At 39.3% G+C, this 127,705-nt stretch overlaps 2 protein-coding genes across 6 annotated transcripts; both read left to right on the forward strand.

The window, feature by feature from the left end:
- Window positions 1-298: 298 nt before the first annotated feature.
- Window positions 299-80,820, forward strand: LOC110168282 (bromo adjacent homology domain-containing 1 protein). Of its 5 annotated transcripts, none has more exons than XM_055149200.1 (8): window positions 299-1,099; window positions 58,361-59,616; window positions 61,243-61,738; window positions 63,653-64,032; window positions 64,567-64,726; window positions 65,590-65,669; window positions 75,229-75,320; window positions 78,503-80,820. In XM_055149200.1, exons 2-8 carry the CDS (start codon window positions 58,381-58,383, stop codon window positions 78,693-78,695), a joined length of 2,637 nt encoding a protein of 878 aa, XP_055005175.1. In that variant the 5' UTR covers window positions 299-1,099; window positions 58,361-58,380; the 3' UTR covers window positions 78,696-80,820. The 5 variants fall into 5 exon arrangements, with proteins under 5 accessions (XP_055005175.1, XP_055005179.1, XP_055005176.1 ...); XM_055149204.1 differs by lacking the exon at window positions 299-1,099 and adding an exon at window positions 29,211-29,252; XM_055149201.1 differs by lacking the exon at window positions 299-1,099 and adding an exon at window positions 29,510-29,616.
- A 28,965-nt stretch (window positions 80,821-109,785) lies between these two features.
- Window positions 109,786-125,672, forward strand: LOC110168283 (echinoderm microtubule-associated protein-like 1). Its single transcript, XM_055149293.1, has 7 exons — window positions 109,786-109,852; window positions 113,290-113,481; window positions 114,416-114,524; window positions 118,068-118,178; window positions 120,526-120,557; window positions 120,710-120,736; window positions 123,964-125,672. The coding sequence occupies exons 1-7, from the start codon at window positions 109,786-109,788 to the stop codon at window positions 124,257-124,259; spliced, it is 834 nt and encodes a 277-aa protein (XP_055005268.1). The 3' UTR covers window positions 124,260-125,672.
- The last annotated feature ends 2,033 nt before the right edge of the window (window positions 125,673-127,705 follow it).

Raw genomic sequence — 127,705 nt, forward strand, 5'->3', positions numbered from 1 at the left:
GGAATATTCCAGGTGAAGACAAGCAGACACCTCCACCAGGAAATTTGAAGCTCCTTTAGGTTTCGTTTTTGGACTTGGAAACAACAAATAACGCATTGTGAATTGAATAAAACAAACAAACCAACAAAAAACCTTTACAATTTCAACCCTGACGACCACATTTATTGCTTTTTAATAAGTTTGGTGTCGTGTTTACAGGTGGTTCACAGTGACACATCAATCAAAACTTACCACACTGTAGTAAAAGTTGAGTGGAGTGATCCGGTTTGTCAGTTTACGCGTGGATACCCCTTTAAAAGCCTCACCACGCTACCGTCACATGTTTCAGCGCACAACTCGATTGAGGATGTACTTTTTGACGTTATGCAAAAAAATTCTGACTTTTCTCCTTGTCGTTTTCACGCGAGGGAGCAAAGCCTGAGCGATCCACCTGGCTGTCTATGTCTGCCGTCTCTTATCGCAACGTCAGGGTAGTTTTTGAGCTCTCCCCACTCCACTCCACTCCGCTCCGCTCCACTCCGCTCCACGACGCTGGCTTTCTCGCTATTGCACTAAACTGAAAGCTGCGCGCACTGCTCCGGCCAAGTGACGGATACAGCTACAGCTACGTGTGTGTATATGTGTGTGCGCAGGCGAGCGAACGAACCAGCGAACGAGGCGAGCGAGCGAGCGAGCCACCGTATACCCAGCGAGCACACGAGCGAGTCGCGGCTGTAGCGAGGAGGAGGAGACGCGGTTGTGCTCGAGCTGGTGCCGCTGGCTTCGACCAGAGTGGATCCGCGGATGAAATTGAGCAAACATCGCGAAGAATCGGTCATTTACGGAGTGTGCGCGGAGTTGTTGGCTTTCGTCGATTTTTTTTGAAGGCTGTTTTACCCCGTGTGGAGTACAGCACGGCGACACATCGGCGAGAATCGAGCGTATTTCCTCTATACTTATATTTTGGGAAGCACCACTCGGACGCTTGTGTTTGCTTTGCGTTTTGGAAAATTACGGTACACTGCTTCACGTACGGACGATCTGGCTACTCTTCCCCGCTCCACGCACCTCTGAAAATTCTACGTAGATATTAGTGGCTACCACGGAAAGCAACGATACGGTAAGTAGCGAGTGCTTATCTTTTCGTCATTGCTTCGACTTGTTTTTTTTGCGCTAAATGTTGCGCTAACTGTTCGCGCGGACGTCGCTTTGGGGAATATCAGATAATGCTTGTGATGAATACCGAGGGAGTGGTAGGGCTACTCGCGATCGGACTGGCAGTTTTGCAATGTATGTGTGCGTATGTGCATGGGCCCCCCTCCTCCTCCTCCTCCTCCTCTCCCTCCTCTCCCTCCCTCCTCCTCCTCCTCTCCTCCACCACCTCCTCCTCCTCCTCTCTGTTCCCAGTATCAACACGCTACCACCACCACCACTACCGCCGCCGCCGCCGCCACCGTACCAAGTGCAATGCCATATAACACGGATAATAGCGCTCTGTCCTCGCTTTAGACTCAACCAAGGTCAACAAGAGGGACGTGGAAGGCTGAGAGCGCAATGAGATCACGCATATCGGAACGAAGGGGTCACCTGGACGCGAGGGCTGCAAACTTTATGGAATATATTGATCGAGTGGGTGGAATTTGGGTTTTACGCGCCTTAATTGGTGACGATTTGGGCGTGTGAAAATGTTTGTTGTCCAAAATACGTTGAAGTTACCAGAGTTGCACGTACTGACCTATTAAGGAATCAATTAAGTAATCAATCTTTACGTGTAGGGGATATGGAGTGTGTAAGAGTAATCGCGTAATCAGTCGTTACGTGGTTATAGATGGCAATTTTGGTGCGTAAAAATGTCGGATTAAGTAATTACGTGAAGTTAGGGTTCAATTAGGCTGTGTTTCTCTTGCACTTCACTGCGATAACATCAACAGTGTTAAAACAAGTGTGTAAATTCCCAAAAATGAGGGCCTTGCTTGGGTAAATTGACTTTTCGCAAATGTTAAAGCGGTTAACCTACAACGGCTGGTCGTAACGCAATGAGCTCACGATAAATGACGCTATAATGACATCATAAGGAGATACATCTTTGCAGGTGGCAGGGGAGAAAATTGCAAGAGAAGCTGGTAATGACTTGTTGCTGTTCCCATGACATTTAGATGTAATATAAGCACTATTTAAAGAAGAGCTCGTATTACGTGATTTTCTGATGAGTTTTTTTCATCACGAACAAACCTGGACTTGTGTTTTGTTTCATTCACACTCCCTGCGTATTTAGGCTGGGTTTTTCTCTCAGTGCAAGGTGGAGCAGAGCATTTTGAGCTTTGGAGATGCAGACAGACGCATAAAAAGGGTTGCTCGAACATGTGTGAATGGAACAAAACACAACTCCGAGTACGTTTTGGAGGAGGTAACAGCATTATAACATGCAGTGGCGATCCTACACTGATTGAAAAAAGTGAGGACCTAACCCTAACCCTAATCCCCATGAGATGCTGCCCTGTTTGCCCGTGCCCAGAACCGCCCCTGATAACATGACCTAAAGCGCGAGTCTCCAACCTGTAGCTCAACTTTGTGCACTAATACAGTGAGAATGGTTTATGTTTTATGGGGATCTAACTTTGGGTGATCAGATTTTCAAAAATAAAAACCCGGGACACCCTCGGTTTGTGGTGGTTGGTAAAAATCAAATTGTAAATTGAGTGCGTAATTAAGAAAATCTTTTCTGCACTCGGCCCATGCATGACAAACATGAGTCAGTAGAGTAAAATTTTCTTCGTGTTTTGGTCATTTTTCAGCTGCTTTTCTGTATTTTACTTGAACAAATGACAGTTTATGCCTCTCTTTACTGTTCGCAGGGGTCAAATTGGTCAAAACTAGAGACACCTGGGACGTTTCTTGTATAAAATTGGGACAAATCAGTGTTTTTGTATAAATCTACTGGGACAGGGGACACAGGCTCAAAACTGGGACTGTCCCGAGTAAATAGGAACGACTGGTCACACTAATCGAACTGTATCTCATCTAAAGCTTGCTGAGGCTCTTTTTTTATATATTAAATTTCTTGTGACCACTAAAACTAGTAGGTCTCTGGTATTTTTGTCTTGTAAAGGTAGCTCAGTTGAGGAAAAAGGTTGGAAACCCCCGGCCTAAAGCTCACAAGTCAGTTTTGCGTAATATAGGACCTTTAAAGTTGCATTTCTGGTTCACTTGTCTTAATCAAAATATTCCACAACATGGCATTAAACTTATCCATGTCCATAAATAAAAGTACGTGACACCACCAGGCCAAGTCACTGTTCTGTTCTGTGGAGGAGCAAGCCCACTTGAAGTTCAAATCCATGCTTTTCGAGGTATTTCTGTGTAATAACAGTATAATTACAGTAAATCAATGCAAGATAGACGGTGGAATATTCTGAGTAAAGTAAAACACCTCCATGAAGACAAGCAGGTGATTTTCCACCAGAAAGTTACACATTGCACCTTTAAGGCATTTTGGGCATGTTTGAACTGAATTGAGGTATTTTGTTATGCTACAATGACAAGAACTTTGGAAAAACTTTGTCTGTTATCTCCCAAAATAAACACACATGTGCACCATTTTATTTGAAGCTCGGGCTGTGGGTTTGATAGAGTTTGACTTTGGAGTAAGTAATTATACGTTTTTAATGGTAATGATTAAAAATCTGCCTTAATTATGTTCAGGAAATTCATATTGAAAGACATTTTTATTTGTTCTGAAAGTCTAAAATAAAAGCCTGTACCGGTAGTCTAAAATAAAACCTGAATCTTATTTGACCTGCTTGTTTCCATGGGAATTGTATTCCTTTGACTATAATGATCCACAGTATGGCCTGAAACGTAGCAGAAGTGTGGTTCTTACTTTCTATTTCTATGGAATGATTCACGCTTCTCCAGAAAGTTACACACTCTAACTTTAACTTAAATCTTTTGTCCACTATAGTAGAAATTAGTCTTTGGTTCACCGTTAATTATTCCAATAAAAACTTCTTTATGTTTAATAGAAGTGTGCTGCACATACTGTACATACATTTCACTAAAGAACTGTCTGCAAACTATAGACACAAAACTGACATCTTAAACACACTGTACATGATTTTCACAGTCAAAAATGTGAAAAACAGAACTAGTCCATTTTTAATAGTTTGCATTGGTCCATAGTTTTTCTTCATTTACGTTCTGCATTCAAGGCATTCTAATTACTCACAGTGATGAGTTTATGAGTGTTTTTCACATCTCAGAAACCAGAGCTTTTGCCTTATCAGTAAAGCCAACAACAACTAGCATGTTAACACCCACTTCCTGATTATCTGACAATAAGTTTTTAGATGCACACAGGACTTTACTCTTGCTTGAGTAATTTCTTGGACGACTACTTTGTACTTCTACTTGAATATTTTTATTATAAAGTAATGTTTTCTTTTCTTAAGCATCATTTTTGGACACTCTACCACAGACACGTCAAACTCAGGCCCAGGGGCCAAATTTGGCCCACAAAATCATAACAAATATGTATTAGAGCTGACCCGCTGGCTACGGATAGGCTATAGAGCAGCGGTCTCCAACTTTTTTCCTCTGGTGAGCTACCTTTACAAAATGAAAATTCCAGAGAGCTACTACTTTTAGAAATCTCAAGAAAAAAGTGTACATAAGAGCCATGGCAAGATACAGTTAGATAAATCATAAAACATAAACCATTATTTATTTAGGAGCACTCAAAGTCAGGCATTATAATGATAGATTTACAATAATAACAGGTGTTTAATTAATCAAATTTGAGTTATTCAGGACAATACGTGTAATCCAGAAATCCCCTGATGAGCCACTTGGAATGAGATGGAGAGCTACTGGCAGCTCCCGAGCTACAGGTTGGAGACGCCTGCTATAGAGACTATTTATTTTGTTATTTTATATTCTGCTTGTTCTGGATTCAATGTTTAAGCAAAACTATTATTAAACATTTATTTTAATAAGAAAAGGTTTAACATTACATATCTCGAAAGTAGAGAAAACATGCAAATGTTGTTGAAATTTTTCAATAAATATTTAGTTTGGCCCTCGACTTAGTCCCAGTTTTTAATTTTGGCCTCTGTGAATTTCAGTTTGACACCCCTGCACTACCCTCTCTGTTTATTTCATATTTTTTAAATCCATAAATAATTTCTTGTCAGCAAAAAAGGGCAAGACAGATTGTGCTCAAAAACATGGGGAAAAACGGGTACAGGACGTTTTTAAAAGACTGCACTATTTAAAGTATTGTTTGGGGGTCGGTCACCTGCTTGTTTCTATGGATACGTCATTGCTCTGGCTGAAATGTTCCACAGTGTGACATAAAATAACTCTACATTACATTTATTCAATTCCAGACTGTTTTAGAGCTCAAAAATATCAAGAAAAAACACACTTTCTGACTGTGAGCGGGGTTGCCTCTCCACAGATCTGACCTGTAACTTGATCTGGTTTGGTCTCCATGAAGATAGAAAGGTTTAATATCATACTTTGAAGTGTGAATCATTCTAAACAAAACTGGCTAAAAGCATTTGATGGACCCTCCACCAGAAAAGTTACACAGTACACCTTTTAGTATCACAAAAGGTTGATATTACAGATGATTTCCTTACAGATATCTGAGTCATTCTTGATTTGAATTGTGACTGGACAGACAAAGCGAGCGCGTCTAGAGCCCTGACACCTGACATTACACTGGTCACTGATCGGAGCACTCCAGATGCAAATTTAATGTGTGAGCTCTGAAGGGCACTGGACTCCCTCGTCTCCTCCCGCTACTGTAACACACCAGATAAGACGTGACGCAAGGATACAAACTATGTACACTATTTTATCACAATGGCAAGGTCCCGGTTTGATTTGTAGATAAGAAGAATGTTTTGAATTACGTCGGATTTTATGTTTTGAAGAGCGGGATTACACTGCTGTGAGGTATTAAAGGATCTATATTGCGCAACATTGACTCTTGTGAGCTTTAAGCAATGTTAGAATGTTGTTACCTCCTCAAAAACAGACCGGGAGTTGTTTTTTGTTTCATTCACACATGTTTGAGTAATCATGTATTATTAGTCTGTCTACAAAATTAATAAGTTACATGATTAACAGATAAATTATATAATATTGTACAAACGGCACATCTTTTTAAGAAAGGGTAAAATGGGGTAAGAAGTTGCGTATATGTTTTATGAATTGTTTCCAAAAACGCACAGTCTGGGCAGGTCCAAAATAAGTGAGAGGTGGTTTCATTTTTCAGTTTGTGTCCATTGCCCTTCTAAGATGATTCTTTAGTGGATAACAGCGATGTAGAAGTTTGTAGCAGATTTCCCTTTGCTTGTTGGTGATGAGATATTTGTGAGGTCATGTCCGAACAATTTTCCGTGGAATACTGTCAGTAGAGTCGGGCTGCTCACTGCGCACGAGTAGGGCTCCGTTTGGGAGGTGCACTTGTGGTGATGGCATAGACCGTATATATGAGTGGACATAGCTAACGTTCTAGTCACCGCTTGCCAAAGAGGAAGTGCTCCAGAAGGTTCTTCCAGCTCCTTCTGACTCTGACTCCAATTGACTTACATTTGGATCTTGCCGCCTCTCTCTGTAACTTCTGCAGTGAGCCTCGTCATTTTGGTCTTAAAATGTTTGTATTAATAAGCTCTACATGATCCTGAATAATTTTTCGCTGTTTTGTCTGTCAAATAAATCTTGTTCATAGCATAGAGTCTGGCTCCAGATTCGCTCCTGTAACCGTGACCATTGCGAGCTTCATTTGAGCTCTGAACACTATGGGTGACGTCACACTTGGTTAGTCCACTTCTTTTATACAGTTTATGATTGATAGTCGCTCTTTTTCCGCGTCGACTCATTATAAGACAAGATTAATTGAAGATGAAGCCAAGTAAGTTCCTTTTGAAAAGTTTTTCAAAGTTTGGTGTGCAGTGTCTTCACTCACGCCTGCTCAAGCCGACATCTTCAGGTGCTGCCCTGTCCTGTCGCTTCCTCAGTTTAGGCTCCTGGTTTCACTAATGACATCACTCTGTTTCAACCAATGAAACCCTGTCGTTATATCACTCAATACATCTCGCAACGTCTAATAAACAAAATGTGAACTAAAATGTGTTAAATTAATACTATTGAGTTTGGAAAAATATCAGAATAAATGTATATTTTTGTTTATTAAAATATAATGTCAAATATTGGTAGGGACTATTTTGTCTTCCCCAAATATTAGTTGTTACATGTCCCCACTGTCCAATTGCAAACCTACGCCCTTGAGTCTAGTGAAGGTGATTGGATTTTAAAAACACTTTGGAGTACTTTCTGTATTACAACATGACATCACAAGGTTAAGATGTTAAACATGTGTGAATGAAACAAAACACAGCTCCATGTATAACGGAGGACCTTTAAAGTATAACATATTTAAATCAACATGCTACCTTTTTATTGTATTTTAAAAATGTATATGTAAATAGTTTATCTATATTTTATGAATGTATATTTGCGGAAAACAATCTAACATGTTTCCACGTTTCACTTTCATTTTTGCGTCTGACTTTCTCCTGCCGTTGCTCTCCACATTTGTTTTGTTTATTGAGAAAGATTTTGATTCCCTCATTAAAAACAGGACGAGGTTTTAGATGTCATCCATGCATGTTTGAGTAATTTAGCAATCTCTTCCAGGCTCTGTCTCTGGTCTCAAGCCTACTTCACCCATGCTCTCACACGACAATGCTCAATAAATATACAAAAACATGACACAAAACTGCACCAAAACTTGACAAACCTGATGACGCGCAGTAGTTTTACGTTAGTGGGATGCGCACGCTGATTGTGTTATGATAGTGCTCTGAAGGGGGAGAGCAAAAACAGAGGAAACTCTTACTCAGACTTCTAAAACAAGTTAATACGTTATTTTTGGCGAATATTGCATTTTCAAAACAATAAAAAGTGATCTAAATATGTTATGTGTTTGGAGTTAATGCCCCATACAAGTAAAATACCTCCTCTTTAACTGGAAATTACAGGCAAAACACTTCACCTGCATGGGGCCGCCGATCTTATCTTGATACCAAATAAGATCTAAACAGACCACAAAGCCGAAACCTGTGGATAATATCGAATCTAGGTCAGTGCTCTTAAATTCTGCTGTTTTTTCTGTGTGATTTGTTTAAAAAATTTTCACAATATAAATGACAATGTTCACAGAAAGGTGTCATATCCAGATCTAATACTGTATAAGTATTGATTTTTTTTTTTTTTTTTTTAAAAGATTTTTTTTTTTTTTGTAGTCTTCTTTTGGTTTAGTCTTTGTTTAGACCTGGTTCAGCAATTTAGACCTGCAGTTCTTGTGAAATCCTGGTTTAGTTCTGGTTTGGTCCTAGTTTAGTCCTGGGTTAGTCCTGGTTTATTCAGTCCTGGTTAGTCCTGGTTTAGTTTAGTCCTGGTTTAGTCCTGGTTTAGTTCTGGTTTAGTCCTGGTTTAGTCCTGGTTTAGTCCTGGGTTAGTCCTGGTTTAGTCCTAGTTTAGTCCTGGTTTATGGTTTAGTCCTGGTTTAGTCCTGAAACTTTGTCCTTTGTGAACCCGTTTGAGAATGCCGTGCCCTTTTTTGATCAGAGTAATGAGTCAAAATGTAAATAGAAAAGCCTGTATGTTATACAAATATCAATCACTAATAATGGACACATTTTATAATTATTATTATTTTTAGGTGAAATATTATTATGAGTCTGTGTACATCTCCAAAGTTCAAAATGTTTTGTTCCACCTGGTGATGTCATGTGGTGGTAGCTTGTTATTTCTTCAATAGAGACAGAGTCAGTTCCAGGGTTACGATTATCCAAAATAATTTTATTGAAGCTGTGTGGAATTTAAAAACACAGTAGAACACTTCCTGTATTACCACATGACATTGCGAAGTGGAACAGAGTGTTTTCCGTTTGAGAGATGAACCCCTCCCTAAATGTGCAGGGTTTGTGTGTTAAACATGTGTGAATGAAACAAAACACAACTCCGGATCTTTTTGTGATGAGGAAATAACATAGATCAGGGAACAGCGTAATCTGGGCACTTTTAAAAATAGTTTATTGGGATTATCTTCACAAGTAGTTTTATATCTCTGTAGCAATATATCATGCTTCAAAGTTGTTATGGAGACAGATATAATAGTAGTGGTCCCCGTGGTTGAACATTCAAGAGCTCATATTATTATAATGTTGCTAAAGGGGCTGTTGCCTTGACGATTTAGTCAGCGTATGCCGACGTATGAAAAATCTGGCAAATATGCTGGTGTACGTCAGATAAGTTATATATAAGTTTTGTACGACGACATACAGTAGTGTGATTCATCAGCCCATTTCACTTCATAGAAACTGTTTGACTTCGCAGCATTAGTATTTGTTTGCTCAATGGTAGGCGGGTGCTTTTATTCATTTCACCAATCGCTGCTATTTGGTTGTGACGTATGTAATGTGCTGCTAACGGGGCTTTTCCCAAATCCCGTAGGAAGAAGGACTATAACGTCTTTCCCCTTGATAAAATTCACCAAACATTCTCTTTTTTTCCAGCTTTAAATCCTTGATCTTGGGAATCATTGCCAAAACATAATGTATGGCTCTTCGCTGATTGGCTGGTTCCCGGACTTTGGGTTTTTTGCAAACTATCTATTGTATTCCGATTCCTCACCTAGTCGCTGGAGAGAAATGAAATTGAGCGGAGGCACTAGATGACGCCAGCCTGGCTAGATATACAGCAAGGTTATTGAAAAATTTTGAGCATGTTGTAAATTTCTGGATGTATGTCAGCATATGCTTATACGTCCTGCATATGTGTGCCATAAGTTGTAGGTACGTTATGCAATCGTTGACACACGTTGACACACGTTAATTTTAAGTTACTCATAAGTCCAAATACGTTGTGATAATGTCTCATGTACACATAACTTATGAGTAACGTGATCCTGTGTGTAACTTATATCAATCAATCAACAACTTTATTAATCCCAAAGGGCAATTCACTTCGCACATCTCTGGTCATGCACAATCTATAAATAATAAAAGAAAAAGAAAAATCGAACTTACCTCCAGCGCATATTGACTTATGCTGACGTATTTGCTACTGCGATGTCTAGTGCAGTTATGAATAGCCTTTTTATAGGTGACGACATGTGATCGTCGGCGATACGCTGCCGTACGCTTTGCATAAGTCAGACTGTCACTGGGCTTAAGTTGTGGAAGCTGGCAACACGCTAAGCATTAGACGTTATATATAAGTTATCAAAATGTTCTATACAAGTTACTAGGGATGTAACAATAACTGAAATATCGTGATATTGTATCATCAAAGTTCTCACAATAATATCGTGGATTAAATTCAGAGTTATGGTGCAGCAATAGCTAAAAAAAAACCCAGAGGGAACTACATAGACCATGATCCTTTGCTCCATTTCAGTGCAGACGACAAGAAGAAATAACAGTTCTAACACTTTTAAGTTTTAGTTCTTTGAGTTAAGTCTTGTCAATACATTTTAAGAGGAAAAAGAAGCATATTAACAGTTTTGTTATCCTCCACAAAATATCGCAATAAATATCGTACCGTGAGATGTATATCGTGAAATATCGTACAGAGAGATTTGGATATTGTTGCATCCTTAATTGTGAGCCTCCCCACCATATCATGAGCTTTTCCACAATATCGCATTAAACATCACACCGTGAGGTTCATACCGTGACAATATCGTATCGTGAGACTTGGATATCGTTACACCCCTACTAATACGTCATGTATATGTTAAATTTGTTACAAATCTGCTATGTATACACCCAAAATTGAAAAAACAATTATTGATAGTTCAGTGTATGCCAGCGTTTTAGGGAAATTCTGGTACATCAGCATACACTGGCTAAATTGTCAGTGTGACAGGGACATAAGTTCTTCTCCCAAACAGAAAACACTCTGTTCCCTGTTGTGAGGTCATGTGGTAATACAGGAAGTGCTCCATTGTGTTTTTAAATTCCATACACCTTCACTTGAATCATTTGGCTCATTTCAGCCCTGGAATGTCAGATGTTTACTGAACTAAAGGTAAAAGCTGTGACTAAAATTAAAGCTATAAACTTGCAAACCCAGCAACAGCACATCACAAGGTGGAGCAGAGCGTTTTGAGCTTTGGAGATGTAGACAGACTAATAATAAAGGATTACTCAAACATGTGCATGAAACAAAACACAACTCTGGGTATGTTTATGGTGAGGTAACAACTATAACATGGCTTAGCGCTTACAAGACCTTTAATCCTTGTATTCTTTGCACGCCACACTCCCCTAATTCTATCTGTGACTAAATCTGCGTAAATGCCATAAAATCTTATATTCAAGTATTTAATGTTTCACACTTGGGCCACTTTTACTGATTGCTCCATTAAAAGCAATAAGTAAAACCTTATCAATGGACTCCTGCCAACCCTTGAGACTACGGGAGAATTATGAATGAAAAAAGGCACTACTTGTTTTAAAGGTTAATTGTAATTCGAACAGTGAGGAGTATTGATTCACCCGCTCTTTATATGGTCACCAATAATAAAGACACTTGTTTTTGGCCGTATTAAAGGGCTCATATTATTCTTTTTTCTGATCTGTGTTATAATATTGTTTCCTCATCACAAACAGACCTGGAGTTGTGTTTTGTTTCATTCAGTTTTTTAAGAGGTAACAACATTCTAACATAATAATAATTCTAAAGCTCACAGGAGTGAATTTAGTGTAATACAGGACCTTTCAACTCAAAATAATAATAGTTTCTTTAAAGTTACAATAAGGTCTTTCACTAGATCTAATATTGATACTTTTCACTGATATCATCAACATTCCCTGTGGGTTTGATGCAAACTGAAGGCAGTGTTCTGTCTGAAGCTCTGTTACTCAAGTTAGACTTACACTGAGCGCAATTTTCACACAGTCTGATCAGAAAGTTCATGGTCATGAGTTTTGGGTAATGACTGAAAGGACAAGCTCATGGATACAAGCAGCCGAAGTGAATTTTCTCTCTAAGAGATAGGGTGAGGAGCTCAGCCACACGGGAGGAGCTTGGAGTAGAGCCACTGCTCCTCCATGTCGAGAGGAGCCACTTGAGGTGGCTCAGGCATCTGTTCCGGATGCCTCCTCGGCACCTCCCTCGGGAGGTGTTCCGGGCATGTCCCACCAGGAGGAGGCCCCAAGGAAGACCCAGAAAACGCTGGAGGGACTCTCTGGGCTTTCCTGGGAACGCCTTGGGGTCCCCCTGGGGGAGCTGGAGGAAGTGTCTCGGGTTTGGGTTAGGAAGTCTGGGAGTCCCTGCTTAGCTGAAGAAAATGGATGAATGGATGATCAGAAAGCCGACTTTGCTTGAAGTACAACATATGAGCTGATCTGTGCATTTTAACAACATCCAGTCTCACACATAAAATGACAGCTCGCATTATCAGTTTTTCAGTTAGTCACTCTCACCTTTTTAATGACAATCAAACAAGAAAATGTAGTTGTTTAAATCTATTTTGTATTTTTTTCTTGAGTTTTCAGACGACCTTACAACTTTTTTTTGATACTATTGCATGCATTGTGTCTGCATGGTTAACTGCTGAACATGCATGTGCATGTATAGCACCCCCATGATGTAAAGTATCAATGGATCAAAAGCATTTAAAGATATTCAGGTTTAGTCTACTTCATACGTGTTTTTGTTTGTCATGATGACTACAAAAAACAATCGACAGTAGTTTGTTTTTTTTCTGATTAACCCCGCTCACAGTCAGAATGTTTTTTTGTTTTTTTTTTAGGTATTTTTGAGCTATAAAACCAAATGTAATTGAATGAATATAAGGTAGAGCTGTTTAATGTCATACTGTGGAACATTCCATCAGGTGACAGACCCTCCACCAGAAAAGTTACACAGTGCAGCTTTAAAAATCACAAATGTAAATACAATCGCAATTCTTCCCATGAAAATTGCAGTTAAATGTTAAATTTGTTCAGCCCTGATTAAATTGACTGACTGAAATTAGACTAAACTACTACTACTACTACTACTACTACTACTACTACTACTACTACTGTAACTACTACTACTAACTACTACTACTGTACTACTACTACTACTACTGTACTACTACTACTACTACTGTAACTACTACTACTACTACTACTACTACTACTACTACTACTACTACTACTACTACTACTACTACTAACTACTACTACTGTAACTACTACTACTACTACTGTAACTACTACTACTACTACTACTAACTACTACTACTACTACTGTAACTACTACTAACTACTACTACTACTACTGTAACTACTACTACTACTACTGTAACTACTAACTACTACTACTACTACTAACTACTACTACTACTACTGTAACTACAACTACTACTACTGTAACTACAACTACTACTACTGTAACTACTACTACTACTACTGTAACTACAACTACTACTACTATAACTACAACTACAACAACTACTACAACTACTACAACAACTGCTACAACAACTACTACTACTACAACTACTACAACTACTACTACTACACCTTCTACAACTACTACTACAACTGCTACAACTGCTACTGCTACTACTACTACAACAACTACTACAAATGCTACTGCTACAACAACTACTACTATAACTACTACAGCTGCTACAACAACTACTACAAGCTGCTATACAACAACTACTACAGCTGCTACAACAACTACTACAGCTGCTACAACAACTACTACAGCTGCTACAACAACTACTACAGCTGCTACAACAACTACTACAGCTGCTACAACTACTACAACTACTACTACTACACCTTCTACAACTACTACTACAACAACTACTACAACTGCTACAACAACTACTACTACTACAACTGCTGTTACTACTACTACTACTACTACAACTGCTGTTACTACTACTACTACTACTACAACTGCTGTTACTACTACTACTACTAACTGCTACTACTACTACTACAACTGTTACTACTACTACTACAACTACTACTACAACTACAGACAAATACAAAAACTCCACACAGGAAAACCCCACCCCATCCAGTAAACCAAACCCGGAACCTTCTCGCTGTGAGTGAGGCTGCTAACCACTAATGCACTCCACTACCGCTTGTTTACATAAGAAAACTGCACTTGGCATCACTCACTGTCCAAAACTATATTCATTTGTTTCTTTATTGCATTGGACTGACCAGATTACATAGTCCATTATGCATTATTCTAGTTCCGTGTTCTCTGATATGAGATAATGGTAATGCTGTATCTTTTTCCATTATACACAGAGTAAAGTACAGAGCAAAGTCCTGCTTTAGCCTTGGTTTAGTCTTGGTTTAGTCTTGGTTTAGTCTTGGTTTAGTCTTGGTTTAGTCCTGGTTTAGTCCTGGTTTAGTCCTGGTTTAGTCCTGGTTTAGTCCTGGTTTTGCCTCGGTTTAGTCCTGGTTTAGTCCTGTTTTAGTCTTGTTTTAGTCTTGTTTTAGTCCTGTTTTTGTCTTGGTTTTGTCTTGGTTTAATCCTGGTTTAGTCCTAGTTCAGTCCTGGTTTAGTCCTGGTTTTAGTCCTGATTTAGTCATGCTTTAATCCTGGTTTCGTCCTATTTTAGTCCTGGTTTTAGTCCTGGTTTTAGTCCTGGTTTAGTCCTGGTTTAGTCCTATTTTAGTCCTGGTTTACTTCTGGTTTAATCCAGGTTTAGTTCTGGTTTAGTCCTGATTTAGTCATGTTTTAATCCTGGTTTTGTCCTATTTTAGTCCTGGTTGTGTCCTATTTTAGTCCTGGTTTTAGTCCCGGTTTTAGTCCTGTTTTCGTCCTAGTTTTGTCCCGGTTTTGTTCTGGTTCAGTCCTGGTTTTAGTCCTAGTTTAGTCCTGGTTTTGTCCTACTTTAATCCTGGTTTAGTCCTGGTTTATTCCTGGTTTTGTCCTGGTTTTGCCTTGGGTTAATCCTGGTTTAATCCTGGTTTAATCCTGTTCTGTTTTAGTCCTGGTTTATTCCATTGCACTGACCACATTGTACATTATTCTCGTCGCGTGTTCTGTGTATATCATCACAGATCATGTCGTATCTTTTCCATTATAGACGGACTCTCTCTCACTCTGCTAAATGTTTAATTTTATCATTAACCCTCACGACCCTCAACTGTAAAAGCTTTGTTTTGATTATTGAATTAACCCTCGATAACTGCTTGAACGTAACACGGCCGTAGGTTCGTCAATTTGTAATGGTTCGCGTCTAAGAATAGAAAATGCATCATTACGTTAACAATATGTGACTTTTCTAATGGAACGGTCTGCCACCTGCTTCTTCCTTTGTCTGGAATGTTTCACAGTATGGCATTAAACCTTTCTATCTTCATGGCGACCGAACCAGACCAAGTTACAGATCAGATTTGTGGAGAGGCGATGCCGCTCACAGTCAAAACCCGTGTTTGTCTAGATATTTTTTTGTTGTTGTAACTGAATAAATGTAAAGTAGAGCTGTTTAAAGTCATATTGTGGAACATTCCAGGCAGAGCAATGACATCTCCATAGAAACAAGCAGGTGATGGACTCCCAACGCGCCGAAAAGTTACATAGTGCGTCTTTAAAGCTGCACCATATAACTTTTCATGTGGAGATTTTGCCACTTGTTTGTCTCCATGAAGATGCTATTTCATTACCTTAAATATTCCACAGTATGGCATTGCATGAATCTATCTCCATGGAAACCAACAGACCAGGTGAAAAGGTCAGATCTGCGAAAAAGCGACCCTTGCACGCAGTAAGAAAGCAGGTTTTTCGAGGTACTTTTGAGAAAAACAAACATCTCTAACTGAATAAACGCAAGAGAGATTAACTGTGGAACGTTCCAGGCAAAGCGACGACATTTCCATGGAAACAAGCAGGTTACAGAAGTTACACAGTGCACCTTTAACTTATTTATAGATGTTTTTATGTGTTCACACTTGGCACAAACAGCACGTCAACATCAGGACTAAACCAGGATTAGAACAGGACCAAAACAAGTCTGCACCCAGGACTAAACCGGGATCAAAGCAGGATCAAATATAAAGTGGGAATGCAGCCTGGGTTCTTGGTGGGTTGGTGGTTTGATTCTCACTGCATTCAGTCCATGCTGTTGTTGTGTCTCTGGGCAAGGCATGGCATTGTTCTTTTCTTTTCCTTTTTTTTTTTTTTTTTTTTACTGTGTTAAACTTAGACAATTGTAATGAAAAGAAAGTTAAGGATTTCACTGTTTGGTCAGAGTTAAAGGTCTTATATTACACAAAATGGATTCTTGTGAGTTTTAAGATGTGTTCTAATGTTATTACCTCATCAAAAACATGCCTGGAGTTGTCTTTTGTTTCATTTACGCAGAAGAACTCAGCCTAAATACACAGAATTTGTGTGTCAAACATGTGTAAATGAAACAAAACACAACTCCAGGTTTGTTCCAGTTTGTGAAGAGGAAACAACATTCTAACGGATGAGAAAACAGTTTGTTCAATACTTCGTTCTACTTTAATGTGTGTGGGGCAGTCTGATTAATTGTACCAGAATTTAAACTGCAGTTTTAATTATTAAATGAAAAAGGCTGTAATTAATTGAGCAAACTGATGTCCTCTGCAACAACATATTTTTGTAATAACATTACTACAATTGCAAAGCCTGTCACAAAAATGACTATTATTTCCACAATAGAAAAGCCATTCATGGACATCCTGGTTTAGTCCTGCTTCAGTTCCAGGTCATTTCTGATTTAGTCCTGGTTTAGTTCCAGTTTAGTCCAGATTTTTTTCTGGTTAAATCCTGGTTTAATCCCACTTTTACCTGGATTAGCCCTGGTTTAGTCCTGGCTGGTTTAGTTCTGGTTTAGTTTGCTTTAATCCTGGTTTAATCCTGGTTTTGTCCTGGTTTAGTCCTGGTTTAGCCACAGTTTACTCTTGATTTAGTCATGGTTCAATTTGGTTTAATCCTCCTTTTTACCTGGATTAGCCCAGATTTAGTGCTGGCTTGTTTAGTCCTGTTTTAGCCCTGGTTTAGTCCTGGTTATCCCTGGTTTTGTCCTGGTTTAGTCCCAGTTTACTCCTGATTTAGTCCTGGTTTAGCCCAGGTTTTGTCTTTGTTTTGTTCTGGTTTAATCCCAGTTTAGTCCCAGTTTACTCTTGATTAATTTTAGTTCAACCTTGGTTTGGTTGTACTTTTTAGCTGAATTAGCCCTGGTTAAATCCTGGCTGGTTTAATCCTAGTTTAGTCTTTGTTAGTCCTGGTTTAGTCTTGCTTTAGTCCCGGTTATCCCTGGTTTGGTCCTGGTTTAGCCCTGGTTTAGCCCTGGTTTAGCCCTGGATTAGCCCTGGATTAGTCCTGGATTAGTCCTGGATTAGTCCTGGTTTAGTCCTGGATTAGCCATGGTTTAGTCCTGGATTAGTCCTGGATTAGTCCTGGTTTAGTCCTGGTTTACTCTTGCTTTAATCCTGGTTTAGTCCTGGATGGTTTTGTCCAGGTGTAGCCCATGATCAATCCCAATTCAGTACTGGTTTAGTCCTGTCTTAGTCCTGTTTTAGTCCTGTTTTAGTCCTGGTTTAGTCCTGGTTTAGTCCTGTTTTAGTCCAGTTTTAAAGCGTTTTTTTTGTAGTCTTCTTTTGGTTTAGTCTTTGTTTAGACCTGGTTCAGCAATTTAGACCTGCAGTTCTTGTGAAATCCTGGTTTAGTTCTGGTTTAATCCTGGGTTAGTCCTGAGATAGTCCTGATTTAGTCCTTGTTTAGCTCTGGTTTTAGTCCTGTCTTAGTCCTTTCTTAGTCGTGTCTTAGTCCTGGTTTAATCCTGCTTTAGTGCTGTTTTAGTCCTAGTTTAGTCTTGTTTTAGCTCTTGATCAGTCCCAATTCTGTCCTGTCTTAGTCCTGTTTTAGTTTCAGTTTAGACCTGTCTTAGTCCTGTTTTAGTCTTGGTCTAGTCCTGTTTTAGTCTCGGCTTAGTCTTGTCTTAGTCATGTTTTAGTCACTGCTGAAGAACTACGCATATTAGTTGGAACTTGGTGTCTCGAGAGTCTCTAAAAAAACTACCGCTCGAAGTTCCCCATAATCCCAGAGCAGCACATTGACCAGAGGAGCCATTCTAAACAGGACCTCGCGTTCCCTCATTACAGCGATTATCTGAAAGCAGCCCCTGTACGTCCCCGTGATTGAGACATTGTGCTCGCTCCGATAATCAATACAGCCACACCGACTCAATAGAACTTCTCTATATGTTGACATTTGCCGGTAGTGATTTTACAGCGGAGAGAAAGCAGGAATCCGACATCTTTTTCAACTCGTTTTCTTCCCCGGACACGGTTTCTCACTAAAAATAATATGCACTGAGTCTTGTTTGAAAAAATCTATATACACAAGGCTGGATGTGGGTTTAAACTGCACTGAAACTATACTTTACTCCTTTTATTCTCCAGATGTGCAGACAGACAGACGAGGGAGACGAGCTGAACGTTTTAGAGGACTGTTACTTCAAAATAATGTTACTCGAGTACAAATGTTGGTCCAAGAAATGACTCAAGTAACAGGAAAAAGCTACTATTAACGTCCAAGATGATGGTACTGCTTTGCCTGAAATGTTGGTGTTAAATTTAACTCTGTCTCCGTGGAAACAAGCAGGCAAACGAGTAACAGGTCAGATCTGTGAAGAGGCGATCGTACTCAGTCTGGTCAGGTTTCTGGTGGAGGGTTCGTCAAAATGTTTTTTTCCTTGGGGATGTTATTGATTTGTGAACCAGGACTAAAACAGGACTGAACCAGGTCTAAGCCAGGACCGAACCAGGTCTAAAGCAGGTCTAAACCAGATCTAAACCAGGACTAAACCAGGACTAGACCAGGACTAAATCAGGTCTAAACCATGACAAAACCAGGACTGGATCAGGACTGGACCAGGACGAGACCAGGACTAGACCAGGACTAGACCAGGACTAAACCAGTACTGAACCAGTACTGAACCAGGTCTAAACCAGGTCTAAACCATGACAAAACCAGGACTAATCTTGAACTTGAGAGACAGAGGGAGAACCCCGAGCCTGTGGAGCAGGGTGTCCCCAAAGCGCGAATGGGCGATGGCTACGCTTCACCTCGTGGGGCGTAGAGTTTTGCGCTGGTCCTTTCACCTCGGGTCAGTTGATGGTCTATGTTGGCGCACCTCCGGGCCTGTCCTGACACTCAGTCACGGTTCAGTTATGGTTTAGACCTGGTTTAGTCCTGGTTCAGTCCTGGACCCTCATGTCTCAGGTCACTATATGACAGTCCTGTAGATATCATGAGCCTGTGCAGGTTGTTTTCATCGTTGCCAGTAGCTGCAGTTTGACGTTTAATTTGTGGCCATTTTATATTTGTTATCTTTTATATCTCATGTCGGGAGAAAAGGGTGGACGACGTACCCCCACATACCACGCCCACTACACCCCTGCAGCTCACATCAGACTGCCTGTTTTTCTAGGTGTTTTTGAGCTGTAAAACCAGCTGTAATTGAATAAATGTAAAGTAGAGCTGTTTAATGTCATACTGTGGAACATTCCAATCAAAGCAATAACATCTCGAAACCCAACACCTGCTTGTCTCCAGAGAGATGTTATTCCTTCACCTGCCTCTCCATGATGCGTCTGTGATATTTCGAGACTGTGAATGATGAGGACAGACGAGTGACACTACTAGACCAAGTTGGAGTCAGATCTGTGGAGTGGCGATTCAGCTTATGGTATTATAACAAATGCGGATATGTTGCCATGTTGTGGAACACTTCAAGCAATGCCGCAAAATCTCCATGGAGACGAGCAGGGGCAGAACTTCCACCAAGAAAATGAATGAAGTGATGAAGTGCACCTTTAAGACTCACTCATTGCACAATATCCAGCCACAAAACCTTCCACATTTTATTCTTTTTTTACTTTTTCTTCTGAGAGTTAGTTGCAGAGTCGACCATGAACTATTTAAAAAACGAAAAAGTGTATGCATAATCTTTTGAATACAGAAACGTCTACGGTAGCCTTGTGGGGACATTCTGCTGCCTATAAACAAATGTGGTGTAAAAGGTCAGAGCACTTGAGAAGTTCACTGCTCACACACGTATAATTATAGAAAAGGGAAGTAAAAAGGCGTCCATTGTAGTCTATGAATCTAGAGAAATACAAAGGCACTTCCTGCGATCACGAACGAGAGAAGATTTAAAGACGACCCGTTGTGCTTGTGTCTGCTGTAGTTATAATTTATATCTGTACACCCATGGATCAAGAAAGCTGTAATTTTTTTGAGGTTTTTAGGTATGTTCGTCTAAAGCAACTGAAAAAAAGAAAAAGAAATTCTGCTGATTTCTGCGTTTTAAAAACTGTGGTGCGAGAGCTGATTATAAAGTTAAAAACAGTAGGTGTAATTCCAAAAAGCATCCAGAATTTCTTTCAAATAAGATCTGAAAATTATAATTTAAGATGTTTATGTCATTTTGAACATGTAAAATATGTTAAAGGTGCATTGTGTAACTTTTCTAGTGGTAGGACTGTTAAATGATTTTATCTGTGGAGGTGTTATTGCTTTGTTTCACAGTTTGGCATTAAACTGTTCTATCATCATGGAGACCAGCCCAGACCAAGTTACAGGTCAGAGCTGTGGAGAGGCGACCGCGCTCACAGTCAGAATGTCTGTTTTTATAGGTTTTTATGAGCTATAAAACCAGCTGAACCTCCAACGAACCCCCAACCAGAAAGTTACAAAGCACATCTTTAAACTCTGCTCCGGTGGTAATGTAGAATTTTAATATCGAGCAAAATTAACTGAATAAATGTAAGATAGAGCTTTTTAATGTCATACTGTGGAATATTTCTATAGCCTGATTCAGTTGGTACTTTAACCAATCGCTGCTGTTTTGGTCATGACATACTGGTATAGGCTATAAGCTTTTCCCAAATCTCATAAGAAGAAGGGCAATAACGTCTTCTCCCTTGATAAAATTCACCAAACATTCTCTTTGTTCTGGCTTTAAATCCTCAATCTCGGGAATCGTTGTCAACACAGAATGTATGGCTCTTCGCTGATTGGCTGGTGCCCGAACTCGCGCTTCTGGGGTTTTTGCAAACCGTCTAGTATATTTTGATTCCTGACCTAGTTGCTGGAGACAAATGAAATTGAGTGGAGGCACTAGATGGCATTAGCCTGGCTAGAATATTCCAAGGCAGAGCAACGGCATATCCACAGAAACAAGCAGGTGACTGATTCTCAACCACAACTTTACCAAGTGCAGGTGTGCAAACTTTTGATTTGTAGTGTAAATTGTATCTATTCTGTTCATAGAAAACATTTCTGGCATGTTCACTTTTTGTGTTAATTTGAGAAAAATATCAAATCTCTCTTATTGTTTACTGTATTTTCTATGCGCTCTGGATTATAAGACGCACTGTCATTAAATGGTCTGTTTTCGAACTTTTTTCACAAATAAACGGCACCAGACTTTAAACGAAACACAACAGTTGGATGGGTCAGTGGGACTTTGTTTGTGGCGTTCACGGTGACTCTGGGCTTTGTTCAGTTGTGGCGTGTAGGGAGGGTGCTGTCTGGGACCAACGGATTGTCAGCGTGTTCGCAGTGACTCAGTTGTTCAGTTGTGTCTGGAAGTGGCACATTGCACTAGCTTTTTCGGTTCGTTCCTCCGTTACATTCCTCTGTAACGTTCCTCGTCGGCGTGGAGTGATGAGTGTGTCTGCGGGTGTTTGCGTCTGTGCGGTCGCTGTCTGCTCCGTGTGTGTTTGCGGCTTTGTAGTTTACTGAAGTCGTGCTGAGACACCCGAGTGGATTCGGATATAGGGCGCTCTGGTTTGTGGTCGTTTTTTGATGGGGTTGGAGGCTTATGAGCTCGCCCTATAGTGTGGAAAATATGGTATTTATTTTGAAGTTATGTGTGAAAAATGAGCTATATTCTGTCATCGTGATTATCTATCCTATTTGTCTATTTAAGCCACTTGCCCTTAAAGGTTCATTGTGCAACTTTTCTAGTGGTGGGTCTGTTAAATGCTTTTTCTTCATGGAGATGTTATTGCCTTGTCTGAAATGTTTCACAGTATGGCATTAAACCTTTCTATGTTCACTGAGACCGAACCAGACCAAGTTACAGGTCAGTCCAAATGTCTGTTTTTTATTCATTTTTGAACTATAAATCCACCTGTAACTGAATAAATATTGGAAAAGATAGAGCTGTTTAGTGTCATACTGTGGAACATTCCAGGCAGAGCAATGACATCTCCATAGAAACAAGCAGGTGACGAACACACAACCAAAATGTCACACAGTGCTCCTTTTTAAATAACGAACAAAGCAAACATTTAAAGTGCAGTTCTCATTGTATTAACACAAAATGAAGCACTCAAGGACAAAAAGAAGCAAACCCTCATAGATATAATGTTAATGTAATAATGTTTCCTCATCACAAACAGACCTGAAGTTGTGTTTTGTTTCATTCACACATGTTTAACGCACAAACTCTGCAGATTTAGGCTGTTCTTTTAACCTCCATATACCTTCACTGGAATCATTTGGATGATTTCCGCTCTGGGTTTGTCTATCTCTATTGCACAAAAGGTAAAAGGCAAAACTGATAACATGAAAACTACCCCTACGTCACATCACAAGGTGGAACAGAGCATTATGAGCTACTGAAATGTGTGTAAATGAAACAAAACACGACTCCAGATATGTTTTTGATTTAAGTTCACAAGACTCTTTTGTAATGTATGACCTTTAATGTTAAAAAATACACTATCTCCCTTTTCTGGTGGAGGATCTGGAATGTTTCACTGCATTTATACGTGCCTATATTGCATTTTTTTGTTTTTATTGCTCAAAAACATGCATTATCTGACCTTTAACTTGGCCTTGTGGCAGAACTTGCTTATCTCCATAGATAGCCTACTTTAATGTCATACTGTGGAAAGTTACGCAGTGTATTGTTTAATTTCCCATGTTTGTAACTTGGTATTCTCTCCTCTGGGACGATGTAGGCCTTGCGCCCTCTGCGTGGTCTTTGATTTTCCCAAGTTCATAGCATTACTTTGGGCTATGTTCAGACTGCAGGGCTTAATGCTCAATTCAGATTTTTTTGTGAAATCAGATTTTTTTGTGAGGTTCATATTTCCAGTTAAATGCGACTTGTATGTGATTTCCAGTGTGAACTTTAAATGCACCAAAAGTGTCCCGCATGTGCTTTGGAGGACACGACGACATCACATATAGCGAGCGTGCTCATTGTTTACAGAAATGTTTCGTTGGGAGACAAAAATTCTTTGTAAAATGGGCAGGTTACATGTCCACAGCCGGTTTGTTTGTTTGAGATTTAAGCCTCCTTGTATTTGGCTCGCAGGCTCTTTATTTTTCATTGACATTGGAGCCATCACCACCTGTAGCCATGCTCGGTCATCTCTTTGGCAATCGTTTCAAAAACTGCCCGGTTCCGATAAGACTCCTCCAATTTGGCCTGAATACAGCGATCCCCCCAAATATTAATGAACTCTCTAACCTCGCTTTCCCTCCATTGACTAGAGTCTGAGCCTGACGTGTAGGTGGGATGAATGTGACCTGACCGTTCAGACTGAAGTCACGTGTTAAAAGATCGGATATGTATCGGTTTTAGGAGCACATATCCAAGTGGCCTGGGTCACATTAGAAAAAATCAAATCTGTGTGGTTCAGACTGTCATTAAAAGATCAGATACAGGAGCATAGGGGTGAAAAAATCAGATTTGGGTCACTTCAGGCTGCAGTCTGAACATAGCTTTTGTTGCACAGTTTTTTTTTTAAAGTACAAATGTTCATATATATATATATTATATATTTATATTTAAAGTTGCAAAAACTCCCATATGAATGCGCAAGTCGTTCATATGGTTAATCATTGCTACACATGTAATTTTATTGAATTATTTTATTAATTTGTTGTGTTCACTGCTGTTTTAATTCTTATATTAATCAAAACTGACTCTTGTGAACTTTAAGTCATGTTAGAATGTAGTTACCTCTTCAGAAACATACCCAAAGTCGTGTTTTGTTTCATTCACACATGTTGGAGTAACTCTTTATTGGTCTGTCTACATCTCCAAAGCTCCAAATGCTCTGTTCCACCTTGTGATGTCATGTAACGGAAATTTCCAAGTTAACAGCTACGTTTTGCCTTTAGTTAAGTAGAGATTGGCAATTCCAGGTCTGAAATCATCCAGCGTGATTTTAGTGAGGGTGTATGGAGTTTAAAAACACCACACGACATCAAAAGGCGGAACATGGTGTTTTTCAGAGTTCGAGAGAAGAACTCGGCCTAAATCTGCAGAGTTTATGTGTTAAACATGTGTGAATGAAACAAAACTCAACTCCAGGTCTGTTTGTGATGAGAAAACAATATTATATAAACAATCAGAAAATAGAAGTTGGTTTGTATAGTGGGACAGTGTTGGAGGAAGCCCTTGAACTGAGCTGGTTGATTATAGTATGTTGCCAAATGCTGTTATGTGTGATCCTGTAAGATGCAATTACAGCCATGACTTCAGTGCACAGCCTCCCAGACCCGAGCAGGCAGGTCAGAGGAGATGAATGCTCTGCTCAGTAAATGTCTCTTTTCAATAACTGCAGTGCCTCCAGTGAGAAAACACAGCGTGAAAAGAAATAGACTGAATGTAGATGGTTATATAAGAGAGATATTACACTATTCTGATCTCTGTTATAATCTTCTTTCCTCATCATAAACATATCTGGACTTGTGTTTTGTTTCATTCACACACACAAACCTGCATATTTAGGATGAGTTCTTCTCTCAAACTCATGTGGTAATACAGGAAGTGCTCCACTGTGTTTTTAAACTCCATACACCTTCACTAGAATCAATTTGGATCCTTTTAATCCAGGAATTGCCAATCTCTACTAAACTAAAGGAAAAATGACATCACAAGGTGGAACAGAGCATTTTCAGCTTTGGAGATATAGAGAGCCTACCATAGTTTTTGGACTATAAATCCCTCAGGATTATAAATTGCACCAGCCCAAAAATGCGTAATGAAGAAGAAAAAAACATATAAGTCACACTTTTTGGGGGAAATTTATTTGATAAAATCGGAGACCAGGAACAGACATTTCATCTTGAAAGGCAACTTAAATAACAATAGAACAGAGAACAACAGGCTGTTAATGAACAGTTCTTCAGATAAACTATAACATAAACAACAGAACAGAACAAGTTTACCAAACTCTCCATCTCACTCCAAATCACTAAATCCATTGAGGTTACCTGGAGGTAAACGGAGCATCGCTTCCTCTTCTGTGTCACTGTCGTCAGATTCAGCATCAGTTCCAGTTAGAATTATTCAGGTCTTTCTGAATCCCGACAGGATGGTTTCGGTGTCACTGAAGTCCAGACTTTGTCCATCCATCCAGTGACTTCAGGAAAGTTTCATGGTGCATCCTCCCGGTGTCACAAGTTTCTCTCTCACTCCAAACTTTCTTTCTGCTGCTCGATTATCGTTTTCAGATGCAGATTTCACTACTTGCCGTTTGTAATCTGCAGAATATGATTTTCTTTTTCGGGGCATTTGTGTTCAGTCTTCTCAGTTGTCTTTATAAGTTTGTTTAAATTTTACATTTTCAGTGGTACAGAATAGGGATGGGCATGATTAGTTGATTAATCGATACTTGATCATTAAGAATTTTGTCGAATATGTTCATTTTTAATCGACAAACCGAATGTTGCTGTGCATAGCGTAGCGTTTTTTCCTCAGACATGTGGTGGAAATGTCCGGGTTTTCATTACCTTTCATTGGGCCATTAAATTGAGCGTCTCTCGTAGCTCTCTGTGCCCTCAGAAGGAGCGAGCAGACACAAACAGTCGGTCAGCCTGCAACATGCCGAATTGCAAATAGGCATTTAACGATGACTTGTACAAGAAATTCCCCGCTTTCTGTCCCAGTCGAGACAAGTGGGAGGCCATGTGCACAGTGTGCAAAGCAGGTACATATGTTTCAGTGTCCAGTGGCGGTGCCAGGGACCTCAAAGCTCACCAGGACACCGAAAAACATTAAAAAGCATTGCCAGGTGAGAGTAGCTCAATGTCAATGACGAGTCCCCACCTCCCACCCCCTGTACGGTGTCCTGGTTTTGACAAACGCAAATATGGTCACCCTAGTGTAGCGTAGCATAGGAGACAAGGCTGCGTCTGACAGCGGAGACACTGAATCACCTTACGGCATATATATATATCAGTGAGTCGTGTCCTTTAGTCCGACAGAAGTTGACCACATCAGCACATAAGAGCTGTTTTTTTCTTCGCTTAGTTTATGCAAATGAGACATGGGGTTTTAAGTTTCGTTTCTGTGAGAGTTGCGCAAAGCTGCATTAAACACATTATAATGTCAAACGGATTGATGTGGCTCTAGAGTGGTTATGTTTATATGTTGTAAAGTTCAGTTTATTTATGCAGATTAGTAGTGCAGATAGTAATAATGATGATGATCATTTTAATATAAAAACGTTAATGATTAATCGACAATCAATCGTTAATTCTCCCGACAATCGATTAGGAAAATGTTATTGAATGCTTATCCCTGGTACAGAAGTAATGGTGCGATCGACTTACATAGATGCTTAATGTCACACTGTGGAGCATATCCATAGAAACAAACAGGTGACGAACCCCCAACCAGAAAGTTACATAGTGCACCTTTAAACCCTGCTCTGGTGGTAATGTAGAATTTTAATATCGACCAAAATTTTCTTGTTGTGCTGTTTGTTGTGTAACCTTAGCTTAACCTTCACGGGGCTGTTTTATTAGCGAGCCAGAAGCAAACACAATAATGTTTTATATGTAATGGTTCATTTGCAAAAAGACTAATGATTTTACTGTCTTAAATTCTTGTGTTATTTATGAGGGATGAAGGTTCTGTCTTGTTGGCAACTAAAGGCTATTTACTGAAAACATAAGTGCTTTAATCTGTGTCCTATATTTAAACATAAGGTCCTATATTACACAAAGGTGATTCTTGTGAGGTTTAAGCCATGTTGTAATGTTGTTACCTCATCAAAAACATGCCTGGAGTTGTGTTTTGCTTCATTCACACGTGTTTGAGTAATCCCGCATTATTCTGTCTGCGTCTCCAAAGCTCAAAGCGGTAGTTTTCGAGTTAACCTTTAGTTCAGGAGAGACGGGCTGAAATTATCCAAATGATTCTAGTGAAGGTGTATGGAATATAAAAACGCAGTGGAGCACTTCCTTCTCCTTGTATCACCACATGACATGAGTTTTTTCAGTCTGAGAGAAGAACTCGGTCTAATATCCAAGATTTTTGCGTTAAACATGTGTGAATGAAACAAAACTCAACTCCAAGTCTGTTTGTGATGAACAACATTATAACATAAATCAGAAAATAGCATAATATGAACCTTTTAAAAATTATAGGCTGTATAATTGAGCCGTAATAGAGCTTAACCTTTATAACCATTTATAGTTAAAGAAAGTGGAGCTGGTCTGTGTCTTTGTTATAATTTTACTACAAGAATAAAATGAACTTTGAGCTTTTGTTTCGTTTTATTTTTATAGCCCTGCCTACATTTTAACTGTGCTTACTTTGACTTGTTGTTTCGCTCTATAAAAAGGGGAAATCCTCAAAAATGCTTCTGGAAAATTGAAGTTAGGATCATAAATGTGAAAGAAAATTTTTAAGTCAATTTGTAAATCTCAGATGTGTAAAAAAGTAAAACGCTTATAATACAGACACAATGAGAGGTTTTAGTATTTTCACTGTAATCTAAATATTCTTCGATATTTTCACGATATGCATCTCACGGTACAATATTTATTGCGATATTTTGCCGTGGTTAATATAATTGTAGATAGGAAGCTTTTTTGCTTTTAAAATACCCTGAGAAGATTTTGGTGTGAATTATTTCCGTGATAATCCCAAAAATTCAAGTAAAAACATCTCTCTTCATGTTGTCTGCACTGAAATGAATCATGGGATATGTAGTTCCCAATGTTTATAAGCTTTTGCTGCAGTAAATCCATGCCACGGTATTATTGAGACTTTTGATGATACGATATCCCGATATATCGGTTATTGTTACATCCCTACTACACATGTATTTTTAACTAATTATTTTATTAATTTGTCATGTTCACTGCTGTTTTTGCTATGATTTTATAGATTTTAAAGGTCTCATATTACACAAAATTGACTCCTGTGAACTTTAAGTCAAGTTATAATGTTGTCACCTCTTCCAAAACATACCCGAAGTCGTGTTTTGCTTCATTCACACACGTTCGAGTAACTCTTTATTAGTCTGTCTACATCTCCAAAGCTCAAAACGCTCTGTTCCACCTTGTGATGTCATGTAGTGGTAGTTTTCAAGTTAACAGCTACATTTTACCTTTAGTTAAGTAGAGATTGGCAATTCCAGGTCTGAAATCATCCAAAATAATTCTAGTGAAGGTTTATGGAGTTTAAAAACACCACACGACTTCAAAAGGCGGAACATGGTGTTTTTCAGAGTTCGAGGGAAGAACTCAGCCTAAATCTGCGGAGTTTATGAGTTAAACATGTGTGAATGAAACAAAACTCAACTCCAGGTCTGTTTGTGATGAGAAAACAACATTATAACAACGATCAGAGAATAGAAAAGGGTTTGTATAGTGGGACAGTGTTGGAGGAAGCTCTTGAACTGAACTGGTTGATTATAGTTTGTTGCCAAATTCTGTTACGTGTGACAGCAACTTTGAGCTTTTGTTTCGTTTTATTTTTATAGCCCTGCCTACATTGTAATTGTGCTTACTTTGACTTGTTGTTTCGCTCTATAAAAAGGGAGAAATCCTCAAAAACGATTCTGGAAAATTTAAGTTAAGATCATAAACGTGAAAGATTCTTAACTGGAGAGGAAAATTTAAAGTCAATTTGTAAATCTCAGATGTGTAAAAAAAAAGTAAAACGCTTATAATACAGACTCAATGGGAGATTTGAGTATTTTCATAGTAATCTAAATATTCTTTATGTCAAGTTTGGCTCAGAGCAGAAGTTGAAGTTCAGCTGGACACTGTTTTAAAGCCTTATCTGTCCCGCAGCACATGGGACACGGCCGATAGCGTTGAGCGGAGCCTTCCTGCGTCGCTTTGTGTTTTTTTTTCTCGTCAGTTCTCTGGACTTGTTCGCAGCCTGGCGGTTGAGTGGCCGTGGTTTGGTCACGACAAATGAAAGGGTGAGCCTCCGGTAGCGAGGGGAAGGGGAGAGGCATCCACATCTACCGCTCCGTGCGCTTTAATCCAAGTTTATCCCCGACGATCTATTTGACAGCGCTCAACATTACGCAGCGCTGTGTAGTCCGTCTATACGAGCCTAAGCCGGGGTTTTTAACGTTAGATAATTGGTTTAGATTAAGTTTTGTGCGTAAAAAACCCAACCAGGAAGAGGGAGCGTTCATCTCGGATCGTCCTCCACTGCTCCGCTCGCCTCGCTGTGTCTCTCTCTCTCTCTCTCTCCCCGCACAGTTCAAGAGCTGAGTCCGTGGTGTGTAGAGCCTACGACGCACCGCTCAGGCTTGTCCCCCCCCCTCCCTCGACGACGTAAGTTACCGTTTTGGCAATCTTTTCTCCTCTAAATCTCGCTTTGGGTGTTTTAAGTTGTTCGCGTAAGACGGAGCAGAGCGCAGGAGCCGATTTTTCGCTTCGTGCACCACACTCGCGAACCGACCAGGCTGCTGCTGCTGCTGCCGCCTGCTACAATGTGCCGTGTACCCTCCCCGGTCTGATCCAGGACCGTGGGGCGCGGGCACACGAGGCTACAAGCGCGGATAGGCGTAGGAAATGTCATTAGGAGAGGTGAACCTTTTTAGATTTCGCTACGGTTTGCACGGGCAGCAACGACCCCCCTCCTCTTCTTCTTCTTCTTCTTCCTCCTCCTCCTCCTCCTCCTCCTCTTCCCCCAGCCAGGCTACTTCAGATGGGCAAGCTACGTACTGTATTATCAACCGATATTTACCCCCGAGAGCGTTTAAATGTGCGCAAACGCGAATATCCGACCGCAGCGCAGCGAAGCTCTCTCCAAAAACAGCGTGAAAATGTTGCGCGCAAAGGAATAGTTCGACTCATTTGGTAAGAGATTTTGATTTGAATACTTTCTGATGCGAGATTTTGACCGTGGGTAGGATCGCAGGCATCAGCATACTCCCAGTTTTGGAGGAGACGGTTGCAAAGCCATGGGAAAGCCACGTGCTGCCTCGTAAATGGGGCGAGAGAGATGGATTTTAAACACTTACCATGTAGATGAGAAAGTGCGTGAAAAGCGGCCGTGCGTCACAGTAAACGCATTTAAATATCTGTGTAACACGCGTTCGGATTGAGTCACTGTTTCTGCTTTATATTCTTTGGAAATGATGGATTTTATTTGAAGCTTTCACACCAAGTTGCTGAAGAGGAGTGGCGTGAGTTTTAAATCAAAATCATACAAAATAAAAGGCTACGATGTAAGAAAAAATGCTTGTGAACGCGTATTTAAAGGCGACTATTTTAGTGGTGGGTCTGGCACCTGCTTGTCTCCATGGTGATGTTATTTTTTTGTCTGAGATGTTCGAAAATATTGTTTTAAACGTACCCAACTTCCACGATGGCTAGAAGTTTTTTTTATTGCTGAACAAATGCGTTGAAAAAGATGTGTGGTTGCTGTGAGCTAAATCCCTTCTCCACAGATCTGACCTGGTGACTCCACGTGCCGGTCTCCATGGAGATAGCCTAGATACGTTGAATTCAACACTGTGGAACTTTCTAGGCAAAAGCAATCCAACGCAGTGTTATCCAAACTTTTTTTCTGGGGACTCATATTTTAAAAGTCACAAACCTTCACAACCCAAGGCAACAGACATAATTCATAAATGACAAAATAAAGGTGGATTATTGAACATTAATGAGGATATTTTATTGTTGACTGAGTGATCATGTCTCTCTGAATAATTAGGATTACGAGGATTATTAAACAATGAAAAACAGTCATTGAAGCAGCAATAAAAGGAGCCATAAGTCGCCTATTTGGACATTAAATGTAGCCCATTTCTTTTTCTTTTCAACATTCAATTGAACCAGCAATATTGGAACAAAATAGTCAATAAAATAATTACAAAAAGATTAGAAATTATACAAAACACATCAACATTTCAACCTACATGCAGATCGTGACAAGTCTGATTCATCGGCCAGGTTCATTTCGTGGAAACCGTCTGACCTCGCAGCATTAGGATTCGTTCGCTTGATGGTAGGCGGGTGCTTTTTTAATTTAACCAATCGCTGCTATTTGGTCGTGACGTATGTAAAGCGCTGCTAATGGGGCTATCTGATATATTAAGCTTTTCCTAAATCCCGTAGGAAGAAGGACAATAGCGTCTTTCTCCTTGATAAAATTCACTAAACATTCTCTTTGTTCCGGTTTTAAATCCTCAATCTCAGGAATCGTTGACAACACTGAATGTATGGCTCTTCGCTCATTGGCTGGTGTCCGAACTCGCACTTCCGTGGTTCTTGCAAATCATCTAGCGTATTCCGATTCCTGACCTATTTGCTGGAGAGAAATGAAATTGAACGGAGGCAATGAAACATTGATCTAACATCTAAAAAGAAAAGACTATGTCAGACCTTTAAGAAACGCTCGAATGGATTTACTCATCTGTAAACTGCCACGGGTTTCAGCTGTTGTATCTTTTCTCCATTCAAATGAGTATGTGGTTTGAACTTTCCATTTTCAGTGAATCATGCTGGTGATGTGACGCCTTCAGAAAGTAACATACTGTATCTGAAATTGTTAATCGGTACGGAAACAGTTCTGATTTTGAATCACTCAGAAATTAATCGATAGTTTGGAAAAGTAAAGTTCTGGTGTCAGGTGTCAGGTCCAGCAGATCAAAAAAAAAAAGTAAATACAGTAAAAGTGCACTCTAACTTTTTGGTTGGAGGTCCGTCACCTTCTTGTTTCTATGGATACATCATTGCTCTGCCTGGAATGTTCCACAGTATGACATTAAACAGCTCTACCTTACATTTATTCAATTACAGACGGTTTTATAGCTCGAAAATACCAAGAAAAACAAACATTCTGACTGCGATTGGCGTCACCTCTCCACAGATCTGACCTGTAACTTAGCCTAGTTTGGTTTTAGAAAGGTTTAATACCATTCTGCGAAACATTCCAGACTAAAGCAATAACATCTCTGCGAAAAATCATTTGACGGACCCTCCACCAGAAAAGTTTCTCAACACACCTTTAACATTTCCACTTTGTAATCTATTCTCTAAAAATGACAAAATTTGGCTCCAAGTTTTCGTGGAGTGCTGATTTTTCACTTTAGACGATTAGTTTAGATGAGGACAGATGAGGAGCCATAAAATTGTTCAGTGTAATCCTGTTCTATCATTGCACGCCTCATTAGCGACGTTATAATTCGTCTTCATTTTTGTAACGTGACTACTGGAGAAGATAGTGTTTTGTAGATAATTCGTAGCCTGCAAAACCAAGGATGCTAATTTTCTGTAATGTCCTTTAGCGTGGGCACTCACCCTGCTTTGCATAGAGTAGCCATATAACTCCCATAAACCCCTACAGTACAGAGCAGCTTTGCATATCCACAAAGATGCACGTTTTTCTTCTTTGGCTTTTACATTTTATTACATGTTGTGTTTGGATAATGGAAATGTCAACACGATAATTTTCGAGTCACTGTTTGAACTGAAATGACTTATTAATGAACTTCTGTCTACTTTAAAACTGAACCTAAATGTAAAGTCCTTTTTAATCTGAATGTTTCACGTCTTAAGAAACAGTAGCTCGGTTGGTAGAGCGTTTGTCCGCTGAGTTGAAGGTTGGTGGTGGGATTCCAGCTCCCGTAATGAACGCTGTTGTCATGTCCTTGGGCAAGACACTAAACCCCCCTCGTTCCCAGTGTCTGAGTACGAGTGTGTGTGTGAATGGGCGAGCGGTTCCTTGATGTAAAGAGCTTTGATTTGCTTTTGAAGGTGGAAAAGTGCTGTATCAAAATGTGGCCATTTACCATTCTACACAGCCCGTCTCTGAAAGTTGTGAAAAGTGCTTAAAAAGTCATTGCGGTGAATAATTAGAATGCTCCGAATGCATTAAGGCAAGTGAGGAATAACTCCGGACCACTGCAAATCATTTAAAATGAACTAGCTCTGTTTTTTTATGTTTTAAGATTTAATAATGCTTTTAAAATCCAGGTACGGGCTCATATTACACTATTTTCTGATCTATGTTAGAATGTTATTTCCTCATCACAAATATACTTGGAGTTGTGTTGCATATTTAAGCTTCTCTCAAACAGAAAACACTACCTTGTGATGTCATGTGGTAATACAGAAAGTGCTCCACTGTGTTTTTAAACTCCATATTCTTTCATTAAAATCATTCGGACCATTTCAGCCCTGGAATTGCCCATCTCTATGGAACTAAAGGTAAAAGGAGCTGATGACTTGAAAACTATTGCTTCATCAGAAGGTGGAACAGAGCATTTTGATAATTGGAGATGTAGGGCCTGTTTACATGAGAACGCTTGTGGGCAAAAATGAAAATATTTGATCAGAAGTGCCTTTTGTTTAAACGGTGATGGCGTTTTTGCTTCTTAAAAACACAAAAATCTGAAACCACCTCCAGAGTGGAAAAGTTGAATACGCTCAATGTAGCGTTTCCGTCTACACTGCCCAAGACGCAAAACTCTGGTCAGATCTGCTCACGTCACGTACACGTTTACGTCACATACGTCAAGCACAAAGCGTCACTAACTAGAAGCCTGGCATGCATACCCAATCGAATTCCACACACTTTTGCATCATCATATGCAGGCAAATTTCCTCCTAAAAGCACATCTCTCAACGCGGAATAAAAAATGAAGTCACAACACCACTTTTGCGTCTTCTCTCCGTTCAGACTATCATCATATAAACGTAGCCGTAGACAGACCAATAATAAAGGATTACTCAAACGTATGAAACAAATCACAACTCCAGATATGTTTGTGATGAGGTAACAACTTTCTAACATTCTAAGAGCTCAAAGATGACAAGAGTCAATTTTGCATAATATAGGACCTTTAATGCTACGTTCAGACTGCAGATTGAAGTGACCCAAATCTGATTTTTTTCACCCCTATGCTCCTGTATCTGATCTTTTAATGACAATTAACTGTGTCTGAACGACACAAATCAGATTTTTTCAAATGTGATCCAGGCCACTTGGACATGTGCTCCTAAAACTGACACATGTCCGATCTTTTAACACGTGACTTCAGTCTGAACGGTCAGGTCACATTCATCCCACCTACACGTCAGGCTCAGAGTCTAGTCAGTGGAGGGAAAGCGAGGTTAGAGAGTTCATTAATATTTGGGGGGATCGCTGTATTCAGGCCAAATTGGAGGAGTCTTATCGGAACCGGGTGATTTTTGAAATGATTGCCAAAGAAATGTCAGAGCGCGGGTACAGGCGGTCACGGCTCCAATGTCAACAAAAAAATAAAAAGCCAGTGAGCCAAATACAAGGAGACTAAAGACTCAAACAAACGAAGTGGCCGTGGATGTGTAATCTGTCCATTTTACTAAGAACTGGACCTTATTTTCAGAGACAAGCTCAGCGTTTAGGCGACTTCAGTAAACACTGAGCACGCTCGCTGTGTGTGACGTCATCGTGTCCTCCAGTGCGCATGCAGGACACTTTTGGTGCATTTAATGTTCACACGGGAGATCACATACAAGTCGCATTTAATTGGAAATGTGAATGACCTCACAAAAAAATCAGATTCCACAAAAAATCCGAATCGAGCATTAAAGGTTATATAGAGGATTTTCCAAGGAACGAGAAATCCAGTGACTGTTTGTCCTTTTTCAAATGTTGCGCATGCGTGAAACCACCCCCCCTCCCCTACAGCTCCCTACGTAGGAACGCCTCCTCCCTCCTCCTCCTTATGCCAGAAACAGGTTTGTTTACAGCCGGTGAGCTGCACATGACTTGTAAACAACTAACTACAGTGTTGGTTAGGCAAGGCGGAGAAGTGAGGAGCGGGGGGAGCGGGTGCGCGGACATTTCGTGCGCGGACGAGAAGTGAGGAGCAGGGAGAGAGGAGAGAGGAGAGGAGAGGGGAGAGAGGAGAGGGGAGCGGTGTGCGGAGATTCTGTGCCCGGAGAAGTGAGGAGCAGCGGGAAGAGCGGATCGGGCAGCGGGGACAGGAGCAGGAAAGGGTGCAGAGAAGGTTGCGCGGAGATTCAGTGCGAATGAACTAGCTACAACACGCAGCAGCAAGCGGACTCTTTCTTTGCCTTGAAAATTGACGTTTTCAGACATAGGATATCGCTTTCGTGTCCTGAAAAACGTTTGTCTAGCTCTTGGAAATAAAGTACGTTTTCATAATAAGCAGAAGTGACCTGTCCAGGAGTAATTTGGCGACCAATGCGTCAGTCTTTAGACCCTTTGTCTGCTTCAGTCGCGCCATCGCTGGAATGAATCTACAAGAATCACCTTAGTTTGGCTTCGCTGCTTTTCCCCTTGTCTTCTTCTTTCAGCAATCTCAAAAACGGACTTTCTTTTGTGGCTAACTGCTCCTGGATTCTTGTCGCCATTGCAACAAACTTTGTGCTAACTGCGAGGAAGATATAGGTCAAAAAAAGCCGCTAAGAACCGTTGCGTTGGTGGAGTAAACAGCGTCTGTGCGTCTTGCGTCTGTGGACTGCGTGACAGTCGTACGTAAACCACGTAACGGCAGCGCGCAGGCAAGTCAGTTACACTAGAAACGTAGGGAGATTGATTGACAGCCTGTCAGCTAACAGATAACGAGGCAGTGTCGTTATCTATTGGCAAATGTTTAGCCCCACCACGTCCAGAGTTGATGAATTTTTATTCTCTTTTTTCTGGTCATCATAATTACAAGGCTACTGCACCTTTATAATGCTATCATTGACAATTTGAAACAAAAAAAATCCTCCATACAACCTTTAAGCCCTGCAAGGCTTCTAGAAACATGCCTTGAAATGTGTATGATACATGTGTTAGTTAAGATGTTAACATATCAATTTTCTTTCAAATGCTAATGCACCCATATGTGAGTAATAACTGTCGCAATTAGATATTTTTATCCAAAACTGTCCTCTCTACTTCCTGATGGGACTTGACTTTTTACTCGTGGATTGAAAGAAAGTAATGAATCAGACTGAGCAGGAAAATTGCATGTTATACCCCTTCATGTCAGGACCCAGAGCGTAGCATGTATTAAAGTGATGAGAAGTAGCTTATTTGAATAAACTCATGTGAGTCTCTATATAACATTCGTAGACACGTTTAAAAGAGGGAAAAGCCTTCATGGTCACAGAAAATTGTTTTTATTGAACTTACATCCCGCTATTTCTCTGTTTTAAAGGTCCTATATGATATATAATCAACTCTTGTGAGCTTTAAAACATGTTTAGAATGCTGTTACCTCATCAAAAACAGACCTGGAGTTTTTTTTATTTTTTGTTTGTTTCATTCACACATCCTGCATTATTAGTCTGTCTACATCTCCAAAGCTCAGAATGCACTTTTCCACCATGAAGCTGCAGTTTTCAATTTAACAACTCCTTTTACCTTTTGTTCAGCAGTTCCAGAGCAGAAATTATTCTTGTTAAGGTGTATGGAGTTTAAAAACACCACATGACGTCATGTTTTCCATTTAAGAAAAAAACTCAGCCTAAGAATGCAGGATCGGTGTGTGTTAAACATGTGTGAATGAAACAAAACACAACTCCAAGTATGTTTGTGATGAGGAAATAACATGATAACAGATCAGAAAATAGTGTGATATGAGCCCTCCTAAACCTAGTATCGATATTGAAACTAGATACTCATTTAAGCAGGTATCAATACTTAAAAAAGTCACATTCACAGGACAGAAATGAACCTTTCCTGAATAGCTTTAGAATGATCTTGAGCTGGATCAGAACACATAAGAGCACATAGACTATATTCAGACTGCAGGGCTTAATGCACAAATCAAATTTTTTTTTGTGTGAAACCAGATTTTTTTGCGAGTTCATTCACATTTCCAATTAAATGCAACTTGTATGTGATCTCCTTTAAAAGCCCCAAAAGTGACCCAGATGCGCATTGGAGGACATGACGACGTCACACACAACGTCGCTGGGCACACAACGTCGCTGGGCTAGTCTACTAAAATGCAATCCAGTTCTTCGTAAAATGGACACGTTACATGTCCACAACCGCTTTGTTTGTTTGAGTCTTTAGCCTCGCAGACTCTTTTTTTGTTGACTTTGGAGCCAGGACCGCCTTCTTTGGCAATCATTTCAAAAAACGCCTGGTTACGAAAAGACCCCTCCAACTTTGCCTTAATACAGCGATCCCCCCCAAATATTAATAACCTCGCTAACCTTGCCTTCCCTCCATTGACTAGACTCCGAGCCTGACATGTAGGTGGGATGAATGTGAAGAATGTCAAAAGATTAGATATGTACTGTATTTTATGGGCTATTAGGCGCTCTGGATTATAAAACACACTGTCATTATGGTGTATTTTCGAACTTTTTTCACAAATAAACTGCACTGGACTTTAAACGAAACACAACAGTTAGACGGCTCAGTGGGACTTTGTTTGTGGCGTTCACGGTGACTCTGGGCTTTGTTCAGTTGTGGCGTGTAGGGAGGGTGCTGTCTGGGACCAACGGATTGTTAGCGTGTTCGCAGTGACTCAGTTGTTCAGTTGTGGCTCAGAGTGGCACAGTGGACTCACTTTTTTGGTTCGTTCCTTTGTTCTTTTCCTCGTCCGCGTGGAGTGATGAGTGTGGCTGCGGGTGTTTTTGGCTGCGCAGTCGCTGTCTGCTCCGTGTGTGTTTGCGTGCGCTGTGGGTGGTGCGGCTTTGTAGTTTACTGAAGTCGTGCTGGGACACCCGAGTGGATTCGTGTATAGGGTGCTCTGGATTGCGGGGCGCGTGGTCGTTTCTTGATGGGGTTGGAGGCTTAAGAGCGCGTCTGATAGCCCGGAAAATACGGTATCGGTTTAGGAGCACATATCCTGGGTCGCATTTGAAAAAATCGGACCTGTGTTGTTCAGATTGTCATTAAAAGATCAGATACAGGTCACATAGGGGCGAAAAAATCAGATTTGGGTCACTTGAGGCTGCAGTTTGAATGTAGGTACATGCCCATGGACCTCTACGGAACCTCAGTGAACCACTGAAGGATTACACAGATATAACCACATGGGAATAGAAAAAAAAAGTACTGAGATTTAATGTTGAAACTCACATTTAGAGTATTTTAATGATCATTGTGGTGTCAGAATCAGTACTGAGTCCGTTCTTCAGTACTGAAATCGAATTTGACATTTTAGTATCGTAAAGAATCTGTTTACATCAATGTGCGCCAGATGTCTGAAAATGGATCATATAATTTGTAGTTTCTGGACTGGTTTTGTCGAAAATCCTTGTGTTGAGGATGATTATTTTGAACCTTTTACTCACTGGTAAACATTGGCAGTATCACCGCTTGTCTCATAATATTACATAATCATAACATCTCACGCATTTTAATTCACAACTCACAGCAAAACTAAACATTCTCACTAGTCACATTACATTTTATTGCACTATAATTTAAAGGTCCATTATGTAACTTTTCTGGCGAGAGGTCTGTCACCTACTTGTCTTTCTCCATGGAGATGACATTGCTTTGCCTGGAATGTTCCAAAGTATGGCATTAAGACTAGCAGGTGGTGCCATCTGCTCACATCTCAGGGTTTTTAGTAAAGACGAAAGTATCATAATTAAACATTTCATCTTTAATTACAAACAATATTTATTTTTTTATATTTAGTTGCAGTAAAATTTTTAATAGGATGAAAATCTTTGTCCTTGTGTCCTTGAGTAAGATCTCAGACACATTGCCCGTATTATTATTGTTTTGCTGCTATTCTATTTGAAGAATTTAAAAATTATATTGTCTCCAAGTATTTTCATGGCTGCATTTACTGTTGTTTTTGAATCCTTGTTAGTATGAAGTTTTGTTTTCTTTCTGTCTTCCTTTTCTGTCCTTTTAACTACTGAAGGCGCTGTACCTGAATTTTATTGTCTTAAAAACGTGAAAAACAGAAATGGTTCATTTCAAACGGTTTGTAGTGGCCCGAAGTTATTCCTCACATATCTTTTCCTTTCTGATCATCGTAATTATTCTTTGTAATGAGCTCATAAGCACTTTAACAACTAGCATGCTAATGGCGCACTTCCTGGTTTGCGTATAATAGTCACAAACGTCATGCATGCAGAACATCCTAGTTATTCATCGCAAGTTCATGAGCGCTTTTCAAAATTTTCAGAAGCCACAACAGTTTTGCCACGACTGTAATGTAACAACCACTAGCATGCTAACAGCGCTCTTCCTGATTCGCGTACAATAGTCACTTGCGTCATGCATTCAAAACATCTTAACTATTCATCGCACGTTTATGAGCACTTTTCTCAACTTTCAGAAGCAGAACAGTTTTGCCATGACCATAATGTAATGCTAACAGTGCACCTCCTGATATTCGGACAGTATAATGATTTATTCTTAGTTGCAGTGGATTTATTTGGATCTTGCAAACCTTTTTTGTACGTAAACAGAAATATTGATAATGTCATGGCCGTGTTCTGTTAAATAAACATCAGAGGGCGCTAGAGGTCAGTTTGAGAATTTACCAAAAAGGAAAAAATAGAGCAACAAGTAAACAAACATGGAGGTGCCAACGGCAGTTTTCAGATAGTTGCAAAAGAGGTGAGAAAGGCATTTGTTGTTTTTGCTTGTTCTAGTCACTTCTTAAAGGCCTGTATTACACTGTTTTTTGATCTATGTTGTAATGTTGTTTCCTCATCACAAACAGATCTCACATACTCGGAGTTGTGTTTTGTTTCATTCACACATGTTTAACACACAAACAATGCATTTTTAGGCTGAGTTCTTCCTTCTGATGTTATGTGGTAATACAGGAAGTGCTCCACCTTGTTTTTAAACTCCATAAACCTTCACTAGAATCTTTTTGATGGTTTCAGCTCTGGAATTGCCAATCTCTACTGAACAAAAGGTAAAAGGCAGTTTAAATTTGAAATCGACCGCTTCGCGACATCACAAGGCGGAACAGAGCATTTTAAAGGGACAGTCCAGAATTTCAGACATAGGACCTCATTTCCTAGTGAGCCAGAGTGTTGGAGACGTGTGCAGATACTTTTTGAAATATTCCATCCAGTCCTGGTATTTGCAGAGGTCACTGGTGCTAGACTAGCACATGTCAATGGCCATAGTTATCCTGCCACTTAAAACAGTCTTACCCACTCCACAAAACACTCGAAGCAAATCTATTATTACACCAGACTGTCCTTGTGAATGTCTGTGTTGATAAAATAATTTTAGAAGTAAAACCAACCTTGTATTTGAAGGATTTATGTCTAAGCAGCAGCAGTGAGTTGTACTTCCTGATAGAAAGCTCGGCAGCGGCGGAGTGATATCACTAAGCACCTATCTTACCGGCAAAGTAAAAATAGTCCCTCAACATGCGACGATTCATCCGATGCAAGGTTAGTTTTATTTGAATCATTATTCTATCAACACAGACATTCACATGGACAGTCTGGTGTAATAATAGATTTGCTTCGGGTGTTTTGTGGAGTGGGTAAGACTGTTTTTAGTGGCAGGATAACTATGGCCATTGACATGCACTAGTCTAGCACCAGCGACCTCTGCAAATACAAGGACTGGATGGACACTTTTTTAAATAAAACTGTCTCCACACCTCTCCAACACTCCAGACTTCATTTTCTAGTGAGCCAATGTCCACAATTCTAGACTGTCCCTTTAAGCTTTGTGGATGGAGACAGACTAATAAAAAAGGATTACAAAACACAACTCTAGGTCTGTTTTTGATGAGGTAACAGCATTACGACATGTCTTAAAGTTCAGAAGAGTCCATTCTTTATAATATAGGACCTTTTACGAAGTTTATCTTTCACTATCGTGCTGTGTTCACTACTGCCCCCAGTGGTTAGCTCATATAGTGCTCCGTCGGTAAAATTCCACATGTTCTATCGAGACAGACAGATGCCTCCATGCGTTTCCGACTGTGTCTAGAATGTAAAGCAAATGAACCTTTCGTACAATATATCTGTACTGGGGCAAGGCACAGTTTGCTCTAATACATAAATAAACAGGGTCTTTTAAGTAGAAGTGTCACATATGTATAATTACAGCCAATTACTGTCTTCTTCTGCTTTTAAATCCTGCGTGTTGGTCCCATCTCTTAGTCTGGAGCTGTCTGAGCCTTTGATGCGTCTGTTGCCAGATCATGTTACACAGTCAGGATGAGTTATGTGTTTTTCACTATTTGAGGCTCCAGTGATGAAAGCAGATTTTTTTCCTTCGAAGAAACTCTCTATGTAAAGCGAAAATGTGACATGTTTTCCCTGCTCAAACTGTGGGGAGGAGAGGGGGTTTTGTGACTGAGGTGTGATCGAATACGTATTTCGATGTTAAAGCTGCACTATGTAACGTTTTGGTCGGGGATTGGTTACCTGCTTGTTTCCATGGGTCTGTCCTTGCTCTGTCTGGAATGCTAAATATGACTTTTAACATCCCTACCTTGCATTTATTCAGTCTCCATAAAGCTGAATACCAAACTGAAACATTCCAGACAAAGCAATAACATCTCCATGGAGACAAGCATTTGACTCTCCACCAGAAAAGTTGCATAATGCACCTTTAATACATGAGGCTGTTTGGAAACGTATGGGTTACAATGATTAAAACACTGGCTTTTAGGGGTGTGCAAAAATATCAAAATATCAACGTATTGTTTCATTTCATGTGATGATACAGTATCAATATCGTGGGCTGGTGTATCGATATGTCGGCAAGAGTATTTTTTTGTATATTTCACTAAATTATTTTGTTACAGCTACAGTTTTGTTGCTTGTTTAGTGGAAGAAAACTGGTTTATGCAACACATTTGGCATTTAGATGAGCATTTTTGCGTGCATACGGTGACGCAACAGTGTGTGGAATTCGATTGGGTGTGCATGTCAGGCAGGCTCGGTGGTGACTCTAGGTGGTGATGTATGTGATGTAAAAGCGTACGTGACGTGAGCAGATCTGACTAGAGTTTTGCGTCTTGGGCAGTGTAGACAGAAACACTACGGTGGAGCGTATTCAACTTTTCCACTCTGGAGGGTGGTTTCAGATTTTTGCGTTTTTAAGCCCCAAAAACACCGTCACTGTCTAAATGAAAGGCACTTCTGATGAAATATTTTGTCGTTTTTACCCACAAGTGTATCATGTAAACAGAACCTTAGCCCTTATTTTTTATTGAACCATATCGAATTGATTTGAAATATATCGTATCGAATCATAACCTTACTTTATCGAGTTATGCATCGCATCGTGACCTATGTATTGAGGGTATGTATTGGCAACTTCTTAATGATACCCAGCCCTACTAACCTTGTTTACATACACACCAAAATCTGATTAGAATCTGATTTCTGGTCCTCAATCCTTATTTTTTTTTATCTTATGTACATTTAATTTAAAGGGCACAATTTTACACTATTTTCTGATTTATGTTGTAATCTTATTTCCTCATCAAAAACATACTCAGAGTTGTGTTTTGTTTCATTCACACATGTTTAACGCACTCACCCTCTGTATTTAATTCTTCTCTCAAACATAAAACATGTCATGTGGTAATATAAGAAATGCTCCACTGTGTTTTTAAACTCCATACACCTTCACTAGAATCAAGTTTGGAACTGTCAATCTCTATAAAAAAAAAAGTAGCTGATAACTTGACATTACAAGGTGGATCAGAGCATTTACTGTAGAGTAGGGATGGGCATTCGATGAAATTTTCTTAATCGATCGTCGGAATGATCGATTATCGATTAATCATTAACGTTTTTATATTAAAATGATCATCAGTATTATTACTATCTGCACTACTAATCTGCATAAATAAATTCAACTTTACGACATATAAACCATAACCACTCTAGAGCCACATCAATCCGTTTGACATTAGAATGTGTTTAATTCAGTTTTGTGCAACTTTCACAGAAGTGAAACTTAAAACTGCATCGCTAATTTGCATAAACTCAGTGAAGATAAATCTACAGCTCTTGTGCGATGATGCAGTCAATTTCTGTCGGATTAAAAGACATGATTCAGTGGAATACAGGTTAGTGTGACTATATTTGCGTTTGTCAAAACCAGGACAGCGTACGGGGGGAGGGAGGTGGGGACTCGTCATCGACATTGCGCGACTCTCACCTGGTAAAGCTTTTTCCCACTGGACACCGAAACATATGTTCTTGCTTTATACACTGTGCACATGGACTCACACTTGTCCCGAACGCAACGGAAAGCGTGGAATTTCTTGTACAAGTCATCGTTAAATACACATTTGTGCTTCGGTACATTTCAGATTGACCGACTGTTTGTGTCTCTCTCCTTCTGAGTGCAGAGACACATGTACAGACCTGTTTGGTCACGCTACGCACAGCAACCTACATTCGGTTTGTCGATTAAAATTAACGTAATCAATGAAATTCTTAATGATCAACTATGGATTAATCATGCCCATCCCTACTGTAGAGCTTTGGAGCTATAAACAGACTAACATTATAACATGGATAAATCATAATCAGTCAAATTTTGTGTAATATAAGACCTTTAAAAGTTGGTAAAATGGAGAAAAATAGTTACAACATTAACCTTAATGAAAAATGCATTATTAAAATTCAGATCTTGTTAAGAGCACAAAATTAAACAATATGCTAATTTTGGCCCTGGAGGTAACCTTTAGCATGGCATTATCAGTTCATTTGACGGGTTGGTGACACTGTGTGAATATCGTCGTATCCTCTTTTAAATAATGAGTAAAAGCTTTTGAATGTTGTATGTGAAGGATCTGATGCATCTCTGTGTTCACTTGGCAGAGTTGAACAGGAGCTCTGCCTCAAGAGTTGGCTACAGTGAAAAAGACATTCATTTTGTATTTATAACGATAATGTATTTTAAATGTTACTCTTTGTTTTCATTGTGAGAGATGTCGGGATTCATCTGTACATCACTAAATACAGAAAACTGATTGAAAGGATTATAAAAACAGTTTAAGGACTCTATATTATCCCATTTTCTGATCTATGTTCTAATGTTGTTTCCTCATCAAAAACAGACCTGGATTGTGTTTTTCTTTTCATGTTTAAACACGCAAATCCTGCATATTTCGGCTTCTTCTCTCAAACAGAAACCACACTCATGTCATGTGGTAATACAGAAAGTGCTCCTCTGTGTTTTTTAAACTCCAGACACCTTCACTAGAATCATTTGGATAATTTCAGCCATGGAATTAACAATCTCTACTGAACTAAAGGTAAAAAGTAGCTGTTGACATGAAAGCTACCACTACATGACATCACAAGGTGGAACACTGGTGGAGCATTTTGAGCTTTGGAGGTGTAGACAGACTAATAATAAAGTGAATGAAACAAAACACAACTCTAGGCAGTAGGGATGTAACAGTAACCGAAATATTGTGCGATCGTATCGTCAAAAGTCTCACAGTAATATAATGACAAAATCCTTTGCTTAAATGCATGGTTTTATAGTAGCAATAGCCAATAAACATGGGAACTACATATCCCATGATTCAATTCAGTGCAGACAACATGAAGATATATGTTTTTAATTTGAATTCTTGGGATTGTGACGGTGATAATTCACACCAAAATCTTGTCAGGGTATTTTAAAAACAAAAAAGCGTTCTATCTATAATTATATCAGCCTCTTCAAAGTATCACAATAAATATTGTACCGTGAGATGCATATTGTGATAATATCGTTACATCTCTACTAGGTAGGCTTTTGAAGAGGTAACAACATTCTAACATGGCTTAAAGCTCACAAGAGTCAATTTGGATTAGGTCCTTTTAAAAATATGCTAAAATACAGCCATCTGAGTTTGTTGGAACAATAGGTCTTTCTTCTCAGTTTTATATTTTATATTACATCTTGTCAATGATTTTTTTTAAGCTCTTAAAGGTCCTATATTACGCTAAATTGACACTTTTGAGCTTTAAGTCATGTTATAATGTTGTTATCTCCTCAAAAACATACCTGGAGTTGTGTTTTGTTTCATTCACACGTTTGAGTAACACTTTATTATTAGTCTTTCTACATCTCCAAAGCTCAAAACGCTCTCTATCTTTTCAATGATCCAAATGATTCTAGTGAAGATGTGTAAAGTTTAAAAACACAGTGGAGCTCTTCCTGTATTACCACATGACCTCACAAGGTGGAAAAGAGTGTTTTCTGTTATTGAGAAAAACAGAACATCACTGATATCAGAATCAGAATTAGAATTTAGAATTTATTTGTTATTTTTGTATAAAAATACACAGAAACGAAACACTGCACTCATGTCCAGATCAACAGCAGCATAAATAATAAGAATAAATAGTTTAAAATATTGTATGTCAAATACTGTCTTAAAATACAGTGGTCCCTCGCTATATTTCGGTTCAACTTTTGCAGGCTTGCCGTTTTGCGGATTTTTTTTTTTTGTGTGCAATTTTGCATGACTTTTTTTTACAGTGTATGAATGCGTACTGCGTTCCTCCCGCTGCGTCCTGATTAGCTAAAGGACTCCTGTCTCCTATGCAGGACAGCACAGAATACGTTCAGCTTCCCAAATTTACATAAACGTTGGATGTCTATCAGTGTGATTCTGAAGTGCTGTATGTTTGCAAGTTTTCTCCCCATGAAAACCCACAGTGTCGGCAAAACGTTCTGCACCAACAAAGGCTCCTGCGCGCACCCAAAAAGCAAAGGAAGATGCTAGCCATCGCACAAAAAGTCTTCTGGACATGCTGAAAGGAGGTAGAAGTTACGTGCTGTAGCAGAGTCTTGCACCAGGTCGGGTACCTGCCACTAGTTGCTGAAACCAGGACCGTGAGCCCGCGCAGCACAAAGTGTGTGTTGAGGGGTTTTACAGCCTTAAAACAGATATAATAGTTGTAAAATATAAAGATGACTACTTCGCGGATTTCACCTATCGCAGGTTATATTTAGAACATAACCCCCGCGATAAACGAGGGACCATTGTACAGTCTTTTTCTGTTTGAGAAAAGAACTCAGCCTAAGCATTTGTTATGTTTGTGACAAAACAACATTATAACATAGATCAGAAAATAGCGCAATATGGATCCTTAAAAACAAAACTGGATACATTGAAAAGCAATATTTACACTTGGGAGCTGATATCAACATTCCCTGGGGTTGTAATGCTACCTCTAGGCACTGCTCTGACTAAATGACGCTCTGTTACTCAAGTTAGACTTTAATCGGAGCTTTCTTTTAACACAATGACCAGAAAGAACTACAACCGGTCACTGAAATGATTTTATGCTGTTAAACAAGTCCCTCTCAAATAACATTAGTCACAAGCTCGCATTTGCCAACAGTTTTTCAGTTAGTCACTCATCTTTTGTATTGAAAATCAAACTCCTGAACAGAACCGTGAACGCTCGTATTGGTCACAAGCTCCTGAAAATGTGATGTTTAAATCCATTTTGTTCAGTTTTTTTATTGAGTTCTTAAAACATGTGTGCGCTGTGTCACCATGGTAACTGCTGAACATTACACCTTAGATATACATGCAACATGACACCATGATGTCACTGCAAAGTATCAATAGAATAACATTTTTGGAAGGACGTTTACTTATAATGTAATAGCTCGGGTTGGGCCACATGATTGATTGTGTTGCATTTTGTCTCATTATAAAAACAAGATTAAAATGGCTTTCAATCTTATTACTATCCCGAACGTAAACATTACAGACTTCTTTGCCATTTAACACAAAGAAACAGTAACATTTTTTCCTCTAAAAGCTGAACTCTGCTCCAGGTGCATTAAAGGTGAAATGTGTCAGATTTCTAGTGGAGGATCTTGCATTTACTCAATAACTTGAGTTTTTATTGACCTTAAACCATTCTTACTGTGAGTGCGCTCGCCTCTCCACAAATCTGACATGTAACTTGACTCTATGGGGTCCCCTGCTGTCTCCGTAGAGATAAATAACACTGCGTTCAGAGTGCAGGGCTTGAAGCTGAATTCGAAATCATTTTTTGCAAGGTCGTTCACATTTCCAGTTAAATGTGACTTGTATGTGATCTCCAGTGTGAACTTTAAACGCTACAAAAGTGTCCTGCATGAGCATTGGAGGACACGATGACGTCACACACAGAGAGCGTACTCAGTGTTTACGCAAGTCGCCTAAACGCGGACGCAGTATTGAGCATCTGGAGATTTTAAAGTTGCTGTCGTATCGGATCCAGAACATGTACAGCTTATTTGTTTTAAGGAGGTGATTGAGAAGAAGGACAAGTTTTTTGGCCATGGTGTTTTGTGAGGCAGCTGCAGCAATGTCCGTAGAAAGGAATGTGTGGGTGCAGAGTCACAGCCAAGAGCGGTGGGACTGATAGGTGCTTCAGTGTTTCACTCACATGGAGTTCATACACAATTTTCATATGAGGAGAAGAACGTTTGTGTACTTTCATGCTTACTTCAGCGCAGAATAGTGGCATTTGTCGATTGTTGAATAGTAGGTCGGATGAATGTGATCGTACATGTATCGGTTTTTAGGAGCACATAAATGAATATATTAAAGGGTAGGCATAATAAGCTTAAGCTTCAGCCTGCACCTTTTCGGTCTGTATATGTTAAATATGACTGTTTATGAATTAATGTCAAAATATACCTGTGACCAAAATAAATAAATAACTCCAAAAAAAATAACATATCCAAGTGGCCTGGGTCGCATTTGAAAAAATCTGATCTGTGTGGTTCAGACTGACATTAAAAGATCAGATACAGGGGCGAAAAAATCGGATTTGGGTCACTTCAGGCTGCAGTCTGAACATAGACTAAAGTGTCATGTCGTACTGCGGAACATTCCAGGCAACATCTCGCAGGTGACGGATTTAACTGGAACCAAAAAACTTGAGCACATTACCCTGATTTTAGCGTTGATGTGTTGGCTTCCAGTTCATTTTAGAGTTGATTTTAAGATTTTATTGTTTGTTTTTAAAGCTTTGAATGTTCTGGCCCCACACTTCGTCTCAAACCTCAAACCAGATTTACACTCCAGCGCACTCTGAGGTCCAAAGGCCAGCTCCAGCTCATGGGGCTTAAAACGAGACTTAAAACCAGAGGGACAGGGCCTTTTCTGTGGCTGGACCCAAACTCTGGAACTCTTTGCCCCCCCCACATCCCAAGAGAGTTTTAAGTCTCGTCTTAAAACCCACTTTTATTCTCTGGCTTTTAACACCGCGTGAGTTGTGTGCTCCTCTGTGTCTTTTATTTATTTAACTTCTTTATTGCTATTTTATGATTTTTATGGTTTTGCTTTTATTAGATTTGACTAGTTTTATTGTTGTAGGACGGGTATGACCAAATTTTAGCAATTTACCTTTTTGTCGTTTTCATTTTATGATCTCTGTGCAGCACTTTGGAAACTGCTTTGTTGGTAATAAAGTGGATTTGGATTTGGATCCTCCACCAGAAAAGTTACACAATGCATCTTTTAATCACATTTGATTAACTGCACAGCCTTCCACATTTCAAAAAATAAGTGAATTATGTTATGTCCCCTGGGGTTCACGGGAGTTGTAGTTCTTTGTAGTTGTTTGTAGTTCTTCCTGTCCTTGGTTAAACAGTGAATGACAGACTTGTGTTGGTGTTTGTCAGATCTGTGTGAGAGTGAGAGGGCGATGACAGAAATGAAACTTGTCTCCTCAATCCTGCTGCTGTCAATTCTTTTTTTTTGTTTTCCTTTTTTTTTTTTTTTTTTTACGAGGGACAGGTTGTTCAGACAATACTGGATTCTCCTGTTACACTTGGCGTGATTAACGTTAAGTTATTTGAAGTATTTGTCTATATAACATTTTGAGCTTTGCAGATGTAAACAGACAAATTATAAAGGATTACTCAGACGTGTGTGAATGAATGAAACAAAACACAACTCCAGCTATGTTTTTGAGGAGGTAATAACATTCTAACATGGCATCAAGACTCAATTTTGCATAATGTAGGATCTTTAAAACAAACTAGTTCAAATTAGTTGTTGTAGTATTAACACTTTTGAGCAAATAAAGTAAATAAAAATAAGTTCTTCACGCAGCATTGTAGGTCTATAACAATCAGTACATCCAAACAATACTACGAAGAAAAGCCAGGTCTAAACTGGTCCTAAATCAGAACTAAACCAGGTCTCAACCGGGACAAACCCTTGCACTCTGCATTATTGTGCGTAAATGAGTGACCCATTAATCAGTATTGAGTGACAAGATAATATTCACTCAAATAAAACCTGAGTTATGTGATGTTATTGTCTCTAGTTTGCGTATTAAACCAGCTCCAAATACACAAAACCAGTTCTAAAATGGTACTAAATCAGAGCTAAACCAGGGCTAAACCGGGACAAAAGCTGACATATTGTGCGTAAATGTGCGACCCATTAATCAGTATTGAGTGACATGATAAAATTCCCCTAAATAAAACCCCAGTCATGTTATTGTCTCTGGTTTGTGTATATTTATATTGTGTACAAGTAAAAATAAATGACTAATTCAGATCTGAGAGTCGGAGCTCCACTTGTGTTTAACAGATGCTGCAGAGTTCCAGCTTTGAAGGGAATCATTGAAAACATTAAAGTCTCCGCAGAGAGGAGCAGATGGAGCTGTCCAGGATAAAGGACTCATTACAGACACTGTGAAAGTTCAGCGTCGCGAATGGAGTTTTTACTGTTCTTAAATACGATAAAACAACACAACATCAAATGACTATTAAAGTTAAAGCGGACCTATTATGTAAAATCCACGTCGGAGCTTTGAACCGTGTTATAGCGGTTTCATCTTCGCATTTCATCTCGTCACTTGAAGTTGTGTTTTGAGTGATTCGTGCATGTTTGAGCCGCCTTTATTCTCCTGTATTCAATAGAGATGCACCGATACGATACTGATACTGAAAAATTTGATTGATCAGATATCAGCTTCCAAATATTGATATCCTGGTTGAAAATATAAGTTGACGTTTTAAGGCTATTTACTGGTCATACGCTTCCCAGAAAGTCTCATAATGTTTAATTTATTTTTAATACAAGCAGTTCTGTAGTTACTCGAGGGATAAATAAGTTACATAACACATCTGGGTCAGTTTTGTCTTATTTTATTTTTGTGTAAAGGAAATAAATGCTGTTTTTAATCTCCGCTCTGGTATCGATTAAATTCTTAATCGATCGTCGGGAGAATTAACAATTGATTTTTGATTAACATTTTTATATTAGAATTATCATCATGATTATTATTATTACTAATCTGCATGAATAAATTCAACTTTACGACATATAAACCATAACCACTCCAGAGCCACATCAACCCGTTTAACATTAGAATGTGTTTAATGCAGCTTTGACATATTTAAACTTAAAATCGCATGACTAATTTGCATAAACTCTAAGCCCTGGAAAAAAACAGCTCTTCCCTTGTGCGCTGATGCGGTCAGCTTCTGTCAGACTAAAGGACCATGACTCAGTGGAATACGAGTGTAACAGAGGGATGGTGATGGTGATGATGGTGAGTGTGTTCTGTGTGTGTGTGTCACATTTGGAGATAATTCCTGTTTTCAGAGATCAGACGTGTGCAGATCATATGAGTGCAGATAGTACGCAAGCAGGTTTAGTGGGTCTCTTTATTTAACATTTTAATTAAAAATTTCAGTCACTCACTATTTATGTTGATCACTTTTTTTACTTTGGCTTCTGTTGTGATGAAAAGACTGAAAAGTGTTTGTCTTTTGGATGCATGTGCACTCAACTTTATGTTGCAGTAACCAGGACACTGCGTTTACATGCACCATGACGAAACCGGGATACTCAAAAAACCTGATCATCCCCGGGACACTGATGTGCTGTAAACACTGACTGGAACAGAGTCTCCAAGGAGCCAGAGCCCAAACGTGGGACTGTGAGCCACAACTCAGTGTTTGTGTCAGACACAGCCTCGTCTCCTCACACTACGCTACGCACAGCAACCTACATTCAGTTTGTCAATTAAAAATTAACATGATTGATAAAATTCTTAATGATCAATTATCGATTAGTCGACTAATCATGCCCATCCCTAGTATCGGAACCATAAAGCTGTGGTATTGAAATCGGTATTAGAACTGAAAAGGCTGGAGCAATGTATTTCTAGTATTCAATACCCTCATTTCACCACTACCAGTACATGCCCACTGCTCTGTACTTACTTTGTTCTCCATTTTTATTTTCTTAATTGGTGAAACAGGATTTGGCAGTGTCATATAGTCTTTTTGGTACAACTTAAAAAAAACAAGCTACTAGCTACTCGTTAGTGTGATATGCAGATATCCATAGGAGGTGCTGATGACTTTGCTGCTCTTTGTTGTAACGTTTTCATAATTCTATGCAATAGTAGTGGCTTATAAATGACACCTGTAGCTATTAAGACAAGGATTATGTAGGATCCCATTGGGCACCGCAGGTTTCTAACGCAGAAGTCAGTGCAGTTATTTCTTTCTTTCAATATTGTGATTTAAAATGTCTAAATTTTAACATGGTTGTCATACATTCTAATTATAGAGCAGACACAAACACAGTAATTCTTCTTTAAGGCTTTAAAGGTCGTGTTATGGAAACTTTTATCAGCTTTTAACCATGTTCAAATGTAGTTTCAAAATCAAAGGGGTTAATGCAAAATTACTTGATCAAACTTTCAAAATTGTGTTATAAAATTGGTCCCTTTTCAAAATCGTTCACACTTCTTTCAGTAGCTGTGCCCTTGGACCTTTCTGTCTGAGCGCTCACAATGTCAAGACTTTAAGTCTTAACTTTTATATAGTTCCGATCTTTTAAGGAAAATGATTTATACAGAATAAAAAATAGCTTGTTTAAATGGAATCAATGCACTGATTTTCCTTTTCTTTTTTTTTTACAAAGATCCTTTATTTGAACAGACATGACGTTCTCAGCTCTATTTAGAAACGGAAACCAGGAAGTTTATTCTTTAAAATTCCCCTGTAACTTCCCTAGAAATGTTTTGATTATTTAAGTGCTGACATGGTTCACAGTATTTGTAAACTTTATTAAGATGGTGACAAAGCAAAAGGCAATGTTACAGTTTTCAATTCAACTGCTACCTTTTGTGTTCTGTTGAGATTGGCATTTATTATCAAAATCTAGTGATTGTGTATGGAGTTTAAAAACACAGTAGAGCACTTCCCGTATCACCACATGACATCACAAGTTGGAACAGACTATTTTTTACTTGAGAGAACTTAGCCTGTGTATGTTTGTGATGAGAAAACGGCATCATAAATAAAACGGATCAGAAAATCGGCGTCATTTGAGCCGTTTAAAAGAGACGTTATGCAAAATTTACTTCTGAAAGTTTTTTAAACGTTTTTCCCGTTAGAAGTTGTGATTCATACATGTTTGAGTAATCATTATTTTCCTGCATTTAAGACGTCATTTCTCAGAAAATCCACATTTCCCTTGACACGCCTGCATTTCTGTATTTATTTAGTTTTCCTTCTTTTTGTTCTAAAATGTAAACGTAGAACTCAGCAGTGTCACATACTGTAGCTTGAAGTGCCTATGTCAGTTTAGACCATGCATTTTATTAAAAAACAGTTAAGATCATTTATATTTAAGATTTTACATTCTCTTTCCCAGTTTGGCCAATTTTTAGGTTTCAAATTTTACCTCCTGGCTGAAAATCAAACACCACACTAGAGAATTCAATAATAGTTACCTTGCGACCATGATGTAGAGTAGTCCAAAACTCCTCTAATGTTCACAGAGATTATATTTAACAAATACATTTATAAGTAAACACTTATTTTTGTTGAAACCATGTTTAAAGTATCAGAAAAATGTGTTTTGAAAGTATAAAGTGTGCTTGTGCCAAGGTTTTTGATAGAATTCTTCCTATGATGAGACTCTCTAAAGTAGAACTCTTCACTTCCTGTAATTTTCAACATATTTTTTCAAATTTTCTTCAGAAACCGCTTCTTGATTGATGTAAAACAAAAATTTCTACTTAACTTGATGCAGGGGTATAGCAACTAATTTTGGGCCCAGTGTACAAATCATCTTGGTGGGCCCGTTCTACTAGCCTGATTCATCAGCCAGTTTCACTTCGTGGAAACCGCCTGATTTCGCAGCATTAGAATTTGTTCGCTCAACGGTAGGCAGGTGCTTTTTTAATTTAACCAATCACTGCTATTTGGTTGTGACATATGTAATGCACCACTAACAGGGCCAACTGGTATATTCAGATTTTCCCAAATCCTGTAGGAAGAAGGGCAATAACATCTTTCCCCTTGATAAAATTCACCAAACATTCTCTTTGTTCCAACTTTAAATCCTCGATCTCGGGAATCGTTGCCAACACAGAATGTATGGCTTTGTCTACATCCCTCTCAACTGCTTTGTTTACTGTTATGCTGTACCACAAAAAGGACCCAGTCATGGGTTCACAGCTCTTCACTGATTGGCCGGTGCGTGGTCTACAACTTCCGGGCTTCTACATGTTCTCTAATGAAAAATTCTCATTACAGAATTTGTAAAGGTCCCCTCTCTGCCCTGGGCCCTGGGTAAACAGTACCCTTCACCCCCTCAGTCCGACACCCCTGATTTGAGAGATAAAACCTGCTGTAAATACAAATTATAGAATCGTCAAAACTTGTAATACACTCTTTAAATGGGGAAAAAAATACAGTTCATGCAATTACAGCAACATACTATAATTTAGCTGTAATCTACTCTACAGTTTTCAACAAAAAGTCTGTTGTTTTAGACCAATATTGCGATTTAAAATGTCCAAAATCCACTTATTGCATAAATTATGGGACCTTTGTTGTTTTTGTATGAACTCATGTGCAGTTGTTGTGTTTTGGTTGGAGGTCCGTCACCTGCTTGTTTCTATGGTTATGTCACTGCGCTTACAGGAATGTTCCACAGTATGACATTAAACAGCTCAGCCCTGCCTTACATTTATTCATTTACAGGTGGCTTTATAGCTCAAAAATACCTCAAAAAACAGACATTTTGACTGTGTGTGGGGTTGCCTCTCCACAAATCTGACCTGTAACTTGGCTTGGTTTGGTCTCCTTGAAAATAGAAAGGTTTAATACCATACTGCGAAACATTCCAGACAAAGCAATAACATCTCCATGGAAAAAAGCATTTGATGGAGCCTACACAAGAAAAATGACACAATGCATATTTAAAGCACTTATTCTGCTAAATCGACTTTTCAGAGCTTTGACCCATGTTCTAGTTATTTCCTCTTCTCATTTACAGTCTCGGAGTTGTATCTGAAATGATTCATGCATGTTTCAGCAATCTTTAATCGCTTATTTTCAAAACACCATATTGCAGATCAATCCCTGTTGTCATCGCCACCGGCATACGCCCACTGCACTGTACTTACTCTGTTCTTCAATTTTATTTTCTTAATGGGTGGTATACATAAAATTTGGCAGCGTTGCATAGTCATTTTAGTACGAATGGGGAAAAAAATCCAGCTGCTCACTAGTTTGATCTGCAGCCATCCATTGGAGGTGCAGACTCTTTGTTGTGACGTTTACGGCAACGTCGGGTCCCACTGGCACCACAGTTTTCAAACGCAGAAGTCAGCAAATTTGTTTCTTTTCTTAAGTCGTTTTAGATGAATATTGTGATTTAGTATGTGCAAATAACATGGTGATCCACAGGTGTTTATAGATTATAACCAGAACTAAAACCAGGACTAAACCTAAACTAAAACCAGGACTAAACCTAAACTAAAACCAGGACTAAACCAAAATTAAAACCAGGACTAAACCAAAATTAAAACCAGGACTAAACCAAAATTAAAACCAGGACTAAACCAAAATTAAAACCAGGACTAAACCAAAATTAAAACCAGGACTAAACCAAAATTTAAACCAGGACTAAACCAAAATTTAAACCAGGACTAAACCAAAATTAAAACCAAAATTAAAAACCAGGACTAAACCAAAATTAAAACCAGGACTAAATCAAAACTAAAACCAGGACTAAACCAGAACTAAAACCAGGACTAAACCAAAATTTAAACCAGGACTAAACCAAAGTTAAAACCAGGACTAAACCAAACTAAAACCAGGACTAAACCAAAACTAAAACCAGGACTAAACCAAACTAAAACCAGGACTAAACCAGACTAAAACCAACTAAAACCAGGACTAAACCAAAACTAAAACCAGGGACTAAAGCCAAAACTAAAACCAGGACTAAAACCAGGACTAAAACCAGGACTAAACCAGACTAAAACCAGGACTAAACCAGAACTAAAACCAGGACTAAACCAAAACTAAAACCAGGGCGAAACCAAAACTTAAACCAGGACTAAAACCAGGACTAAAACCAGGACTAAAACCAGGACTAAACCAAAACTAAAACTAGGACTAAACCAGAACTAAACCCAGGACTAAACCCAGGACTAAACCCGGGACTAAACCCATAACTAAAACAACATGTTACAACATGTTAGTTGTGTTTTGTTTCATTCACAGATGTTGGAGTAACTCTTTATTATTAGTCTGTCTCCATCCCCAAAGCTCAAAATGCTCTGTTCCACCTTGTGATGTCATGAATGACGTTAACAGCTATATTTTACCTTTTGTTCAGTGGAGATTGGAAATTCCAGGACTGAAATCATCCAAATTATTCTAGTGAAGGTGTATGGAGTGGAGCACTTCCTGTATTACCAAATGACATCACAAAGTAGAACAGAGTGTTTTGTATTAAAGACAAGAACTCAGCCTAAATATGTACAATTTTGTGCGAATGAAATTAAACAAAACCCAACTTTTTGATGAGGAAATTATATTATAACATAGATCACACAAAAAGGGTAATATGGGCCCTTTAAAAGTCAAAGCCAATGCATCCAGCGGTATTTTAGTAGACCGTGTTTATCAGTATGTGTGACGTATTGAATTTCTGCTTGTTATGCAAACCAATGACCCAAGTTTTCCAAGTGCAGTGATGGGAAGTCCATATATGGTCGACTAGAGTGTGCATATAGATCCCCCGTCTCATTTCTCTGACAATAAATCTTTATGAACAGCTCCTTCTATGTGTTTTGTATTGACGTTGCGCTTTATCAGTTTTTTCACAATTGTTGCTAATTAAATTTAATTACGGAATCATTTCACAGCAAGCCAAGTCAAATAGATGCCGGGGTGAGACTGAGACCTAAAGCGTTCACACTGAGAGAACAGCTTGATACTGTCATTAAAGGGATACAAATGTAGATTAGTTGTATTTTTCCGCTCTAAATTTGGTATTCGTGTGAGGTTTTGACAGGCTAAACAATGGAATTTAACAAGGTGGTGTTTGCATGCTGAGGAGATAAGGAGCAAGCAAGTGAGCGAGTGACACGGTAAATTGCGTGCATTGTAACTGTGGGTAATCTTGACAAAAACGCGGATCATTCCAAGTCATATTTGTATTGTTCTACAAAAAAAAAAAAAGAGAAAAACTGGTTTTATAGCACCCATATTACGCTGTTTTGTGATCTGTGTTATATTTCCTTGTCAAAAAACACACCTGGAGTTGTGTTTTGTTTCCTTTACACATGATTAACACACGAATCCTGCAAATTTAAGCTGACTTCTTCTCTCAAACGGAAAACACTCAGTTCCACCTTGTGATGTCATGTGGTAATACAGAAACTGGTCCACTGTGTTTTTAAACTCCATACACTTTCACTAGAATCATTTGGATGATGTCAGCCCAAAAATTGCAAATCTCTACTGCACAAAAGTAAAAAAAAAAAAAAAAAAAAAAAAGCTGTTAACTTCAAAACTACAGCTTCATGACATCACAAGGTGGAACAAAGCATTTTGAGTTTTGGAGATGTAGACAGACTAATAATGAAGGGTTACACAGACATGTTTGAATGAAACAAAACACATCTCCAGGTCTGTTTTTGAGGAGGTAACAACTAGAAGTCTGCAAAGAATTGTAATTTTCATTCCCGCTCCCGCCCTCATCTGTGATATTTTGTCCCGCTCCCGCCTGCAAATCCTGCAAGATGGTGACGTTCGCTTTCGTAGACTACATTTATATGATGACGGTCTGAACAGAAGACACAAAAGTAGCGTTGCATCTTCATTTTTTATTCCACGTTTAGACAAGTGTTTTCAGGAGGAAATCTGCGTGCATACGGTGACGCAAAAGTGTGGAATTCGATTGGGTATACATGCCAGGCGACTAGGGGGTGACGCTAGGTGGTGATACAATACACTGTGTACGCGACGTGAGCAGATCTGACCAGAGTTTTGGGCAGTGTAGACGGAAATGCTATGGTGGAGCGTATTCAACTTTTCCACTCTGGAAGGTGGTTTCAGATTTTTGTGTTTTTAAGCTCCCAAAACGCCGTCACCGTCTAAACGAAAGACACTTCTGATAAAATATTTTGCCTTTTTTACCGGCAAGCGTTCTTGTGTAAACAATCCCTTAAGCTCTATCAAACACAGAGAAGCAGAAAGGAATTATCTAAAATGTGCGTGAGATTAGACAGTGTCTGCAGATTTAGGCTGCTTAAAAAGTGCTTTCAATGAGCTTTCTGTTTTACGCACTGTTTTGCGTCAGTGCAGGGCTCTAGTAACAACATTATAACGTCAATTTTGTGGAATTTAGAACCTTTACCTTCTAACTAGAGGTCTGCGTGGGACAGAATTTTCAGTCCAGCTCCCACCCGCATTGAGCAGTCCCACTCGCACTCGCTCCCACTAAGAATTGTAATTTTCATTCCCGCTCCCACCCGCAAGTCCCGCAAGATGGGGACATTCGCTTTCTTAAGCTCTATCAAACACTGAGAAGCAGAAAGGTCTAAAATGTGCGCGAGTTTAAGCTTTAAATGTTTTTATTAATGCCAAATAAAATATCCAGCACAAATGATGCATGATGGGCACACATTAATTATTTGTATATTTTACTTTACTCATATTTAGTTTGTGGGACTACAGTTTATCATCCCACCCAGCTGTGCCTACAATGAGCTTTCAAAATGTTTCCCATGCTTCACTGTTTTGTGTCGGTGCAGGGCTCTAGTAACGTGTTTAAAGCTCACAAGTGTCAATTTTGTGTACTATATGACCTTTAACTTCTAACCCCTCCTCTTTGCTTTCTTTTTCCTGTAGGCTGCGTGGAGAAGCATGTGATGACTCAAGCTCGGCAGAAGGCTTCCCTCCAGCAGCGGCGCACGGCGGAGTGGGTGGACCAGTCCCCACTCTGGACACATGGTGGCGCCATGGAGCCCTGGCCCGAGCGCTCGCTTCGATTTGGCCGGACGAAGAAGATCGGCGAAGTCATGAAGAGGACCAAGAAGAGGAGAAAGATGGTGGTAGAGGAGAAGAAGGATAAAAGTTCAGATCAGAACAAAAAGTTGGACCGGAGACGCGAGAAGAAGCGCGATCGGAAATTGTACCCGTTGCGAGGGCGGGCGGGAGGTTCGGAGGGGGAGGGGCTCAGCTGTCACGTGATCTTAACGCGACTGGAGGAGAGCCAAGGAGATTCTGAACGCAAAACGCGAAAAGACGGCCAACATAGACACTTATCTCTCAAACGCAGGGGTAGAAAAAGCAAGAAAGATGTGAAGACGTTATCAAAACACAAATCAAAATCAAACAACGCTAGTATCGCGGACTACATGCATGTCCTGTTACCGCGAAAACGCAGACTGGCCTCGCTGAACGCAGAGGCCGTCAATAGTCTGCTGCTCGAAAGACCGTGGGATACTCAACCTGCTGCTAAACAAGCCAGAAAACAGGACGAGGCTGTGACTGTAGGGGGCGCCGCGGAGGGAGACGCTACTACTAAGACAACTACTAAAACGAATACACCTGGACATTCTAATAAAGTGACGCTAGGTCCAAAAATGTGCCAAAAATTCAAGGCCAAAAAAGTGAAAGTGAAAGCGAAAGTGAAAAGTAATCCATTTGAGTTGAGTCAGGAGAGTTTAGATGCACCTGCGCCGAGACGGTTAGCGGGGCTCAATGCTGCTGCCTTGCTGAAGCTAACTAGCACATCCGCTACTGCTAAACAAAGGGTAAAGAGCACTCCAACTAGTACTACTACTACAACTACTACTACTGCAACTTCGTCTGACTGCAAGACCCAAGCTCCTACAACTATTAAGCAACACGCGAGGGTCAAATACAAGGGTAGACCACCGAAACACAAGGGGAAAAGGGGGCTGGCGTCACAACTTAGCTGCTCGGCGTGTAAGAAGAAAAGCGATTTTGAGCCGAAAGTGGAGTGGGATTCGAATGGCTGTACTCATCGGTTGACCAAACCAGGGTACCAGTCGAGAAGCATGATGTCCTACCCGCTCAAGCAAGTGAAGGAGGAGCAGATGGAGGCGGAGCTCAGTCCCTACTACTGCTGCCCCCCAAAGGTAAGGAGTGGAAAGAACTGCCTTATTTTTTGTCTGTTTAAAGGGCCAGTATTACACTATTTTCTGATCTATGGTATAATGTTGCTTCTTCATCACAAACATACCTGGAGTTGTGTTTTGTTTCATTCATGCATGCCTAACACATAAACCCTGCATTTTAGGCCGAGTTCTTTCTCAAACAAAAAAACACTCCACCTTGTGATGTCATGTGGTAATACAGGAAGTGCATCACATTGTTTTTAAAATGTGTGTAAAATCCCTCAGTCGTCCAGGTAGAATCCATGGCAAAGGAGAAATTCAGTTTGTCAAATGGACAAAAGCTTCTTTCAGTTCGAACTGAAGAAGCAACTTGAATGAGCTGCGAAATGGATTTGACTAAAATAAACTTTTGTCCAGTTGACAAATTGAATTTCTCTTTTGCCATGTGTCTTTAAACCCCATACACCTTCACTAGAATTATTTCACCCCTGGAATTGCCAAACTCTACTGAAGAAAGGTAAAAAGGTTAACTTCATTACAAGGTGGAACAGAACATTCTGAGCATTGAAGATGTGGATAGTAGAGACATGTAACAACAGATATATCATGATATTGCATCGTCAAAGTTCTCACAATAATCGTGGACCATCACAATATATCGAATTACAAGTCTCTTGGTGCAACAATAGCTAAAAGACAGAGGGAACTACATAGACCAAAATCCTTTGCTCCATTTCAATGTCGACTACAGGAAGAAATAACAGTTCTAAGCACTTTTAAGGCTTTTTTCTTTGGTTTAAATTTTGTCAAGGCATTTTAAGAGGAAAAAGTAGCATATTCACAGTTTTGTTTGCCTCCATAAAATTTCGCAATATCGTACTGTGTATATCGTGAAAATGTCTTACAGAGAGATTTGGATATTGTTAAATCCCTAGTTGTGAGCCTCTCCACCATATCATGAGATGATATACTGCAATAAATATCAGGAGGTTCATACCGTGACGATATTGTATCGTGAGACCTGGATATCGTTACACCCCTAATAGATAAAGTAATGATGAAGGACAAAACACAAGTCCAGGTATTTTTTGATGAGGTAACAACATTATAACACGTATTAAAGCTCACACTGCAAAAAGTTTGGCCAAAATTTTAGATATAAACACTTAAATCTGTCAGAAAATGACTTAAAAGTAGTAAAATTTGTGAAAATGTGTCCTTGCAGCAAGATAATATTATTTGACAAATTATCTTAAAATAAACTCCGTCTAGACTGGAGTGAAGCAGTCTCAGAACTAGTAAGTAGATAATAAATCTGAAAACAAGATGAATAACCTTATAAAAGTTTAAAAATCTTGGCCAGATCAGAGAAATTTTCAGTGCACAAGTCAATTTTATGTAATATAGGACCTTTTTAAGATGTAACTTTGAAGAAAAATATTCCAACCAGTATGTGAAATGACTTTTTTTTACTGTTATTTTATTAGTTAAAACAGTGTAAGACTAATATTTATATAACTTCAAGTCATTCTTCTTTTTTCAGTGAATTTTGGTCAATAACTGCAGATTTTTTTTAGAGTGCACAGTTGTGACGTAAAATGTTTTTCCTAACATTTGAATATTTAACACTGTAACCTGTGCTTTTAGGGCTCTGTGGAGTACTGCCACCGCTTGGCCTTCTTTTTGGGCCAGCAGCCGTACAGCGAATCCAACAATCAGCAGCTCAAATCAGCCTTGACTCCTGTGAAACGCGAATGCCTGGTGCCCTCCCCGTCCCTCACCCACTCCCACCCACACACCGCCCTCACCCTCAGCCCCCACCCATGTCTCTGCACAGCCGAGCACTGCTTCTCCAGCTACTACGTCCACATCACCCACCCGCCTCATACCGGGACCACGTCGCCCACCATGGCCTCCCGATCGCTGAACTTTTCCCCGTCCGGGTTGTGTTCGGGGCAGATGAGCGGGTCCAAAGGGGGGTCAGGTTTGACGCACCCGGCGTACTGTAACTCTGTGGGGGCGCCCTGTTTCGGAGAGGCCTGCAGGATGGGCGGGTGCACGTTCAGAGCGATGCCTCCGGTCACCAGCAGGGGGTGCACGTTCAGTGCCGGATGCACAGGGTGTACGCACAACATCAAAACAGGTGAGTGTCAAGACATCAGCAATGACCTTTATAGACTGTATAAAGAAGTGGATTAAGTCTATGTTTATATGATGACAATTTGAACAGAAGACGTAAAAGTGGAGTCGCGTCTTCACTTTTTATTCCAGGTTTAGACGGGCGTTTTCGGGAGGAAATCTGCATGCATATGGTGATGCGAAAGTGTGTGGAATTCGATTGGGTATACATGCCAGGTGGCTAGATGGTGACGCTAGGCGATGATGTATGTGAAGTAAACGTGTACGTGACGTGAGCAGATCTGACCAAAGTTTTGCATCTTGGGCAGTGTAAACGGAAACACTACGGCGGAGCGTATTCAACTTTTCCACTCTGGAGGGTGGTTTCAGATTTTTGCATTTTTAAGCCCCAAAAACGCCGTCACCGTCTGAACAAAAGGCACTTAAGATCAAAAAATGTGTTGTTTTTACTGTTGTTTTTAAGCGTTCTCGTGTAAACAGGCCCTGAGAGAGTGTGACATCACCTATATTGTTTTTTTGGCTCCAGTCAAATGAAGCTCACCGAGGCTGCCAGTTATAGGAGCGAATTTGGAGTATATTAGGATTTTAGACTTTATTTAAGGACATAATAGTGAAATAGAAACACCAGGATCATGTAGAATGGGTTAATTATGAACATTTTAGGACCAAAATCACGATTCTCACAGCAGATACAGAGAGAGGGGTGACAATTTTTCAGTGTAAAGTAAACTGAAGTCAAAGTCAATGGAGCCAGAAGCACCCCCATGTTCACTTCCTATTTGGTACACAGCAGCAATGTCCATTTATATATACAGTTTATGACAATGACAAAGTGACTTCATCCAGATGTTTTTATTCAGCAAACTTTTAAAACACAAATTTGGCTCTGAATAACAGATTTACACATCTTGCCAAAGTGTTGCATCAGTTTGAAAATCTGAATTTCAAAAAGAAAAGTAGAAAGTTTTCAAGGTTTTAACTTTATAATTTAGTAAGTAACAATTCAAATGCACTTTTGTCACATTTTTGTGTGTTTCTTTATAAATGCTGAGGATTTGTTTAAAGGTTCACTAAGTTACTTTTCTGGTGGATGGTCCTACACCAGCTTGTCTCTGTGGAAATGTTATTGCCATATGCTTTGCCTGAAATGTTCCACAGTATAGCATTAAACTTGTCCAGAGAGACACCAGGTGACACTCTAGGGCGAAGTGTTTTAAACAATAAGAACATCTCTAACTGAATGAATGCAAAGTAGATTAGATGAGTTTATTGCCATATTGTGGAACATTCCAGGCAAAGCAACATCATCTCCATGGAAACAAGTAGACCAGAAAAGTTACATAGTCCAGGTTAAACATTCATTTTCATATTAAAGGTGCACTGCGTAACATTTCTAGTGGAGGGTCAGCTACCAGTTTGTCATGGAAATGTTATTGCTTTATCTAGAATGTTCCACAGTAGAGATTAAGCATATCAATCACAAGAGAGACGAGCAGGTTACAGCACTACACTACATTACAAGTCAGATCTGTGGAGAGTCGCCCCTATTCATGGACGTAATTACTGCATTTTTGAGCAACAGAAACACCCGTAATGAATGAATGCTAGATGGATTTGTTTAATGTCATACCATGGAACATTCCAGGCAAAGCAATAACATCTCCATGGAGAAGTATTTAGCAGACCCTCCACCAGAAAAGTTACCTTTTAATTCTCTGATTAATTCTAAATCTCAGGCTCAACACATTTGACTGTATTGTTTGTCTTCCAGTATTTCTCTTTTGAAACATTATTCGCTCGAGGCAAAGCAGATAATCTCAGATAATGAATTATTTATAGTTGATAGATAAGATAAAAAAGGTTATTTTTGATTGCAATTTGATCTTAGCTTGTGTGACTAATTCTGTTGTGTTTACAGAGAACTACTCATCTCCTCAGGCTGACCCCTCCCTCATGGTCTCCTCCTCCCTCCCCATCTCCACCTGCCCCCTCTCCACCCCACCCACCTCCACCCAAAACACCAAACCCCAGCTGATGCCCCCCCAGCCTCCGGCCCGGCTAAAACTGGCCAAAGAATGTCCCCAGCCCGCCAAAACTCCCACCAAATCTCCCACCAAATCCTCCACCAAAACAGCCAACGGGTCCCTGTCCATGGGGCGGACGCGGCTGTCCCAGAAGCAGCCCCCTCCCCCCGCCCCCACCCTCAGCTCCACCAAACAGAAGAGGGTCTCCCGGCGCCGCGCCACCAACGGATGGAGGCCGGTCGGCGTGCCGACGGAGAAGGAGGTTTTCATCGCGGTGAGTTAACAGAGTGGCATCCAGGTCTGGTTGTCTGATAGGCCATTTTGAACAGTGTGAAAAGAACCTCATTATGATTTCAAGTATACTTTGCCAAGGGATTTCTCAGCTAGAAAAATCCAAAAGATGCAGGCTACAGTAAGGGAACGCGCTGCCCTTCACCTTAGACAAGTTGAGTCACTTTCAGTTTTTAAATCAGCTCTTAAAACTCACCTGTTCACTTAAGAGTTTCACTGTGATGAATGTTGACTTTTTTAGTGTCAAGTGTGTTTTTATGTGTCTATGTTTTTGCAATTTGTGTCTAGTTTATTGCCTTTTATAATTATTGTTCTGCACTTTAGTCAACTGTTGTTTTTAAAGTGCATTAGAAATAAAGATGGATTAGATTGGATTATGTACATTTAATATATGTTGCTCCTGTCATAATTTGTTTTTTGGAAATTTAGACGATGTTAATTAGAATTTCACATTGTCCCAGTTATATTTTTGTATTAATAATCTTAACTCTTACCTTGTAACCCCTCCTCCTCTCAGGGTGAGGATGAGACGGCCCTGCGTCAGTGTTACGAGGGCGTGGAGAGGGACGGGGAGGTGATCCGTGTGAGGGACACGGTGCTGCTGCGCTCAGGCCCCAGGAAGAAGTCCCTCCCCTATGTCGCCAAGATCTCCGCCCTGTGGGAAGACCCCAAATCAGGTACAGCGGCAGGGGAGGGAGAGGTCTGTGCTGGTTAAAATGACGACTCAAATTCAGAATATTCATTTTCCTCTAGAGTGGTAGGAGGAGTGCTTAATCTCTACTAGTTTTGTCTGTTCTGTCTTTGTTTTTGTGTTACTTTATTGTCTTTGAGTTACTGTTATATATAAACTGATGTATTAGTATTATTATTATTATTCAGCTACCAGAGGGTTGCTAGTTCAAATTTGAGCTCATACTGTTGTTGTGTCCCTGAACAAGACACTTCACCCACATGATGCGACAGGTGGTGCATCTCCGACAGAACTTGCCAAATCACGTGATGGATAGTTTAGTTAGTTTTGCTGCTGGTACTTAAAGCTACACTGTGTAACTGAAGTGGTGGGTCTGGCACCTGCTCGTCTCTAGAGACATAAATGTTCCACAGTACCAAACAAAATAAATTCCGAAAAGCTGAGTTTAATGCCACACTGAGGACCATTACGGGCAAAGCAATAACGCCTCCATGGAGATGGGCAGATGGCAGATCCTCCAGCAGACTGAAGAAATTGCACAGTGTAACTTTCATTTCAGATACCTGACCTTTATTCAGTTCTTCAGATTTTTTTGTACCTTAACCTTTATATACGGGGCTGTGGTGAGTGCAGCGATATCTAAAACAAAAATGTTCCTATTCTTTCTCCTCCCGTCCCATCAATAAAGTGTGTTTTACCAAAAAGCCTGGCCTCGAGAACTATACAATAAAATGTCTCCAAACCAAATCCCAGATATTTTCTTCAGCGATAGTGTCAGTAAATCGGCCTTGTTTATTACAGTGTGGTAGTTTTCAGTCTAACTCTCTCTCACCTGTCTGTCTCTTGTAGGGGAGCTGATGATGAGTCTGTTCTGGTACTATCGACCAGAGCACACACAGGGAGGTCGTGACCCCAGCGCACACTGTGAGGTGAGGGCGCCATCACACACATTTGGTTGACTGGGTTTGTCACACGGTACACGGTTGGAAATAACAAGTCTGTGTAATGTACAGGGATGTAACAATATCCAGATCTCTCGGTATGATACTTTCACAATAACAAAACTCTGTATATGCTACTTTTTCCTCTTAAAATGCCTTGACAAGACTTAACTCAAAGAACTAAGAATTAAAAGTGCTTAGAACTGTAATTTCTTCTTGTAGTCTGCGCTGAAATGGAGCAAAGGATCATGGTCTATGGCCCTCTTAGCTATTGCTGTACTCTAACTATTCATTTAAGCAAAGAGACTTGTAATTCGATATATTGTGATGGTCCAAGATATTATTGTGAAACTTTTGAAGACACAACATCACGATATTTCGGTTACTGTGACATCTCTAGTAATATATCAACACAGAATCTTTATCTTAAAACCACTAATTTGAAGACAGTGAGATGCAGATTTGAAACAGTGACTAAACAAGAGACTGCATAAAGAAGTGGACTAAGGAATGCTATGGGTGTGTCACCCATAGCATTCAGCTCCAGTCAAATGAAGTTCACCAAGACTAGTAGTTATAGGAGCAAATTTCGCCAGTTCCATATTAGGAATAGGAATTTGTTGACAGACAAAATAGCAAAATTAAAACCCCCGAATGATGTAGATCGGGTTAATACGAACATTTTAAGACCAAAACGACCAAACGAATCTCATTGCAGCAGTTACAGAGAGAGGGGCAATAATTTGTTCGGGGTTACATAAACTCTGCCCACAACCACATTTCAAATAAAGCTGCTAAACTGGGCAGTACCTGGAGGACTTACCCTGCGTTCAATTATCTTCCGACTCCCACTTGGACCTCAGATTTGCCGTCAAGTCCGAGCTTGTATTATTATGTTTCGCGTGTACCAAACCCATAGGCAGTGATACGGACGTGTTAATGTACTGCAATAATATGCGTGACTGAAATTGTCTTTTAAATCACCAAAGTGTCCAAACACAATGAAAACACTTCATATTTACACATCACAGTGGGTGCAGCCATCTTGGATTCTGACTCGGAATCCTTGCTCGGTCTTCTTTTTTCTGCCACCGAGGTCCGAGTCGCGCCGGTCCAGAAAAAGGGGCGTGTCATGCGTGTCTCTAGGCAACTTCCTCGGAAAACCAGTTTGGAAGGATAATTGAACGCAGGCTAAAGAAAAGAGTGAGGGAGGAGGTGAGGTGGGGTTTGGGGTTATAAGCAACAGTGTGATTGGTCTAACAGGTATCCACACTTCAGACTCCACCACTGCAGCCAGATGTTTGTAACAGAAACACCTGGCTGTAACCAGGGCAGTCCTGTGTGATGCCGCCAAGTACTTGAAATTGCAGTGACCAGTGTTTAGTTCCACTTTAAGTAGAGAGAAAGGTTGGATTGAAAGCAGGCTGAAGGATACAGTTTTTGTTTTAAAAAGATAATCCTTTAAACAGATATTGTGGATTGTTATAATCTACTTTTGTTTATGAATAGCAGTTTGAAATGCCTCGATTTCAAAAACAGTGTCCAGATTACTAACTTGGAAACCATTTCTACCGTAAGTTGGTAGTATTTGTAAAGATAGTCAAAGAGCTGTGTGTCTAAGTACTATTATTCTGCTTTAACCACAAGATTGCTTGTTTTGCTCTGTCGTCTCATTATATAACACATGTAAAGACCTACAGTATCTGCTGAAATTGCAAAAAATTTGATGAAGTTTCAGACAACTAAGGCAAAGCAATAATTTCTATTGAGACGAAAAGTTCAGACAAGTTACACAGTGTAAGACATAAGGGCTGTGGTTAAGTCGTCAATGGGGTCGACCAAAATTTTTATTAGTCGAATAATTATTTTCTTTAGGTTATAAAAATGATTTATGGGATTAACTTTGAGCATTTTTCCCAAATTCTGTAATAAAATTTTATACACGACTCCTTTTTTATTTTTCTATACTTTAGGCATCAGGGCAGCCAAAACAAAATAAATTACTCAAAATTGACATGTTATAATCTCTTCAAAAACAGACCTGGAGTTGTGTTTTGTTTCATTCACACATGTTTGAGTAATCCTGCATTATTGGACTGTCTACATCTCCAAAGCTCAAAATGTTCTGTTCCAACTTTTGATGTCATGTAGTGGTAGGTTTCAAGTTAACAGCTACTTTTTTTTTTTTTTTAACCTTTTGTTCAGTAGAGGTTGGCAATTCCAGAGCTGAAATTATCCAAATGATTCTAGTGAAGGTGTGTGGAGTTTAAAAAAACGGTGAAGCACTTCCTGTATTACAACATGACATCATGGTGGAGCAGAAAAACTCGGCCAAAACATGCAGGGTTTGTGTGTTAAACGTGTGAATGAAACAAAACAAAACTCTGTGTAAGCTTTATAGTGGAGTAACAGTAAAGCTGCCAAACACAGCTCAGTGATCGATGTGACGTTTGAGAAAAAAAAACACATTTTATTTCTGCCACTTTTCTGAGTCTTTCAAAGAGTGCCAAGAGACCATAGATCAAACTGAGAGATTTATACTGATCTCTTTATCGGTGTAGTCAGAATGAACTGTAGCTGTGTTTACACTCAATATATCAAAAAGCTATGTACTATTTTATATGATTCAAGTTTATTTAAAGTGGAACTAAACACACAAACCCCACCCACAACCACGTTTCAGATAGAGCTGGTAAACTGGGCACTAACACGAACTAAAGAAGAGAGTGAGGGGGGAGGAGGGGCGGGGTCTGGGGGTATAAGGAACACCGTGATTGGTCTAAAAGGTCTCCACAGTTCAAACTCCGCCTCTGCAGCCAGGTGTTTGTATTAGAAACACCAAGGCAGTCATGTGTGATGTCACCAACTATTGGAATTTACAGAGGCCACTAAAGGCAGCACTCATTTAGACCAGAAATTGTTTTGTTTTTGACCAGAAACCTGCAAATGTACCTAGTTTGCTGTAGATAGTGCTATTAAAACACAATATACACTGTTTAGTAGTGACAAAAGTATTCAGTGTTTAGTTCCACTTGAATTTCTTTATATGAGAGGGGATAATAGCTTTCTTATAATTAGGAAATAGTAATTGCTTTGATTACCAAAGTTAAACAAATACTAGTTAAAGCCTTGAATTTAAAGGTGCACTGTGTAACTTTTCTTGCCTGTCTGTCTCTGTGGAGATAATATTGCTTTTTCTGGACTGTTTCACCCTATGGCGTTAAACCTTTCATTCTCCATTAGGGATGGGCATTTGATAAAATTTTCTTAATCGATCGTCAGGAGAATTAATGATCGATTTTCAATTAATCATTAACATTTTTATATTACATTATTTATTATCTATTACTAATCTGCATAAATAAACTCAACTTTACAACATATAAACCATTGCATAAACTGTAAGCGCTGATAAAAACAGCTCTTTTCTTGTGCGCTGATGTGGTTCAGCTTCTGTCGGACTAAAGGACACGACTCAGTGGAATCTGAGTGTTCTCTCTGTGACAGAGGGATGATGATGATGATGATGATGATGATGATGATGATGGTGAGTGTGTTCTGTGTGTGTATCGCTTTGGAGATGGTGCATGTTTTCAGAGATCAGACGTGTGCAGGTTTAGTGCAGCTCTTCATTTAACATTATTTCACTCACTTTCTTGATGTTGGTCACTTTATTTATTTTGACTCCTTGTGGTGAAAAGACTGAAAAGTGTTTGTCGTTGAGTGGTAAACTCAGCTCCAGTGTTTGTGTCAGACACAGCCTACATTCGGTTTGTCGATTAAAAATGAACATGATGGACGAAGTTCTTAATGATTAATTATTGATTAGTTGACTAATCATGCCCATCCCTATTCTCCATGGATACAAGCTGTCAAGCTGACACCACCAGGCAAAGTTACAATCAGATCTGTGGAATGACTAGACTTAACCTTAACCAGTAAAAAGCGTTGTTCATCAATACATGATAAATACAAATTTAATGCCATACTGCAGAACATTTGAGGAAAAAGTAATGGAGACAAGCAGATTTTCCAGTTTCATATCTAAAATCTAATATTGATTTGTTTTAAGTAAACATTTCTACAAGATATTTTTCATATATTTGTATTGGAAAAACATGTAATTTTAACCAGTATCAGTAGACATATTTGCCAGCTAACCTGAAGAACGACGGTTAGACGGTTAGATTCCTGCGGTCTGTATACTGATACTGCATACTGATGTTGTGTCCTTGGACAAGACACTCTGCACAGTTCTTTAATAGAAGATCTGCTACAATATGCAAGTTTAAAGCAGATCCATATATTACACAGACTATTTTTTACAAGCCTAACACTGGAAATCTTGTTAACTCAGTAGTTACATCACAAAAGCCAGATTGTGGTTTCAAAGATGTATGCACGCACAGAACTACCTGCCCTGACTATTTAAACGTAATGAAGTGTGCGTGTGTTTCTGCAGCGGTGTGTGTAATCATGTACTCACTAATTTGGCATTGAAATGACTGTCTCAGTATGAGCAGCCGTGGGGTTCAGTACAGTACAGGGGGATCATGGCTGAGGGGGAGGTGAAAACACGCAAGCACCAGACGCAACGCTACAGCTACACAAATGTCATTACATCACTCTCTCTTCTGTCTCTCTCTCTCTCTTTCTCTTGCTGTCTCTCTGTGTGTATGCCTCTCTCACCATCTCTCTTTCTCTTTGTCTTTTTATCTCACTCTCTCTCTCTCTCTTTCTATCCATCTTTCCATCTATCTCTCTATCTTGTTATCTGTCTGTCTCTTTATATCTCTATCTGTCTCTGCCTATTTCTCTCTCTCTTTCTCTCGCTCTCTCTTTGTCTCTATCTATCTCTATATCTCTCTCTATTTCTCTCTCTCTATCTCTGTCTCTCTATTTCTCTCACTCTTTGTCTTTTTCTTTTTCTATCTGTCTGTCTGTCTCTTTATCGCTATCTTTCTCTATTTCTCTCACTCTCTCTGTCTCTTTCTATCTATCTATCTATTTATTTCTCTTGCTCTCTTTGTCTCTTCTATCTATATCTCTCTCTCTATCTTTCTCTCTCTCTCTCTCTCTTTATATCTCTGTTTCTCTCACTCTCTGTCTTTCTTTTTCTATCTCTCTCTCTCTTTACATCTCTATATCTGTCTGTCTCTGTATTTCTCCCGCTTTCTTTTTGTCTGTTTCTATTTGTATCTATCTATCTAATCTATATCTCTTTATCTCTCTATCTCTCTGTCTATCTCTTTATCTGTTTATCTATTTCTCTTGCTCTCTTTGTCTCTTCTATCTATCTCTATCTCTCTAGCTATCTGTTTATATCTCTACCTCTTTGTATCTATCTCTTTGTATCTATATCTATTTCTTTATATCTCTGTATCTCAAGCTCTCTTTCTCTTTTGCTTTCTATCTCTTTATCTCTCTCTTTATATTTATCTCTCTCTTTATATTTGTCTCTTTATCTCACTCACTTTCTATCTCTTTATATCTGTCTGTCTTTCTGTCTCCATCTATCTGTCTATCTATCTGTGTATCTATCTCTCCCTCTCTTTTTATCTCTCTCATTTTCTCTTTCCACTTCCTGTCCTCGTCTCGGTCTGTTCTCTCGTCTCTATCTCTCCCCCACTCTCTTTCCACTCTGTCTTTTTTCTTCCCCTCTGAATCTCTCTCTTTCTCCACATTAGTCAGCCTCTTTTTTTTTTTCTTTTGTTTTTTTTACCTTGCTCTCCTCCTTTGACTCTTCCCCTCCTCTCCCTGCGCTCCTTTTTCTCCTTTTTCCGTCTATTTAAATAAAAGCAGGAGGCTCCAGCTGCACTGCTCACACACTGGGCTTTACTCATTAAAAAGTGCTAATTTCATGCGTGTACAAAAATTATAAAAAGATTTGGCAAACACTCACACGTCGTCGTTCTCTCTTCTCCACGTTTTTTTTCCCCTCAAACTTTGACAAACGAACGGCTCAGAGGATGAAATGTGGCTCCTGCGTCCTCTCCGTTTTGCCTGCGCAGATGTGAAAAGGATAGAGTCGGCCTATTCAAATAAACTCGTGCAATTAATTTATGGGCAGATGCGTATTATTGCTTGTCTGGCAAATGCAAACTGATATCTCTGTGTACTTTTTTATCCAGATTGATTTCAGTCTGGACCCCTCTGTCACGTCTCGAGCTCGGCCAAACGTGATCGTCCGGTCACGTTTGTTTATTTCAGTGTGGCGTGTGAATCGAATCAGCTCATTGGTCGCATTTATCTCACCTCAGATTGAGTTTAGTGCTTTGCTCATTGATTTGGCAGAACGCCGTGATGTTTTTCAGCCCCTGTGATATCTATTTCACTTCTTTTTTCCAATACGGATGGACCATGTGTGTCCCTGATTGGCTAATCCACCTGTCAATCACACACATCTGAACCGGTGACCAGACTCACGTTTTGTAAAGTTTGGTGTGTGTGTTTTCTCAATGCCAGGAAACATTATTGACTAAAATAACCTACAAAACTCCATTGATGATTTAAATTACTGTATTTTCCGGGTTATTACACGCGCTCTTAAGCCTCCAACTCCATCAAAAAATGATTGCGCGCCCCACAATCCAGAGCGCCCTATACACGAATTAACTCGGGTGTCCCAGCACGACTTCAATAAACTACAAAGCCGCACCATCCGCAGCGCACGCAAACCGTGCAGCCAAAAACACCTGCAGACACACTCATCACTCCATGCCGACGAGGAACGGAACGAAGGAATGAACCGAAAAAGCGAGTGTAATGTCCCACTTCTAGACACAACTGAACAACTGAGTCACTTGAACATGCCAACAATCCGTTGGTCCCAGACAGCACCCTCCCTACACACCACAACTGAACAAAGCCCAGAGTCACCGTGAACGCACCAAACAAAGTCCCACTGACCCATCTGTGCCTTATAGTCCGGTGCGGTTTATTTGTGAAAAAAGTTCGAAAATAGACCATTCAATGACAGTGCGCCTTATAATCCAGAGCGCCTAATAGTGCGGAAAATATGGCATGTTTAAAGGTGTATTGTGTAACTTTTCCTCTGGAGGGTTTGTCAAATGCTTTTCTCCATGGAGATGTTATTGCTCTGTCTGGAATGTTTCGCAGTATGGTATTCAGCCTTTCTATTTTCATGGAGACCAAACCAGACCAAGTGACAGATCAGATCTGTGAAGAGGTGATCCCGCTCACAGTCAGAACACCCTTTTTTTTTAGTTATTTTTGCGCTTATGAAACCATCTGTAATTGAATACATGTGAGGTAGAGCAGGGGCTGGGCGATACGAGAAAAAATATTGAGAAATATTGATTGATCTTGATTTTTTATTTTCATCCAACTTATTAGACTTAGACTTGGACAAACTTTATTGATCCACAAGGGAAATTATTTAAATCACTATTATTATTAAAAACACTGACAGGCATAAAGAGTAGGATCACTATGTTTTTTTGTAATTTTTTAAAAATTTTGTGTTGATAGGATCAATAATTCTGGAGAAGTTCCCATTTGGATTGTGTTTGTACAATATAATAAACCTAAAAGCATACACGCGTTACCGTTAGCAACAGACACACGTGCACACGTGCTACCCCTATCAACAGAAACACGTGCGATGTCCGTGCGCTAAATGAGGTCTTAAGTTTCACTCAGAAACGGTGAGAAAATAGTCATTTACTTTCTGTAACCAGAGGAGAGAAAGAGGAGAAAAGATAAGGAGCTGGTTCAGAGAGGGAAGGGGAGCAGGGACTAGGGGTGTGCAAAAAGTACTGAAATATCGATATATCGTATCATTTAATGTGATGATACAGTATCGATATCATGGGCTGCTGTATCAATATATCACTAAAAGTTTTTTTGGTATATTTTGCTCAATTATTTTGTCACAGTGCTACAGTTTTGTTGCTTGTTCCAGAGGAAGGAAACTCATTTATGCAACACATTTGACATATTCACTGTTTTGATGAGTAAAATGTTTGTGTTTCATATGAACTTTGCACAAGAAATGGTTTAACAAAGACTTTTAGCATCTCAGTCATGAGTTAGTAATTGTTTTTTACTGAACCGTATTTAATCAGTAATATATAATAACTTATCAAATTGAAAGTGCACTGTATCGAGATCATATCGTGGCCTGTGTATCGAGATATTGGCAACTTCTTAATGATACTCACTGGACTTTTAGTCTGTGAACTTGTGAACATGTGAGGAGACACTTGCTATGGCTCAGGTTTCTTTTTCCTAACAAGACAGTGTAAATCCTGTTGTGGTCATGGAGGAGCTCAGAGAGGTGGGTAAGGGCCATGTTGTGTAGGGACCAGAGTCCTGAACAGGTCCATTTTGGAGACCTGCACCCGCGCAGTACAGCACCACACCCGCCCGTTAGCCCGTGATTATACCAAAGTTAAATACACACCCTCCCAGAACCGTTAACATTCCACCCGTTACCCACCATGATAAATCAAACACAAATTAAAAGCATTCTAACTGAAGCACTTTATTATTTTTTTTATGTGCCTCTGCGAAAATGTGGTGCTAAATGAGGATTGAACAGGCGTTTTGAATAGGCAATAGAAAGCATTCAGAAATATTTGTGTGCATAGGATAGAAATTTGTGCATACTTGGGAAATCTGTGCACATTTGGGTGTTGTTGAGCATTAAATAAATATTCAAAAACTCTTCAATGAGTCCAGTTGTACAGAAAATGTACTGTGTGTATTTTATCCATTAGAATACGAATTGAAAAGTTACGACGTGAAGAATTACAATCCGTACGAATACGAATTCACAGACACGACTCTACTCAAAAATACGTCATCACTTTACAGGCATTATTTATTGAGCAAAATAGACATTGATCGAGATGCCGGACTTTTGCACCGCACACATCACAGACTGAACCAGGACTAACCCAGAACTAACCTGCGACTGATTCCAGGACTGAACCAGGAGGACTAAATCAGGACTGGATTAGGACTAGGACTCTCTCTCTCTCTCTATAGTCCTGGTTTAGTCCTGACCCACCCGCATACCCGCCCGTAAAATTCTATTTGCGGGTACCCGACCCAGTGCAGGACTCTGGGAGGGACTTGTACATGATGGTGAGGAGTTTGAATTGGATGCGCTGAGGGATGGGGAGCCAGTGGAGATCTGAGGACAGGGGAGGTGCGGGTGAGGAGGCGGGTGGCAGGGTTCTGGATGTACTGGAGTCTGTTGAGGAGTTTGGAGGGTGAACTATTGCAGTAGTCGAGGCGGGATGAGAGTTTCAGCAGACTGAGAGAAGAGGGATTACTTCTAAAGAACAGTTTGCACCAATATATAAAAAGTCTATATGATCCGTGGTCAAAATGCAGATCATGTTTGAGTTCTGTGACGCTTTTTTTTTTTTTTTCCATACTTCTCACCCTACAGAAAGGAAACTGAGTGTGATCTTGAGTGCATTCACATAAACAGGCTCCTGTCATGTGCAGCCCCCAGCAGCACAGACCACAGATCTGCTGAGGTCATGTGACTTTACTCCCACTGTGTTTGTTTCAGAATGAGATTTTCGCCTCTCGGCATCAGGATGAAAATAGTGTGGCCTGTATCGAAGACAGATGCTACGTCCTGCCCCTCGCCCAGTACTGTAGGTAAGAATATACACAACACACAAAGGGTAAAGGTACTGCTCTGTGAACAAACTGAAAGAAACTGGACATCGAGAGGGGTTCACATGTGTTAAAATATTAATAAATACATTGATTCTTTGAGTATTTTTCAATGTAATCTGGTTTTAGAAGTACTGCACTGCAAAACCAATATCTATCTTAAGTTAAAATGACTTAAATTATGAACATTTTACTTTATTTGAGTCGATTCAACTTGACAAGTCAAATTAACAATCTATGGAATAAGTGTGTTTTTCTTCATTCAAGTAACTTTTGATTTTGTTTGTTGTTTTTTTTACTTAAGTGAAGCAAAATGTATTTTCATACTTTAAGCACAAAAAGTCTTGTTCCATTGATAGATCATTTTAGCCAGGCTGGGGCCACCTATTGCCTCCACTCAGTTTAATGTCTCTCCAGCGACTAGGTCAGGAATCAGAATAAACTAGACATTAATAAAACATTGCATTTTAAAAGGTCCATATTACTCTATTCTCTGATCTATGTTATAATGTTGTTTTCTTATCATAAACAGACCTGGAGTTGTGTTTTGTTTCATTCACACATGCATAACACACAAATCCTGCACATTTAGGCTGAGTTCTTCTCTCAAATGGAAAACAACCTGGGCTCCACAGTGTTTTTAAACTCCATACACCTTCACTAGAATCATTTGGATCATTTCAGCCCTGGAATTGCCAATCTCTGCTGAACAAAAGGAGCTGTTAACTTAAAAATTAGCACTACACAATTACATCACAATTTGAAACGGAGCATTTTGAGCTTTGGAGATGTAGACAGACTAATAATAAAGATTTATTCAAACGTGTGAATGAACCAAAACACAACTCCAGGTCTGTTTTTGAGAAGGTAATAACATTTTAACATGATTTAAAGCTCACAAGAGACAATTTTGCGTAATATAGGAGCTTTAATTCGAGTGATTTTAGAATAGAATAGTAGAAATATTCTGCAGTGCCTCTTCTCAAAGTACAGCAAGGTTTCTAATTAGCACCTGGAGTTGTGCAGAACCCGGTTCATTATTACCTCTGTTCGACTGTTCCTCCGGTGATATATTCAGGTACATGGGAATCTTTGTATCGGAGATGTGTTTTCTGATGGAGAAGGTGCAAAGATTGAGACTGTATTAGATTTCTCTGCATTCACTGTGGTTTCAGGATGACTCAATGTATTTACTGAGCTTAGTCACACTAGAGTTTGGGAATGTGCGTCATGAAGGTTCCACAATGAGACATGTTTTCAGCGATCTGTAGTAACGCTGTGCATAGAGCTGTATTAATTATGTTTTTATCACAGTAACAAAAATGAATAAAAATAAGGATGATGGTGAATGGAGGAATTGTAATTAATTAATCACTTCGTCACCAATGTTAAAGGGCCCAGATTACTCTATTTTCTGATCCATGTTTCCTCATCACAAACAGACCTGGAGTTGTGTTTTGAGATTTGTGATGTCATGTGGTAATACAGGAAGTGCTCCACTGTGTCTTTAAACTCCATACACATAAACTAGAATCAATTGAATGTTTTCCACACTTGAATTGCCAATCTCTGTTGAAGAAAAGGTAAAAGGAGCTGTTAACATCAAAAACTAGTACTTCATGACATCACAATTTGGAACAGAGCACTTTGGTGTATACAGACTTATAATAAAGGATTACCCAAACACGTGTGAATTAAAAAAACACAACTGTGGGTATATTTTAATGATGATGAATTACAACATTCTAACATGGCTAAAAGCTCACAAAAGTAAATTTTGGGTTATACAGGACCTTTAACCCTTCCAGACCGATGATTTCATATACAATACCTGGGAATATGTTTTCTATAACCACACATAACTTTCCAACCATAAAAGATAGAAACGTACTTTTTCCCCTTAAAAAGCTGACAGCTGCAGCTTTCCGAGCATATTTCCGGCATTATCTTGCGTCACACACACTCTGCGTGATGACGTAGGGAAAATGAGTGTTCAATAGGAATGAGTGTTTTCCTCCAAACGCATGCAATTCATCCATTTTGATTGGTCCAAACTTTGCCAAAGAGTGTACTGAGTCAAGATGGTTGATGCTCTGAGCTTCTATGTTGTAACGACTGAAAAAGCCGCTCTAAGTGCACTTATTTCTCAAATAAATGGCAAATTACACATTTTGTCTGTGTAATTGCACAGCCCTCGCTATTTTTATTTGAAAGGTTTATTTCACTCAAAATGTGCAAATCCAAATGTAATAAACACCATGGAAATGCAGGAAGTGATGTGGCTCTGTGCCCTGGACTTTACAGGAACTGTTTCCATGACTGGCACCCGGACAGTCATGGGGCCACTGCACTTTTTTGTTTTGTTTTGATGGCAATAAGGATATTTTTAGTTTACTTACACACTTAATATTTAGCATTTAGTTTTTTGTTTTTTTCATTAGTTTTTCTGGTCCTGTAGCTTTTATTACAGGCATATGACACAACCACAGCATGTAGATTGTGAAATAACAGGTTGTACTGAAAAAAAAGGATAATACTTAATTGGGGCGTAAAAGGGGGAGTTTTAATGGTGAAATTAAGAAAAAAAATCCAGGCGAAGACAAATGTACTGAAACTGCCTTTAAGTCTGGAAGGGTTAAAGAGAGGTTATTTTACTTCTATCATTTAGATCACGTGTTACAAAAACAACATATTAACATGTTTTATAAGTTTCACTTTTGTTTTTGAATCACTCTTTTTTTTTTTCCCCCACATTAAGTCACCAAGGAGGGTTCAAATAGAGCCCGGAAGATATCGATATTGTTATCTAAAACCACTTCAGGCATGTTTTTGATGATGGAACAACAACAGAATATGCTCGAAGCTCGAAAAATTTAGCTTTATTTTAACACACATCTAACAGTTTTTCTGTTAGTCGCTCTCACCTTTTTATTGAAAATCAAACTCCTAAACGAGACCATGAACGCTCTTATTGATCACAGGCTCCTGAAAATATGCTGTTCAAAGTCCATTTTATATTTTTTCTTGGGTTTTCAGACAATTTTAAAACTTTTGTGTGCATTGTGTCACCATGGAAACAGCTGAACATTACTCCAATAGAAATGCATGATAGAACGTCTTACTGACCTCCCCTCATCTTTTCTTTTCGTCTCTCTCCTGGTCAGATTTTGTGCCTTGGTGAAGCGGCGTGCTGAAGGCGCTCCCCCTGGTTGCCGTGGGCGACTGGTGCCGTCTCGCCCCGACTTTGCCCCGCCCACTCACCGCTGCGTGCCCTCCGACATCGACCCGGACCTGGTGTACCTCTGCCGCCATGTTTATGACTTCCGCTACGGACGCATCCTCAAAAACCTCCAGTAAAACCACCACAGAGAGAGAGAAAGAAAGCGAGAAAGAAAGAAAGACAGGATTTTCAACTATTTATGAATTTAATCAACGCGTGAAGGAGTTGTGGGTTCAATGCTGAGGATGAAGTGATTGCAAAAAGATAAAATGAAGCACAGATCCCTTTAGAAAAGACTGTCAAGGGGCTACTATTGGTGTTCATTCCAGTTAAATTTCAGGATTGGAAAAGGGTGAATACACTGCAAAATGTATGGATCTAAACTCCTTAAAATGACTTGAATTCAGAATCTTGAGGTTGAAGGTTCAAATATGCATACTGTTGTTGTGTCCATAGGCAAGACACACACGCAATGTATCTATTTAAGTCTACTATCGCGTTTAGAGATGGTTAAAAGTTAGAGTTAATCCCTGTTTTAAGTTTGCAGGTTCAAATTCAAATCATGTATACTTTTGCTGTGTCCTTGAGCAAGACACTTCACACATTGTTATTATTGCCTGTTCAGGAGATTAATTTTAAAACTGATTGGAGTCAGGGTGTGGTGAGTGTTAGTCTCTCTTATCAGAAGTTTGCGAGTTTCATGTGTAAATGATGCAGTCAGTAAGTTCTAGTGCCTCCGACGAAAAGGTTGCTGGTTCACATCTTGCATAATGTCATGCTCTTGGGCAAGACACTTCGCCTACATGATCCAATATTAGCCCGAATGAGTTTTGATTAGATGTGTAAGCAGTGCTGTGAGTTAGTGCTAGTGCCTCTGACCAAAGGGTTGCAGGTTCTAATTTTCCATACTGTTGTTGTGTCTATAGGCAAGACACTTCACTCACATCAACAAATATCGACCGCTAATATGAATTTGATTGGAGCTGGCAGTGTTCCAGCCAGTCAATGTTAGTCCGTCTTACAAGAAGTCCACATTTTGCTTACTGTTGTTGTGTCCTTTGGCAAGACACTCAGTCTTTAATATTGCCTCTAAATATGAATTTGAACATGGGTTGTAAGTGGTGTAAGCTGTCACCGGTTGATAAGTTGATTGTAGGTTCAAATCTTATTGCCTTTGTGTCCTTTGGCAAGACACTTCACCCATATGGCCCACTCCAGGGAACTGAGATGTGGTTAGTTGAAACAGGAGAGGAATTGGATCTATAAAAGCGGACTGCATTGATAGATAGATGTGACTTTTTGTGTAGGAATAAACTTTGAATTGTCTAAATGAGCAAATTATTTAATGGAATATGACAAAAAAAAAAAAAAAAAAAAAAAGAATCATGAAATCTGTTAAGGAAATAAGTTTAATCTACTCAGAATCAAGACGAATTCTGAATTGAAGTCATTTTGTGTGGTGCGGATGTCGTTTTTTGCAGTGTGAGGAGGTGGTTCATATCTTCCATGGCTCGGCCCGTGAGCTGTCGCTCTGTCTCTGGTCAAAGTGAGTTTCAAACTAACGGGCTTCCGCAGAACAAGAACGAGATCTGTATTTACGCCGCTCGACCAAGAGGGGGCAACGGCGAGGCTAATGAAAAGTAAAGTGATCTTTTTGTCTCGGTGGAAGGAAAGACGAAACGACCAAGAGGAGATAAGGATGAGAAGTAATCTGAGGGCAATCCAATCAAACTAATGTCCACACTGCAACAAATAATACTTACATGAGCTTAAAGTTTGACTGTCTTAAAAACGAGAACAACAAAACAAATTCCTTTTATAAAGTTTTGCAGTGGTCTAAAGTTATTCCTCATTTACCTTTATGCATTCTGAGGATACTAATTATTAACAGTGATGAGTTTAGGATGCTTTTTACAACTCTCAGAGACCTGTGCGGGGTTTTACAGTAACAGTAAAGCTATCAACTCGCATGCTAACAGTGCACTTCCTGATTATCAGACAATAAAATGCTTTACGATTAGATTCAGACAGCACACAGCTCACTTATTTGGACCTCAAGAGCTGCTTATACAATATATCTGCAGGGTCAGTCCACCTCAGTTCACCCAATGAGTTAAATTTTGATGAAACATGGTAAATCATAGCCAGAAAAGCCAAAATTTCACATTTTAGTTTGATCGGACCAACGGTTTCTGAGATATCGCAATTTCATGTTTTCACTTTTTGCGTGGTCACTGAATTTCAAGTTGCTTTTACTCAGCAACTACTGGTCCGATATCAAAAACCAAGGATCTCTGGAAAGTGGAAATCATAAGGAATCCAAATCTGGCATCCTGATTTCATGAAACTTTTGGTACTATGTGATTGACAATTTTTCTTAGAGTATATCAACTTGGATTCTGTGTGTATAAATGCATAGCCGTATACACTGAATGGATATTTGGCACGTCTTAAGATGGGTGTAAGTCAACTTCTAGGTAAATTTGTGTGAAAATAAAAAAGAAAACGCCTCCAGATTTTTTATATATTGTAGTGGACATATAGGGCTACATTTTTTCTATTGGTGTCATTGAGGTTGGGCGTGTCCCTTATTGTCAATTTCAAGATCAAAATATAGGTCAAAAGGTAATTCATCTTAAAAGTACTCAAATGCAAAAATAAGATTTGCCAGATTTGGATTCCTTATGATTTCTCCTTTCCAGAGATGCCTTAGTTTTTGATATTGGATCAGTAGTTGCTGAGTAAATGCAATTTGAAATTCGGCGACCACGCAAAAAACTCAACAAATAAAATTGCGATATCTCAGCAACCGTTACTCCGAGATTTTGGCTTTCTTGTCTATGATTTACCCATACACCAATTTTCTTTGCAATTGGACAATGTGAGGGTTCAAATTGCAATTTTTGGGGGTGAATTGAGGTGGAATGACCCTGTACTGTAGTTTTACTCAAATACGTGGAGAAAAAAATCAGGTACAGGACTTTTAAAATGAAAAACTGCAATTCCAAGACAATTTCACTTTAAGCAAATCTAATGAATCTTAAAAAAAGTTAAAACTATTCAAATATCTTGAACTAAAGCTGCATTATATAATTTATCAACTGGAGGATCCGTTACCTGCTTGTTTCCATGGAGATAATTTCGCTTTCCCTGGAATAACCCACAGTATGGCATTAAACTTAACATCTAAACTTGATCTGTCTTGCGTTTTAGGTGTTTTTATTGCTCAAAAACACCTCGAACATCACGCGTTCCTTCTGTTAATAGGGTTTATTTTCCACAGATCTGACTTGTAACTGACTTGGATAAGGTTAGATAGATATGTTTAATGCCATACTTTGGAACATTTTAGGCAAAGCAGCAGCCTCTCCATCGAAAATAACCCTCCAAAGTTCCTAAAATTCTCGTAGGTATTATTTTTTGCAGTGTATAGCCCGCGTACGTCCCGTTATGACATCATCGTTTTAAGCCAATAGAAACAGCCCTTACTGAGGAGTCGACACTCTCCTCGTTTTCTAGTTAGTTTCCTGTGACTTGCCTTATACATTGCAGGTAGAGCTTTAGGCAGCTAGTTTCACTTTACAAATACAATAGTTAAGATGCATAAAAGAAACAGTGAAATCTCAAATCTTCAAAAATACTTCGGATGGACAGAATAAGGCACAAGTTGATAGAACATAACCCTTTTGTGCATTGCCTTTTCGGACTTGACATTCTCCACGTGCTAGTTTCAGAGCTCTAGCTGCTTGCCTTGCGTCCCAAAGTGTTGCGATGTCTAGGAAATGCCTGTTCTTTAACCCCACACACTTTTTAATTTTCCTTTTGATCGACTATACAACTCCAGTACTGAAAAGTTGGGATGTGGTAAATCTTAAGTAAAAACAGAATGCGACTGGTTGGAATATAAAAACATAATAATGATTTATGAACATTTAAAAGAATAATAAAGTTATGTTAGTAAAGTGATGGAAAGTTGCATGAAAATGTTTGGCGAAGCATTTTGCAACTCATTTGGTGATTTGATTGCAAAAAACATGTTTTTCAAAGTTTATTTTTTCAGTTATTTGATGAAATACCAATACTGATCAATCATTTATTTGGTTTATTTTTGAAGCCAAGTTAGGTTTCTGAAGTAATTATTATAAATAGGCTCTATTCATGCTTACTGGAAGACTTTTGGAAACATGCGGATGGCGATTTTCGGTGACAACTTCGAGCTGGTTGTATTTACGAACGATTTTTTTAGTGAGACAAATTATAATACACAATTTAAAAGGCAATTTATGAAAGGAAAAAAGAATACAATGACATCTAGATGAAGTTTTGTCAGATTTACTGTCGCCAACAGAGCCCAAAGAAAATCGTCATCCACATGTTTCCAAACGTCTTCGGTTTTGTGACATAACCGTGAATAGAGCCCATTTTACAGTTTTTGTAAACCAAATATTTATTTTATTTTCAGTATGTATTGTTGAACTAATTTCTCTCAAAATAATTATGAATTGTTATAAAATTTCAAATTCTAGACATATTATTTATGAGAATTCTTACTGTAGAAGTGCTGAGTATAAAATATGTTACAACAAAATTCAAATTGCTTCAAAATTCCAACTGTAATTTGTTTAGTTAACCACTTTATTCATAGAACCTAATATATATTAAAAAAAAAACAAAACAAAAAACATATGAGTAAATAGCAGAAGGATGTTCCAGTGGTTTACAATTTAAATCTACTTTTGATCCTGCTTCTCCAGATTTGGTTAAAATAAGAAGTAGGGCTGAAACATTTAGAAAAATAAACACATTTTCTGACAAACATTGTGATTGTGATTAAAATTGACAAAAAAAAACAAAAAAAAAAAATAGTAATAATATAATTAAATATGAAGTGTTAGTAGTTTTATACAGGATAAAAAATTATGGTACTTCCAAAATTACAGCGTTTGCGATTTGGTAAATACGTCTATTCAAATTTCAGTTCGATTACGATTAATCTTGTAGCCCTGATAATAAACCGTCATTGCATTCTGTTTTTGCTTAAATTTTCCCTTTCAACATTTTGAACTCCTTCCCTCCTCTCCTCATTGTCCCAATTTAAACCAAAGGATGTCACATGGTCCCACCCTCCTACTCGCTGTCAGCTCCTGCGCCCTAACCCCTTATTATATTGCACTAATCCATCCCTTAATTACAATGTACAACTTTTTTTCTTTTTCTTTTTTTTTTTTTTTTTTTTTTAGTTCCGCCTTCTAATCTTACTAGAAGAGACTTGAGGCTAACTTGTGCGCGCGCGTAGGAATCAGTATGGCTATTGTGGCTGCTTTTGTCGGTGCAAAAACTGTTTTATATTTTAGCCACATCTCATTTTTCGCTTTCCTCGCTTCCTTCTCCTTGATTCCTCTCCTCGATTGTGCAGGAAATGGGTGAGGAAGAAGGAAGTCCCGCCCACAGAGGAGACAAAGCAAGGAGAGAGGATCTAAACTCTTCACTGAGACCAATAACGTTCGATGGAGCCTCCCTCTCGTTTACTCCGTCATTCTGTGGTTTTCTTTGGGACAACACTTTGATTGACAGCTGAAAAATAGCAAATCGATGAGAGGAATCAAGGAGAAGGAAGCGAAAGAGAATCGAGACGCGGTCTTTTGTTTTCACCCGTAGAGATGTCGGCCATGTTCGAAATCCCATGGAATATATCACTATTAGTCATTCCACTTTGGACATACTTTGAATATACGGTAGGATTATATACTTTTATGTACTGTACAATGTTAATGTGGTTAGATTCAAAAAGGCCTGGATTTGTGGGGACAACAGTAGCACCATGTTTAATGTGTTTTTGGGTGAAGTTTAGGGGTAAGAAGAAGAATTATATTTTGTTTTGTGTTTATATTGTCACATTCATTTGTCAGAGCATACGGCTGAACAGACTCTAGAGTGGTTCCATAGTGACTTAAAACAACTGTGATTAAGCCTGGAGGCCATCTTGGAACTGTACTCAAGAATAGAGATAAACAGCTGAGATGATTCGATTCTAAAGTGGTTTCATAATGGCTTAGAACAACTGTGATCAAGCCTGGTGGCCATCTTGGAACTGTACTGAAGAATCCATCTACATAAAAGCGATAAATAGATTCTAGAGTTGTTCCATAGTCGCCTACAACTGTTTTCAAACCAGTTGGTCATCTTGGAACTGTACTAAAAATACATCTAAACAATATAGATGAATAGATTCTAGTGTTGTTCCATTGTCACCTACAACTGTTATCAAGTTTGGTGGCCATGTTGGAACTGTACTAAGAATAGATCTAAACAATTAGCAAATAACTTTCAAGCTATTTAGCAAATATGACTTTTTATTTCATAACCAACACTGATTTAATACATGAATATGAATATTGAAGTATATGACTTCTGTTCTATTCATATTAAGTATGTATTTTAGTTTTTATTTATATAAGGTGCATTCCAGACAACTTTGAGCTCATGTACAACCTTGTCCAGGAAAAATAATGTTTATTGGCCAGAACAATTATTTTAAAACTAGATATACCCAAAAATTACTAAATTCCAAGTAATTTTATTGATTTTTTTTTACATGGGCTTATTAATGGAAATCAGAAAAAAAAGACTAGACTAGACTCATTACAACTCAACAAGTTAAACACTATAAACCACCTTTTTTACTACTACAACTATGGCATTTTAACTGCATTCGCCTCTATTCTTAGACCTTTTATGGCTATCTTTGTGTAAACTAGGTACGTTCCCAATTTTAAGTACTATGTGGCATCACGCATGGCTGTCCTATCTGGCTGGGGGGGGGGTGGAGTTCGAAGTGTGGATACCTGTTAGCCCAATCACACTGTTCCTTATACCTCCAGACTCCGCCCAACTTCCCCCCTCGCTCTCGCCTTTAGTCCTCTAGGTACTGCCCGGTTTAGCAGCTCTAAACGTTAAAATGTCATATTGAAGTAAGGTGTTTAGTCCCACTTTAAATGATTTAGATGGAACAGTCTAGAATGACAATTTATAATCTCATAATAATCTTTTAACCCACTAAAAACTTCCTAAAACTGCCAGAAACGCCCCATTAGAACTTGCCTTCTCTGACAGTCACAAGATGGCCTCCTTAGTAACACTGCAACTGCTGTTAACCACTCTAGAGTGCTGATCACCTTTGTGTGTTGAAGAATGCCTTTATAAAGAGTATCTGATTGCTTTTCTCAACAACTTTGTCCCTTGTACGCAAATTTAAATTATCATGAAGGATCATTCCCAAAACGATTCCTAAATGATTGGAAAATTTCCGTTCACTTAATGCCCTGAAATAACTTATAACATTATATTTTATTATATCAATTTCCTAAGATGGCATATGCAATATATTTTTAGAATTACTATTTTTGGAGATTCACGAAAAGAAGAGAATATCCATTGTTTTAATTTCATTTTCGTTGACTTCATTTAGAGTGTACCAAATCAGATACGATTTTCTTCTATTTAAAATATCACAAATGAAGTGTACATATCTCGAACCAGGAAGTACGGGGCACTCTTTAAACAAGCAGACAGCCAATGCACAGTGTAGTATTTTTCTGTAATAATTATATTTAAATAAGATGAGATATTTAAATGGAGTAAACAATACATTATATTAAGATTTCAATTTAACTTATTGGGAAAATGTTTTGTTTTTGTGGAAAGATAGAAGTCATTTGTTTATTTGTAACTTATGCATTTACAGATTAAAGAGAATTGTTGATTGGGTGAACTGTTTTAAATGTTTCTTACGGATTTGTTGTTGTCAGGGGCGAAGACTAAACATCACCATGGCAACAGGAGAGGAAGTTTATTTGAGTTGAATCATCATATTATTATAAAAGGCTAGAGAAGGTGGGGGAAAGTGACATTTTGGCAGAACGGAGTGTTAAAGGTGCACTATTTTTTCTCTTGTAGAGGCTGCTTGTTTCCATGGAGATGTTATTGTGTTGCCTGGAATGTTCCACGCCACGGCATTAAACTTAATCGCCCGTGGAGACAAGCAGGTGGCGCTGTCAGGGCTGAGTTAAGGTCACGTCTGTGGTACGTAGAGTAAGATTGCATGTTTTTCAAAGTATTTTTAGTAGCAAAGATAGAGAAATTTAATGCCATACTGTGGAACATTCCAGGCAACATAATGACATATCCATGGGGAAAAGCAGGTCCTCCAAAAGTGACATTGTGCACCTTTAAAAATTTTAAATATGTGTCAGAAAATTTCCACTGACAACGTTAAAATATCACAAAAATTTAAAGGGCCCATACTATGCTGAGTTATTCTCTCAAACTATAAACACTCTGATCCACCTTGTGATGTCATGTGGTGATACAGGAAGTGCTCCAATGTGTTTTTAAACTCCGTACACCTTCACTACAATCATTTGGATAGTTTCAGCTCAGGAATTGCCAATTTGTACTTAGGTAAAAAGGTAAAAAGTAACAGTTAACTTGAAAACTGCAGTGTCATGACATCACAAGGTGGAACGGAGCATTTTGAGCTTTGGAGATGTAAATAAAGGGTTACTAAAATATGTGAATGAAGCAAAACACAACTCCAAGTATGTTTTTGACGCGGTAACAACATTATAACACGGCTTAAAGCTCACAAGAGTCAATTTTGCATAATATAAGAGCTATTAAATTGTTGAAGTAAATAGTGAAATTGTTTAAAATTTGGAACTTAAAACATTTTACGCAACACTGAACAAACAATAAACAACTTTCATTGAGCCCATCTGGATCTCTGAAATTTTGAAATTTTGCTTGTGGAAAAATAGGCTGTAAAGTTTCCAAAATGTCAATCATGTCCTTTTAAATTCTCAGTTCTGTTAAATTGAAATACAAAACACAGGTACCTTATTTTGCATTTTCTGGTCTTCTTACAAACCTGAATAACTTTAAAAATGACATTTGGGAGATGTTTTTGCAACGTGAGTCCATTGATTTGTAGTGTTGGAGGAAAAGCGCTGATATGAAGCAGTTCGACAACTTCAAATATCTGTTTTGTGATTTTTGTGCGAGGAAATTTCAAAATGATTGAAGATGCATTGTGTAATTTTTCTGGTGGAGGGTCCGTGAAATGCTTTTCTCCATGGAGATATTATTGCTTTGTCTGGAATGTTTCACAGTATAGCATTAAACCATCTAGACCAGGGATCTCCAGCCTTTTTCTTCTGGTGAGCTCCTTTACAAAAAGAAAATGCCAAAGAGCTGCTTATTTTAGCAGGTACAAGAAATTGAGCACATAAAGCCTTAGATGAGGAGTAGATGGATCCCTGTAAAAAACAAACCTTTATCCATTTATTAGTGCTCAAAGTTTAGGGTGACCAGATTTTCAAAATAAAAAAACTTGGACATCTCAATTTTTTTGGCGGTTGGTAATAATAAAATTGTGAAACGAGTGCGTTATTATAGAAAATAGTTATGCAGAGACTATTCATGACAGGTGAGTCAGTACAGTCACAATTTCTTTGTGTTTTGGGTGTTTTTAAGCAGCTTTTCTCTATTTTACCTAAACAAATGTTTATGCCTCTCTTTACTGTTGACAGGGATCAGATTGGTTAGAAATAGGAACACCTGGGACATTTCTTGAATAAAATTGGGACAAATCACTGGTTTTGGATAAATCTGCTGGGACAGGGGACGTAGGACTCAAAACTGGGACTGTTCCAGGTAAAATTTGAGCCATTCAGAAATCCTTTAGCATGTTACTTGGAAGGGGTGGAGAGCTACGGGTAGCTCCTGAGCCACAGATTGGAGATACCTGATTTAGACCAAACCAGATCAAGTTACACGTCAGATCTGTGGAGAAGCAACCCCGCTCACAGTCAGAATGCCTTTTTTAAATGTATTCTAAAACCAGCTGTAATTGAATAAATGTAAGGTAGAGCTGTTTCATACCGTGGAACATTCCAGACACAGCAATGACATCTCTATAGAAACAAGGAGTTGACAGACCCCAAATCAAAAAAGTTACATAGTGCATCTGCATATTGTTCAGTAATGTAAAACCAGGCACAGCAAAGAAACTGGAACTTAATCAGAGCTAAAATAGGTCTAAATCCATGCTTAATAAGTTCAAATCTATGAACTAAACCCAAGGATCAAAATGTGTATGTCAACATAGAAAATCAAGTTTAAACGTCCTATATTATGCAAAATTAATTTAATTGTAAGATTTAAGCCATGTTGTTGTTACTTTCTCAAAAACAAACCTGGAGTTGTGTTTTGTTTCATTCACACATGCTTAAAGCTCAAAATGCTCTCAAAATGTGGTCATTTTCAAGTTAACGGCTCCTTTTACCTTTTCTTCAGTAGAGACTGGATGAAATAATCTAAATAATTCTAGAGGTGTATGGAGTTTACACACTATGACGCGCTTCCTGTATTACCACATGACATCACAAGGTGGAACAGAGCATTTTCCGTTTGATTGAAGAACTCGCACACAACTCCATGTCTGTTTGTGGTGAGGAAAAATTATAACATAGATCAGAAAATAGCCTAATATGGGCTGCTGGAGGAAACCGACCAAGCTTTACTGAAGAATGGATTATTAACGAATTTGTGATTAAGAAACAAAAATCAAAACCAGACCCGAGTAGTCCCTTTCCAAAAAGCAGATTTGGTTTAGATTATCATTATGAAACATTCCACATTCAGTACAAATCGGGTTAACATTGGCTGTGTTTCCGTAGACACGAAAATCTGAGTATTATCTGATTTATGAACTTTTAAAATGATTTGAACATCACGCAAATAAACAAACTCTGGTGTGAGTGATCGGAGGGACCGCGATCACAAAGAAATCAGATTATACTGCAGAAAGTATTATCTGGCCAAGTTAAAAATTACGGAAATTAAGAACATTTTACTTGATTTGAGAAGATTAAATTTGACAAGTAAAATGATCTACAACTGGAATAAGTTTTTTTTTTTCTTGATTTGATTTCTCGATTTTGTTTTTCTTATTTTAACTCCAAAGACGTGTTGTTTATCTTATCTTAAAGCTGCACTATGCAACTCTCTCGTGGAGGGTCCGTCAGTTGCCTATCTTCATGGAAATGTTATTGCTTTGTCTAGTAAGTCCCACAGTATGGCATTTAACTTATTTGTTTCCATGGAGACAAGCCCGCAATACCACCAGGCCAAGTTACCGGTCAGATCTGTGGAGATGAGCTCACACACTGTAGGAATGCATGTTTTTTTTGTATTTTTGAGCACTAAAACACCTACAATGGAATACGATGAGTTCAATGCCATACTGTGACACTTTTCAGGCAAAACAGTAATATCTCCATGGAAACAAGCATGTGGTGAACCCCTACCAGAAAAGTTACGCAGTGCACCTTTAAGTATAACAAGATGTATTTTAGTATTTCAAGGATTAATTGAAATTTACTCAAATCAAGATCAAATTTTCTTAATTCAAGTCCCAAAAAAACTGACATCATTTGAAAAGCAATTACCTTGAAAACTACGAAGTCTAGCTCAATGATGATGTTGTTTTTGGTCTGTTAGATCCTTTAGTCCAGCATAATCAGCCTTCCTCTTTAAATTTTTGGTACCAAGTCCAAATTTGTTTGCCAGTTGGTGAAGTTTTTTTCAAATTTTGCATTGAAGGCTGCACAGTCTTGGGTGAGTGTGTGCGAGCAGATTCCAAGATGCAAAATGACTTCTGTTTGGGACTGAACGGCATGACTCAACCTGAAAACAGAACAAAAATAAAACATTAAATACAGTATCAAATCTTGATCTGTTTCTTTTTATTTTATTCTTATTATTGGCCTGCAAAATGATGTCAAATTTTTTGGGACACCCTGTATTTTCAACTTGGCTGGATCTGACTTTTTGCTGTTTCTACATCTGATCTTGGTGCTTTCACGTCATTTTAATACTCGTATAACTCCAAAAAACTGATATTAAAACAATAGCCAACTGTCACTCTCTCCCAGATGTGCATTGTTAGTGTTTGACCTCTAGAGGGCAGGGCACTTTTGTACACACGCTCCCTGAACCGTGGCCATGTCCTAATCCGGTTACAATAACAACTTTTGTCTGCCTTCCTCACATTGTCCCGTTACAGAGTAGAAAAATAAACACAAATCAGGAAGTTGCCATGTACTGTAAAAAATATCTAGTTATGATGACTTCAACATTGAAATATGAATCTTGAGTGTATCCGTTTAGACTACTTAAGGTTTATTTTGACTAGTTATAACAAGTTAAAATGACATAAACATCTAAGCAACTCAAGATAAATATTCCAAATTCCAAATAACTTTTATGTTGGTGGATCTGCCTTCTGCTAGTTTCCATAGAGATGTTACTGCTTTGCGTTGAAAGTTCCACAGTATGGCATTAAACGTTTATTTCTCAAAGCTATTGATCCTACAAAACCAAGTTACGTGTCAGATCTGTGGAGAGGCGGCCATGCTCACTGTAAGAATCAGTGGTGGAATATAAAAAAGTAAAACTAGTACTGTACTTCTTAGTAATTTTTAGGTATACTTAAGTACATTTTAAAGTCAATCTTTTTTACTTTTACTTTACTCTATCTGAAAGCAAGTATCTGTACTCCACTACATTTTTGAACAGGATTAAAAAGTAAAAGTATTTTCATTTTTATTTTTACTTTTGAAGCTTTATAAAGCCCCCAAATCTGCAGTAAAAAGTAAAAGCGTAAGCAAATAGTGTTCCTCAAGTAGTTTTTTTCATGCAATACTTTTACTTTTACTTGTGTACTTCTCTACTCTTGTATCTATACTTTTACTTAAGTAACAAAATTGAGTACTTCTTCCACCACTGGCACGTTTTTAAGTTAGTTTTGAGCCTTAAAAGATAAATCAAGACATGCAAGATAAAAAAGTAACATCGCCATGGCAACAAGCAGGACCTGGACCCCTCACCAGAAAAGTTACGCAGTGCATCTTTAACTCAATATTCACAATTTTCACAGAGACCCATTTGGAATCTGCTTTCTGCTTTCTGTGTTCTGTACTGATGCTTTTGTGGGCGTATATTTTGGAATACTGTATTTGCAGAGAAACTGAGGGTATAAAGTTTCGATATTTTTGGAAGTAGAGATGTATGTGTGTGTATCCAGATTATTGTCATGCTTTCTTTTGGAGATTATATAACATCCCTACTGAGTTATTGTTCATTGAAAGAATATTTATAAATTTGAAGTCCTTTGTGAAAAATCAGCTTGTGACTCTTTCTTCTTCAATGTATTTTTTTATTTTTTATTTTATCATTTTTGGTATAGGTAGAAGTGAAATCATCGGTCAAAAATGATCAAAAAAAATCAGACTTTAATCTATACTAAAATTAGATATGAATTTCAGCAAATATCAATACTGCAAAAAAATCACATTTACAAGAAAAAATTTGAGCTTTTCTGAACAGGTTTAGTGTAATTTTGAAAGTTATCAGAGCAAATATAAGATCTCATTTTAGCTTAATTAAAGTGCTCTTACTATGAGCTGAAAATGACCTTCTATTACAAAAAAAGGAGTATTTTTATCTTTATTGTGGTATTGGAATCGGTATCAAGTCAATTCCTTAGTATCGAAATTTGGTATTGTGGCAACACTTCAAATCTTAACATACTGTAGCGTCTCCCAGTAATGAATGGACGAATAGTTTATGAGAACTGGATTGGTTACTGTTGGCTGTAACCACGTCAGTACAATCCGGTTAACAGTCCAATAGGTCCCACTCAAACTCAGACCGCGCTACTCACAGAACCAACCAAAAGGAGAAACCCCCCCCCCCCCCACAATTAAACTATAGTAGGTTGATACACTCCCTTTGTTTAAAATCAGATGAACCTTGGGGAAATCACACAGAATTACAGTTTAAAAGTTCTGTTCCACCTTGTAATTTCATTAATAATACAGGAAGTGCTCCATTGTGTTTTTAAACTCCATACACCTTCACTAAGGGAGCGCCCAGCCACCCTGCAGAGGATGCTGGGTGCTCCCTTAGAGATAGGGTGAAGGGCTCAGTCACACGGGAGGAGCTCGGAGTAGAGCCGCTGCTCCTCCACAAGAGGAACTGAGGTGGATAGGGCATCTGTTCTGGACGCCTCCCTCGAGAGGTGTTCCGGGCATGTCTCAACAGGAGGAGGCCCCGGGGAAAACCCAGGACACACTGGAGGGACTATGTCTCTCGGCTGGCCTGGGAACGCCTCAGGGTCCCTCTGGAGGAGCTGGAAGAAGTGTCTGGGGTGAAGGAAGACTGGGAGTCCCTGCTTAGACTGCTGCCCTCGAGACCTGGCCCCAAATCAGTGGAAGAAAATGGATGGATGGACACCTGCAGTAGAATCATTTGGATAAATTCAGATCTGGAATTGTCAATCTGTACTGAACTGAAGGTGAAAAGTAGCTGTTCACTTGAAAACTACCACTACATGACATCACAAGGTGGAAAAGAGCTTTGGAAATGTAGACAGACTAATAATAAAGGATTATTCAAATGTGTGAATGAAACAAAACACAACTCCAGGTCTGTTTTTGAGGAGGTAACAGTATTCTAATTTTTGTGTAATATGTGACCTTTAATATATCGTCACATACTTCATTTATTTGGATACATTTGTGGTTTGAATATTTATTTTATGTTTTCACAGGTCTATGTAATAATTAGACCTGTTGAAACGACATTAAAATCATCCCGGTTTCCTTCACGCTGCCGTTTTCTCTGGTCTTGGTGACGTTTGGTGAGCGCCTGCAGCAGGAGCATTAGTCATGTGTGCGTTTGTCCACAGGGGGTCAGTAGTGAGACAGGACTCACAGCTGGGGGTCAAGCGCTCTGACCTCCACCAGTGATTCTAATAATGGAACACAACACACGCTCATCTGTTCTTTTTAATAAAGCAGGAGGCAGCAGGGTAGGCCCCCTCCTCTCCTCCTCTCCTTTCTCACTTCCTCTTCCCTCTCTCCCTTCCTCTTTTTTCTCTATTTCTATCTCTCATCTTTCCTTCTCTCTCCTTTGCCACATTTTCTTCTTTCTTTGTCTCTTTTCGTCTTTCTCACACACATAACTTTCTTTCACTCTACGCTTTTCAGTTTCCCTCTCGCTTATCTCATTTTCTTCTGTCTTCTGTCTTTTCTTTCTCTAGCCATTGTTCCCTTCTTCATTTTTCCTTGCTCTCTCTCTGTCTTTCTCACACATATACACACACATTCCTTTCTTTCCTCTCTCCTGTCCTCTGTAATTTCTCTTCATCTCCCTCCCCACTCTTTCTCCTCCTCTCCCTCCCTTTCGCTCTCTCCTGTTCGCTCTCTCACCTTTCTTATCTCGCTGTCTCTCAATCTCTCTGTTTCTCTCACTTTCTCTCTTACTTTCTTTCTCTCACACTCTTTCTCACTCTCTCTTTCTCTCTTTTTCACTCTCTCTTTTTCTCTCTCTCTTTCTCTTACTTGCTTTCTCTCTTCCTCACTCTCTCTTCCTCACTCTCTCTTACTTTCTTTCGCTCACGCTCTCTCTCTCACTCTCTCTTACTTTCTTTCGCTCACGCTCTCTCTTTCTCACTCTCTCTCTTGCTCTTTCTCTCTCTTACTTTCTTTCTCTCACGCTGTCTCTCTCTTTTCTCTCCCACTCCCTCTCTTTCTCTCTCTTACTTTCTTTCTCTCATGCTCTCTCTGTTTCTCACTCTCTTTCACTCTCACTCTTTTTTTTCTTTCTCTCTCGCTCTCTCTCAATCTCTCTCTCTTTCTCTTCTCCTCTTACTCTTTTCTATCTCACTCTCTCTTTTCTCTTATGACGAGACCATGTTACTGTTTAGATCTGTGGAGCTCATCACCTTTTATTGTTTTAAAACTGCAAGTTGCAAGTTTCACACTCCGTTTCAGCTGTAGTCTAAGCTTTTCTATCTTGTTTGTGTATATTTATGGAGCGTTGTCATGTGGGGGTTCGAACAGAGCTTTGGAGAGATCACTAAATGACTCAAACATGCATGGATGCCATCTTAAACCTCTAGATCCATGTCTCCCTGCTCTACTGTGAGTCCATATTTTGATTTTGTTGCATAAATGTTTGACAGCTCAGCAGACGGTGCACCTGTCTCTCCCTCGTAGACCTCATCTCTGGTTTAAGTCTTCATCTGTTCATCTAATTACCACGTCCGCTGTGGTCCTCAAGATGGCTCCTGTGATTAATCAAACAGAGCTTTAATCTGGGGATCTGCTGCTCCAGTGTCCAGGGCTGCTCCGCCGGAAGTACCCCGATTCGGTAAGCTCTTTTGGGGAAGACGGATTCTGAATGCGTAGGCAAGTTTGGAGGATAAAGCAAATTCATACGGTCCACTCCCTGTTGTGTACATGGGTGTATTCTTGGATTTCAGAATGATAATTTAAAAAAAAAAAAAAGGACGGTTACCATAGCAATGAACAATTTATGATGGGATCTGATATAGGAAAAAGTTCTCAAAATATTGCATATAACAGGAAGGTGAAATCCATGTTTTTGTGTGAATACTTTGTCTAAAAAGTTACATACTGCATCTTTAACCTAAAAACATTGGATGTCTTGTCAGTCTGAGCTCTATTCACACTTAGGCTACGTTTATTTGATGACAGTCTGAACAGAAGACGCAAAAGTGGCATCGTGTCTTCACTTTTTATTCCGTGTTTAGACAAGCCTTTTTGGGAGGAAATCTGCATGAATACGGTGACGCAAAAGTGGGAATTCGTTTGGGTATGCATGCCAGGCGTGACGTACACTCGTACGCGACGTGAGCAGATCTGACCACAGTTTTGCGTCTTGGGCAGTGTAACGATAACAAATTTTGCAGGACGATTAATCGACCAAGAATTTATTGCGATAAACAATAATATTGACATTTTGAGACCAATTTCAACTAATATAATGACCATGGAATAAAAATGCAAATACATCCTCTCAATGATCAATAAACCTTATTTTCTAAAGAACATTTAACACAGGAACTGTAAGACAAACAAAAACAATAGGCCTAAATAAAAGAGACTCAACACAGGACTAGTCTAATGTAGTCTGGCTCACAGCAAGGACTTGTTCACAAAAATGCACTTGAATAAACCATTCCTGAACCAAATACAACCAAAGCATTAAATAAAATGGATTATTAAGTCTCTGTAACAAAATTGTCCTTAAAAGTTATTTTAGTGATTGACTTACATTGGAATATTGTGTCTCGTCTCTGTGGCTGCTGCTGTGAGCCTCGTCATTTTGGTCTTGAAGTGTTCATATTAACCCGCGACACAGGATGTTATTTCTCTATGATGGAGCCTCTGTCCTGTCTGGTGTCGTGTCAGTTCGGTTTTCAAGTTCGGGTTCTCCCGGGGCTAGTTCTGTCGGTTTGGGTTTATGGTGGCTGTTGGGGTTTGAGACATTTCTTCTCGACATTTGCGCTCGCTGCATTTGACACGTTGGTATTGACACGTGTCCCGTTCACTCGTGTTGATTCGGTATCGTGACTTGTTTTGTCACTCCGCGATGAACTGTTTTAGTTCTGACAGCGGCGCTTGCTTGTGTTTCTGCACTCAGACAACGCGCGCATTTGGTTCAAGCGTCATTCCACTTGTTAAACGAGAGGAATCAGAGAGCGATAGAAACCTTCTAACATTCAGTCTCTTTGAGAGAGAGAAAGAGCGAGAGAGAGCGAAGAAAACAAACAAGCATGCAAATAGAATTGATGTGGCTGGAAAAGTTATCGAGCTCGTTAAAAATTATCGTACGATTAATCGATTTATTGATTATCGTTACAGGCCTAAGTAGACGGAAACGTTACGGCGGCGCGTCTTCAACTCTTCCAAATTTTCTGAAGGGTGGTTTCAGATTTTTGCGTTTTTAAGCCCCCAAAACGCTGTCACCGTCTAAATGAAAGGCACTTCTAATCAAATATTTTGTCGTTTTTACCTGCATGTGTTCTCGTGTAAACAGGCCCTTATGTCACAAAACCAGAAGACGTTTGGAAACATGCGGATGACAACTTCATGACAACATCTGGGAAAACTGAGAAAAATGGCCTGTTTTACTAGTCAGTATTCTTTCTTTTTTTCCTTTTATTAATTTGTGTATGATAATTTGTCTTTTTTAACAAAAAGAAGATGTCATTGTAGCGTTCCGTTATGTTCGACAGATCGAGAGTTCCAACCAGCTGCCTGTAAGTGGAAGACACAATTAGATTTCTTGTCCACACGAAAAGCTTTGGCAGGTTGTGCTAAATCCATGGTTTTATCACATGCTCAGAGTCGATAACTACACTGGAAGTCGTCAACCGCATGTTTCCAAACGTATTCTGGTAAGTGTGAATAGAGCCTATTTGCTTTGTGTGTGATAAGACTTTTTAGACTTCATAAATCTCAAAATGGGAATACATTTGTCACAACAAATCAAAACACAGTATAAAGTGCAGATAGTAAAAATAAAAGATATTTAAAGGGCCCACATTACGCTGTTTTCTAATCTATGTTATAATGTTTTCTCATCACAAACAGACCTGGAGTTGTGTTTTGTTTCATTCAGACACAAACCCTACATATTTAAGCCGTGTTCTCTTCACAAATGGAAAACAATCCTTGTCATGTCATGTGGTAATACAGGAAGTGCTCCACTGTGTTTTTAAACTCCATACACGTCGTTAGAATCATTTGGATATTTTCTGCTCTGGAATTGCACTGCGAAAAACAAAAAAAATGTATTTCACTCGACAAGTATCTTAGCCTGATTCATCAGCCGGTTAAACGTCGTGGAAACCGTCTGACCTCGCAGCATTAGGATTTGTTCGCTCTACGGTATGTGGGTTCTTTTTTTTAATTTAACCAATCGCTGCTATTTGGTCATGACGTATGTAATGCACCAAATCCCAGAGGAAGAAGGGCAATAGCATCTTTCCCCTTGATAAAATTCACCAAACATTCTCTTTGTTCCAGTTTTAAATCCTCAGTCTCTGGAATCAGGAATGTCTATCTTTGTCTACATCCATCTCAACCTTTTAGTTTACTGTTGTTCTGTACCACAAAAGGGACCCAGACAGGCGTTGAGTTTGACGTCATATCTTCATTGATTGGCTAGTGCGTGGCCTACAAATTCTGGACTTCTTGCAAACCGTCTAGTGTATTTTGATTCCTGACTAAGTCGCTGGAGAGAAATGAAATTGAGTGGAGGCATTAGGTGGTACCAGTGTAACAAAACTTTTTGAACTTAAAATGGTATGTTTCTGAGGAGGTAACATCACTCTAACAGGACTTAAAGCTCACAAGAGTCCATTTTGAGTAATATAGGACTATAACAAAATTAAAATAAATTATAAAACTGCAGTAACATTTCCAGTTACCATAACAGCTTCATGGGTAATTGTCTCATTGTTCGTAACACAAATGCTTTCAGACAGTTACGCAACTTACCTTAGATGAGGCTTTAAGGGTCAGCGGGCGTCCTGACCCTGAGGCCTCCTAAACCGAACAGACCGCTTTAGCTTTGCCTCGGCTTCAGTTGACTTACAAGCTCTTAATCTATGACATCACCCTCTTACTGCGATACTGTACAAATCCTATATACGCACAGAAGGACCAGGAGGGGGAGGGGGGAGAAAGGGAGAGGTGTTACCCGCTCGTGCTGCGAAACTGGCTTAAGTCGAAGTGTAGGAGACTCTTTGGGCGGCATTTGGGCGCAGGTCATGGCAGAGCGAGGAGGAGAGGACGCAAACATGGAACTCCTGGTGGATCTGGGGGACGACCGGAGCGTGGACAGCCCGGACAGGAGGCCTTCGGTCAGGGGAAGCGTGCACAGCGACTCCCTGCTGGCTCCTGACACTGACTTCATGACAGGTGAGAGGGGGAGTTGCGACAGGTGACGGCAATGAGGTAACACGAGCTGATTTTCATAACGCAAACTAAAAGCAGCTTCGTTTCTGTTAAGCAATATGTATTCAACAGATGCAGAGCGTGTTAATATATGACACATGACACATTAGTACGCGTTAGCACACTCGGCCTATTTAAATCGTTTGAATCAGAACACACATCCGGATTTTAAAAGATGTGAGAAGGTTAGATTCATTATATTAGGTCGACTGTTGGAGTATTACGATTGCAATCTCAGAATTTGACAAGCAGATAATTTGATAAATGATTTTATATTTAAACCTCACCATTATCAGGTTATGCAAATCAAGATCTCTGAATGTACTGTATATCTTAATTATAGTGATAATGATCCAGCTTTTTCAGCTCTGATACTGATACCGATATCAATACTTTGACTTTAACCTGGTAACTGTCAATACTCAATATCAACCTACACCAGAGTAGGATTGGAAAATGAAGCATGTTTCCTTAAAACATGTATTATGTATTACACATAAGTCCAACTGTGTTATGCAACTATTATTTATCCTTCAAATCACTACTGAATTAGCCTGATTCATCAGCTGGTTTCACTTCGTTGAAACCGTCCTCGCAGCAGGACTCGTTCACTTGACGGTAGGGGGATACTTCTTTTATTTAACCAGTCGCTGCTATTTGGTCGTGATGTATGTAATGCGCCGCTAACGGGGCTAACTAGTATATTAAGCTTTTCCCAAATCTTGTAGGAAGAAGGACAATAATGTTTTTCCCTTGATAAAATTCACCAAACATTCTCTTTGTTCCGGAATTAAATCCTCAATCTCGGGAATCGTTGCCAACACAGAATGTCTGGCTCTTCACTGATTGGCTGGTTCCCAAACTCACACTTCTGGGGTTCTTGTAAACTAGTGTATTCTAGTGTATTCTGATTCTTGACCTAGTCGCTGGACAGAAATGGAATTGAGCGGAGGCACTAGGTGGCGCCAGCCTGGCTACTACTGAACAGCTTTGAGTGAATAAAAGTTCAAACATTATGAGTCGTTCTAGGCCAAAATCAGCCTGTAAACAGCCTTGTTAGTCCAGGAAAAGCCCAACCAGGGTACTGACTTAACCAATATCACTGGACCGATACCAGATTCAGCAAATTTCTCAGCATCAGCGCTGATATTCCATTCCACTATCAGTGCAGCCTTCATTATAGTGTAATATAGTAAATCTATCTAGCTTTGAAGTTTTTTTTTATATCTTAAAAATAACATCCCTTCCCTGTGGAGATACTTAATGAACTTAATGCCTTATTCTGAAACAGTCTAGGCAAAGCAATAACATTTCCCTGGAGACAAGCAGGTGCCCATCCCTCGATCAGAAAAGTAAATTAGTTCGCCTTTAAGTGTCTTGCCTAAGAATATACTGCCATGGCTGCAGATGGAATTGAACCCTCAACCTACTGATTTTAAGACAACCTTTTGTAAAAACTTTTCTTGCAGTTCCAATCAGTACAACTACAACCATTATGATGAAGAGATTTAGACATAAAATGTCCTCAGCGCCATGTGTCAGACAGGAGCAGAGAGGAGCAGAGAGGAGTAGGCAGGAGCAGATCTGACAGGAGCAGACAGGAGCAGATCTGAGCAACCAGGAGTAGATCTGAGCAGGCAGGAGCAGATTTGAGCAGACAGGAGCAGACAGGAGCAGATCTGAGCAGGCAGGAGCAGACCTGAGCAGGCAGGAGCAGACCTGAGCAGGCAGGAGCAGACAGGAGCAGATCTGAGCAGGCAGGAGCAGGCAGGAGCAGATCTGAGCGGGCAGATGCTATGTCTTCATTGAAAACACCATCTGTGAAACTCCAGCTCCCTCTTATACACACAGATTTCATTTAGCCGAGATGTTTAAGGCCATATGTATGTGAAACATGTCTGAGATGTAGAATCTCTGTGTTCAGTGGAGCATAATGTTGCCATGGGCTTTCTACAGTAACATATGAGACACCAGCCACTGCACTGCAAAATAGTAGTGAGATAAAATGATTTGAATTCAGTATTTGAATTTGACTTTTGTTTAGAATAGAAATGTAAATCAATACTATTCAAATTTTGCATTTAAAAATAACTCGCTGGTGGAGATAGTGTTGCAGTGCCCACAATATTCCACAGTGCAACATAAAACTGATCTGATCGGTTTGACTGTGAATGTGTGAGTGGTTCGTGAAAAACTATTATATAAATGAGACCAGTTAAATGTAATGCCACACTGTGGAACATTCAAGGCAAAGCAATAACATCTCCATGGAGAAAAGAAAGTTTTGGAGCCTCCATCATGTAGAAAACTTACATAGTGCTTCTTCAAGTCATTTTAATTTGTGATAATCCTAAACAATACATATATTTAAAAAGTCAATTATTATTCTCTATTGGTGGTTTCAGATTCTAGAATGTGATTAGGGTCAGATTTTATTGATTACATTGTATTTTCATAAGAACTATCTAAAAGGTAAATTCACAAATGTTGACCCTGATCATTTCTATTAGTAACTAGATCCAAGAACTCAAAGAAAGTTTTCATTTTAGCTGGTCCTATCTGTATTAAAGGTCCTACATTACGCAAAATTGAATTGAATTAAATGTTGTTACCTCCTCAAAAACATACCTGGAGTTCTGTTTCAGTGTATTACCACATGACATCACAAGGTGGAACAGAGTGTTTCCTGTTGGAGAGAAGAACTCAGTCTAAATCTGCAGGGTTTGTGTGTTAAACATGTGTAAATGAAACAAAACACAACTCCAGGTCTGTTTGTGATGAGGAAACTACATTATAACATAGATCAGAAAAAAGCGCAACAAAACATTTAAACATTACTGATCTATAGAATGTTAAGATGTCATCTGCAACCTAGAAATGATGAAGTTAGTTTTAAATAGAGCTGGGAAACCATTAAGAAGTTGCAGATATGATACATACCTCGATACAAAGGCCATGATATGATACATATCTCATACAGGGAGCTTTCGATTTGATATGATATATTTCAAATTGATTCGATACAGTTCTATAAAAAATAAAGGCTAAATTATGGCTGTGATTCTGAAAGTGTTTGTTAAACCACTTCTTCTACTCATCAAAACAGTGAACATGTCAAATGTGTTACATAAACAGGTTTCCTTCCTCTGAACAAGCAACAAAACTGTAGTGCTGTAACAAAATAATTTAGTAAAATAGACCATATATCGATATATCGATGACGTGGGCTGGCAATATATCAATACACCAGCCCATGATATCAATACCGTATCATCACATTAAATGATACGATATTTCAATATTTTTGCACACACTGAGTTTTAAACACTGCTATTTAAAAACATGCACTGTGAAACCAGCTCAGAACCAACTCAAAAAAAGTCAAACCTGCAAAATAATTCAGCCCTGCACCTGATGCAAAACAGTACGTCGCGGGACACATTTTGAAAGCTCTTTGTGGGCGCGAAGAGGAACAGGACTGCACAACGCGGGAGTGGGCTGGAGAGATGATAAACTGTAGTGCCGCAAACTAAATACGAGTGTAAAGTAAATATACAAATGATTCATGTTTGCCTATAATGCATCATTTGTGTTGGATTTTTTATTTGGTATTAATATAAACATTTTAAGCAGCCTAAATTTCTGTATGTGGTCTAATCTCTTGCACATTTTAAACACTTCCTTTCCGCTTCTCCGTGTTTGATAGAGCCTAAAAAAATGAAGATGCGGGTGGGAAAGGAACTGAAAATTACAATTCTTTGCGGGAGCAGGACTGAAAATTCTGAGATCAAACGTGCATTGTGTAACTTTTTGGTTAGGGGTCCGTCACCTGCTAGTTGCTATGGAGATGTCATTGCTCTGCCTGGAAAGTTCCACAGTATGACATTAAACAGCTCAACCATACATTTATCCAATTACAGGTGGTTTTATAGCTCAAAATATCAAGAAAAACAGACATTCTGACTGTGAGCAGGGATGCCTTTCCACAGATCTGACCTGGAACTTAGTCTGGTTTGGTCTCAATGAAGATAGAAAGATTTAATACCATACTGTGAAACATTCCAGACGAAGTAATAACATCCCCGTGAAGAAAAGCATTTAACAGACCCTCCACCAGCAAAGAGACACAATGCCCCTTTAATACTCTGAACGCACTTCCGTTTTTGTGCTGTTTTTCTGTGATGTGAGGTAGAGGAGAGATTGAGTGTTTGTTGCTCCCTAATTCCCTTCGGCAGCAGTGGGATTATGAGCTATTCTAATCCCAATCCCATATGTGTGGAGTGAGGAGGCACGCGCTGATGTCATGGTTCAGGGAAGAGACACGAGACCAGATTAAGACGGTGCACGCTCCACAACACGGCAAAAAGAAAGGACAATGATTTTCTATAGTCTGATCTGCACACAGGCCCACGGCTGAATACAGTTTAGTGCTTGAAGAAAAACCCTGCTCTGTTCAATGCAGAGGGTGACTTAAAGGGATCATAATACGCTGTTTTCTGATCTGTGTTATAATGTTGTTTCCTCATCACAAACAGACCTGGGGATGTGTTTTGTTTCATTCACATGTTTAACACAGAAATCCTGCATAAATTAGGCTGTGTTCTTCTCTAATATGAAAAGCACTCTTTTCCACCTTGTGATGTCATATGAGTATTTTGAGCTTTCGAGATCTAGACAGACTAATAAACCAGGGTTACTCAAACATGTGAATGAAACAAAACTCAACTCCAAGTAGGCCTGTAACGATAACAAATTTTGCAGGACGATTAATTGACCAAGAATTTATTGCGATAAACGATAATATTGACATTTTGAGACCAATTTCAACTAATATAATGACAATGGAATAAAAATGCAAATACATCCTCTCAATGATCAATAAACCTTACTTTCTAAAGAACATTTAACACAGGAACTGTAAGACAAACAAAACCAACAGGCCTAAATAAGGCTATGTTCAGACTGCAGGGCTTAAAGCTCAATTCCGATTTTTTTGTGAAATCTGATGTGTTTGCGAGGTCGTTCACATTTCCAATTAAATGCGACTTGTATGCGATTCCCTGTGTGAACAGTAAACGGCCCGAAAGTGTCCCGCATGAGAACTGGAGACACGATGACGTCAACCGCAGTGAGCGTGCTCTGTGTTCACGGAAGTTGTCCATACATGGACGGAGCACCTGGTGATTTTAAAGTTCCTCTCGTACCGGAGCCAGAACATGAACAACTTACTTGTTTTAAGGAGGAGATTGAGAAGGAGAAGGACGAGGTTTTTGGCCGTGGTGTTTTGTGGGGCAGTGGCAGCGACGTCTGTTGAAAGGAACGTGTGGATGTGGAGACGTAGCCAAGAGTGGTGAGTGGTGATGTGCTTCGCTTCAGTGACACGGAGTTCATTAACAATTTTCGCCTACTTCAGCGCAGAATAGTGACGTTTGTGGCTTGTTGATAACGCGTAGGTCGAATGAATGCGCTTTGACTGTTCAGACTGAAGTCGCATGTCAAAAGATCAGATATGTATCAGTTTCAGGAGCACATATCCAAGTGGCGTGGGTCGCATTTGAAAAAATCGGATCTGTGTCGTTCAGACTGACATTAAAAGATCAGATACAGGTCACATAGAAGCCAAAAAATCGGATTTGGGTCACTTCAGGCTGCAGTCTGAACGCAGCCTAAAAGAGACACAGGACTAGTCTAATGTAGTCTGGCTCACAGCAAGGACTTGTTCACAAAAATGCACTTGAATAAACCATTCCTGAACCAAATACAACCAAAGCATTAAATAAAATGGATTATTAAGTCTCTGTAACAAAACTGTCCTAAAAAGTTATTTTAGTGATTGACTTACATTGGAATATTGTGTCTCGTCTCTCTGTGGCTGCTGCTGTGAGCCTCGTCATTTTGGTCTTGAAGTGTTCATATTAACCCGCGACACAGGATGTTATTTCTCTATGATGGAGCCTCTGTCCTGTCTGGTGTCGTGTCAGTTCGGTTTTCAAGTTCGGGTTCTCCCGGGGCTAGTTCTGTCGGTTTGGGTTTATGGTGGCTGTTGGGGTTTGAGACATTTCTTCTCGACATTTGCGCTCGCTGCATTTGACGCACGTGGGTATTGACACGTGTCCCGTTCACTCGTGTTGATTCGGTATCGTGACTTGTTTTGTCACTCCGCGATGAACTGTTTTAGTTCTGACAGCGGCGCTTGCTTGTGTTTCTGCACTCAGACAACGCGCGCATTTGGTTCAAGCGTCATTCCACTTGTTAAACGAGAGGAATCAGAGAGCGATAGAAACCTTCTAACATTCAGTCTCTTTGAGAGAGAGAAAGAGCGAGAGAGAGCGAAGAAAACAAACAAGCATGCAAATAGAATTGATCGTGGCTGGAAGTTATCGAGCTTGTTAAAAGTTATCGTACGATTAATCGATTTATTGATTATCGTTACAGGCCAAACTCCAGGTATGTTTTTGACAAGGTAACAGGATTATAACATGACTTAAAGCTCACAAGAGTCAATTTTGTGCAATATAGGAAATTTCTAACTGTTACTGCAAAACAAAGCAAAGAATCATGGTCTATGAATAATTCTTGCACATTATGGGACCTTTAAAGGTGCATTGTGTAACTTTTCTGCTGGAGGAGTCAGTCCCTAGTTTATCTCTATGATATTGTTACATTGTCTCATAAGTATCAATCTTGCATTTATTCAATTACAGGTGTTTTGGGTTTTCACAGAATGCACTTTTCAGTGAGGCTTGGTTGCCTCTCCACAAACTGAACCTGTTTCATTCACACATCAATCAATCAATCAAACTGTTTATTTATAGTGCACTTTTCATATTAAAAAAATGCAACATAAAGTGCTTAAACACATGTCTGAGTAACTGTTTATTATTAGTCTGTCTGCATCTCCAAAGCTCAAAATGCTCTGTTCCACCTTGTGATGTCATGGATCAGCAGTTTTCATGTTAACTGTTACCTTTTACCTTTAGTTTGGTAGAGACTGACAGTTCCAAAATTGAAATTATCCAAATGATTCTAGTGAAGGTGGAGCACTTCCTGTATTACCACATGACATCACAAGGTGGAGTGTTTTCTGACTGAGAGAAGAACTCAACCTAAATATGCATGGTTTGTGTGTTAAACAAAACACATCTCCAGGTCTGTTTGTGATGAGAAAACAACATTATAATATTAGGGATGTAACAATAACCAAAATATCATGATATTGTATCGTCAAGAGTCTCACAATAATATCGTGGGCCCTCACAATATATCGAATTACAAGTTCCTTTGCTTAAATGTTTTATCGTAGTAACAGGTTATAAACATAGGGACCTACATATCCCATGATTCATTTCAGTGCAGACAACATGAAGAAATATGTTTTTTTTACTTTAATTCTTGGTATTATGACAGAAATAATTCACATCAAAATCTTGTCAGACTATTTTAAAAGTAAAAAAGTGTCCTATCTACAATTACGTTAGCCTCTTCAAAATATCACAATAAATATCATACTGTGAGATGCATATCGTGATAATATCGTACTGAGAGAGTTGGATATTGTTACATCTCTGTATAACATAGATCAGAACATAGTGTAATATGGCCCTTTAATAATCAACTTGATACTGAATAGTTGACTTTACTTAAAGAATCTACTTTTTCATAGAAGGTCCTATTGACCTCAGCCGTTTAGAACTAGCATCAGTACTTTGTTGCAGTGAGATAACATCTCCTGCGCCAAAGACAGGAAACCACCATGTTGTTTACAAGACTCCTACAACGAGGAAAATACTTCCTTATAATTGTCACTTATAAAGGATCCTTTGTGCTAATGAGCAAATGTTCCCTGAGTGTGCTGAGTTACATGGAGATGCTGTAAACACTGTTAAAGGTATATTGTGTAACTTTTTTTTCCTATACTTTCTACATTTTATATACACACAGAAGACATCAGATGTATAAAGCAAGATATATGGAATTATATAGCTAAGAAAAAAACTTTAAGTTATTCTGTGAAATATGGATATTTTTTATGTTTTATAACCAAATCCTAGGACTAGTCACCTTTTGCTTTGTTGAAAAATGTTAGTTATTCAACTTTTTTTTCTTTGCTATATAATTCCATATATCTTGCTTCATATATTTGATGTCTTCTGTGTGAATATAAAATGTAGAAAGTAGTAAACGTATAGAAAAAATTCACATATGCAGAAACATATTTTCGTTTATGGTCGTACTAACTAATAATAATGTTAACATAGGCACAAAGTTTATCATTTATGATCGTACAAAATAAACAGTAATGAGAAGGGCTATAGGTGAGTTTGTAGTAAATTTAAATTAGAAAAGTTGAGGGAAAATAATAAAAAGTGTCACAAAAATATTGGCAGAGTTTATTTGCCATCTGTTGCTCTGGATTCTAAACAATCTATTGAAAAAAACAAACAAACAAACAAACATTCAGAATCATTTGAAATTGCTAATTTGCTTCTTTATTTACAATTCAGGACCTGCGTGTCGTGCCTTAACTCATTTCTGCCACTTACAGTATCTGCAGTGAAAACAAGTCAATATGCAGACACAGGTAATGATGAGGCTGGGGTCAGACTGGGGGTGACTTACTGCCACCACTTAAACCACCTCCTCCTTCTTCTTCTTCTTGTTTTTCTTGTCTTGGAGCTCCTCCACTATGACTGTGATCTGCTGCAGCTGATCATCTAACTTGTTCCGGGACAGTTGCAGCTCTTCACATTTGAGGAGGGCAGAGGTTTTCTCGTCCTCACTGTGTTTCAAAGCCGTGTTTCCTGGTGGAGGATGTTCTCCTCCACCGTGGCCTTGTGGATGGAGTGACATTCTTCTACCACAGCTATAAAACTCATTTTCTGTGAGTCCAAGTCATTTTGTAATTTTTGAACTTTGTGGCGCTCAGTGTTCAGGCTCTCCTCCCTCTCCTGTGCCTTGTTGAGGGCCTCTTCAGCTGTCTGCTCCTGCTCAGCGAGAGCAGACTCTAGAGTGAGGACCTGTTTGTTCCAGGTCTCCTCAGCTGCCCGCATCTCTGCTGTAAATGTAGACTCCAGGGCGAGACGCTGTTTGTTGAGAGCCTCTTTAGCAGAGTGTCTCTCTGCTCCAAGGGTAGACTCAAGATGGCAAACTTGTACATTCAGGGCCTTTTCAGATGACCGTGTCTGCTCAACGAGGGCAGACTCCAAGGCAGTAACCTTTGTCTGCAGAGCCTGCTTCTCCTTGTGTGCCTTCTGGAGCTCCTGTTGTTTGCTGAGAATCTTCTCTTTGGTCTTCCTCTTCCCAATGGCCTCTTGCATTGGGAATTGGCCTCTTGCATGGCCCCTAGTCTAATCTGGGATTCGTGCGTAAAAGTTAAACTGCAGGCTATTCAAAATCAAATGCATCCATAACATCACCCAACCGGAGCGCTCACACACAGTCCCAAATTTCATTCCATCTTACCACCAGAGACGGACGAGCCCCCAATCTGTTACGTACCACGGGTGCCTAGGGGGTGGCACGGTAACTGGAAAAGATGTTGAAATAAACCGGGAGTGGAAAAGGCCAGGTTACAGGCCAGATCTGTGAAGTGTTGATTCTGCACACCATAAGAATCTTAAAACCAACTGAAACTGAATAAATGCAAGCTATAAGTTTAATGTCATACTGTGGAACATTTCAAGCAAAGCAATAACATATCGAAGGAGAGTCAGAAAAGTCACCTGCACGATTCCATGAAAATGGAAGGTTAAAACCATCCTTCTGAACATTCTCCATGGTGATAGTTTTATGCCATGTTGTGGAAGATGATTAGAAATAGTTAGAGACTGTAGGTTTAAAGGTGCATTGTGTAAATTTCTGGTAGAGGGTCTGTCAAATGCTTTTCTCCATAGAGATGTTATATTTGTCTAGAATGTTTCAGAGTATGGCATTAAACCTTTCTATCTTCAAGGAGACCAAATCAGACCAAGTTACAGGTCTGGGGCCTCATTTATAAAGCTCACTTAAGGACAAATCATTGCAGAGGCGTGCTTGATGCAAATCTCAGGATTTATAAAACTCGTTCTAAACGCAGCGCTTTGCTTATCTCTACGGCAGCTCGGACCCTGCTGTAAAGCTCTGCGCAGTCTGGAGACACGGGGAAAAAGCCACACTCGTAGAGAGGAGCAGAAGTGAAGCGAATTTGAGGAAGTGTTTTATCAGAAATCATTAGAATATCCATGTGTATAAAATAATTACATTCAGATTTGTGCATTTAAGCAGAGGTTACCCAAAACATGGAGAAAGGCTGTTTATTCCACTCCACTTATTCTCTACAATATTATACATTTGAACCTCGTGCACGAGGTGCCTGATGCAGCGCAGGGTCTCCGGCAGTCTGCACCGTGACCATAGACTTCTATAGGTTCCAACACAGAGGACGAAATAATGACCGGACCTGAGAGAAAACTCTTCCCACAGACGGAGCACAGGAGCCAGGCTTTGGTTTAATGAAGCTCTGGGACAAATGCAACTTCACACCTCCACTTCACCATAAAAGGGGCTCACTGCAGGTGGGATCTATAAAACATAGATTGCTTGGTGGAGTGCGCACGGAGGGTTTTCTAAATTTGGAGTTTGCTTGGCGCATGCCTCTAGTGGCCACTAGGAGTGCGCATTATCTTAAAACAACTCCTACACAATGCTTTATAACTGAGGCCCCAGATCTATGGAGAGGCGACCCCGCTTACAGTCAGAAGGCCTGTTTTTCTAGGTATTTTTGAGCTATAAAACCACCTGTAATTGAATAAATGTAACGTAGAGCTGTTTAAAGTCATACTGTGGAACAATGAGCAATGACATATCTATAGAAACAAACAGGTGACCCAACCAAAATGTTACATAGTGCATCTTTAAATCACTTGACAGGTTTGACTCTGCTCTTCCCTGTTCCATCTCCAACACATGTGGTTCACTGGGCTTATGTTTGTGGGCGGGGCTTAAGAGGCTCAGTCAGTGGGATTATAGTTGTATTTGTGCGCGCGCACACACACACACACACACACACACACACACACACGATATTTAGACTGAAGTGCAGATTAAATCCTTATAAACCCCGCCCCCTTCCAATCTTTACAAAACAATTCCCCACCACAATCACTATTAGAGCATCAGAACATCTCATAACAGCCTTTTTGGAAGAGCTGTCCCAGCCTGGAGGAGTAGAGGAAGGCATGAGAAGCTTGCGGATCTGATGGAGAGACGTCAGACGGAGATAGGGGGCGCTAAAGGGGGCAGAAAGAACGAAAGATTGTGCTCGAGGGAGGAGAGGAAGAGGAGGAAGACCACGGCGATGGCGGGAGAGGAGGGACCCCAACCCAGGCAGACCGACCCATACTCACTGCTCACTGCTCCACAGGGTACACAGATTTAAATATATTGTGTACAAAGGGTTAACTGACTTCTAATAGGCCGATTTCAGTACTATTAATCTTATATTTTGGATATTTTGACTTGTACTTGTACTTTTCTGCTACAACACTGCACTTTCTCCATTGCAGGATGATTAGAGATTATTTAAATCTGTTCTTGTATTCACATTTTAGAATATTCATCTGTTTTGCTCTACATAACTTTTCTGATTCAGGGTCCGCCACACTCTGGTTTCCATGGAGATGCTATTGTTTTGCCCGTAATTTTCCGCAGTATGGCATTTAATTTACCGATCTCCATGGAAACAAGTAGGAGATGCAACCAGAAGTTACAGGCCAGCTCTGCGTAAAGAGGAGATACATTTGTAACCGTGCAAGATGTCAGACTGCGGAACATTCCAGGAAAACAGCCCTCCACCAGAGAAGTTACATAATACAGGAAGTGCTCCACTGTGTTTTTAAACTGAATTGTCAATCTCTACTTAAAGGGACAGTTCTGAATTTTGGACATAGGACCTCATTTCCTATTGAGCCAGAGTGTTGGAGACGTGTGGAGACACTTTTTTTAAATATTCCATCCAGTCCTTGTATTTGCAGAGGTCGCTGGTGCTAGGCTAGTGCATGTCAATGGCCATAGTTATCCTACCACTTAAAAACCTTACTCACCCCACAAAACACGCGAAGCAAAGGTATTTTTTCACCAGACTGTCGCTGTAAATGTCTGTGTCGATAGAATAATCTTAGAAGCAAAACCAACCTTGCATTTGAAGGATTTATGTCTGAGCAGCAGCAGCGAGTTGTACTTCCTGATAGAAAGCTTGGCAGCGGCGGACTGATATATGAGAAAATAGTCACGCAACGTGCAACGATTCATGCGATGCAAGGTTAGTTTTATTTCAAACATTATTCTGTCGACACAAACATTCACATTGACAGTCTGACGTTTTAATAGATTTGCTTCGGGTGTTTTGTGGAGTGCGTAAGACTGTTTTTAGTGGCAGGATAACTATGGCCATTGAAATGCACTGGCCTAGCACCAGTGACCTCTGCAAATACAAGGACTGGATGGAATATTTAAAAAAGTGTCTCCACACTGTCTCCAACACTCTGACTCACAAGGAAATGAGGCTCTATGTCCAAAATTCTGGACTGTCTAACTAAGGTAAAAGGAAAATTACCACTACACATGACATCACAAGGTGGAACAGACGGTTACTCAAACATGTGTGAATGAAACAAAACTCAACTCCAGCTTTGTTTTTGATGAGGTATCAACATTCTAACATGACTTACAGCTCACAAGAGTTGAGTTTGCGTAATATGGGACTTTTAAAGATGTTTTGTAACTGTTGCTGCAAAACAAAGCAAAGGATCATGGTTTATGTAGTTCATACCACTACCACGACTTCTAAACATGTTCCGAAAATGCGTTTCAAATCTGCTTTGTTCTTGTTTCGGTGGGTTTAGGGGTACCTCTGTTTACTTGCCCCTGTCTGTGGTAACAATAGAAGAGATCAGGGCCCAGCTGTGCAGTGACCCCATTATCGTCTGAGGCGGCGCTGCTTTTAAATGTTAAAGACGTTTGATTGTGTTGTTTTGACAAGACAATAGAAACTGTATTTCGCTAAAGGTTGCGTTGGCATTTTGTGGTGTGATTTTGTATGTTTTTTTCACACAGTAATTTTATTTAAATAGCTTCCAGACGATTGTTTCATGATTAACAGTGAGAGCGACACAATGGGGTAAAGGTCAAGTTAATACATAATAAGAATATTACGGGGAAGCAAATGAAATACAGCTGAAAACTGCTTATATAAAAATGCACCTTTAGCATTTTTGTGTGTAAGTTTACCTTCCATTTCCGCAAAAGATATCAATATTGTAAAAAAATTTTGGTTTTATAAGATTTCCAGCCAGTGAGCAATATTTTTTATCACAGAGAACATAAATTAGACAGTAGCTCTGTTAGAGTCTTTGTCCATTGATGTGAAGGTTGTTAGTTCAAATCCCGCTCTTGACATTTCCCACAGATGAATGCTGATGTTGTGTCCTTGGGCGAGACACTTAACCCACGTTGAGCCCAGTCTCTGCGTGCACTGGTGTGTGAATGTGAGTGTGAGTTTGAGTGCCTCGAAGGTGGAAAAGCACTATATAAAAATGTGAACATTTGCAATTACAGTGGCATCTAAAAAAAGACACTTCAGCCACCTTGCCAGTGTCTAAATGTGGTGTGGATTTCCAGCCATGTCAGCTTGAGGAGAGTGTGTATTATAATCTAAAGCAGGGTGTAGAAGTAAGTAGGGCTCGAGGGCCAAATATGGTCTATATTTTAACCAAAAAATAATAATAGAAGACAATTTAACATGGACACCTGCCTGGGAACGTGTTCTGAGCCTGTTCCACCAGGAGAACACCCTGATTAAGACCAAAGATGCTCGAGGGACTGTGACTCTGGGCCTGGGACTGCCTCGGGATCCTCCATAAGAGCTGAGGAAGTGTCTGGGGACGGGGTATATATATATATATATATATATATATATATATATATATATATATATATATATATAGCTTTGCAGACAAACTTTATGCAAAATATATTTTGGTTTGGTACTTAGCATTCTAACATGACTCCTGATTGAAAGTGTAAAAAAAGTCCTGCTGCTGGTGAGGTTTTTCTTTCTTTGTGTCATTTTGGGGCAACAGTGGCTTAGTGGTTAGAGCAATGGACCCCAACCACAAGGTCATAGGACAGATTTTATTTTCTTTTAATGTGGTGCATGAGTGTTAGCCAGGCTGGCGCCACCTAGTATCTCTACTCAATTTCATTTCTCTCCAGCGACTAGGTCAGGAATCAGAATACACTAGTCACTACACTAGTTTGCAAGAACCCCGGAAGTGCGAGTCTGGGCATCAGCCAATCAGCAAAGAACCATAAATTCTGTGTTGGCAATGATTCCTGAGATCCAGGATTTAAAGCCGGAACAAAGAGAAATTTTGGTGAATTTTATCACGGGAAAAGACGTTATTACCCTTCTTCCTACGGGATTTGGAAAAAGCTTAATATACCAGTTAGCTCCATTAGCGGTGCATTACATACATCACAACCAAACCGCAACGATTGGTTAAATAAAATAAGTACCGTCGAGCAAATGAATCCTAATGCTGCGAGGTCAGACGCTTTCCACAAAGTGAAACCGGCTGATGAATCAGGCTACGTGCATGTTGGAGATGGCACAGATTGACAAACTTACTTCTATCAGTTTTACGGCAGCTGTGGCTACAACAACAGATTCTGGGTGTCTCAAAAGATGCTATATAAATCCAGCGCATTATTATCATTTTATTATTATTGTTAAATGATTAAGTCCATAGATTTCCTTGGACATCAGATTCAAACCTTTGACCCTGTGTTCTTCTGTTTGCAGATGACCGCAGCTCTGCAGCCTCTGGTCTGGACGTGGCAGACAGACTCACGTATCTGGAGCAGAGGATGCAGATGCAGGAGGACGAGATCCAGCTGCTGAAGATGGCTCTGGCCGATGTTCTGAAGAGACTGAACCTGAATGAGGAGCACCAGGCCTCTACTGCAGCGGGGAGGAGGGCTGGAGGCAAAGCAGGTGAGGACAAGTTTAAGATTTTCAGTGTTTAATTAAAGGTGAACTATGTAACTTTTTGGCTGGGGGTCCATCACCTGCTTGTTTGCATGGATGTGTCTTTGCTCTGCTTGGAACGTTCCACAGCATGACATTAAACAGCTCTACCTTACATTTTTCAATTACAGCTGTTCATTCTGACTCTGAACGGAGTCGCCTCTCCACAGTTCTGACCTCTAACTTAATCTGATTTCGTCTCGATGAAGATAGAAAGGTTAAATGCCATACTGTGAAACATTCCAGACAAAGCAATAACATCTCTATGAAGAAAAGCATTTGACAGACCCTCCACCATGCATAAAAGTTACACAGTGCACCTTTAACTTTGATTTCAGCTCTGTTTTGATCTTGTTACATGAGGACATAAATTATTTGTTAGTTATTGGGGTGTAACAGAGTACAATAATCCATCCGCTCCCCAATTTTAACCAAAAAACTTGAATATTCAGGTTTTCAGTTTCCTGGAATATGTTGAGGAATCTCCATTTACAATATATAATGGTTTGTTTTAAATTGTTAATCGCTATGGCAATTTCCCACATTTCTCATCATTCTAAACCCATGGACTGGGCATTTTAAGCTTTATCCACTATTATACCTTAGTCAAGCTTTTTGATATCCAGATATCCAAGCTCCAGAGATCCAATGTTTTTAAGACGGTGAAAAGGTTTGGTTAAAAGTAAATTTAACCAAAAACATGACGTAAATATAGGTCGCTTACACAAAGTTACAAAAGTGAAGTACGATCATTGGTTTAATCTTAGGAGTTTCACCAAAAATTTAAGGCAATCATTGTTGTTTCATAATTAGCCTACATATTTTCTTCAGTATTTTTAATAAACACGTTTAAATAAAACATCTCGTGTCTCACGTGTCCCGTACGTGTCTCTCTCCTCAGCCAGGCCCGTGTCTCTGGCGCTTCCCTCCAGACCCGCCGCCCTCAAGAAGAGCTGCACGGTGCCCTCTAGCGGCGCAGCGAGGACCTACAGCCCCACGCCGTCTTCCAGGTCAGACTTGAAAATGCCACTTTGCTCCTTCTTAAAAAAATAAAATTAATAATAATAATAATAATAAAAATAAAATTATAATATTAATAACTTGAAATATAAAAAATACATTAATAAAAAAAAAGAATAAAAACCTGAAAAATAATAAAACAAATACAAATAAAAAACTACACGAATTTTTTAAAAAAAAGTATAAAAAAAACTAAATAAATAAAAACCTGAAAAATAATAAAGCAAATACAAATAAAAAAAATACACAAATAAAAAAGTATATAAAAAAAACAAACAAAATAAATAAAAACCTGGAAAAATAAATAAAACAAATACAAATAAAAACAAAATAAATAAAAACCTGAAAAAATTAATAAAAACAAATACAAATAAAAAACAAAATTAATAAAAATCTGAAAAATAATAATAAAATAAATAAAAAAAAAAAAAAAAAAAATTATAATATGTGACTGAGCCAACCAACCAGTGTAGTAGGTGTGCAGTACACTGTGTATGAGTCCCATTTTAATTACTGTAATAATAGTATTTTTAGACCAGGAAGGACCATCAGATAATCCTCTTACGGCCTCTGCCGTTCTGGATGGCTTTGAATCTCATTGTGTTGATATTAAAACTGATGGGAAATAAAAAAAATCCCCTCCTCCACAGATGTTTTGTAATTATTCTCTCTTTTTCTCTCTATAGCTCTCTCTGATTCTCTTCTCTCTATTTCCTAACCCCTCGCTCCATTCCCTTTCTATTTCTCTCTGCTAAACCCTCTTTGTCTCTTTCTATACCTGGTTTTCTCTCCTCTCTCTCCCCCTCTTTTACAGTCCTTCCCCCTCTCTATTTCTCACATTTGTTCCCTCCCCCTCTCCCACCCTCTCTGTTCTCTCTTCTCTCTTTCTCTCTGCTGCTGTCTCCCTCTCTTTTTCTCAATCTCTCCATTTAAAGCAGTGCATTTCCCCCTCTTTCCTCTATCTTTCTTTCTCAACCCCTCTCTTCATCTCTCGCTCTCTGTCCCTGCTCTCTCCTCCATTTAAAACAGTGCAGTCTCTCTTCCCCCCTTCTCTCTCTCTCTTTCTCCCCTTTATCTCCTCATCTCTCTCTCTCTGCTTTGCCCTATCAGTGCAGTTCTTTCTGTCTCTCTCTCTGTCTCTTTCTCTCTCTCTGTCTCTCTCGTTCTCTCTCTCTCTCTCTCTCACTCTCTGTGTCCCTCTCTCTGCCGCTCTCTCTCTGTCCCTCTGTGTCTGTCTCTCTGTCTCTGTCTCTCTCTGTCTCTCTCTCTCTGTGTCTCTCTCTCTCTCTCTCTGCCTCTCTCTCTCTGTCTCTCTCTCTCTGTGTCTCTCTCTGTCTCTCTCTCTGCTCTGTCTCTCTCTCTCTCTCTCCCTCTCTGTTCCTCTCTCTGTGTCTCTCTCTCTCTCTCTCTGTTCTCTCTCTGTCTCTCTCTCTCTCTCTGTCTCTCTCTCTCTGTCTCTCTCTGTCTCTGTCTCTGTCTCTCTGTCTGCTTCTCTCTCTGCCTCTGTCTCTCTCTCTAGTTCTATTTCTTTCTCTGTCTCTCTCTCTGCGTGTCTCTCTTTCTCTCTCTGTCTCTGTCTCTCTCTCTCACACTCTCTGTCTGTCTGTCTCTTGTGCTTTCTCTCTTTCTCCACCACCCCTCCTTTACATTTAAAGTGCAGTCCTTTAAAACAATACATCCTTCCTCACTTTCTATTTCTCCCCCTATCTCTCACCCTCACTAACTCTCCCTCCCTCCCTCCCCTAGCCCTCCCTCTCTCTTGTCCCTTTAAGCGAGTGCGGTGCAGCAGACGAGTGTTCTTCCTCTCTCTCTCTCTCTTCGCTCTCTATAATCCTGTCACTTTAATATGAGTCCAAGTGAATGGACTTCTGTATTTAACTAATGGCCCATCGCTCTGCTCGTTCTGCTCACACGCACTCCTCGAGTTTTACTCTCAGCACACACATCAAATAATACGACGAACCAATCACTTTTAGAGCCTTAAACAACTTAATAACTCTAACTTTAAAGGTGCTACGGATGCACCAATGCCCATACTCCCTCCAGCTCCCTCTGTCTCAAATATTGGCCCAGGATGTCTCATAATGTTTGAGCTTTAATTCACACAAAGCTGCTCAATACATAACACGATTGGTTATATTTAGTTTAGTACGAGTAGTTCACTGTGTTTTGAGAGGTACTGCTCAATATCAGATATCGACACATACTTAAAGTCATAGTATTGATATTGGTAATGGAACTGAAAAGTTCATGCCTGAAACGTTCACTATGTAACTTTCTGATTACAGCACGTTGATTGCGATAAGGGCCCATGTGATGTTATTTTCTGATCTGTGTTATAATCAGAAAATAGCATCTATCTATGATCTATGTTGTTTCCTCATCACAAACAGACCTGGAGTTGAGTTTTGCTTCATTCACACACGTTTCACACACAAACCCTGAATATTTAGGCTGAGTTCTTTGCTCAAACAGAAAACACTCCTTTCCAACTCGTAATGTCATGTGATAATAGAGCAGGGGTCTCCAGCTTTTTTCCTCTGGTGAGCTGCTTTCACACACAGAAAAAAAGAATGCCCGAGAGCTACTAGTCTTAGCAGCCACAAGAAATTTAGTAAATATAAGAGCCAGGGTGAGCCTTAGAGGAAGCACAGTTAAATGCCTATAAAATATAAACTATTATCCACTTATTAGTGCACAAAGTTAGTTGTAAAAATGATACACGTACAATGGTAATAGGCATGTAATTAATCAAATTTTACCTATCAGCACAATGGTATAATTCAGAAATCCCTTGGCGAGCTACTTGGAAGGGGGTGGAGAGCTACAGGTAGCTCCCGAGGTACAGGTTGGAGACCCGTGTAGAAGAGGAAGAGCTCCACTGAGTTTTTAAACATGCACCTTTACAAAAAACTCTACTGTTACGACCCAGCTCACTAGGGTCAGGGAAGTAAAAAAACAAAACAAACATTGCTATAAAATAAGTAACGTTTAATTAACTGGAATGTAAAATGGTAAATTAACAAAACATGCAAAAATATGTACAGAAAATAACCTAAAGTAAGACACAAAATAATAAGATTAACATAGGCTACAAAAACGAGATTAAACTAAGGAACACACACAAAAACAAAAACACAAAAAAAGTGTCCCAAAGTAAAGTGACAAACCAAATCGAGTGACAAAACAAAAAGGCACAAAACAGAACTAAACTAAACTAACGGAGTATCTCAACATACACAGAGTCAGACACGTACAAGTACAAACAAAGTGCTGACACGAAAGAAACACAGACACACACAAAACAGCAGAGCTTTGAAGATGTAGACAGAATAATAAAAGGTTAATCAAACTTGTGTGAATGAAGCAAAACATAACTCCAGGTCTGTTTTTGAGGAGGTAACAATATTCTAACACGACTTAAAGCTCAAAAGAGTCATTTTGCGTAAATTAGGACCTTTAATATGTGTGACTAGTCTGTGGAAACTACTGTCCCACTTTGTAATGAGTCTCTGTCTTGTACCGTGTTGCAGTAGTGTGAAGAGTCCTCCAGGCAGCGTGAAGGACAGTCCCTCTAAAACCAAAACACGGACCTCCTCTTCCTCCTCCGCTGCATCTGCCTCCAAGAAACCGGACCAGGACAGGTGAGAAGAACTCTGTGGATTTCAAACTTAAAATGTATTTGTAGAAAATCAATTTAAAACCTGCATAATCCTCCCATATCAGACTAAAACATACACAGCACAACAGCCCATATTGAATCATTAATGTAGGTGGAGGTAGTAGGAGGTAAGTAAGTAATTCAAAAGCAGATTTCATTCATTCATGTGTTTATTTGGTCAGTGTTTAACTCATTACAGTCTACATACATTATATTCAATCTGATGTCATAAAATAAAACATATGTAGAATGTAGAACAATCAAATCAAACACTAAGTAAGTCACTGACCAGGTGTAGGCAGAAGATAAACCTTTAGATTTGATTAGATTTTAGATTTGTTGACCTGGTTTATAGTTATAGTTATAGTATCTCTGTAATTAGTATTAAAGGGTCCATATGATGTTATTTTCTGATCTATATTATAATAATTTCCTCATCAGAAACAAACCTGGAATTGTGTTTTGTTTCATTCACACATGTTTGAGTAAGTCTTTATTATTATTATTAATCTGTCTGCATCTCCAAAGCTCAAAATGCTCGGTTCCACCTTGTGATGTCATGAAGCGGTAGTTTTCAAGTTAACAGTTGCATTTTACCTTTTGTTCAGTAAAGATTGGTAATTCCAGGGCTGAAAATATTCAAATGATTCTTGTGAGGGTGTACAGAGTTTTAAAACACAATGGAGTGCTTCCTGTATTACCACATGACATCACAAAGTGGAACAGACAACTCAGTCTAAATATGCAGGGTTTGTGTGTTAAACATGAATAAAACAAAACACAACTCCAGGTATAATGATGCATGTACGTATTATAAAGCGCTTTTCTGGACAGTTAAAGACGCTTTACAGAGCATTATTCATTCACTCTGCCAATCTGCACCGTCAGCCCCTCCGACCACCACCATCACTCACACACTCCACTTTCATACTAGGCAATATGGGTGAAGTGGCTTGCCTATGGACACAAGAACACTTTTTGCAACTGGCGCCCCCCTGTGGCACCTGATTTTCCCATCGGTCTCCCATCCAAGGTGGGGACTTGCAAGTTGTGACTTGGAGTCAAGTCAGACTTGAGTTGCTAAGACTTGGGGCTCAACTTGGACTTGAAGTCGGTGACTTGGGAAGACTTGAGAAGCACTTTTAAATCTGAATTCTTTCTATTCTGACTGTAATGATTCACAATAAGATCTTGTCAAAACATGTAAAAATGAAAATTTAACTACATTAATTTCTACAACTCATATATAAATATACTATGATTTTTTTTAAGTACAGTTTAGTTTAAAAATCATAAATTTCAAAAACCTAAGCTATATTTGGTACTTAGGTTTAAAGATTTGAAATGACTTGAAGCTCAAAGCAGACAACTTGGACTTGACTTGGACTCATGTGCCAGTGACTTGAGACTCGACTTGGATTTGCCTGTATTTGACTTGGGACTTGACTCGGACTTGAGACTTGCAAAACAAAAACTTGGTCCCACCTCTGCCAAGTCCTAACCAGGCCTGACCTCTGAGCTTCTGAGATTTAATGGGATCAGGTTGGGACAAGCTTGTATATTTGTGACAAAGAAACAACATTATAACATAGATTAGAAAATGGGCCCTTTGTGTAAAATGTGAAATAACACTGTAGAGGTGTATTTATAAAATGACAAAATCCTGAAAAGTATAATAAGTGATAAATAATAAGACTTTTAATACAGAAACTCTTCACTACCTCTTTCATGTTATTGTATTTCTTTGCTTTCAATATATTTGTCCTTTCAGTCACAGACATTGATTAATAAATGGACTACTTCTAAAGCGCTTTTCTTTTGGTTCTTTTATTTTCAAAATGTTTCTTTTTGATCGCCGTCATTGGATTTTGTATCAAAGCCTGAGCGTCCTATTACGCAAAATGGATTCTTGTGAGCTTAGAGCCATGTTAGAAAGAGAAGGAAAAAGAGAAGAACTAACTAAAGAGTTAAACATGCAGGATTTGTGAGTTAAACATGCGTGAATGAAACAAAACACAACTCTATATCTGTTTGTGATGTGGAAATAACATTACAGCAGATCAGAAAATAGCGTAATATGGGCTCTTCAAACAATACCAGATAGATTGTCGTGTCTTTCAGATCTGCTTTAGCAAGGAAAAACTATAAAAAAAACAAATAAAAATAGAGAGAACCACTGAGATAGATCATTTTCTGAATAAAAATAAAGCCATGTATTTTTAGAGTGTACGACTTGGCTCTTGTGTCACTCATCATCATCTTCTTCCTCTCCTCCTCCTCCTTCTTCTCCTTCTTCTTCCTCTCCTCTCCTCTGTGTTTTGTTCAAGCAGCACTAAACCCAAAGAGGCCGCAGTAACTCTCGGTAAGACCCTCCATCTCTCTTCTTATTGATCGACTGAGATTTGTGAGCTCTGGCCTCTCGCTGTATCCGTCAAACTGAGCGCACAGATAAGAAGAGATGGAGCTCTGAAATAACGTTGTGTCTCCCGGTGTTTATGTCCTTATCTGTTTCAGGGACCAGACGCGTCACGCACTGCAAAGGTACGAATGGATCTTATTGTGGAAAGAATAGAGTGCACTGTAAAAAAGTAGTAGTAGTAGTAGTAGTGACGAGACTGATCGTTGTACATGTCATATTTTGTTTCTGTTTTTTATGGTTTCAAGTAGTAATAAAAATGCACATTATAGAGGAAGAGGAAAAGTTTGCTTAATATAACACAAAATATAAAAAAGAAATGCAACCAGTTTAATAATTTATTTGTATTATAGCAGTATTATAGTAATAGATTAATAGAAATATGACTTTAAATTACTTATGTCTTTGTTTTCCACCATGGATTTGCCTGGAATGTTCCACAGTATGCCATTAAACATATCCCCGGGTCAGATCTGTGGAGGTTTGACCTTGCTACTTCACCGAATAGAGGATTGTAGTTTGATGCCGTACTGTGGAAGGCCGTCACATTTCCATAGATCAGGGTCTCCAACCTTTTTTCTTCAGTGAGCTACCTTTACGAAATAAAATGCCAGAGAGCTACGAATTTCAGTAGCCACAAAGAAACTGAGCAAATATAAGCCTTAGATGGAGAACAGTTAGACTCTTATAAAACATAATCCATTTATCAGTGCACCACGTTAGGCATAAAAATGGTAATTAATCAAATTTACTTATTATCCACAGTACATAGAATTCTAAAATCCCTTGGCGAGCTACTTGGAAGGGGGTGGAGAGCTACAGGTTGGAGACTCCTGATATGGAGACAAAAAAATTTGAAGAGAGTAACATACTGTCCTGTTCTGTAGATCAACTGAACATTTTTAATGAAAAATGAAAATGAAAATATGACCTAATACGATTATTTAAAGTCAACATTTTCTTAAAAAGGTCCATATTACACTATTTTGTGATTGTTTTAATGTTGTTTACTTATCACAAACATGCATGGAGTTGTGTTTTGTTTCATTCACTCAAACTCTGGTTTTTTTAGGCGTCTCTCAAACTGAAAACACCACCTTGTGATGTCATGTGGTTATACACCACCCGCTTAACCCGCATATACAGTGCTCGCTTCAGCTGCATATACACCACCTACCTCACTCACATATACACTACCCGCTTCACCTGCCTCACCTGCATATACACCACCTACATCACGCACATATACACCACCCGCCTCACCCACATATACTACACCCGCCTCACTCACATATACACCACCCACCTCACCTGCATATACACCACCCACCTCACCCACATATACACCACCTACATCACCCACATATACACCACCTACATCACGCACATATACACCACCCGCCTCACCCACATATACACCACCCGCCTCACCCGCATATACACCACCTACCTCACTCACATATACACTACTACCCTCACCACCTTCACTTCACGCCTCACCCGCATATACTCCACCTGCCTCACCCGCATATACACCACCCACCTCACCCACATATACTCCACCTGCCTCACCCGCATATACACTACCCACCTCACCCACATATACTCCACCGCCTCACCCGCATATACACCACCCGCCTCACCCGCATATACACCACCCGCCTCACCCGCATATACACCACCCACCTCACCCGCATATACACCACCCACCCGCCTCACCACCCGCATATACACCACCCGCCTCACCCGCATATACACCACCCGCCTCACCCGCATATACTCCACCCGCCTCACCCGCATATACCCACACCCGCCTCACCCGCATATACACCACCAACCTCACCCGCATATACACCACCCACCTCACCCACATATACTCCACCCACCTCACCCGCATATACTCCACCCGCCTCACCCGCTATACACCACCACCTCACCCGCATATACACCACCCGCCTCACCCGCATATACACCACCTACCTCACTCACATATACACACCCGCCTCACCTACATATACACCACCTGCCTCACCCACATATACACCACCCGCCTCACCCGCATATACACCCACCCGCCTCACCCGCATATACACCACCCACCTCACCCGCATATATACACCACCCGCCTCACCCGCATATACACCACCCGCCTCACCCGCATATACACCACCCACCTCACCCACATATACTCCACCCGCCTCACCCGCATATACTCCACCCGCCTCACCCGCATATACACCCACCCACCTCACCCACATATACTCCACCCGCCTCACCCGCATATACGCCACCAGCCTCACCCATATACACCACCTACCTCACCCGCATATACACCACCCGCCTCACCCGCATATACACCACCTACCTCCTCACATATACGCCACCCGCCTCACCCATATATACACCACCTGCCTCACCCACATATACACCACCCACCTCACCCGCAAAGCCATCACCAGACTCACTAAAAGCTTCATCCACCAGACTGTTAGGATGCTGAATAGGGATGTAACAATATCTAAATCTCTCGGTAAGATATTATCACGATACGCATCTCATGGTATGATATTTATTGCGATATTTTGAAGAGGTTAATATAATTGTAAATGGGACATTTTTTGCTTTTAAATTACCTTGATAAGATTTTGCTGTGCGTTATTCCCATCGTAATCGCAGTTGTCTGTACAGAAATTAATCATGGGATATGTAGTTCTCTATTTTTATTAGTTGTTGCTTCTATAAAACCATGAATTTAAGCAAAAGAACTTGTAATTCGATATATTATGACAGTCCACAATATCATTGTGAGACTTTTGATGGTACAATCTCACGATATTTCAGTTATTGTTACATCTCTAATGCTGAACTCTCTCCTCTCTCTACCCACTAGGCTGAACACTTGGATTTTCCATTTATTATTGTTATTTATTTAGAAGATTGGGAGTGAGGATACGATACTTGAAAACTACCATTGCATGCAATCAAAGGGTGGAAAAGAGCATTTTGAGCTTTGAAAATTTAAACCAAGATTACTCAAAAACATGTGAATGAAAAAAACAAAAAAACAAAACACAACTCCAGGTCTGTTTTTGAGGAGGAAACAACATTATAACATGACTTCGCGCTCACAACAGTCAGTTTTGTGTAATATCGGACCTTTAACTGATCTTTATGAATTCCATTGTGATATGTTATTTTACGGCCGTTTTTCATTTTCCCCAAATCTCACCATGAAATATGTTCCCCACCTCTTCCCGTACCTCTCCTATTATGAAATCCCATTATCACTCTTCCACTCCGTCCCTCTCTCTCTCCTCTCTGTCTCCTCTTCTCCTTCCACCTCTTCACTTAGTGACTATGCAGATCTATCTGAGCCCCCTCGCAAAAAGGACTGGGTCTTCTGAAGTTGCCAAAACTGCTGCCACGGTAACGACCAAAACGAAGCCCCCTGCGACCAACAACGCGCCAAATCTGTCCAAAGGGAAAACCGGGACAGGAAACTCCAACCACAGCACGAAAACAGAGAAGAAGTTCACTTTAAACCTGCAGAAGACTAGTACTAGTGTTAACAACTCGGCGCCTCAAGAAACAAGCAGCTACCACAGCCCTGTCAAGTCTCCCAGTCAGTATTTTCAGATCTGCTACTGAGAGACTAAAAGGAGAGGATAAAATATGAAGAAAATGGAAATGATTCTATGTTGTGACCTTGCTGGAGCAAATAAGACTAAGAGCACTGCAAAAATACAAAAATGACTTTAATTCAGAATCTTGATTTGAATTTACTTAAATATGATCAATTTTATGTCATTTGATATTGAGGGCAAAGAAGATAGCATAAATAGATTTTTTTTTCTATGTTCTGGCCATGTCAAACCTTAAACTAAAACTCCAAAGTGTTGCAAAAAATGCAAATTTAATTCAGAGTCTTGATTTGAATTCAGAATCTTGATTTGAATTAACAAGATTAATTTGCTTATCAGGCTGTTGACATTGGACTTATTTCTAGATACTGAGAGAAATGAGAGGAGGAGAGAAGATAATGTGTAAAGAAAATGGAGATTATTCTGTTCTGGCTTTGTCAAAGTGTAAACAAAAACACAAAAAATAACAACAGCAACAAAAAGCACTGCAAAAAAAAAAAAAAAATCTGCTTGAGTTCAAATTACTTTAACTCAAGTACATAAACTCAGAATTTTTGATTTGATTTGAACTGACTTAACAAGATTTTTTGATAATAAAAGAAACCTTCTGAATACCACCAACTGAAAAAGTAACTGTACCAGAATACAGTTACTCAAAATTAGTATTCAGAATACACATTCTCAGTACATGTATTCAGTTACTCCAAAACACTGGTTATTGGACACAGATAATTTCAAGATATGTTTGATTTGTGCATTCCCCTTAACTCCACTGGTCATTTTGAAACAGTCACACTATGTAATACTAAATGAACTGAATCTTGTCATAATTATTCAAATACATACAGTATGTATCAATAACAATTACAATGTAATGCTGTGTGTTCTCTTACAAATCAGTGTAAGAGAACACACTGCAGATTCTGTTACACATCAGTACATGTTTGAATGGTTGTGCCTCATCGGTTGAATGTCATGTTGAAATGTCCCTAACACTGATCCTCCGCTTTGCTGGCAAAGTGGGTCTGGTATTTCTCTCACTGAAAATGAAAAGTGTTTTCATGTAGACCTATTTATCTAATATGATGTGGTCTGATTGAATGCTTTTAAAGAGGCAGTTTAATGTGAATGTTGTTTATGTTTTGGTCTTATTGTATTTATTGTTTCAACTTGACTAAATCTCTTATAGAATGGCAATAAATGTGAAGGCGTGGCCTAACTGTGCTGTTGTGTTATAGTTCATACACTGAATCCACTGAATTGCTCTGATATTGCAGCTTAAGCAGCATTTTGGATTTTTTGTTTGTTATGGAGCTTAGACGTGTGATGTGGTATTTCCTGTTTTTCTTGTTTAGTTTTGTGTGTGTTTTTCTTCGACTTGTGTGTTCTGTTTTATTTTGGTGCAAAAGTGTTTTATTTCTCCCTGTCACTCTTCCTCGGCAGAGTTCATTTACAATTCTCTCTAGTTTTGGACTCCACCGTCGTAAAAATAAACGTTTACTTTCTTCAGTCTCTTTCTCCTCTTTGTAGAGTGCAGCTGTACACAGAAATCCCTCATATTTGTTTGGAATCATAACTGAAACATGACCCAGAAGTTTTTGCCAAGTACTGTAAAGGGAAAAGGGACAAGTGCGCCCTCTGGTGACCAAAAAATAGCGTAACAGTAACAGCCTGATTTTTCTGAATGAATGAAGTTTATCAGTTATGTTTTTTCTGAAGTAAGACATGATGAGAGAACTTTTATTTATTCCACAATGGAGATATTTCAAAGTACAAGACCATCAGAAAAATAAAATTCTGAAATCAAGAAATAAAATAAACTGAATATATGAAATACTTATTGATACTTAATACTTAGTTTTATTTGAGTTTTATTTTAACTCAATCTGACCATAAAGAACTGATTTAGATGGAAGTACAACACGTGAGCTGGTTTGTGTGGTTAAACAAGTCATTAGTCAACAGTTTTTCCTCAGTTTTTACTCACTCACATAATTTTTGTTGAAAATTAAACTCATAAACAGGACCATGAAAGCTCGTAGTGATGACAGGCTCCTGAAAATGTATTTTGTATTTTCTTTCTTGTAGGATGTTTTAGCGAAATCTTCAATATAATGATCATAAATGCTTTTCAGTAAAATTAGTAATCCAACCTGTCATAGGCACTTACAAAAAGATACGAAAAGTTAACAAAACGAACTGTGCAAATAGAGTAAAATATAAGACTGCAAAACTGTTATTAAGTGGGTTTGTATATACAGTACAGCATATGTAGCATTGTAAATATTCAGGAAGTAAAAATGTGATGATAAAGTGAATCACCTGTAATGAACAACTGAGGGACAACATATGAATTCATAACTATATTTAGAGCTATTCATTTCACTAGGTTATATAGTTTGTGGGTGGGTGGAGAGTCCCTGCCTCAAGGGGGTCTTGTTCATGATTGAGCGGAGGATTGAGTCGAAAGGCAAAGCTCTGGATTTACAATATACGTTCCTTCCCTCACCTATGGTCATGAGTTTGGGTAATAACTGAAAGGACGAGATCTTGGATACAAGTGGTCGAAATGAGTTTCCTCTGCAGGGTGGCGGATGCTTCCTTAGAGTTAGGGTGAGGAGCTCGGAGTAGAGCTGCTGCTCCTCTACATCAAGAGGAGCAGTTGAGGTGGCTCAGACATCTGTTCTGATGCCTCCCGGGCGCCTCCCTCGGGAGGTGTTCTGGGCATATTCCACTGGGAGGAGGCCCCGAGGAAGACTGAGGACACGCTGAGGGACTATGTCTCTCGGCTGGCCTGGGAACGCCTTGGGGTCCCCTCAGAGGAGCTGGAGGAAGTGTCTGGGGTGAGGAAGTCTGGGAGGCCCTGCTTAGACTGCTGCCCCTGTGACCTGGCCCCAGATTAGTGGAAGAATGGATGGATATATAGTTGGAACAAAATTTGGTTAAATTTTCCAAATCAGTTTACAGTTGGACAAAATGAAACATACAGATTCAGTGTCAAAATGATATTCATTTCAAAAGGGAAGGATTTTCATATTTCAGAAAGTCGATGTATTGATGTATTTCCATGCGGTCTCTACCAGAATCTCAAACCATCTGATGTAATTCATAAATAATTAAGACAGCCTATTTTCCATGTGCATGCTTTTGGTGGGTGGGGTTATGAGAAATAGATCACTGCTGTTTTGCTGTTTGATGCAAACTTTATTCTTTTTCTGGGTTTTTCAAGTTTACATTTCAGACCCCAGCAAAGTGTGTGTATCATATTACATGTTTGTGCTTGACAGGACGCTATGTATACGAATAAAATGTGTGCAATGACATATTAAAAAAAGTGTTATTATATAAGGAGTGTGAATCTCCTCATATAATAACTATTTATAATACACCAACATCTCAGCAGGCTTCCACAAGAGTTATCATTTGCAACCAACAGTATAAGATAAAGTTAAA

The sequence above is a fragment of the Boleophthalmus pectinirostris genome, unplaced genomic scaffold (genome assembly GCF_026225935.1).
Source record: "Boleophthalmus pectinirostris isolate CB_2022bp ecotype Guang Dong unplaced genomic scaffold, ASM2622593v1 HiC_scaffold_13, whole genome shotgun sequence".
Lineage (NCBI taxonomy): Eukaryota > Metazoa > Chordata > Actinopteri > Gobiiformes > Gobiidae > Boleophthalmus > Boleophthalmus pectinirostris.

Excerpts from the sequence above, each read along its gene's own strand:
- LOC110168282 (XM_055149200.1), top strand. The coding sequence starts at position 58,381 with ATGACTCAAGCTCGGCAGAAGGCTTCCCTCCAGCAGCGGCGCACGGCG. Across the intron at positions 61,739-63,652 it reads TACGCACAACATCAAAACAG|AGAACTACTCATCTCCTCAG; the intron begins GTGAGTGTCAAG and ends TTGTGTTTACAG. Across the intron at positions 75,321-78,502 it reads CCCCTCGCCCAGTACTGTAG|ATTTTGTGCCTTGGTGAAGC; the intron begins GTAAGAATATAC and ends TCTCCTGGTCAG.
- LOC110168283 (XM_055149293.1), top strand. The coding sequence starts at position 109,786 with ATGGCGGGAGAGGAGGGACCCCAACCCAGGCAGACCGACCCATACTCA. Across the intron at positions 118,179-120,525 it reads AAGAAACCGGACCAGGACAG|CACTAAACCCAAAGAGGCCG; the intron begins GTGAGAAGAACT and ends TTGTTCAAGCAG. Across the intron at positions 120,737-123,963 it reads ACGCGTCACGCACTGCAAAG|TGACTATGCAGATCTATCTG; the intron begins GTACGAATGGAT and ends CTCTTCACTTAG.